Raw genomic sequence first — 115,447 nt, 5'->3', positions numbered from 1 at the left:
CTTTTTCTTCTTCGTCTTCTTCTTCTTCTTCTTTTTCTTCTACTACTACTATACTACTACTTCTTGGTCGTCTTCTCCTTCATTATTATAATTATGTCATCATTACAATTACTATTGTTATCATCGTCATTTTATCGCCAATATTCATTAGTCGGTGACCCTTTTTCGCCTTCCTGTATGTTAATGGATTGTCATTGGCGTACGTCCCCGTACACTGCATGTCACCATCACACCAATGTAATCGACTCCTGACCGATCGATGAAATTCCATTTATGATAACCTCAAAATTTTCGTCTGTCTGGTGTCCGTTTTACAAAGATGTTTGCTTTAAACGCTCCTCAATAAAAGCACACTTTTCCTATACATCGTCAGTGAATAGAGTGACTGTTTTTACATCCCTCGCCTTCTGTTTTCATACCATCAGCATATGAATTTTATATTTTTTTCTATTTGCTCAAAGTAAATATACGTCATTTTCGAGTTATTCTGTTCCACCCCGGAGAAACATCACTCATATTCTAATAAAAGCAAACCAGAACTTGGCATAGATATAGACTGTCATAAATTATGAACAATTTGCCAATTCATTTTGTCAAAGTTGATAAGACTGAAGTTGCATACACAAAATAAATCAATATTTTGGAATTTAATGGATCTTAAGACATTAGACGCTGCATTCTTTCTAATTCCGATGTGTATTATTCTGCATACTACAGAAGGATCGAACGGTAAGTGGTTGTGAATATGATTAGTGAAGTCTTGCACAAAATAATAATTCCCTAAGATTATTTTCAGTCCTCTCATCATCATTCCGTACATGATAATGATAGTATGTTATTATTAATGTTGTTGTTGATCGGTTTTTGACGGCGCTCACATGAAAAAGAAAAAAATATATGCGCCAAATGGGACACTTCGAAATGTAAACTCATTGGAACAACCGATAAAATATTTGTAAATGTTGAAGGCTTTACAAACTAAAATTGGTGACAAGAAATCTGCAAACTTAATATCATAATTTCATTAATTTGATAATATGTAAACATTAACTTATTAAACGTTTTATTAAATGTTTGGTGCTTCCACATACCGTCCCAAAATGTGCATAATTAATCGACACCCCTCCTCCCTTCCCCTGCCACAACCTGCGCCACTACACACACACAAAAAAAACTTTCTACTGCCTGGTTCACTCTAGCAACGTGTTTAACATGACTTGTTTATGATTTAAAAGCGATGTTTATTATTGCTTAAATTTAACCTTCTTGTTTAAATTTGTAAAACATTTGTTTAAGCTCTTAATAGCAACCGAGAACCGTAAGTTCATAAAGTTTACCAGGCTGCTTAAGATTCATACGTATTTTTTGTTTTTTATCGCGTAATATGACTATGGTATATTTTTATTAGAATTAATTAATCATATTTTCAACTAATGAATTGATATCATACACACTGTCACCCGTTGTGCAAGGATAGATTGTAATTCATGAGGTAGTATAGATGCGAATGATCGGAGCCATCTTAGTGATATCGAGCTTTTGTAGTCTTAGAATAGGAAATTCAAGTATTTTGATATCACCAAAAGGGAAATTACCACTACTTGATAAATAGTTAATACTGTTTTGTTATATTTATATTATTTCATTTTAGTGCCCACTCCCTCCGACTTACGCCAGTGATAATTGCAATTTGTATTCAATCTTATTTGTTATTATATACCAAATCCCCGAATTGTTTTTGACATGATAGAAAGTTGCAAAGAACTTTTTGAAATGAGGTAATGGTATCTCTTTCAAAAGATATTATCCAGCTCTGTGTTTTTATGAAATATAGATTAATTCCACACCGACTAGGAAAGGCTTCGACCACTGAGGAGGAAATAATTGATTTTCCCTATACACCTGCCATATTCATTTTTTCTTGTCGTGATTCAATACAGAATGTGCAAGCAACCCTTGCAGAAACGGAGCGACCTGTCTGGATGAGCCATATGACTACTACACGTGTTTGTGCCCTCAGAAATCACGGTGGCACGGACGAAATTGCGACTTGGAATATAAATTCGGTCAGTAAACTGCGACATCGCCTATAATTTTAGTGTTAGTTTAGTTAATGACCACTATGCAAGACGAATAAGTAGTGATCATGGTGATAGGCCAGATCATGATTGTGAAGCCGGTGTGATTTTTTTTAGCTTATCTCAATTTTGTACATGCGTACTCAGAGGAAGACTGATTTTTAAGTTAAGGCTCATTTAATTGTAAAATATCATTTCATAAATCTTGAAAACTGAGATTGAGTGATGTCATTTCAGTTTCTGCACTCGACAGAGTGGATTTGGCGCGATGTAAGATCCAATTTATTATTACTATAATAATAATAATAACAATAATAATACTACATGAGAATTGGATATAGTGCATGTTCCATCTTGATTAGATGATCAAGGCGCTTCAGAACAGAACAACAAAAACTATTTATATACTTGTCTGAACAATAAATCAATGTCTATAAAAAAGCACTCTTATACAGGTATGTTTATAGGTTGCCCTTGAAGATGGTCAATGAAGTGGCCACCTTCAAGTTCTAAAACAAGATCTCGTTGGTCATTTTTATAGGCCTACACACAATTAAAATAATATTAAAATTTTATTAAACGCTGTCTATTATTATGACCCTTACAGTAATTGTTCAACAGTTTAAACAACCATACTTATGAGAATTAAATATTAAAACCAACTTTGCTGTCTCACATTTCAAACATTTTGTTTAAACTAGTAAACAACTACTGTAAGATCCATATAGTGAACAGCATTGTATACAAATTTTAAATAGCGATGTTATTGTGTAGCTAAAAGGCTGTGAAATATGCTTTATTAGATAAGAGTTCGGTTAAGTCAAAAAATCAGGGCCCATATTAATACTATAGACCTACAACTTTTCACATCTATGTTGAAAATGTTGCTTACTGTGTTTACCCCTATATGATTATTAAAGGAAAAAATGTCTATCATTATTTTATACAAAGACCAATGCGAGAGTGGTAACTTCTACAACTACACCGGAGAGATCTTAAGCGATGGTTATCCCAATGAACTTCCAAGTCGACTCTACTGCTTCCATTTAATTCGGATCCATGGAGCTGAGACAATCAACATTACCTTCGCCGATGTTCATTCCAGCGTTTCAACAAGTAATCTAGTATCCCTCGGATACGGATATGAAATTCCTTCACCCGTTATCCACAGCAGCCCCGATGTTGTTTGGGATTCTAGTATGGATGTTCCCACTCCGTTAGTTTTCAATAGTTCTGCAGCCTGGATTATGGTGAAAACACATGATTCATTGGGTCTGAGATATAATCTGACAATAAGTGCTGGTAAATTGTTTTTGAAAAATTACCTCATGCAATTCGCTTTGACTGTTCGATTTACTTATTTTGTTTACATAGACCTACTGATTTCACGTGCATCTTACCTTCATTATGCTTTAAATATCTTTCTTGAAAAAGCATTAAAATTATTGATAATACGTTTTACATTTGCTAAAGCTTTCTAAATCATTTAGAATAATCAAAATATTTGATCAATCCGATGATATTCTTGAGTGAACACTTGTAAAAAGAACGTTGTTCAATCAATATTATCAAACATACAAAGGGTATCCAAACCTCCTCTTATATTTTCCCAAAGATGAATTTCATCAATATTGATATTGTACTGTCCAGTTTAAAGGGTTTGAATATGATGGTGAATATTCCCCAGTGGGCATCAAGAACATGTATAAGTTGCATAACAAGTTTACATGTATATTATCATGTTTATTATGAATTTATAATTTTGATATGTAATCTATTACTACAAGAGTGTTCATATTTTAAACGAAGGTATTAAGACAATTATTGAAAATGGAGGTCCAGTAAAAGTCATTGTTTGTATATGTAATTGTTATTGCGGTGTTCATTATCATCATCATTATTAACATCATTACCATTATTTTCCCTTAATATCGTTATTTTGTTACCATCGTTAGGCTCTAATTATTATTATTACTAATAATGGTAGAAGTAGTAGTTCATTATGATTATATATTTTTCAATATACATGTATCATCATCGTCACCGTCGCCATGCTCAATATTAACATCACCTTCATCATGACCCTCCTGCTAAGTATGTCTCTTCCTTCTCCTCTTCATCATCCGGACTTTTCGCGTACGGAGAAACTCTCTACAACGCACCAATTACTTTGGAAATTGTCGAAAAGTTGGTGGACCGGGTGAGTGTTTCATAAAGTTGTTCGTAAAGTTACGCACAACTTTACGCACGACTGGAAAATGTTTTTAGGTCATATATCATTTACATAGGGATATCACTTAGCACAAGAAAGGATCACCAGTCGTGCGTAAAGTCATTCGTATCTTATGAACAGCTTTATGAAACACCCACCGGGAATCTCTCGACGGACTCTGGACAGCGACATATTTGCAATTGTTCGTCCGGTGCAAATCTTCGGATGATCTGCTGCCCTAGTCCACCTGCTTTCGACAGAAGCCTCTCAGCTCTCCATTGTGATTTCAATTGCATTTTCAAAGGAATCGATGCGCTGTTAAGAGTTTCCTCGTATTAAATACGAAAACTACCCATTATCGCCACCATCATGTGTTGTGCTTTCTTTCACAGATGGTAATAACTGCATTGATATCCAATGCCCGGTGGGAAAATGCAATAATGTCATAAGAGATTATACATGTAAGTACGTACTTTTAAGGGATCGAAATATTAGTAACGTTCAAAACGTTAAAACAAAAACAAAAAGAATTTGCAAGTCGATTTTAGCATCGCGATGGAAAATCTGTATTTTGTTTGTTCCCTCTTCCCTCATATTCCATTTTACTCCATTTCCCTTCTCTTTTATTATATCATATATAATAAGAGTAAAGGAACTTAAAGGTGAGCAGATAGTATAAAGTTACATTCGATCAAGATCATTACACAAAATTTAAATCTCTAATAATAGCAAACTCACGAGAGTTTGTCTGGCCAAACTGCATACTTACAAGCAACCATTATGTAAGAATAACAATCCAGGGTTGTCAGATTTTGACAGATGAAATACGGGACACTTTCTTCGCGGTCATGCCAATGGCGTATAGTGAGCCCTCAAAATGGAGGAGGCGAGACATGGCATTTTGTGCACCTTCTACATGTTTAACTTATTATCGTGATTATGGTTCTAATCATGCCACTAATCCAAATTGATTGAAGCCTACTAATAGATATTATTTCAAATATAAACTTTCTAGGAGCACGCACGCACACTCCACGTTCATGACTACTGCCGATTACGGAACCTTTCTCTACATATTAGGTCTAACGATAAAAAATAATAAGAATAATTCTTACACAAATTTTATTTATGCATATGAGTAAAAATTAAAATGAATATTCTCACATAAAGTGTTCAACATCGTGAAATACGGGACAAAATGGCGGCGTCCAAACAGGGTCGTAAGGGACGCGGGACGAAATTGTGAAGTATGGAACTATCCCTTGAAATCATTGCTAAGCTTTGTGTTACGGGCTCTAGGTCACCCTGCCCCCTCCTCCAATTCATGAGATTATTCTTGTACTCTTTTTATTTTCATCAAAGGCCCATGTTACCGCACGTGTCACAACGGAGGCGTATGCAACTTACACGGGGAATGTGACTGTCCACAAAACATATCGACGGGGGAAAGTTGTCAATATGGTAAGTTGCACTTTATTCTTAAGAATTTTTCCCAGTAGTTTATTAATCGGAATGTCATTTGGGCAAGGAATTATTATCTATATAATTATTATTGTTAATATTATTATTGTTATTGTTAGTGGTATTATCATTATTACTACTAGTAATAGCAGTAGTAGTAGTATTATTAGTAGTAGTAGTATCATTAACATTATTATTATCATTATCATTATCATCATCATCATCATTATCAATGAAACGGGCCTAAGATATGTGAGATGAAAAAATGATGAAAGGAAAAGAAAACAAACTCGATCGGTTCACTGAATTTGCTTGACTGTCCTTCATTATAACCAATTGATGTTGATATATTCTCATACACCAGCCACACCAGACCGACAAAAAGTATTACATTATTTGTAATGACATGCCTTCTTTGGTTTGGAGTTGATTTCGTTGGAGTGACTGTACTGTAACATAGGACATTTAATCTTGGATAATGTTTTTGTTAAGCCACAACTCAAATAATAGATGATACTAATGATAGTAGTAATAATAAAAACAATAGTTTATTTATATAGATTCCACCTCGTTAAGTGCTCATGGTGCTCCTATATTACCAAAGCTAAGCTCGGCAATCGATTCAGGTGCTCACAGCTTCTTCTTTTTTTTGAGGAATTACTTCCTGCCATGTATTTGGTTAAGTGCAGCACTGACGGTCAATTTATTACTGCAGGAAATTAGGCCATGGCTCATGGCTGGGATTCGAACCCATGACCATCTGTTTCAAAGTCCAGAGACCAATCTACAGGTCCACAACCATCCACTCTCTACTTTGACAGAGTTTATGTTCTTTGAATGGTATAAATACCTATGCAGTCAATTTGTTTCTGGGAATAATTAAGCTCTTTACCCTCTATCCTGTTTAATTTGCTCCAGTTCTTTGTAGAATTCCTGACTATCCGGCTCATCTGATCGGGTTGACGGCTAATTGCTCTTCACAAGCGCTTATTTACCAAGACGGTAAATGCAGTTTCACATGCGAGGATGGCTTCAAACGAGTGGGTGAACCTGTTGTAAGATGTTTAGAAAATGGAAACCTAAATACTTCTCTACCTAGTTGCCATGGTAATATCATTCCCTTGGTTTTCTTTACTTTATTTTCATTCTCAAAGCGTATTATGAAGGACCATTTCATAGACGATCCATATTTAGTTTTTTAACCAATAACTGCAAGGTGTGATTCTGCACTCAAACCAACAACTTGGTGAGATGCAAAGTTGAACGCTGTTGTTGTTCGCTTGCATAATTTTCGACCTTCCCTTAAAGTCATTCTTCTTCTCCTAAGACGAAGCAAAAAAAAAATCCAATCAAAATAATGTATATAGTACATTTTTTACTTTCAGCAGTAAGGTTGGCTTTTAAGTGTTGGGATTTGTTTAAGTAAGTGAACAGAAACCCTTTCTTCTTATTGCATTTTTCAAGCACACCTAATATTGAAGTAGATCGGTTTGCTAACAATCTGAGAATAATGAATTTAAGGTAATCATGAACTAATGGTCACTTCCAAGCATAACTTTTGAAGAGGAAAAATATGGATAAAATAGTTATTTGGGGGAGAAAGAAGTGGAATAACAACCAGCTACTCCACCTCAAACGCTTATTGTTTGATTTGAACTAAAATGGTCTTATGATTTTCCTCCAGTTGCATGTGATGTCCCATTGCCACCGGAGTTCTTAGTTTCGATAGAGGGTAATTGCTTGGACGAGGATCGCGTGGTACTGGAGGGACAAACGTGTACCTTTGGATGCCAGGAGGGGTACATGCTGATTGGAGAATCTTCTCTGACGTGTGGATCAGATGGTGGATCGCTATCTCTCCCTGAGTGCCAAGGTAGTAATATCACAGTCTCTGTAGCGAAAGGTTGGGTGACGGCGCTTAGCGGTTTAAGGGGAACCCTACCCTTTGTCCAACACCCCCCCCCCCCTTCCCGGGTTTGTTTAAAGGGTGCATCGAGACTTGTTTTAGTCGCCATTCTAATTAGTTTCAAAGAGATCTAAATTTCTGTTCAACCTTTACTAAACCATTTTAAAGAGGCTATCGTCTGCAATAGTTTATTACCAGTTGGACAGCCAATTGGTCTAGTAGGCAATTCATCTAACATAATATGGTCTAAAATCAGTTGGTCTAATAACCAGCCTCTACATGATTTTGTCAAATCACTGCACAAGGAGACCATGCCAGCCGGAATAAACTTTTACGGTATGAAGGTCCCATAATATCAGAATCGCCGTTTCCTTAAAAAAACTGTCTACTTGCATAATGATGAAGATCCGATCAGTATTCAAGGGACTATGTGCTTCAAACATTTTTTTTTTGCTTAGTCCCTACTGTGTATTTTTATCTGCAAAATGTAACACTATTTTTGTGAATGTGAATATCATTCTACATGTTGAAGTAAGTAAAACAAACAATCCCAACTTATCTGACTTACCGGGCTATAATTTTGATTGAGCTATACAGCAGAATCAATTGTTTGATTTTATATCAAGGATAAACTACCACCATGCGTCGAAAACTATTATTCGATCATATGTATTTCTTTCATTTAATGACAGTGGTTGTTTGCGATATACCAGTCCTACCATCTAATCTCAGGAGTAGGCCTATCGATATTGGATGCCAAGGCTTATCGACTATCGAATATAATATTACGTGCGAATATTACTGCCAGGCCGGCTACATCCTCAGTGGTATGGATCAAATATCCTGCAATGCCAAGGGACAATTGACTGGGAATCTGCCTAATTGTGAAGGTAAATATACATGTAGTTCAGTGGTGCAACGGGGTCTGATCTGAGATGATGAAAAGGCGGGACATGCATGATATTCCGCATCACATTAAACTTTAATCCCCATAAGGTTGTGCTAAGTTGAGTGTGACGAGTTCTGCAATCCCCAATACAGAAAAAAATGTGTGTTTTTTTTTTCTTGTTCAGCAGTGACCCTGAAAGGCTGATATACTAATGTACTGAGAATGACGATAATGATGGCGCTGATGATGGTGATGTTGATGATGGTTGCAGTACGTGGTGGTGCAAGTGGTGATGAAGAAGAAGATGATGATGATGACGATGATGATGATGATGGTGGTGGTGGTGGTGGTGGTGGTGGTGGTGATTATGATGATGATGATTAGGATGATGATGGCGGTGGTGACGATGATGAGGTAGTAAAGTAGTATTTTTTGCACAAACTCTTTTGATTGACTTTCCTAGAACTTCCGAATGATGATGATAATGATGATGATAACGACGGCGACACAAGTCCTGAATATGTCGACACCACGGACGACGTAAACAATGATGACGACGAAATAACGACAACAGAACCTTCAACAATGGGGTCGACAGAAAGCACCACGAGTTATGCGGGTTTGACGACGATGGAGGTCGTGATGATTGCCGGTGCTGTCCTGGGATTCATTTTCATTATTAATGTGGTAATCATCACTCTCTGCTGTAAGCCAAACTGCTGTCGAAGTGGTAAAGAAGAACGGGAACAACCACCAATGCCGATAGATTCCATTAACGTGCCGATTGTAAATGAAAATGTAAGCTTTTGTACAATATGTACTTTCTATATCGGAATGTAAGAGTATAAGGATATATATCAGTGGCGGATCCAGAGGGGGGCGCCCCGGGCGCGCGCCCCCCCCCCCCCTATTTTCGCCGGATTTTTTTTTTTGATGGTTATATTTACTGGATTGGTACAATGTAGTCAATTTCAAGGGCTAGATCTAGTCAAAACTATATTTTAACTTACGCTCATGGCCTTTGTGTTCGCACAAATGCACCTCTGTCATACTGTATTGCAATATGTAAATTCCGGAATTCCAGGGCGCGCAAGTCGATTGGTTGGAAAGTTGCACCACTTGTAATCGGGAGTTGCAGTGCAGTGACCAGTGTGAAGATGTTGGATTGGATATCATTTTTTCCCGAAATTTTGTGTTTTTTGTAACATGCGTTTGTCCGTCTTTATGGCAAATACATGTAAATTGTAAGTAACAGATCGCGAGAGAAAGTGTCAACGATGCGAATGATGTCTATCCCCGAGATTATTCTTTACTTAAAGATGAAGCCCTGTATCGGGCGCCACGTGCGCAGCATTATCATTCTGCCTTGGTCATGTACGTTTTCACTGAAATGTATAGGTCAGACATATTTGTATTTAATGTAAACTAACTTTTACACTTTCTGGTAGATTCAGAGGCATATTATCCAGGGCGCCCCAACCATAGGCGGATCCAGGGGGAGGGGCCCGGGCCCCCCCCCCCTATTGGCGGAGCAAAAAAAAAAAAGGGGAAAAGGAAGGAAAAATGAAAAAAGGAAAAGAGAGGAGAAAAGAAGGAAGGCAAGCATAAGAGGAGGAAGATGAGTGAATAAAATAAGATAAGGGGAATTAAGACTTGGAAATTATTTTTTTTGAAATCTTTCATGTCGGGATATAAAATTTTCGCTCGCGCTTTGCGCTCGCATTGCCTTTTAGGTGATATCTTGCTCAATATGGACCTTAAAATATCAAATTCTGAAGTCAATATACAAAACATATTTCAGCTGGGAAATTGAACTTTCATTATTTTGTTTTATTCACAAATTGATTTTTTAAAAGTGTAAAAAATTGTATTGGTCTGAATATTAACAATTTCTGCTTGCGCTGCGCGCTCGCAAAATTTGATTTGTCAGGTACCTATTATTTTCCTGTATTCCATGAAGTTCTCAAAATATCCCTATTTAGGTCAGATTGTCAAAACGTATCAGCTAGCGCTGCACGCTTGCATTTTGATTAGTGAGTTATGTATATCTCAATATTAATTCTAAAACAAACTACTTAAAATCACCATTTGATGACAATTAATCATAAATTTCTGCTCGCGATTTGCGCTCGCATTGATAGATTTTAAACTCGTGCATCTTATGCATAATTACAAAAGTGTTTAAATGTCCAATTTTCAGGCCATAATATTAATAGATTTTGCGCTCTCATGCTTAGGAAGAGAAATAGGAAGATAGTCATCATTTTCTTATGATGACATAATGTCCTTATAGAACATCCCGGTCCTATGTCAAAACTCAAAGTAACAATAATTGAAAATATCAGCTCTGTTTTAACTGTGATCCTTCTTCACCTCACAATTTTTCCACAAAGTGCTTGCAATACAGAGCTTAAAGTGACCCCTTTTCAGATCTGAATATTATATATTTTTAGCTCGCGCTTTGCGCTCGCTTTATTGATTTTCATGGTAAAAAAAGGTATTTAGAATACCCAAATTCTAGGTCGATATCTCAAACACACGTTTATTCAGATACGCACCTTGTTCTCCATTTAAATAATTATCCAGTTTCAGATAACAATATAAAAAATTGTCTGCTCGCGCTTTGTGCTCGCATTATTAATGTATGAAAATTTCCAATAGCTTAACCTTTTCATGATTTACAAAACATGAATAGAGTGTCCAGAATTTTTCCGCTCGCGCTTCGCGCTCGCATCAATAATGTTCAGTTTTTGTCTCATCCTTTCCACGATTACAAAAAGTGCTTGAAATTTCCATTATTCAGGTAGAAATGTCAAAAATTTCAGCTCGCGCTTCGCGCTCGCAATATTTGAATGTTGAAATATGTAACGTCTTCATGGCTAAGTTCAAGCAGTCCATAACAAATACGTTTTCGATCAGCTCAAAACGTATATAAAAATTTTCCGCTCGCGCTCTGCGCTCGCATTATTAATGTAAGGAAGATCCCCACTTCCTCATCCTTTTCATGATTTACAAAACTTGAATAGAGTGTCTCGTTCAGTAGGTCTAAATCACGAAATTTTTTGCTCACGCTTCGCGCTCGCACTAATCGTTTAGTTATATACCTATTCTGTTAAGTTACAAAAAGTGCTTAGAATTTCCATTCCTTAGGTAAAAATGTCAAAAAATTTCAGCTCGCGCTTCGCGCTCGCATTATTTGATTTTTAAAAATATGTAACGTCTTCATGGCTAACTGCAAGCAAGTCCTTAACAGTACCTTTTCCATCAGTTCATTTTTGCTCGCGCTTCACGTTCGTAATAATTATTCACTTGCATACACATCTTTTTTCAGGATTGCCCAGAATGTTCAAAACTTTTAGAAAAAAGTAAATAAGATTCCCCCCCAAAAAATAGCTCGCGCTTCGCGCTCGCATTATATAAATAATGATTATGGTATTATATATTTATGTTTATTCATAAGAATAAAGCTAAGAAGTGACTAATATGACTACCCCTTTAAAGATACCAAAAATCCCGGCAAATATCATATTCGAGTGGCCGATCGGGGAAAATATGGCTGAAAAAAAAATTCCGGGCCCCCCTATTGGCGAAGGCTGGATCCGCCCCTGCCCCCAACTAAGTTTCGCCGAAGCAATCATTCCAACGAATTATCAAGGAGCAAAATTGTATATTCTCAATCACCAGTCGACCCCACTCCGCGTTTGCTGTGTATAGGCAGCTATATGTCAGCGTAAGGAGCGAAGATTTTATGTGACGGGGGGGGGGGGGGTGGGGGTTGGGGGAGAATAAAAATACTTTCGTGCAAGCAAGTGAAGAGCCTTTGCCAAATGTATGTTTTGAATGACCGCTTATACGGTGTGTGACTGGAAACCAGCTCCTAAATGAGTCAGTATGTGTCTTTTAGTCATGAAGTTACAGTGATTTAAGTGTGCATTTTTCTTCTAAAGGTGCTCTCAAAATACGACTTTTGGACATGATTTTTTGAAAAAGTCCTTGCCGTGGGAGGGGGGTATCCCCCCTCCCACACCCTCCCCCGCTCGGTCGCTTCGCTCCCTCGCCGCTGGCGCCCCCACTATTTCAAAATCCTGGATCCGCCCCTGTATATATATATATATATATATATATATATATATATATAATATCCACTAGCTATATATCCATATAGCCACTAGCCCCTCTCTGTGGTCTAGTGGTTAAGGCACCGTCGTTCAAAGCTGGGGGCCCGGGTTCGATTCCCGGCAGAGACATTTTTTCGGCATAACCAATTTTTCCAAAGGGTAGATAGCTCTGGGGAACCTTGATTTAAGCTACGTCTACCATTGTACTCTTCATCCATTTCTTTACAATATTTAAATAAAAGAGTTGCCAAAGATGTTGCACATGTATAGCTTCACACACACACACACACATATATATATATTATACGTTTGGGTGTATTTGTCAGATATCACAGAAAAAATGAGAGTTAAAGGGATCATTTCAATTTGTGAGCAGCTGATTTTAAAAATTATCAAACTAAGATGAAACATGTGTATGTGCCTGTATTTGTCCTAAAAAAGTCCTGAAGCTGACCACAATATAATTATGATGAAAAACTCTAATTTAGAGTGGCAATTCATATTAGCCTGATTTTGACAACCCGTCTGTAAGACGGGTTTAGCTTATGCCCAGTTTTCTCCAATTCAAAAAGTCCCTGGTATGGTTGTGTTGACTGTCTTCTGCTGCTCTCATACGTGTATGCACACACTATCATTGGCTGAACTGGACATTGTATGTAGGTAATGATGCGTTCATCTGTAGTGCATGTGCTGTGGTGCACAGATTCACTGTATACACATATTCATTGAAACCAACCCCAATTATTTTCAAATTTCGGTTTACATCTCCATTTTGGACATAGTTCCAGTAGCTATGATATTTTGAAACTTCTGGGATGGTATTTTTACACTATAAGCCTAATGTTTATCCTATTTTTAAGAAACTAAATGAGGATTATTGTTTAAGTCATAACAAAGTGAAATGGAACGGTTTGAAAGTGTGTGCGTGGGGGAGCTGACCTTGCAAGAACAAAAAATCACGTTTTTGTACACGGTTTTGGAAAAAAAAGTGGGGGTGAAACAATTGAACTCCTCCCACCTCTTTGGTTCCGCAGCCCCTGATAAAAAAAAATCACAAATATTATCAACAAATTGCAGTCTCTCCTTACACGAAACGATTGCATCTCCGATGTAGACATATCTGAGTCGAGCAAGCTACGTGTTCCCAAAAAGTGAATCCCTGCATATTTGAAATGTTGACTTTTGAGGGAATATTATTGATACCATTTTGTGTTTACTTTAAAAAAATACAATAACGTATTTTGTTTCTATTTTAAGTATGTTTCCTATATTCCATTATTTAACATTTTTATCATATTTTAGCATTTTTCTTTTCAAAATTAATTCCTAGCGTTATGGACCCGGTCCACCTGCTGATGCGCTGACAGCAGATGAAACGCCGTCGTCTTCCGAAAAGTACGATAAATATAAATTCCCGGTAGGACGACTTCGCGGGCTTCACCTAGCAAACAATCTCATTGGCGGCGGCTCGTTCGGTCAAGTTTACCGCGTCGAAGCGGTTGGGATCATTGACGGTCAAGACAGGACTACAGTCGCGGTAAAGACGCTTCGAGGTTTGAATAATTTTTGTCTGCTTGTTTTGTTCTCCATTGTCTATTTTTTTTGCTTGTTAGTTTTATTGGCATATTCTGCAAGAATCACGTTGTTATATTTTTATCTTGTCTGTCTGATCTTGTGCATTTATCAAGAGAGTCCTATAATTTTTAAACAGATCGGTTCGACATGGGAAATCAACATATGCTCTTACCATGTGGGCATGTATAGGTATTTTTTTATGTCATTTTAATTTCACCTAAGTATAAAAAATTATATAACATTACGATTTTTAAATGCAAGTGAACCAAATATATATAGTCTATTCGGTGGACATAACATCATATGTGTTGCTGAACTTTTTTTTGTTTTATCTTTGGTCATACTCATGAAGGTGAGATTTTCACAAATAGATTGTTTTGTAACACGAAATTCGCACTTTTTGAAAATTTCGGTAAACAGTTATTCTGTCTTCACTATACAGGGTAGCCCTTTCAATAATGAATATTGTTCTGCCAAGGGGCCCTATAATCTTTGACAGTATTTTCTGATCCTTCAACCTGACTAGCCAACAATAATTACTTACCATATTAGTTTTTAATTTGTTTCTTTCTTTCTTGAATAAATTTTATACACACTACCCCATTCGTTTTGTAATTTGTTTTTGTTGATTCACAAATTTTGCTAATATCATCCCTTCTCTATTTGAAGATTCGCCCTCAGACCTTGAAAAGGATAATTTCTCGAATGAACTTGAGATGATGAAAGATATACCTCCTCATCCAAATATCATCAAGCTACTTGGGTACAGCACAGCTGAAGACGGTTAGTGACACATGCATAAATATTTCTTTCCCCTTTTATTTCAAATGTTTTCGTCTCGCCTGCATAGCAGAGCGAGAATAGGCGCCGCTTTTCGCACGGCGGCGTCGTCAACATTGAAATCTTAACCAAGGTTAAGTTTTTGAAATGTCATCATTATTTAGAAATAATGTAGACCTAGTTCATGAAACTTAAACACAAGGGTAATTAAGTATTACGAAACATCCTGCATGAGTTTCAGGTCGCATGACTAAGGTCAAAGATCATTTATGGTCAATGAATGTAGACCATGTTGGGGGATCAATATCAAAATCTTAACCAAGGTTAAGTTTTTGAAATGTCGTCATAACTTCTAAAGTATACCTTGTTCATGAAACTTGAAGATAAGGGTAATAGTGTATCACAAAAGATCCTGCCTGAGTTTCAGGTCACATGACTAAGGTCAAAGGTCACAAAGGGTCAATGAACTTTGACCATGTAGGGGGTATTTGTGTAATTTTCATCATAACTTTACCATTTTATAGATCTAGTTCATGAAACTTAATCATAAGAGCAATTAAGTATCCCTGAACATCCTGTGCGAGTTTAAGGTCACATGACCAAGGTCAAATGTCATGTAGGGTCAACAAATTTTGATTATGTCGGGGGTATTTTTGGAACTGTCATCATAACTTTAAAGTTTATAGATCTAGTCCATGAAACTTGGGACATAAGAGTAACCATGTATCCCTGAATATCTTGTGCTTGTTTCCGGTCACATGACCAAAATCAAAGGTCATTTAGGGTCAATGAACTTTGGCCATGTTGGGGTATTTGTTTAATCGGCATCATAACTTAGAAAGTTTATGGATCTACACATGTAGTTCATGAAACATAGATATAAGGGTAATCAAGTATGAATGATTGTTTTGTCTTGGTCACATGATCATGGTCAAATGTCATGTTGGGTCAAGGACATAGTATTTTATTATCACATGAGTGTAATCTTTTGTGAATAATTATGTAATAGCTGTTTTCAAAGTCAGCACTGCTGCCATATCGAATCGCGTAATGCAGGCGAGACTGCCAGAGGCGTTCTACTTGACATTTTTTTCAATTAAAAAAGACACTTCGCTGACACAGCGCGATATTTTGTAAGGCACGTGTAAACTTTTGCATCATAATCTACACCAACGGCTGCTTGATGACGAATAAATAAGTTTATACAAAGAGTAAAATGGCTTGTGGGTCTACATTGTCATGATCACATGTTAAGATGACGCCATTTAATATGTCATTTTATCTAAAATTTCTAAAAGTTTTCTTTTATACCACGTTCTGTTGTTGACTGGAACAACTTGCCAAACTCAATCAAATCAATTCTCGACAAAGACAAATAATAATTATACTTGCTTATATAGCGCTTATTACTTACTTTGTCAGAAGTCTCTAAGCGCTCTACAGTATATGCAGCATAATTACCCTGGCTTTAGCAGTGCAGCTGTTACGCGCGCTGCATTTCAAGGAGTAAATTCCTTCCTGCCAGGTACCCATTTACCTCACCTGGGTTGAGTGCAGCACATTGTGGATCAATTTCTTGCTGAAAGAAATTACGCCATGGTTGGGATTTGAACCCACGACCCTCTGTTTCAGAGTCCGGAGACTAATCCACTGGGCCACAACGCTCCATAAATTCAAATTCAAAGTAACAATCCAGAAGTTCTTAAACCAAAATCAATACTAAGCATCGCCTCTCACCTCCGCGTAACGACCATCAGCGCACCCTAACCCTGCCCGTTTGACCCCTTTTAGGGGAGTTGGGCAGTATCCTGGAAGTAAGTAAGTAAAATAAAGGTTTAACAATCAGTACCCTTACTGTTTCATTTATTTTCAGTCTTGGGCTGCTAATTACAGGGGCGGTGCTTCTTGAGGTGCAGATGCATATGCCTGAGTACCGGGGTAGTGAAAAGTGCAAATAAAAAATAGGAATGAATGAACTATAAAGAAAAGGGAAGAAAGAGAGAACAATTTCTTTTTTTTCAAAAAAAGAGGTCTTTGTCGGCATACCTCTTACCCCTGTTGATGTCACATTTAAATCGACTTACCCCATCCCTATTCCCTGACACTATTGTGTCAATTGAAAAGAAATATTCGACAATAAAAACATATATCATGCATAATCTATCTCCGTTGCATAGGCTCTACCTACATTATAATGGAATATTGTCCCAATCAGAGCCTGCGACATTGTCTAATGCAGCTGTCTAAAGAGAATCGGCGGCAGGACGTCTGCGTGTCATCAGAACAACTTCTTCGCTTCGGTGTACAAATCGCCGGTGCTATGGAATTCATTGCTCAAAAACAGGTATTAATTGTCAATGATAATGCCTCCCCCCACTGTTAGTAATAATAAAGAAGTTCAAAGGATTTCAGCCAGCCAATAAGCCAGTTCGTAGTTCCTTTCTGCGCATGATCAAAAGATTCTACGCATGATCAGAAGAAGGTCATTTGTACTAAAGTGACATGGCGCTTTAAAATCTAATGAGATAAGCACCAACTTTGATGTCATGATTATTCATATATTCTTTTGAATTGTGGTTTTCATTTACATCCACAAAAACAACAATGCATCCATGAACGACTGGTATATTTCACAGTTTGTCAAGTACATTGTGCAACATGCTAAGATATGCATTCAAAGTAGGAATGCAACAAATACCTTCATTAAGTGTTCATTGGTGTGCTATTCTAGTCACCTGGTCTATTCAATTTCTTCATCCTGCTATGTAAGGCAAGCTTACGTAATATTTTGCTTTGAAATCTGCCTATCATGATGAAAGAAATGAAAGGTCATTTGACCAAAATTGCCCATGAAGTAACTACGAACTGGTCTATAGTAGTTCATTGTCGTTTGAACAAATTCGTTATAATCTTGATAATCCCTAAACAGGGAACCACAGGGTGCATGCGACCCCCCCCCCCCTCCCCTCGCCCTCCTCTCCCCCGTCTGGGAACACAAAGAAAAAACATTGTAAAATATGAATCGGTTTGGGACTTTCAGACTTCTTTTTTGCTTGTTCATTGGTGAACTGCCTTTCGGAGCGGATAATATTTTTTTTAAATTCTTTTATTGGTGTTTTTAAATATTCGATGAAGCCAATGCCATACCACAATGGTCACCGCCCCCCCCCCCCTCAAAAACTACTGTGTTGGTTGTTGAGAATATGAATCCTCCTTTTAAAAAGATTTCCATTTGTGACTTTAAAGGTCTCTTCCACGGACTGTATAGACATAATTTACAAAATCGTAAGTTACCGCAAATTCAATTATTAGGTGGTCTGTCATGAATATGACAGATCACCTATTATATTCGTCAGATTTTACTTTATTTATTTTTATTGCCAAATTTTGTCGCCAGGTTATCTCAAAATCGGGCCTGTCAAATTTCTTGATTTTCATATCATGTATGGATATTATTGTGGAATCGCGAAACGAAACTTTTCAAGGTCATCAAATCGTGATGACGTCATCTAGGCGCCATTTTGTAAAATTAAATTATTGATCATATCATCGCAACTAATCATCATAAATCATTCATATTTGCACCATATTAAGTTCAGATGACAGGTCATCAGGACATGTCAACAGAGGTCATGCAAAGGTCACGACGCGCACGTACGCGCGCGTCAAAATTTTAAAATTTTCCAAATCAACCGTGGTCAAGTTTGGGTACGTTTCAGGCCATTTTGAGCATGTCAAAAATTTGCGCGCGCACAGGTATGCGTGCGCGTTCTTGCTCCTACCATCGCTATGCCTCTTCGAGTTGTCATTTATTTTGTGTCTGTCCATCGTCCATGATCTTCTGATTAATTTGATACCTCATTCAGCCTCTTACAACCAATAATACGCAAATGCGCGTCAATTCAAATGTGCCTTACACGCGCGTGCAAACTCGCAAAATAAGTCAAAAGTGGCCAAAAATATGCCTATATAAAATTCACTGTAGCTCTTCAAGGAGTCCGTTGACCCCCAATTTTTCCTCACTCTTGGATATAGTGAATATCTCATAGGGAGACTGCGTTATTACTACAAAATTACGTTAAAAATGAAATTTACACATTTTCGCAATATACGTCAACGTATTTATAATTATTTGACAGTATCTTTTTTATTAGTGGTCAGTTTTCTCTCAAATTTTGATATGATGTAGTCGAAACATTTCTCTACAAATAACGTGTGAATAATTTTCACTTTCGACCGCAGCATCAATGTTTTGTGACCTGTTTAAGTATTTGCAAAATTTTTCTCGGCCTAATTTTTGAGAATTTTTTAGAGAAAATGTTTTGTTAATCAATTTTACGGTCTTCCTGTAAGTTTCAAGCCCACTGGTTTTGCACTTTTTCATGTACGACATTTTTCGTATTTTTTCCGGAACTCTTTAAGAGGTAATTTTAACATTGTAAAACATCATTTATGTATTTTCTGAGTAAACGCTACAATATTGAAACGCTATTTGGTGGAAAAATTTCATTCCAGACATTTTGTCGAAATTCCCAGATTTTTTTGTTGTGGTCATTTCTATTGAATATAATGTATAACAAATTTGCAGGTACCTTATATGAAATTTTTAAAAAAATTGTGCAAATTCGTTAATTTTACGGGAAAATTGCTTGTATTTTAATCTTTTACCTTACCTTTTTTCACTAAAAATCATCACGAAAGAATTTTCAAGTAAATTTCAGTCATACTCAATTAATCAATGGATATTGAAAATTCTTGATGGTAAAAATGTGAAATTTTTCAGAAATTTTCAGAATTGTGCAAACTTTTACAACAAAATTCTACGTCATTCTTTCATAGAAAACATCGCTGATCAGTTTTTAAGTGAATGCTGGGAAACTGAAGCATTGTGATTCAGAAATTTCTAATTAAAATGATAGAAATTTAGAAGAAATTTTGAACAAAAGTTTTAAACATATTTTAGTTTTAAAAAAGTATCACCTATGAATTTTCATGTATTCTGTGAAATTTATACCCACTAAAATTGTAAAAATTCTTGCTTGAAATCTTGAAAAAAAGTGCTAACAGTACAAAGGGTTTTTAAAAAGATTTTGCACAAAAAAACATAAAACTGTTGATTAAAAATTAGCTGCTGTGGAAATTAAGATTAAGGCGCCTTTCGTTGCACAATTTTAGAATGTCAATTTTGGTAAAAATCGTCTGAAATTTTTGAGGAGTTTTTAAGGCGTTTTACGTGCTCCAAACTTCATTTCATATTTACCGTATTGTATTATCACCACCATCATTATACTCATCACGATTGTCATCCCCACATTAATAATCACATATAGGAATGGTCTAAATTTAGTCCTATGATGTGTATGATCAAGATTATCAATCATATCTAAGTAATTCATTTCATACAACATTAGCCGACACTGAATGAAAATTCATGACAGACCACCTAATTCGTCCTCATGACGAATTAAAATCTAGTCTTTATATAATATTTCTAGATTGTCCATCGGGACCTAGCGGCACGGAACATCCTTTTAGGGTTGAGGCTCGAGTGTAAGGTGGCCGACTTTGGTCTGGCGAGGAGTATGAATGAAGATGAGGAATACATTATGATGTCAAGGGTAAAATAATATGGAAGAGAAGTGGAACACATATCTCTTTCCGAAGTGAAAATTGCGTACTAATTTTGGAGTGATGATATTTTTCCTTTCCCCCTTTTTTATTGTAAATGGTGATGTGCCCCCCCCCCCCTGCTGACATCTTGGGTCTGCTTCTGATTCCACTCAACGACAATTTGGCACAATACTTCAGTGCTCTCCAATGTACTGTACGTGTCATTTTTTTGTTCTAGTTCAATTAGTACACAGAATATGGTCGAATATCAGCAGAACACTGGAATAATTTCATATATTTTCAAAAGTTAGATATGTATTCCAAATGGATTCGAACTAACCACAGAAAATAATAGTTTAAAATCATAAACAAAAAGTAGTTCTATTATAGATATGATTAAAACTTCTTAATCTTTTAGCTACATAGTTTGAAAATGAAAGGATCTATAACATAGCAATGGGGTAAGCCAAAGTAATTTAAAAAATTATTCAAATTATATAATATAGGAATTGTCGTATTGTTTACATAATGAGTAACGGATAACGATGCTTAAAGTGTGAACTATGTTGAATGGGTTTGTAATTTATTTAGACTATTCAGTATTTTTCGAAATAAAAGGTTTTAAAAGTCTTTCAAAACATATTTCCCACCTCTTTAAAGCACAAGCAGTTGTTTCTAACACCAAAGACTTTCTCCGTTTTTAATACAGAGCCGAATGCCCATTCGATGGATGGCGCCTGAATCTCTTTATCGTGACGTGTACTCAACGAAGAGTGATGTTTGGTCTTTTGCTGTAGTCATGTGGGAAATCTTGACACTTGGTGAGATTTATCACTTCAATCTAAACGACTAAGGTTTCCAATAAGAAATATTTAACAAAAATAGGCGCCATATCCGTCTCGTAAGAGATGCTTAAGGTGTATAAATGAGGGGGGGGGGCAAACAAAATTATAAGTAACAGAATATCATTGATAAAATGAGTTCAAGAGGTTAAGTTTTTAGCTTTATCTTCAATGTTTTGACACTCTTGCTATCTCGGATATCTCGTGGGCCCTGCATGGATGAATGCCCCCCCCCCACCACTTTGTTTTACATTTTGGAACTGTAAGAAGAGAAGACTGTAAGAAGACCACAGTCACTGGAGCGTAAAGAGATCACGTTCTTATATATTCATTGTTTTTTGCTAATCCAGTTGGGGTTCTGTGTCTCAATTAAAGTCGCCCTTCATTGATTGCCATCCTTTGAAACATAAGGGGTTGTAGACATGCAATTTTCTGCATTCATCTCTTCTATCCATGGGTCAAAACGGTTTTGAAAGTGGGCGGAGCTGAGCCGAAAGTGGGAGGGGAGCCACTATGCAAAAAGAAATCAGAATCAGATGGTCATTTTACGTCTTTGTACAGAGGGGACTGAAGCGCCTCACCATCAATTCCGTGAACTCTGATACTAAAGAAACAGTTTTAGAATTGTAAAATATAGACCTATCTCACCAATACATCATTAACTACGATCTTGAAATAACAACAACTCAAATTTAAAGATTACTCATTTTATCACAAAATCGGCATAATACTTTATAATTCCATGTTGCGAGAGCGATAGCACTTTGGATCAGTTTCAGGCACTGGCGGATCCGGGGGAGGGGCAAACTCGGCCCGTGCCCCCCCCCCCATCCTTGAGAAACACAATTAAAATTTGTAATGTAAAAATGCCATTAAAACAAAAATGTGTTTTGGTTAAAACCCTTTTTTCTTCTTTTTTTTTGCTTGTCAAAGTTTTCTTCAGGAAAATGTGCCCCCCTTCGAAAAATCCTGAATCCGCCCCTGGTTTCGGGTATAATACAGACGTTTCAGGTGTCGGAGTTTGATTCCCGCCTGTTATGAGCCTCGGGACGTACCCCTCTCCACTATCATGGCCGGAAGCAGCGGGGGGGGGGGGTGAGGGGGCGCTCCCCCCCAAAAAAAAGTAAAAATAAAAAATAAATAAAACCTACATTTGTTTAATGAAAAAATTCATGAAATTCACCAAAAATGAGCAGGAAATCCTTTAATTTCACTTCCGAAAATGCAAAAGCAACCCCCATGAGAGGCTCGGTCGCTTCGCTTTCTCGTTTGGAAGTTTCTTTGAAAATTTCTACTCGTCTTGCCCCAGGAAAATATTCTGCGTACGGCCATGATCACTATTTAATCTTTCTTGACTTTCACATGAATCGGTTCATTTTCGATGGGTTCATGCGTTAATTGCGAAGAAGCCTTTAAATATTGGTGGACAAACTTCATGTCCATTTTGTCCCCCCAAAAGTGTCGTTAATAAATCAACTACACAGTAAAAACACTGTTTACTAATTATGAACCTAACAGTTATTCACACGGTTTAAACAAGTTTTAATCTTAAACGACAAACTTAATGTCAATATCTAATTATCATCGTGGTCATCGTTGTATGTAATGTCAAATGGCGTTGGACAAAATAGCGCGAGAATAAAAGAGTATTCATTTCCCCGTTTGAGATAAGATGATACGACATGTAATATTTCTGTCACAGGAGGATAGGTATAATGCATCCCCGCAGCCCGGTCATCATGGTCATTCAATCTTTCTATCTCTTTTACCAACCAGGTGCACGCCCTTACACCGGGATGGACATCCAACAAGTGAAGATGGCAGTAAATATGGGATACCGATTGCCTAATCCCGAACATTGTAGCCAGGATTTGTGAGTAAATTTGATTAAAAACAAATATTCAATTCGACATTTATTTCGAAAGGTTAAGCATTGATACATTTTTAAAAGTTACATTAAAATGAATGCGACAAATACAAGCATCTTAATTTCTGTGTCTGGTTATGGTAACTCCCGTAAGAACTCGGCAGGACAGCCTTTTGTTGCATAGTATCACTAGGCAGGGCCCTGGGAACGGTTTCACTACAAAATGAAAGTCCCGAAAAATTTCACAGGCTAAAAAAAAAGAGTTTTTCTACAAAATGTCGTTCATTTTGGTTACATTACTGCCATATCTAGGGGTGCTGCCTATGGAAAATAAGACATGCACGCAGTACCCCAAGAAACATACTGGGGGTGCTCCAGAATCCCGCTTCTCAGTACCAGGACCATGGCACCAAGCTGGTATATAACCATTACATAGGAACATTTTACATCAAAGTTAATCAGTCATAATAGTGGTTGACCTCATAGACGACAAATATTACTCTCGGGTCCTTCAACGTGGAGACAGTGGAAGAGCGGGAATTCGAACTCACGACACACTGATCATGAGTCTAATGCTCTAACCACTGGACTACACGACGCTTCGTCTTCCCATTTTTCAACAACAGCCACTTATTTTGGCAATCCACCAAGCGAAGAAATGATAGTTTTTATAACCTTATATTTACATTATTGTAGGCCATTGGCATAGTGTGCATAAATTGTGAGGGGGGGGGGGGTTTAGCATGTTGGGTAAAAATCGAAATCTTAAATATGAAAGTATGATTTTATGATAGATTTTGACATACTTTTCAGAAATTACCCTCATCTGTGCTTTAATGATGGAGGCCCTTCATCGCTGAAGATCTCGTTGAAAAGGAAAAGCATGTGAACAAATTTATGTTATAATTGGAACTCGTCATCCTATGAATTGTTTGATGTGTGTCATGTACACTCTTAGAATATATCAGTCAAATTGACTAGACCAGTAGTCAACTGGGTGCAACTGGTATGTCTAGTCACATTTCTTACATAATATTTTAGTCAGAAATATCTCTGCTGTAGTAAAATACGACTAGAAAATAGTCAATTGACTAGAATTTCAGAATGTAAAGCAATTAAGATGCCCCACTATATAAAGTTGGTGCCTTACTCATAATATTGCTAGAGCCAATGTATGTAAAGGCATGGTCACACCGACCGAGCGTTGTTGGAGCGGTCGTGGAGCGGAGAGAAAAAAATTATCACCGCTCGCTACCGTTCACCATTTTCGATTTCGATTGTTTTTTTTTTTTTTTTTCGATTTAGTTTTGGATTTTTTCCCCAATTTTGTGAGCGAAATTCGACCCTCTCTCCCCACCGCTCCACGACCGTTCCAACAACGCTCGGGCGGTGTGACCAGGCCCTAACCAACTTTATCTTACATTCTCCACCCTCAAGCATTGTTTTGTTCCCATTTTGTATCTTACCATTGTTTATAGATATAACTTGATGCTAGAATGCTGGATAGGCAACCCCGTGGGAAGACCGACGTTTGGCCAAATAAAAGTACGACTAGACGATATGCTGATGACCCCAAATGTAAGTTTGACTACAGGGGCCCGTTGCGTAAAAGTTTTTACCTGAGAAAACTCTGGGTAAAGTGAAAACTAAGGTTAGTCTAATTTCTGCCATTTACTTTGACGCAGGGCAAAAACTCCGGTAAAACAACCTGAGTTTTCTCAGGTAAAAAGTTTTATGCAACGGGCCCCTGGGGATGTACTTTTATATTAACCCACTTAAAGTATTTTACGGTTACTTTTGGTGGAATTGATGGCTCGTAATTTTCTTTACTTTTGTAATCGATGTGATGTAAAAAGTATGTGAAATTCCTCTTTTTGTTAAAATTAGTTGGCCAATTTTTCTCTTTGTAAATTTCTTACCACAGCAGGCAAAATCAATAAGTACATGCTTTTGCGATACCAACCATTACTTTTGGTAATGGCTTTTGGCACGGCCTTCCTGTGGAGCGTTTCCTGAAACGACTTGTCGGACGTTTTATCCGACAGTTACCATAGGAACAATGCCTTTCAGCCAATCAAAATCAAGGAAAGATGTCAGATCTGGCAACTTGTTAGACAAAATTGTTGATGAAACGGTCCCCTGATCATCAAACTTCAAACGATTAAAAACAAATCACTTTCCATTCCTATCTTTCTTTCTCTCTCCACTTCTCTCCCTCTCTCCTTCTCTCTCTCTCCATCCATCTCCCCCCCCCCCCCATATTCCATTCAAGTAGGCCAACATCGTAATGGACAAGTTTGACGGCACTGACTACGATTACATGCCGATGTCTGCTCTCGTTGATGACGTCGACATGAACGCCATGTCGCCCACGGATACGACTCCCGACTTTAATACGCATGGTCTATATAAGATACCATGTGAGCCGTGATTCTATACGTATATAAATGAAACTTGTGACTTTCGTGACTTTCTAACGATCATCCATTTTAATTTATTCTCTTTATTAAGTCATACACACACTGCAAAAACTCCGGTGTTGATTTAACACCAGCCCGGAATCTGTGTATGTCCACACCAGAGAAGTATTGAACCAACACCAGTTTGGAATCAAACCGATGCTGTTTTTATACTGAATGGTGTTATATACCGGTTTTTGACTAATACAAAAATCGGTGTTTAACATTTCTCTGGTGTGAACATATATAGATTCCTGGCTGGTGTTAAATCAACACCGGAGCTTTTGCAGTGCAAGTAATGATAATAGTATTCATATCTTTAAAAACGCTTTACTCGAGTATTGATATGGTATTATTGCTCTGTTTTATATCAATATGCCGATATAAATGTGTATGATTTTGTATTGCTCATTAATTTGTGTTTCTGTTAATTCTGGTTAAGTTGAACATTATTTTTAAGGACTGATTAAATAAAAATAAGTGTCAGCTGATTTCTATATTGTCGAGGGGAAACTCGTTGACCACACGTCCCCTTCGCGAATGAAATGAGGGGGCAGACGAAGGATCGTCCCCCCTCCCCTTTCCCATATTCACTCCGACAATCATGGAATGACTTTTCTGATATAATCATAATCTTTGATGGATTGCCTGCCTGATGCAAAATTATGAAAGATGGTTGTATTGTATTGATATTGATATTATATTGCATTTTTTTGTCATTTGAATGAAATTTCATCATCTTCTTAATCAGCAATAGTAATATTTGTACGTCTGTATTACTTATGATTACTCAGTTATCTTCATTTTGATTCATATAGTTTGATGCCCAATATTTATTTTCTGCTTATTTCCTTTTAATGGTTTGTTTCATCACATGTTTTTTAATTACTGTGCAGCATCATTTTGCGCCTCTACCAACTTCGTTCATCCTATTTGTAGATAAAATTAAAATTATTATAGAGAGGCGTATTAGCCATGTGAAACGCAGATTCACCATGCATTTTTGCGAACTTAAAGTTCTTGATGAATGCAAGTACCTACTCTGCAAAAACTCCGGTGTTGATTTAACACCAGCCCGGAATCTATTTTGTCCACACCAGAGAAGTATTGAAACAACACCAGTTTGGAATCAAATCCATGCTGCTTTAATTCTAATTGGTGTTGTATAAACACCTATCTGGTGTAAGACCGAAACCAAACTGGTGTAGTTTAACATTATTTTCTTTGGTGTTAAATCAACACCGGTGTTTTTTCAGTGTACAGATTCGTATTTTCAGTACTTTCTATGTCGATTTTGTTTTGTTTTTTGTTTCTCAGGGCAGCAAACAATTATTTCTTGTCTAACTGGATATACTGCACATAATTATTTCTTTAGTATAATATTTATGTGTTCCTTTCTTATTTCGTTTACTCCCCCTTCACGTCTTGCGCGCCTTCAGCATCTATAACGAGATGGATAAGACACAAAATAAATTGAATTTATCATTCTCCTGAAGACGACAAGAACACACTTGTCGAAACGTCGAGTTTTGGTGGTCCTTTTCAGGACCAACTCTTGCCCACGAAATATACATTGTGCACCATTTACCCCACTCCACATATAATCATTTATTATTGATTTGCTTTATTTGTCTTTCATTTGAGAGATTTTAATCTAAAACTCATGTAAATCAATATAAAATACATGTATATTTAATTTTCCTGAGATATGATTGATTTGTATAAAAGAGATATAGTGAATTTATATTAGTGAGTCACTTACCAATTTATTGAAGGGAACCTTCATTTACAAGCTGTGCTTTGTTTGTTTGTTTGTTTGCTTTTATTTCTACATTCAAAACAATAATATTCAAGACATAATGTAATTTGCCTTTATATATACAATATAGAAAAATCAAGTGAGTAAACAAAATAGTTATTATTTTTTAGTATAAACTATTCTTTTACGTATATATATATATATATATATATATATATATGTATATATAAACATCTTATTCGTTATGTTGTCAATTATTTCGCCTTACTTTCAATTTTCAACAAATTTCCAAATTGGAAATTTGTTGAAAATTTGAAGTGAAATAATGTCTTCATTAATCAATTAATTCATTCATTTTTAAATATATATATTTTCATAGGGGTGGCGCTACAAAGGAGAAGAGATGATTTCTTCCCCCTTCCTATCCTGTGTTATTTGAAAGTGATAGAAAATAGCGGCAAATAGGGAAAAAAGGAAGAACACATATAGTTTAAAAAAAAGGAGAGGAATAGGTCGTGCAATTCTACCCCCACCCCCGTTATACGATTTAGTACATGATGTCACCGTTAAGTTGCCCCCCCCCCTCCCCTCCCATTGTATTTTCCTGTGACCTCCCCTCGTTATCATTAAAAACAAATATTCTTGAGAATACAGTGAAATGATTATTTTATATCATTACATGCCACGTCATTGGATTTAGACCTTTGGCAAACGTCAACATATTTACAGAAATTCGATTTTTTTTATACAATAAGCTGATAGAATACCTATAAAATTTTTGAATGTCTTTCATACTTGGTTGAAATGAATATCAAGAAATATGAAATATGATTTTCATTGTAAAATAGAAGTTTATCAAATTAACACACCTTTCATGTTATTTCATATTATGGGCTAGATGAGTGGGGGTAGTTGAGCATCATCAGAAGCAGGAATTAGAAGGGAACCTGGATGAAGTGGATGAGGGGGAGGAAGGGGAAGTTGAGCATCATCAGGAGTAGGATGTAGAAGGGAACCTGGATGAAGTGAATGAGAGGGAGGAAGGGGAAGTTGAGCATCATCAGGAGTAGGATGTAGAAGGGAGCCTGGATGAAGTGGACGAGAGGGAGGAAGGGGAAGTTGAGCATCATCAGGAGTAGGATGTAGAAGGGAGCCTGGATGAAGTGAATGAGAGGGAGGAAGTGGAAGTTGAACATCATCAGGAGTAGGATGTAGAAGGGAGCCTGGATGAAGTGAATGAGAGGGAGGAAGTGGGAATGGAACATCATCAGGAGTAGGATGTAGAAGGGAGCCTGGATGAAGTGAATGAGAGGGAGGAAGGGGAAGTTGAGCATCATCAGGAGTAGGATGTAGAAGGGAGCCTGGATGAAGTGAATGAGAGGGGGGAAGGGGAAGTTGAGCATCATCAGGAGTAGGATGTAGAAGGGAGCCTGGATGAAGTGAATGAGAGGGAGGAAGGGGAAGTTGAGCATCATCAGGAGTAGGATGTAGAAGGGAGCCTGGATGAAGTGAATGAGAGGGAGGAAGGGGAAGTTGAGCATCATCAGGAGTAGGATGTAGAAGGGAGCCTGGATGAAGTGAATGAGAGGGAGGAAGGGGAAGTTGAACATCATCAGGAGTAGGATGTAGAAGGGAGCCTGGATGAAGTGAATGAGAGGGAGGAAGGGGAATTTGAGCATCATCCAGAAAAGATGTCAGAGGGACTGGATGAAAGGAAAAAAGGGCAAAGTGGTGAAGAGCATTTGGGAGATGGAGAAAAGAAACAACATCCGTGTTTTGAGGAGAACTAGTAGAATCATGAATAGCTAGAGATGGAAAATGGATTCATGGAGAGACAAGAGAAGGGCCAAGTGAAAATGGCAGTGGAAAATAAAGAGACTGGAGATGAAATGAACCAATCAATGAGACCGAGTTATTCAGAAATGAAGAAGAACTAAAGAATGAGGACGAGATGCCTCTAAATGACCCTAAACAGGAATGGGGTCCATGATGCCCCCCCCCCCCTCAATGCTTCTCGCGATATTCCCAACACACAAAAATTCATGACTTTTTCCTTTGAAATATCGCGCAACTTTTGAGACCAAGGGTATTGCATCGCGACGCTACGTGACTTTTTTACGAGGCAATGTCATGCCGAAAATGGCTTATTTTTTTATACTTTGTGTACAAATTCTATCACGGGAGATGAAATTCATAAAAGGGTTATTTTTCGTCTTAATCAGCTTAATTAATTTAGGGTCTAATTTAGTTGTTAAATGGTCTGTAATATTTTTCACTGAAAAAAATATGAAACACAAAATATGAAAAACATAAATTCTAAAAACAAAGAAATATATAAGGAAACAAATTTGCTTTCGCTATTTTTCTTCATGGAAACCTTTATATCAGTTTACAAAGATGACATCTGAAAAAATGAGAAAAATTTGAAGTGAAATTGTGTGTTAAATATGTAAATGATTTTCATGAATTAATTTGCATATTTTATTTTAAAAAAAATCTCAAATAGACCAGTCCTTTCAGGGTTAACGCCTTGTCAAAGGACGCCAGACCGCGATGGGATTCGAGCACACGACCCTCTTTCAAAAACCCGTCATTATCTCATTACTGTGTATACTACATAGTAATCTTTGTTTCTAAATTCGTAATAGTGATAGCATAGAGCTCTATGATGAAAGTAAGAAGAGATTGGATATCATACACCATGTGAAGTTTTTTTTTCAATCTGAGAAGAGATTGAAAGAGAGAGATAGAGGGGACGGGAAGAAGGAAAGATAAAAAGAAGAAAGACGGACAAACAAAATGGAGGGAAAGGGACAAAAAGATACAGAAGAGAAGAAAAAGAAGAGGAAAAAGTCTGAAGAAAAGAAGAATAAGTATGGATAAAAGAAGAGAAAGAAGGATGGGGAGCAGAAGAAGAGTGCACGGGAAGGGGGGGGGGTCTGTTTAAACTTCATACTCAGCTATCAATTTCCACTCCCACTCATGCCAAAAAATACGTTTAAAACATACTCATGTGAAAAAATACAAGATATTACCCCAGTCTAAAAATATTAGATTTATTACATAGTTTCTCACATGAAATGAATATGATATACAGTACAGAAAGTAACTTCAAGATTAAAAATATTCCATGAAGAATACACATTTTTTTTCAAATTGCAAATTAATACCATTCCAGCTCTCAACAGACGATATATTACACATATCCAAGGTTTCATAGAGTGTTAACTGGCATTACAATAATGATGTACATATTCATAGTTTCTTTCCAAATTGAAGAAATATGTTATTACTGTATTGATTGGTCAAAATAAGTCAAACAAAGCTACATTTCATAGATAATGATATCATTTCAACAATCAGTTTTGTACATTTTAATCAAGAAGACAATTTCCTCTGGAAATATATTATAAAGCACATTGCTAAATATAGCCACTGAATGGATAACTTTTATTTTGGTAACAACACAATAAAAGGTGAGAATACAAAGCGTATATTCCCTGACAACATGTTACAATAATCTAAACTAGAGCAAGCTGATATTGCAATCAAAACTAAGGAAAGTGGAGTCAGATGGTAGTGGTAGTGATTTTTTTTAACCCGATTGCTATTAAACAAAGCATGAATGCTTGTAAGTAATTAGGATTTAAATGCCTTACCAAAGGGCACTACCGCACCAAGTGGGGATTGAAACCCGAGTCACAGGAATACAAGATCCCAGACTGAGCTATCTCATCTGATCTAACTTTGCCTGATCTGAGCTGAAGTTGAATAACAAGTGGAATGCCTCTGTCATCTCACCTGCACCATGCGATTCAACATAGCAGCAGTGCTGACTTTGAAAAATACTATAACTCGCACAAGATGTTCAGTGATACTTGGTTACTCTTATTACCACGTTTTATGATCTAGACCAATACACTTACAGAGATAGGATGGTAATTCAACAAATACCCCCAATGTGGCCAAAGTTCATTGACCTCACATGACCTTTGACCTTGATCATGTGACCTGAAACTTGCACAGGATATTCAGTAATACTTGATTATTCTTATGTCCAAGTTTCAAAAGTCAGATCAATAAACTTGCAAAGTTATGATGGTAATTCAAAAGATACCCCATTATGGCCAAAGTTCATTGACCTTTTACATTGGTCTTGTGACCTAAAATGTGCACAGGATGTTCAGTGATACTTGATTACTCTTATGTCAAAGTTTTATGAACTAGACCAACATACTTTCAAAGTTATGAGGGTAATTCAACAAATACCCCCAATCGGCCAAAGTTCATTGACCCTAAATGACCTTTGACCTTGGTCATGTGATGTGAAACTCATACAGGATGTCTGATGATACTTGATTAACCTTATGGCCAAGTTTCGTGAACTAGGTCTATACATTTTCTATGTCATTTCAAAAACTTAACCTTAGGTTAAGATTTGATATTGACGCCGCCGCTTACGTCGGAAAAGCGGCGCCTATAGTCTCACTCTGCTATGCAGGTGAGACAAAAATTATCATTATTGTTACTTTGCCATCCAAAGGCAACTGCCAATCAGCTAATCAAATCAAGTGTTTCAGGGAAGTTAACCATTGGATAGCAAAGCTAATAAAATAATAACTTCTATGCAATAGGGTCCTTGACTTGACAAATATCAAATGTTGATGAAATGCCTCCCAGTACTTAAAAACTGAAGAAAAAACGACTTATTAAACAATCACAAAATATTTTTCATAATAATTCATCAACAAATAAACAATAATCTGTGTTAACATTAAATTACAAGAAATATTGCAAAGGTAACATACATATACAGCAAATATATGTTGCTAACATTTTGAAGCCATGGCACAAACAGACTTATTTGTCGGATGCTGCATGTCGTTGTGTGCATTATGGCGCCTTAAGTAAGCAAGTATTACAGTAGAAATATTAAGGAATTTAGTGTGCTATAATAGTGACTTGATAGAAATGATACAATCAGTGGGTAAAAGATGAACATAAAAATAACATGACATATAAACAACAACAAAGCACTGTTAAAAAGTATCTTTCAAAATGTCTTTAAATGAATGCAAACAAAATATTCTACTAAAGATGCATAGATAGATAGCACTGATAAAAAAGTACTACAGTATAAGATATAACATTAAAGATACTACCTGTCTACTGTACATACATAACAAAATTAATACAAAATAAATAAATAAATACAGGCAATTAAGAGGAACACAAAACATGGTAAAACCTTTGATATTTTCTGCTACAGGGCTAAGTGAGTGTGCACAATATACATTACAGCAAGCTACTCCCAGATTTCCCTGTGAATGCTTGTGGTTTACATGGGTGAAACAGGTATATTCACAGTAATGCAAACCCCTTTATATGTGTTGTCGCAGACGTACACATACTTGATAAACCTTATGTCCAAGTGTCATGGACAAGGTCCATGCTGTCATTCCAAAAATTTTACCTTCGGTTAAGATTTGGTGTTGACACTACCGTTCCCACCAGAAAAGCGGCGCCTACAGTCTCACTCTGCTAAGCAGGTGAGAAAAAAACTGGCTTTTGTAATTTTTCTTTGTGGAAACCTGTAAATTAGATTACAAAGATATCTGTGGAAAAAGAAGAAAATTTGAAGTGAAATTGGGTGTTCAATTAGCAAATAATGTTTTTCACGAATAAATTTGCATATTTTATTTATCAAAAATAAAAAAAAATAATTTTCAGACTTTTTTTTCTGGCTTGTAGTTTATGTGGTAAAGAATGTGCGTGCCAAATTTGGCGCGATCTTGTGAATGCCAGCCGAAATCAGGGGCCTGTTTCATAAAGGACTTGCAACTGTTGTAACTTTGCCATAATGGCAACTACCATGGTAACAGGGCTCAGCAGCCAATCAAAATCAAGATTACCATGGCAGCTGCCATACTGACAAAGTTACAAAAGTTGGAAGTCCTTCATGTAACGGGGCCCCAGAAGCCCCCCCCCCTCCAGTCCTCAATACTACATCTCAAATAGTCCAGTCCTTTTATGGTTAAAGCATTCCATCAATCTTATTCACTTCTACATACTGTTTCCAGAAAGTCTATATCAAATCTCAACAAGACTATTCTGGATGTGTATCTACTTTAATGTCATGGTCAATGTCACTTTAGCATGCCATCAGCTTACGGTTCTCAAAAATAGGGGAAAGAAAATAAATTCACAATACTAGTACCACATAAGTTCTTGTCAATTAAATCTGTAGGTAAAAAATACAACTTTAAGAAATTTGCCAATGATTTCTAAAGCAGATTAACAAGATATTCTATTTACTCAGTATTGTAATTAACATTAATTATATCTTTATAGTTAATCTTGAAGTTTTTCTTAACCTCACACACAATAACTATACATTGTAATATACATAGCATTAAACATGAGATTGTGTATATTACAGATAGAATTTAAAGCACACTGTGTCAATCGCTAATATTAAATTGCAATGTACTGCACTCTGTGATGAAAATATATCCCCCAAATACTACATCATTCATATTATCATACCAATAAAATTAATCAACATGTATCATTGTTAGGATATATGTCAATAAAAACGCCATGATTAATTAAACTGAGCTACCGTCAATACATCCATTGGCACATCCCCAAAATAGCATGAGGGAGGGCAGAAAATACACATATTCTTCAGATGTTGTTTGAAGGTTTGCATGGTGGCATGTACAATTGCTGATGTGGTTTACGGTACACAATGTGGAGTGTTATAGAAACAGTGGATAGAAGAAGAGAAGAAGTGTATAGGCGAGAAAGTGGAGATTGGAGAGTAGAGTATTCTTTCTTGAAAATAGTCCTGAAAAGGACTGTAAACCAGAAGGAATGTTGAGTGAGAAAAGCTTGAGTAGTAGAGCTGATGAGGAGACATCCGAAACGTCGAGTCTCTCTACTACTCATCATCTCTACTCGCCGACTCAAGCCAGCATCTCCTCATCAGCTCTACTACTCAAGCTTTTCTCACTCAACATTCCTTCTGGTTTACAGTCCTTTTCAGGACTATTTTCAAGAAAGAATACTCTACTCTCGAATCTCCACTTTCTCGCCTATCCACTTCTTCTATCCACTGTTTCTATAACACTCCACATGGTGTACCGTAAACCACATCAGCAACACATATTCTAGTTTTCCTGCGGCCATATAATACATTGCATACATGTCAATTAGAGCAAATACATTGCATACATGTCAAAACATACAACATCTAACAAAACAAATCGTATTGGTGAAAATTTGTATTTCTTTTAAAATCATTATGGCTCATCAAACATTTCTAGTCTTCATATAAGTAAGCTTCCCTTTAGCCAAACTACGTGTAAACTAGGCCTGAGACGTATACTCTCTTGCCATTCAATTATTTTGCCATAGCAAACAATTAAATCACAAAAAAATTTAGCTATTCGCATGATCTACCAATGGTAATCAGCGAGCTGACTCAGTTGAGTGTCCCAGTACATTGCATATGACATGCACATAAACACAGCTGATATCACTGTCATGTCTTCAAAGAGTTGTAATGTTTGAAATTCATTAAATGTTAGCATGAATTTCAAATGATTCAATGATTATAACCACATACTTTTGATAATTGAATGTCTCAAGTCAGTAAAAACATCTGGCAAACATTTGATTAGTGTAAAAAGTAGCACTCATTTGCCGATTGTTGGTAAACTGATGAAATTCATTGATTGTTACTCCCAAGCCTGATTTTATACCTCCAAGTCAGTCTTTTGATATTCTCAATATCCCCCACCATTAACTATCCGTAAAACATCTCACATGCTGGAAATCATCTTCAAATACAAAATTCATCAAATAATCATATGACAACCTGACACTATGCTGCAAAGAGTGTACCCGGTAATCTTTTTTTGGCCGTTTGAATCAACAATTTGTTGCACAACGAACCTCCAAATCTTTCACTGGAAAATAAGGATGATTTTTCATCTGTGTGCATGAATGTGATCTTTTGAAGGAACATCTTTTCAATTATTTTATAAACTTGGCTTTGTGTCAAGGGACCCTTGCAATAGAATTTCATGCCACGTCAAAGAGCAATAGAGAATCAATAAAGACATTTCGGCACTACAGACTAAGTTTTCTGGGCTGCTTGAAGTAAGAACAAACACTTTGCTTTGACAAGTATCTGCCATAGCCAATAACAGTTGGGAATTTTCCTGCATTAAAGGGGAAGTTCACCCTGAAGAAAACTTTGTTGTAAAAATAGCAGAAAAAATAGTAAAAAATATTGGTGAAGGTTTGAGGAAAATCTGTTAAAGAGTAAGTTATTAGAGTTCAAAATTTGGGATTTGTGACGTCATAAACGAGCAGCTGCCCCATGTGTTATGTAATATAAAATGTATGAATTTCAAATTTTGTATGGTTCCTGATGACTTAATTTTGTTTTCTTTTCATGATCGGGTGTGAAATGATTTGTCTATTGATATACAAAAGTTACAGTGAAAACCATTTTCAATTTTCTGAGAAAATGACATTTCATTGATTTTTTACCATTCGCTATGTAGGAATGCTGCTCGCATATGACGTCACAAATCAAATAATTGAAATTCTAATAACTTTTTAATTATTTGATGAATTTTTCTCAAACCTTCAGTAATATTTTTTATCTTTTTTTGTGCTATTTTTACAATAAACTTTTTGTCAGGGTGAACTTGCCCTTTAATCAAACTGGTATATCATAAGAAATCAGACCCATTGTGAAACAACACACTATTAAGAAGATGCTGTGTTTCATGACTGGAATGAAATCTATAAATCTGTCAAATGTGGCCTTCAAACATAGCTTTACGCTGTAACTGAAAACATATATTTACTTTTAAAGTGGTTTGAACTAATGCCAACTAAGTACTTTGAATGCCAAAAATAGTAATAGTAACAAAACAGATATGAAAAGGAGGGAAAATTCAGCTGAACACTTTAAAATTGCAAAATGCTGATACCCGTAGTTTTTACTCAGCATAAGAGCATTCCATAAATGAGTTATTGAGAAAAAAATGTTCAATGCACTGAATTTTCATATTCATAGATTTGTAGTTATGTACAACACAAAAGTATATTTGTATTTCCTGTATGCTGCTAAAACACTGAGCAGAAATAGAAATTGAAAAACAAAGAAATGACCAAAAACTACCTAGAAAAAAGGGGGCAGTATCCTGATAACCAATTTCATGTTTAACTCCAGACTAAGCATTAATTTTAGTCCACACTTTTATGGAATACAAAGTTTCATCTCATTTCTTCAATATTTATGACAAATAAAAGTTCATTGAAATTCATTGGGAACTTAAACTCCCCTCAGTTCATTTTATAAACATGATTCATTTTTGAACAACTTTCACCACAGATTGATTTATCGCCCCCCCTCCCCCCCCCCCCCCCCCCCGTTATCCGCCTATGGATGGACCTCACTTTTACAGCTTTTTTAAGGCGTTTGTTTGAATCCAAGTCCGGGGAGTAATTGTCCGGGGGTAGTTGTCCGGGGGCTAATTGTCCGGGGGTAATTGTCCGGAAGGTAATTCTCCGGGGTTAGCTGTCCGGGGGGGGGTAGTTGTCCGGAAGTAATTTTTCGGGGGGTAGTTGTCCGCCGGGTAATTGTCCTCAGGGGCTATTGTCCGGGGGGGGGTAGTTGTCCGGGGTTCTTGTCCTCAGGGGGTAATTGTCCGGGGGGTAGTTGTCCTGATCCCGCAGGTAAAGGCAAATTCATCTTACTAAGCCCACATTAGTCCAGTGGTCAAAACCAAGACAACAACCACTGTGCAAATCTAGCAAATTTTACTAAACACCTTCATTCTTTGTCAGGTATTACTGGATCATTCTAAAGTACATATGCGCTACAAAATAAATCTAAACTATGTTACAAAGTTTAAACAACTTATAATTCTACTCAATGAATTAAACCAACAAAAAAAAAAAAAACAGCATTGGAGTGGATTATAATATTTTAAAGTGTATCATACAGAATTGGCAATCTCCATGCCAACATCACTAATAAAAAAAGTGTTGTACAATCTTAGTTCCTATTAGTATATCATTATTTCTACCAGACAAGGTTGGCCCACTATGTGATCAGTAAACATATCCTACTATTTTGGTGTACCATGAACCTATAAGAAATGGACGGCTAACGCGAACATTCTTTTGATGCAATCATAGTCTCCGTATCCTGATTAATGAGAACATACAGGTGTCATGACAACAGAGGCTACCAAGGCATATCTGATCTTTAACAAAGGAAACCTTTCCCTCCTCTTGTCTCTTGGCATTTGTTGGCTGATGTCCTATATCAAAATGTTCCTTTCAATCAACATGCTTCAGATTTGAAGCAGCAAAATTGAGAGGACGATTTTTGTGATATAAAATTTGTCATTATCGATTTGCACGCGTCCGCACACTCATAATGACTTTAATAACAACGAGAGAGACACTTCCCCTACAAGCTATGTGCCATGTTTCTCTTGAATATTATGAGGAAATGTTAAAAATGGGATTATGAATTACAATCAATCTAATTTCAGTCTCTATCTTCAAATATGCATACATTTTCCCAAATAAAACACACAGAGTTTAGATTACCATTTGCAAACCCGAACTTAACATTAATTTTCCAGGATTTTAGAGATTTGTTATATTCTGCGCATACAATTTGTGCAACATTAATGTCTAATCACAGAAAGCTTCTGGTAACTCATGGCCTGATTGACAGCGACCGTGATGGGATCACAGGAGATAAATATGAAGAGAATGTTATTCAGATGACATCAAGTCACGTGTTCGTGAATTCATTTACTAACCGATGATTGTCCAGTTCTCATAGGTCCATGGGTGTACAAAGAGATGTCAGGCAGGCATATACATGTACATGTACAAGTATAAGGAGCTGCCTCATTTGGATGAACGTTTACATGTGAAGTTCAATTCATGCATTTATGTGTGTGCGCAGCACGTGACTATCAGCAGACTATTTTGATCATTCTTATTTCTTACATCATACACTAATTCCTGGGGGCACTGTAATCATAATTTCACCATCACTATATGGCAGTATCATCCATGATTCAATCTCGTGACCAGAAGTCTGTTTCATAAAACTTGTGATAATAACAAATTTGCAATAACAGTTTAAAGCTACTCGAATCAGTCCCGTTGATTGGCTGAGAGTATACTCCGTCTTAAACAAGTCTTAATGAAGCGGGACCCAGGAGAATATTTCATAAAAACTCTCAGCACTGACAAGTTTTCATTCTCAAACCGCTACCATATTGACAGTCAAACTTTGCTTCTCAGCAAGTCAAATCCAAATAAAGTTGTTGGATCTGGGGACGCTTCATGAAAGGACTCGTTGGGATGTTTTATCCAACAAGTCCTGTTTTATACAACAGTTACCATAGTAACAGTCACACTGCACTTCTCAGCAAATCAAAACCTAATAAAGCTGTATGACCTGACCACTTGTCGGATGACACACATTGACGAAAAGCCTCCAAGAGCTGATGTTTTTCTCGAGCCCTAGTATTGCATAAATGCACATGTAACATCTTGATGGAATGGGGCATTTCCACCAGCCATAGAATACACCAATCACGACACCAGCTTTGCAGCGCTCTGGACACGCCTCCTTGTATTGTATTGATGGGTGGGGCTGTCACCTTCATAACCATTGGACACTTTTGAAGGGCTGGTCGGGGCTGATACAGACTGCTGGCTGAGACGGCGGAGAGCTAGAGGTTTTGCCGATTCCTATATTTGAAAAAAAAATGTTTAGAAAACGATCAATATCTTGAATTGTATCCATCACAAAAATGGTCAGTTTAATTTGGCTGAACATAGATCTAAGACATTTGACATCAAGTGAATGAAATAAAACTTTGTAAATAGAAGTACATATTTTTGTGGCCATTTATTGTATGTTATTGGTCCATTATCGTAGTATTTTTCAATAATGTATAAAGTGAATAATGTTAAGGATGATGACGATGATGATTATGATGATGAAGATGATGGTGGTGGTGATAATGATGGTGATGATGATAATTTAATAATGTGCATGTGTGATGTGATGTGTCTTATACAATACGTAACTGGAAATTTGAATGCATGCAAATCATATAAATCATGCGTTAAATCAGTCAAACAGAATTTTTATTGTCCCAATAGATATGACATGAGCAATGTTTCCTGTATATATTCATTCTACTTACCACAGGTTTATGGACTTGATAGTACCACCAGAAGGCCATTAAGCAAAAGAAGACAATCGAAAGCTGATGGATAAATAGTAGAATGGAAAATAAAAGATGAGGGAAAAGAAGATTATTATTACATTCATGATGTTAATAGCGATTTCTTATATCTATTTTATGGTGTAGGGTTTGTATGGTTTCATTCCTTCATTCCCCTTGTTTGTGGTAATTGTTTTCAAACAAAATACTTATATCTTTACTATGTATATCATATTTTAAAAAATATTTTATGGGGAAGATAACTCGACAAATTTGTATTTTTAGTTCTTATAACTCCCTTTTATTAAAGGCCAATTCTGCACAAATCCTAGAATAGTGCAATAATGGCCCTAATGAGTGGAATATTTCTTATTGTTGAAGGGTGAACACATGCACACATATTTATATGAAAGAATTAAAATCAAATTAATATTTACCATCTCAAATACAAATGTCTGACCCCTATATTCAACATAGGCGGCGGAAGCGGGGGGACGGGAGGGACATATCCCCCCTAAATTCTAGGTGGGGGAGACGGTCCCCCCTTTAATTTTTTTTTGATAACCTTTTTTTTTTTTGCTTGTCAAAAATTTTTGGTTTTTTTTAGCAACTCCTAAAATTCAGGTTGATAACCTTTTTTGGGGGCGCTTGTCAAATTTTTTACCTGTGTCCATCCCAAAAATTCAGGTGGACACCCCCTAAATTTTTTGGGTCAGCCGCCAATGATATTCAGGATTTGGTGTGATGATGCCATGATTGCCATCACTGACAGCTACATGTTAATGAGGTATGGCCAATTCCGCACAAATCCTAGAAAAGTGCAATAATGGCCCTTACGAGTGGAATATTTCTCCTTGTATTCCCATGAAATAAAGCCATCCAATATAATGATCATTATCACCATTGCCCCTAAATATTGATTGAGTAAATTATCTTACTTGTCACACTCAGTTAATTGGGCACCACTTAAAAAAACATACAGTAGATCAATTGTTTGGTCTTAGAAATGCATCTTACATGTAGCTCTATATGACATCATGTAGTATCGTTGCGCATCGCATTGCTCATTGCGCGTGTTGTATATTTCAAAATACACAATTTCTGTCCATCATTAAAACACCATATATAGGAAGTAATTAGTATATTTTATAATTCAAAAGTTATCAATAGATAGGCACGACACACTATGTTGATGTTAAAGGGGAAGTTCACCCTGACAAAAAGTTTATTCTAAAAATAGCACAAAAATAATGAAATATTGATGAAGGTTTCAGGAAATCCAATAAAGTTTAAGAAAGTTATTAGAATTTAGGTTCATGATTTGTGATGTCAGATACAAGCAGCTGCCCAATATGCTAGTTAACATAAAATGCATAAACTTAATTTTCTTAATGGTTCATGATGACTAAACGATTTCGTATTTTAGGAGCAGGTGTGAAATACTTTATTTGTTGATATATCAAAAGTACAATAAAACACTTTTTGAATATTTTCAGAACATTAAATTTCATTGATTTTATTTAATTTATGACACAAATGAAGTTGCATGCATGTAATGCCACAAATACGAGAAAAAAATGAATAACATTTTAAATCTTTGATGGGTTTTCCTCAAACCTTCACCAATACATATTACTATTTTTCTGATATTTTTACAATAAACTTTATTTCAGGATGAACTTCTCCCCTTTTACAGAATATTCATTACCTGTATTGTTAACCACATTAGGATGTTTAGAATGAGAGTTTTTGAGAACACATCTTGCCCATGCTTGATGCATATCATCAGCTCTATCAAACTGTATGCACTGTAAATTAAACAAAGAAGAAAACATTTCACAAAACAATAGATCTTGATGGTCAGGCCCCAAGTCATATCTCAGATCTCTTGAAATTATAATCCTGATCTCATGACCATTACCTTCCTGGCTCACAAGATACACTCACACGGCAACTTCACGCAAGACTAATGAAACTAGGAGATCCTTTCTAATAGTAATATAAGCCCCACAACTATGGAACAAACTTCCCTCATCATTAGAAATTCAACAACTTCACATTTCAAATTAAAAACTTTCAATTCCAATAGTATGTACATCATCTGGGAAGCTCTTGCAGTGCCAATATAGAATCCTACATAAAATATATCATGTATGCTGATCATGTTACCAAATATATTCTCACTATTTTGTTGAAAATGAAACACCCACTGAAGAACAGATCATGACGGCGCAAGCACTAATACGCGTTCCATGCGCTGATGAGCGATAAGGAACAGTAGGTCAGTCAGCGCAGCAGGGTTATCTTGATTCAGATAAAAAAGGATGAACTACGGGTACTAGAACTAGATTGTCAGGATCTATTGCTCTAAGTAGGATACAAAACAAATAAACCAGGTAATCCTTTACATCATGCAAAACACAAATATACAGAAGTTTAAACATTTGATAAGTATACACCAATTCCATCTGTGTTCTAGGTTATGAGGAATGGTAGCTATGTGATAATTGGCATAAAACTGATTAAAAGATTTTGGATAATTTTTTTTTCAATCAAATACACTCACAGCTACCAAGAATTCATACAGCATTTCCATTTATTTGAATGTAGGATAACAGAGCCCTGTTGATTGCATGCCTTGCTAAAGAGCATCAATCTCGTTTTCTTACGTTATTACATAAAATCCTAATTTTTCATTATTTCATATTTGTGTGAATAATGTGTTTCCTTACAATGAAATAAGTTGCAGCAATAGATATCTAATGCATTAAATCAGTTGTCAATTTAATTTTTATAGTTCTTGGAGGAAAAAAAATTAATAAACCTAATTCCATATGGGTCATTCCACGGGGTTGGGGCAACAGCACTTTTTTGTGTTCCTTATGAATTGTTAGCTTTATCCTGAAAATGTGTTTGGTGTTTTGATGTTGCAATGTGGTTTTGTTGGAAGGCAGTTATGTAAGCAATTACTTGATGCAGAAATAAAAATGTTGACCTGCAAGTATTATTGATGGTGAGACTTTAAATGATGATGTCCAGACTCTTTTTTGGGGTACCAAGTGTGACATCAAAAATGGTCATTTTCAGTTGAAGATATCTAATCAAAAGATAAACTTAGTCAAATTCAAATGGCCATAATTGATAAAGCAACATTTGTTTAATAACAAAACAGTAATGGGATAGCAAATGAAAAGAGACTTCATATCATAAATCATTCCTACAACTCGGCATACCACCGTTACATGCGATGTCCACGTTTGTTTTTTTCTGTAACGGCGGTAATGTGGTAAATATCTAAAAATCAGAAATCATTCTTTCCAAAGTTATGTGTCAAAAATAAAGGCCAGGCAGTAAGCAACTTTTCATCAAAAGATTAGCTTTGAAAACCTACGGTAATGTCATGTAAATTAAGAGAGAGTCGCCGATGTTTTGGGCGATGTCCGGGTCAAATTTGTAACGGTGGATCACATTTCATCGCGTATGTAAGAAGGAGACACCGGAGAAGAGACCGTCGTTGTATCAGACGGACGGGATGTTAGCCGCGATCCACATGCACATGAACAGCCACGATATCGGGCGTTTTGAAGCATCGCAGTTGGGAATCTTCCTGCAATGTCCGTGAAACGGTGGATTGGATCTCCACGATGTTTTCCCTTTCAAAGCGACGTAAGTACGGAGATTTATCCCGATACTCGTATTTTGAAATGAGTTAAATCTTATCTTTAAAATGTGGAACTATATTACCATGCAGAAAGTGTTTTTAAGTTTGAAAAATCTCGCTAATTTTCCATTATCTTTCACTTCGGTCCCACATGTAGCTTCTTGTGTAAGTAAAATATGTAAATTAAGACATCGCCGTGTTTGTTTCCAGATTTGCTGAATGGTTTCAAAGAAAATGTTTTTATTACTGTGATTCCGTGCAAACATATTTTGAATGGTAGCTGACATGATTCAATCGTAATTTAGTTGATTTTTTACACCGAAATATGTTGATTCAATAGGCCAGTGGATACTCAATCAGAAACAGCTCTTTCACTGATGATCATGACGATCACGATGACATCTCAATTTGGTACAAAATTTCTCCTTGTTTAAATTGGCTCCTACTGATTCTAGGAAATATGGGTATCAAAGACCTGAGGATCAAATTTGAATTTGCAAAAAAATGAGAATTTAGAACCAGTGGCAGCGCCACGGGGGAGGCAGACCCCCCCCCCCCCCAAAAAAAAAAAAATTTATTTTTTTTTTCTGCTCGTCAGCTGATCCCAGCCCGAAAGGAGGGGGGGGGGGCAAAATAATAATTTTTCTGTTACTACCCCCCTACACATAGTAGATGTGCTTTGTGTATGATGAAGCATGGGAGTAATTCAATTACTAGTAATTCGTAGCTGTAGGCCTAACCTTCCCAAAACTTCTCATCTTGTTGAATGTTGGTATACTTTTCTGCACTTATTCTTTTTCCCTCATTTCTTTCTCTGTTTTTTCAATTGTATTTTTTTTATTTCTATATATTCAATTGTTAGGGACTTTTTCAATCGTATTTTAATTTCTATTTATTCAATTGTTAGGAGAGGGGGTGGGTATTTGTTTTATCAGAAAGCAAAAGCCTGTGTGATTGTTTTCAATGTGATTTTTTTTTATTGCAATATAACGACATTTTAAAAACATGTACAAGTGAACAAAAGAAAATGTGACACAATCAAGTTTGTTTCACAAGAGTTTATTTGCTGTATCAAAAGGTAAATTGCAGATTTGAATTCCATTAATTCATTTAATTCCAATAAAACATGAATATATTATGTAATTGCTTGAACAATTAAACTTCAGAGATGAAAATTAAATAGGATGGTCATACAGAACTAAATGGAATTGTCAAGAACCACCCTTGATTATAATGCAGAATAAAATTAGATTAAATTCATCCATTGAGAAACGAAATTGTAGTAAAGATAATTTATGAAAAGGTACAGGTAATGGGCAAGTAATTGTATTGTCAAAACAAAGTAGAACACAAAAACAAATACAAAAATCCTTGTATAAAACATAACTTTATATTTAATTTATGAAATGATGAATTCTATTTGCTATGAAAAATACAAAGTGAGGGTTCTTGTGTATTTTGCAAGAACAGATCAGATTCCTTGTCATTGCCCTAGTAATCCACCCCCCCCCCCCCTTACTTTAATGAGAAAATGTCAAGACATGTACATGAGTAAATGATTTCATATAATATAAAATATCGTGGAAACAATCCAGCAAGTTTCGTTGATTAAAATGTAATAATTTGAATTGTGTAAAAAAAAATAGTCAAACTTCCAAATACTATTTTTCTCAAATAACTACAGGTAGCCTCTGTTGAAGGTTAAAATGTATATCTTCAGTACATGAAGTGTCAATCTGGTGACCTGTACTCCTGGCCTGATGGCGAGGCACAATTCTACCTCTCTCCATTTTGTGACATTGACAGAATCCTCTTCCAAACTGACACAGTTGTCATTGGGTCACCGATCTTCTTGAAGTTCATAAACTTGTAACCTGAATGCAGAGAGAAATATTGCATGTTATTTCTAATAGTCAAGTTTAGTGTACAGTGTTAGTGTAATACATTTTTTACATTTGCCAGTAAGAAGTTTACCATATAGTTTTTAACTAAAGGAAAAGATTGTACTTTGCAGTTTTATACTTGAACATTTATTAGAATAGCTTAGTAGAAATAGTACATTTTACTTTCTCATTCACAATTCTATGTTAAAACAACAGGTGTAATTTTTTTTATTCAATTTGTCCACTAAGTACTTTACAATTGTCCTTTTGGCATGCTGGAACTTAATGTTTTATCCAATGCATCTATTCCAGTGATGACATGATTATATTTTAATTAAAGTCACTTAGAACTACATTTACCATGTAACTGAGGTAAAACAAATTAGAGTAAACAAATTGAACAAGTTATATGTGTAAGGTATTAATGCAGTGTCCATGAATTGCATGCCAACTTTGTCTTGTTTTGTCTTGAAAAACCATAGCTTAGAAGAACTAAACTAGTACCTTTTCCCTACATCTTTTTCACCCGAGTATTGTATCAAAGGTATCAAAATTATAATCGTGTACATGTATGAATAAAAAAAAAATTTACCTGTTCATTGATATGCATTTCAGAAGCTTGCCTGTAGATGTTGTATTTCTACACTTGAGTAAGATGAGTTAACTCGCATTTAGTGTGTTGATAAGTAGAATGTTAAGTCATACTATTCAATATGACCATTACAAGGACATGATGTCCATGTAACGGTGGTATGTACATTTGAAAGTGATATCTTGAAGGAGATATTTTAAAGTAATAAAAGATTTGGAGATCATAAGCTAGCACTCTTGTTTTTTTTTCCCTTTAGACAGAAACATATGTTTCCAGAGATAGACAGAAGTGGAACCTTGAGGATTACCGTAGTATTATTTTAAATATAATTTATCAATAATTTTGTACATTTTTCCTTGTTTAAACTCTAATTTAAATTGCTTTTATTTGCAAAGAATTTGACATGAAAAATGTTTTTCTTTGGTATAATAAATTGATCTTGTGCAAATATTCTAAGGCATAAAGTGGAATTTGGTGTGTATTGGCCATTAATGGACCTTAACTTAACAATGCTTCAAAGTATACCTCTGTTACTGAGACATGATGTCCATGTAACGGTGGTATGTACATTTGAAAGTAATATCTTGAAGGAGATATTTTAAAGTAAAAAGATTTGGAGATCATAAGATAGCACTGTTTCGTTTTTTCCCCTTTAGACAGAAACATAAATGTTTCCACAGATAGACGGAAGTGGAAACTTGAGGATTACCGTAGTATGATTTTAAATATAATTTGTTAATAATTTTGTACATTTTTCCTTTTTTAAACTCTAATTTAATTTGCTTTTATTTGCAAAGAATTTGACATGAAAAATGTTTTTCTTTAGTATAATCAATTGATCTTGTGCAAATATTCTAAGGCACAAAGTGGAATTTGGTGTGTAATGGCCATTAATGGACCTTAACTTAACAATGCTTCAAAGTATACCTCTGTTACTGAGACATGATGTCCATGTAACGGTGGTAACACCAAACATAGAAGGTTAGGCCAGAAAGAGTAATTGAGTTTTTCCAAAGAGAATATTCCATTCTGTTGAGGCATGACTTCTCTCAACTATTTAGTTCTACATGCCATCATAAATTCAATTTTCTAGACTGGTGAGAAAAAAGAATGACACAGAACATGGCACTGGTATACACACAGAGCATCAAGTTCCATTTATTGATGCTAAATCTATCAAAATATATATGCCATGTTGGAAAGTGTGGAATAAAGTGACTAATAATGTAGTTAGCAACATATTTATCAAGAGTAATGGAGATCAACCCCTTTATTTTGACAGTGGGAGAGCATAGTCTTAGCAAGGATGATAAATGATGTCCATGTAACGGTGGTATTTTGTCAAATCTTGTTTCTCAGTTTACTCCAATATGCAGGGTGGTATCAAATGCCTGTAAGTGGATTTAGTTGAAGGATTGTCCCATGAAACATATAAGAAATAAAACATTTCATTTATTACATTTCTATTTTTTGACCCTGATGTCACAATTTTTGCCCCAACCCCATGGAATGACCCATATAATAAAATACAAAAGAACGAGTGGGAATGTGACATCATCAGCCCACCTTATGAATATTCATGACGACTGTATTCAAAAAATATTTCTCAACTTTAAAATTCAATAACTTTGTTATTTGTTATCAGATTTTGATGAAATTTTCGGCATTTTGCTCAGTGAATTCTACTCTATTTATTAAGCTATAAATACTTTCAGCCTGGACCATCCCTTTAAGTAATGTCAGAAACAGTCTTTATACTTACAGGAAGACCCATAGGTGTGTGCCTGCCCGTTTGCAGTATGGATCAGTGACATAGGTATAATATTGCCTGAAGAGGAAATCATGAGAGATAAATGCATCAGAATGAAAAACTTAATCTCAATAGAATCTGAATTTTCTACCATTAAAGTATGATAAATCCTTAAATACACTTCATACCTATTTTACGTAAAAAAAAAATTCACTTTAGTAGAACTATGTAAGCACTCTACAATAACACAGCGTAATAGCCATGGTATCTGCAGAGCAAGTAATCAGAAGCATGTCATGTATAATATATAGAGAAATTATAGATAATTAACTTTGACCTCTTACTTTAATGTTGGAGAAAATACTGCATAAATGAATATCAAATGTATATGACCTTTGAACTCTTGCCTGATTTCGAACTGGGAAGCGTTTCAAGAAAGGACTTGTCCGACGTTTTGTCCAAAAAATCCTGTTTTATCCAAAAGTTACCATAATAAAAGCAGTGCCTCTCAGCTAACCAAATTCTATGAAAGATGTCAGTTCTGACAACTTGTTGAACAAAAATGTTGATAAAATGCTCCCCAGGACAGGATGTACATACATAGCCAATTGACCTGGCCTTGACTTTTCCTCCGTTTTTTTTTTCCAAGTGACAAATGCACCAGTAAATGTCCAACATGGTAAAACTATTGATTTCTCAACGGATCATATCTGCTGTGTACGTGGGTGTGTCCTACTGACATTTTCACAATGGAAATCAAACATCACATGACCACACGTTTAGGTGAAGGTGTGTTCCAATGACCATAACTTGACCGCTTACCTTATCGTTGGAGCTGTGGATGTAACAACGATGAATATCCTGATGATGCCAAGCCAATGGTCAGCAGGAAATTTGTAAATGTGCTTCAAGAAAAATGTGTTCAGCTCGACCAGCTGCAGAAAGAAGAATATAAACAACCGTCATTAGATATATACATGCTATTTAATAAGTAGTGCAGCGGGAGGTACTTCCTAGAAGCACTTCAAGAAAATTAAAGTTAGTTTAACCAACAAAAAGAAGGATATAAATTATCATCATGCTAAATAGTATAGCTGGGTATTTTCTAGAAGTGCTTATTAAATAATTCTTCCTTAAGGAGCAGGTGTGAGATAATTTGTTGATATAGCAGAGATATAGTAAAAATCATTTTCACTTCTTTTTTTAATGGCATTTTATTGATTTTTGTAATTCAATATACACGGGAAGCTGCTCACAAATACAAAAATTAAAATTCTTATAACTTTTTCAATCTTTGATGGAATTTCAATCAAACCTCCACCAATATTTTTTTATTATTTTTACTGTTATTTTTACAATAGACTTTTTGTTAGGGCTAAATTCCCCTTTAACCTAATTTCTTGATATAAAAAATTAAATTATTTATTGAGAACAAATGACAATATGACCATTGCACTTTTTCAGAGCTGCCAACCTGCAACAAGGCAAAAGCGATTTTGTGTCTCGCCCACTTATGAAAATAACCAGAAATATTGTGATTTGCAAGGACACGAAACAGAATTGTATCGAAACTTCATTGTGAAATGACTGGGATAGAATAACACTTGTCAATAGAGCCTTGCATGTAAACTTTAACGTTGACCTGAAAATGACCTTTGACCTAACCATGAGACCTCGGACTGCAGCATAAAACAAGTCGCGGAAGTACATCTACCATCCAAGTTTTGTTAAAAAGTGACTTACGGTTGCGGAGTTGGGTGTCATAAGAGAGTATTGCATGTAAACTTTAACATTGACCTGAAAATGGCCTTTGACCTAACCATGTGCCCTACGACTGCAGCATCACATGCAGGTCCTCCAAGTCCATCTACCATCCAAATTTGGTTGAAAAGTGACTTACGGCTGCAGAGTTAGGTGTCATAAGAGAGTCTTGCATGTAAACTTTAACATTGACCTTACCATGTGCAGAGCTGCCAAGTTGTATTTTGCATTTTCAGTATTCCTATCCCCCAAAATCAGTATTTTGACAAAAAATCCGTATTTTTACCGTGTGAGATAAATATGCATGCATAATGGCAAAGTTCGAACACTTACTTTTGCGCCCCACACGAGACCAAAAGCTTCAGTCTCTGTATTTTGGTTGTTCCGCTGAACTGCGTTGGCTCACTCACTAATACATAGACTGAAGAGCTTGGAGGCCTGTACGTACAGACAACGTATTAGCAGTAACGTTAGACCTAACATTCGACGGAAACTTGATTTTCCGATCGCTTTTTTGTACATAAAATGTCACATTATGAAAGAGAAATTGCATCCATATTTACGGGAAAATGTATGAAATTTAGAAATATCGTACCTTAGACCGCGGTTCTTCGATTCCTTTTGTTGGTCAACGTTAGTTGCCATCTTGAATGACGTCATCATCATTACAGACGTATTTACCAGTCGCTATATATCGTGATTTGAGCCGCTGCTTTGCGCTTGTAATCTACGAGAGTGCGCTTGGAACTTGTCACCCGCATTGATTCGCTAGGATATCGAGAATTCTAATCGGAAAGCCTTGATGAAAGCACAACTCATTGAACGTAGAGGGCAGCAACACACGGCTGCCATTTTTTCATCTCCGCCCGAAAGCTCCCGGATGCTTAGTGGGGCGAACAATAACTTTTCTTCTCTAATTTGTTTTTTCCCGTATTTTATCATAAAAAAGCGTACTGCCGTATTTTAAATTGATTTCCGTATGAAATACGGAAAAATCGTACTACTGTATAAGCTGTTATTTTCGCAGGGTTTTCTGATCGGCCGCGAATTTAACAACACACAAAACTATTGACACATTTCTTAGTCAGTCCAAACAGCAAAGATTTGCTATTGAAAACATCCTGCGTAGTTAAAATGGAGATATGCACCTCTATATGTACAAAAAATAAGGCTTAGAAAGTACAGTTAGTGATTCAAAAAGTTAGCTAGAATTTCACTTTTTTTAATGTCTCGAACAAAATCAGAGCCTAAATTATTTTCTAACATTATTTTATCAATATTTATACACTCACTGTAATAATAAAATGTATTTTCCATGAAATAATTTGATTTTATTGTCATCTGATTGACTCTATACACACGTATTGGTAGCTATTTGCATACTCATTAATATTCATAAGTCACATGACCAGAATTTTGAGGGTGAAGATTCTGTTCACAAAATTCCACAATTTTGCACTTTTACCAACTTTTTGAAAAATTAATCAAACAAAACACAAATTCCAAAGATTGCTTAACCCTATTAGATCCTGTGGCATGATGATTTTTTAGATCTAAAGGTTAAAAAAGTGAAATTTAAGCCACCTTTTCCATAATTTCTGTTTTTACAGGGACATATTTATGTACAAAAGACATATCAGCATGATGATTTTGAGTAGTAAAGATTTGCACATGATTTGCACTGGATTTACTTCTTTGAAATGCTGTGAAAATGATTCGTACATCATTCCAATCACGAATTTAATAACCCGCGAAAATGTTGGGTCACCCGCGATTTGCGAAAAATTCTGTACGCGAAAATATCAGCTTTTACAGTACTTGGCAGCTCTGCATGTGACCTCCGACTGCAGCATAACATACAGGTCCCCTGTCCCCAAGTCCATCTACCATCCAAGTTTGGTTGAAAAGCAACTTACAGTTGTGGAGTTATGTGTCATTAGGTTTATGACGGACGGACCACAGACGACGGACGGACGAAATTAGGATCCTTAAGTCTCAGCAGACACTTACCTGTGCAACGCATTCAATGATAAAGACAGCCAATACCCGCTTGAGAGAAGTATGAGGTTCCAACCAGCGAATGGGTGTCCAACTGCCATGATAAGAAAATTCAATTTGATGGGGTTAAATTATTAAATTATTAATATTAGAATTATCTTAGCAGGGGCCCATAACACAAAGCTTAGCAATGATCGTAGTACATTATTAAATGATTGATTACACCAACTACGATGTACAATCAATCATGAAAATAAAGCGTACAATTAATTGCTAACTTTTGTGTTACAAGACCCTGGACTAACCACATGGTGAACTATAAACCTCTCACATGAGATATCGAGTCAAGGTGCAATATGATCAAAGGGGGGAAGCTCTCTACCCTCCCACACAAAGTACAAAATGATACTGTGTCAAACCTAAGTTATGTGATAATCTGATCATGATCTTGTGATTTTTTTAATAAAAGCAATTGTTTGTCATTGGGTAAGTGACATTATTTGCATATTAACACAAATGTAGTGTGCAAACAGGGATTACTTTTCCCAATAGGATACCTGCACTGCACAAAGAAAGAATGTTTTACTTGACAAAATACAAATTATGAAAATGATGTATGCAACATTTATATGGTGGGTAATAAAATGTTTTTGAGTACTTTATACTTCCACTACTTCAGTATGGCTCCCATGATCATGTGCTCAAGAATTCACAGAATTCCTTTCTACCAGAAATCCATTCACTACACCCGAGAGTGGCAAATGTAGATAACCGCATTGCAAAAGGACATGCATACTGCAGTGGTATTTGAACCCTAGACCTTGTGGATCAAAGTCTGGAGACTTATCCACTGAGCCACAACACTTTTACGATAAACACCAAATCTTTTAAAATATCTTTTCTTTCTGATGACCATATATTTTGCGTTTGACCTTTTACACAATCAAACTCTATATTAACAGCATGAAATAAATTAAAATATTAGATAGCCAAGACAGATAGCCAAGCGCGATTGGTCAATTGCGCGTCACGTGATATGATCAAAATCTGTGTATTTTCCCAGCCGGTCCACCTTCGATGAATATATTGACCAACTGGTCCGTGAATATATTTTTCTACGTGTATGGCGCCCTCTTGTGGGTTAGATGTTACCAACTAAACGGAAATAAAATATGTGGGACTGAAGTATCTGAACTGGACTCTAACTTAGGGCTAGGCCTAAAACAAACTTGATTTGATTAGAAAAGGGCCATTCACTGCATTAGAGTAGTAGTAGACTAAAGTTACATCTAGATCTATACCAGTTCCATCAATCACTCTGACTATCGTAAACAACAGGCTGCACGCATCGTTAGGCCATTTTTATCTTCATCATTAAAGGCTATCTAATATAACAGATATTGACTGATGGGATGTGTAAAAAAAACATTCTTTGGACCGCCTAAAGGATTAATATTTTCCCTCGTGATCATATTTTCCCTCAGCGCTGCGCGCTTCGGGAAAATATAACCCCTCGGGAAAATACAAATCCGGCGGTCCAAAGAATGTGTATATTACACACCCTATTAGTCAATATCTGTATATTATTGACCGTTTCCTTCTATCTCAACTGTCCATTGCAGTACTCTACCAATTGATACAACAACATCTGAAGTCCCTGTCACATAGTTCCATGCAGGTTGCCCGCAGGTCGCCTGCATTGATAGTATCTCATATGTATCTCACACACAGTAGCCTGTGGGAGCGCAAGGAAGTATGATGTGCACGCAGAAAAGTTTTGAACATGTTCAAAGTTTTGTTGCGAGAGTTGCAAGTGATTGCCCCCAACTCATCCACAAGTCTTGCATGGAACATTGTGACAGGACCTTTACCAGCTCACTCACCTCGCTGGTGTAAACTGGAGAACAGCTCTCTTGATCTTTCCAGAGGTAGAAGGAATGTTTCTAGGAGGTACATGTAAAAGATAAGAACACAACATGATTTGTAATCATAATAATATTTCTTCATTAATTTCATTGAGTTTCTTTTCAACAAATAAACAAATACAAAACATATACAGTGGTGCTAGAAAGTTAGTGAACCCTAATAAGTATTAACATTACTAAATTTGAGGTACAAATATTATGAATTCGTTCAAATAATTGTCCAAATTATAAATGACATTTGGGCTAACCCCAATTAGCATTTTGCTATTGTGTTAGCTCCAATTACTACTTTTTAATTTGTTTATACTGTTTCATGTACTTCCATATTCACTGCAATTATAATGTATCAACTATTCAATTAAAATTCGTAATTTCTTTGTATTGTCCTATTCGTCCCTATTTGCAAGTTTGTTTTTTTTTGTTTTTTTTTGCAGCAGGATAACAATAGTTTTTAATAGGTGAATGAGGAAACAACTGGTACTTCATAAATGTGATGTCTAAAGGCCACTGCACACCTTACGACCCGACTGGCTTGCGACTGAGTGAGGCGAGATGAATCACAAGGTAGTCATAAGCCTTGACACTGCACACCTTACAATCCGACTACCATGCGCTTTTTGCATTTTACCATAGCAACTGAGAATATGACGCTTACTACAGCGTATGCGCATTGTATATCATAGTACGCGTTGTGCAACTCTCCTGTCTGATTGGTTGAAAGTTGAATTGAGCTTGCAATCCAGTCATAAAGATTTGACATGTCAAATCCTTACGACTTTCCTTGCGACTTGTCTCTGACCGGTCTGCGACTCTCAAGCTGACAAGAGCTATGACATCACATCTCCCCTCACTCAGTCGCAAGCCAGTCGTTGACCAGTCGGTCGTAGGGTGTGCGGTGGCCTTAAAGGTCAAGTCCATCTCAGAAAATTGTTGATTTAAATCAATAGGGAAAAATCAGACAAGCACAATGCTGAAAATTTCATCAAAATCGGATGTAAAATAAGAAAGTTATGACATTTCAAAGTTTCGCTTATTTTCAACAGAATAGTGATATGAACGAGCCAGTTACATCCAAATGAGAGAGTCGCTGATGTTACTATTTCTTTTGTTTTTTTATTGTTTGAATTATACAATATTTCAATTTTTACGAATTCGATGATTAGGACCTCATTGCCTGAAGCACAAAATGTTAAAATAATGGAATTCCACGTGTTCAGGGAGGAATGAAACTTCATTTCACATGACAATGACGAGAAAATAAAAATATTTCATATTTCATATAATAAAATACAAAAGACATAGTGAGTGAGTGATGTCATGTAACTGGCTCGTTCATATAACTATTTTGTTGAAAATACGCGAAACTTTAAAATGCCATAACTTTCTTATTTTACATCCGATTTTGATGAAATTTTCAGTGTTATGCTTGTTGAATTTTTCTCTTTTTATTCAAATCAAGTTTTTGTTGGGGTGGACTTCTCCTTTAAGTTAATCCAGGTTTAACTAAACCATGGCTATAAGAACACCACCCGGGTCCCGTAAAACAAAGGTTAGCTATTGATCGTAAGCTTGATTTTTACGATTGATTGTACATCATAGTCAATGCAATCAATTGCAGAAAAGTGTTCTACGATCATTGCTAAGGTTTGCATTGCAGGCTCCAGGTGTGAATATCTCACTTGATGCTCTCCCATCTGAATTCGGTCATCTCTAGTCTCCTGCAGAGTTTCATCCCGACCCAGATACCGAGGCCGTTACACACCAGGATGTCCAAGATGATGGCATCCCACCAACACTCTGCAAAGTTGGGTAGCAGGTGGGTGAAGAAGAGCTGTGTGTGTGTGTGGTGTGTGTGTGTTGGGAAGACAACAGAAGTAGAATTTATTTAAAGCAGGTTAAATCTCTTTTAAAGTCACTGTATTAGATGGGTTACAATAAACAAGTGGAATGCCTCTCACTGTCTCACCTGCATCACGCAATTCAATATAGCAGCAGTGCTGACTTTGAAAACTACTATAAAATAATGATTCACAAAAAACACCATTCATATAATAATGCAATACTACGTTCATCGACATTTGACCTTGATAATGTGACTTAAAACTTGTTAGTGATACTTGATTACCCCTATATCCATGTTTTATACACTATATCTATAAACTTTAAAAGTTATGACAGCAATCTAATAATTACCTCTAAAAAGGTCAATGACCTTAAATGACCTTTGACTTTGGTCATGTGATCTGGAACTTGCATGAGATGTTAAGTGATACTTGATGACTCTTATGTCCAAGTTTTATGAACTAGTCCAATATACTTACAGATATATGATGGTAATTCAACAAATACCCCCAACATGGCCAAAGGCCATTGACCTTTGACCGTGGTCATGTGACCTGAAACTCGCACAAGATGTTCAGTGATACTTGGTTACTCTTATGTAAACGTTTTATGAACTAGACCAATACACTTAAAGAGATATGATGGTAATTCAACAAATACCCCCCCCCCCAACATGGCCAAAGTTCATTGACCTTAAATGACCTTTGACCTTGGTCATGTGACCTGAAACTCGGATGGGATGTTCAAAGATACTTGATTATTCTTATGTCCAAGTTTCATGAATCAGATCCACACTCCAAAAATTCTTTTTGCCCAATTGACCGTGAGCATGTATGTTCATGCACTCATTTAATGTGTGCGGCTGTTTCCAATGGTGATGTCATCGAAAAATGGAGCTAACTCTCTGTTCTCAAAACGGAAAACATTCACCTCTTCTTTCCTTTCAACCAATCACATCTAAGGAAAACAATCATGAAGAAATACCTAAAGCAAACCTTTATGAACATTACCGATAAACTTATTTAGGCCGGCTTTTTAGGAAGAAAAACTCTCATTATAAGGCGAATTTGAGGCAATGTTTTGGAATAAATAGTGTATTTTGATGAAAAAATGCAGAATTTGGGGGAAAATATCACAACTTTCTAACCATAAATTTTGGATGAAATGTTTATTTCATAGTATACGAATGAGGATCACTATTACCATATCATAACACAAAAACGTTTCTACCCATTTTTTTCTCTGATATCCAGTGATCATCGGATTTGGAAGAATTTAGAGCGAAATACTCATTTCATCCTCCCAGTCACGGGCCACTATTCATCATTTTCTGATAGCAATATCAGGCCCAAAGAATAATCTTTAAAAAAATACAACACAACAACAAAAAAAGAGTGAAAATGTGAAATGTAAATGACACAAATGCTAATCGAAGGTAATCATAAGTTCACATTAATCAATATTTATTTTATTTCACAATGTTTCTTGGGGTTAATGCTTGAATCCAGTATTCTGAGTAGCTAAATTTGAATTCCAGCAATATGCCATCCAATGCACTGCCAGGTTCGTCGACAATGCAAACCCAGTCCCGCATCGAAGGACGGGGAACAGTTTCTCCTGCTTTTACTTCAATGTAATTGCAATGTTGCTTGGCTAAAATAAACGTTAAGTAATATTTTTACTGAGTGATTTTCAACTGACTGGAGTTATTGAAGTCCATTAAATAGCCAGATATATTTTCTAAAAAAACTTATGGGGACATTGTATTGGGGGTATTCTGTTTCAAGGGGTGTCATTTCCAAAATTTTTGTTTTAATCATCCTTTCTTTTACAAATATAAACAAGTAACAACTATTCAATTAGCATAATTTGGTAAATGCTGGCTTAATTGGGCTCATTTTACTTTTTAAAACCTTGCTTTGAAAGAATGATTAATTTAATTATAGGGCTACGGTACAGGGGCCTTTATTATTATAACAGATCTCGACATTATATAAGAAAATTCTAACTAATCCAGCATTTTAGTTTGTTGATTTGTTGATGCAAAAACACTCCTTTCTCATCTATTTAACTGTGGTGGTACAGGATATATTTTTTATGATCACATTCTCAAATTTATGAAAATAGGCTTGTACAAATATAACGATAAAAATGAATTGTTTTTATCATGGCTGATGGCTGGTGATTACCACAAATTCACCAATTGTGTACTCAAAATCCTCAAATTTCTCTTTAAGAATATGCGAAAAAGCCCCAATATCTCGATGGCTTGTTTCCCTTTCAGAGTTTCTTCAAAAATTTGCACGTGTCCTGCCCCCCCCAAAAAAAAAATAGTTTCTGTGTACATCCATGGTTCTTATTCTGAAGGTTCTGCAGTTGAAAGAGATCGTTTCTTTTAACTTATTCAAATTTTAGCTCAAGATGGTGATCCTATTTGGGGGGGGGGGGATGACGGTTCAGTCTCTAGATTGAGCCAACATAGCTGATCATTTATAAGGATCAATTTAGTAAGAGTGTGTTTGTGTTTTATGAAGTTCAACTAAAATATGTTGTAAATATTTTTGACATATGGGCCTATATCACAGTTAACAATGAAATCTGAAGACTTTTGCTTCATTTGCAAAAATTCAACCCTTGGCCTTGACTGATGATTAAAAGATATAGCTCTCACCTCTGTGATCTCCCAAGTGACACTGATGATCCAACACAGGACATAGCTTCTCATGAGAAGGGCCTTGATCACCCAACCTCCAAAATGACTAAGAGAATACCAGTCAAAATGACCCCACAATCGCTCTGAAGTGACATCAGAACAGTTCACAGCATACTCCTGTATGGATTAAAGATACAGAGTTAGACATTGTTTCTCTTGAGAAGGGTCTTGATAATCCAATCTCCAAAACCTCAAAATGACTATGAGAATACATGTACTAGTCAAGATGACCCACACAATTGCTCTGTAGTAACATCCGAAAACATTTCACAGCATATTCCTGAATATGGATTAAAGATATACATGTATGGTTAAAAACATGTATGCATGTGGCTTCTCATCAGAAGGGCCTTGATCACCTAAACTAAAAATTGACTACAATAGAGAATACCAGTAAAAATGACCCCAAAATTGATCTGAAGTGACATCGCAACAGTTCACTGCATTCTCATGTAGAGATTAGATATTAAGTTAAAGTTGATTTGTGAGAGTAAATATTGGGAAGATTGTCTTTACTTTAACCTAAAAAGTTCAGTCGTTTCACATTTTCTGTGACAATTCCATTGGCGCAAAATTATTATTAAATTAATTTTTGAAAACGACTACAGACCTGAATACCTTTGATTGATATATAGTTCACACAGAATGTAACAGTATGTAATATTAATAAGTGTTACATATCCCATAGCGAAAATATACATGTCCCAGTATCCCACTGACCTTCTGACATTAATCTTCTACAGGGGATGGAATATAATTCAATAGCGCACAGGTCACAAGTTTAAATTACACACCCTTATACTCATACAACAAAGGCGTGGCCAAGAGGGGGAGGGAAATGGGAGAATACTCTACATGTGTATCTCAACTATGGAAAATCATTGCTGTGACAAATCTACTACCCTATGGGGCATTTAATGAAAGTTGTCAGCAATGGTCAGTGCTGCCAATTTCAGTGAAATCCTTGGTTTTGATTGGCTCAGAAGTTCTGGGCCCGTCTTGCACAGTTGATCCGATCAATAGTAACTCTATCGAAATCAATCAGTGTCATAAATTTTTCTACAGGAAATTTGCAAAATGTCCATTTAAAGAAAGGAGAACACAAAAAATTGTCAAGATATCGAGGAAATTAAAAATATACATCGTATCTAGACATTTTTTTTCAAAACATGCATTAGATTATATGTTGACTTTGCTGGCTTTCCATAGTTGCGATCATTGTCAGATGAGTCCATGGCCTCTGACTGTTACTATGATAAACTGTCAGGGAAAGTCAACTTGTCAGTGCAGACACCTTTCATGAAATGGTCCCCAGGTATAAATGTTAATAGCCACCATTCATTTCATGAATCACAATATCAACAAACCTGCCAACCTTCTACAACCAAAAATAGTATTCTTAGAAGGAAAAAAAAGAGTCTTTTTGACAAACAAAAAGAGTATTTCTAAAAAAATTGTCTTAACATATCAATTGCCAGCCTATTGTAGAAAGATCAGTGAAAAACATGTGAAATGACTCTTCTGGTGCTCGTAAGAATTTACTTATCTTTTCATGCAACAAGTAATAGCGAATGCACAAATCAGACTCTAAAATCACATCCATGTATCGAATTTGACATAATCCATTAAAAAAACTTTAATATGCAAACCTGCCTTTTCTGGTGTGTTATATTCTTGGAGATCAGGAAATATCCATTGAAGGATTTTCATCACGTCCTGATAACTTTGGAACAGGAAAAAGATGAGTACTAGGAGATACATGACAGTGATCCCTGTAAATAAAATGAGAAAAAGAGAATTATAGATTTACATAGACTAAATAAAACCACTATTTGAGAATTAACATAGGAATGTCAAATCACGGAGTATTTTTAACAATTACTTGTTTGGAAATTATGCAATTTGAATATACAAATCACTACTACAGGTGAATAATTTTTTCTAGGGCTAATTTTCACAATTGACTATTAAAGAGAAATTCCAGTAGTTGCAGTAAACGCTGATTTCATGAGAAAGTCTTTAAAACCATGTCAGTATATCGAGGATCTACATCTGGTACAGTTACATAAACTGAACTTTGTGAAAATCTTGAAATCTACGCTGAAAAACGTTCACACTGAAGATCACCAACACAGATAGGTACACGTGGGACAGTGACCAAATCTGCGCTTATTTTGCTTATTTCTCAGCAATTACACAATTTCTCCCAGAATCCTTTGGCACATATTTTTTATTCATACAAACAGACACTTGGGTGGTCATTATATTAGATTCTGTAAAAAGTCATTTTGAGATCGTTACAAAACTGGAATTTATCTTTAAATCTGCAATATTGGATAAGCTTTAACATCACAGTGAATAGGGAATTTAGGGGTCACTTTTTTATTTTCCACTGCTCTTTTGAGCATTTAGGGAAAAAATTATCCCGAGCCCCCTGGAATTTTTTTTCTCCCTGCACTACCGTTTTAATACTTGCAAATAGCTTTGGATGATCATTGCGCATAATTTTGGATTGCCTTTATGATGTAATATCAATTGTGCTTCATGATCATGGTAGATGCTCTTATCAGAATACTTACTTGTTGAGCACCCAGCAACTGATATCCCAAACAATATTTCACGTTTTCAAATATTTCACAAAGTGTGTATTAAAAAAATGGAATACGTCTGTCACTAGACCGCATCTCTCTTACTTATACTACACCATATTCAACACTAAAGCATACATTGTAACAATGTATTACAATGCATAGAGAAATGTAATGCAATATTTTAACGTAACGATGAAGTAGTTTGCAATTAACTAAAAATAGAATTCAAATACAGCTAGCACATACCGAAAAACACTCTCCATATTGCAGGATGTGGTCTGGTAAAAGGACCTGCATGAACAAACCAAAAATAACTGTGAGGCATACAAGTACATGTGCATATCTATGATCAATTTCCTTGCACTGCAGATTTCACCTGCAAAAATCAAGTACATTCATATAACGTGAGTCCCCTCCTTTCCCCCCCAAAAAAAAAAAAAAAATTTAATTCAGTGCAAGTTTTTGTTACTATGATCATAAATTTGCTTCATAAGCTGTAAATGAATAGAAAAATATGCTTCTTTTCTTTCATTTGAAGCCCATCTCAATCTTCATAATGCACGCATGACGGTGTTAGAACAATGAAAAGCGGTGTCAACAAATTCTTCGCAAGTGTATAATTTAAATATCCATCATTTCTTCTTTCAGATGAGAAAATGCATGGTCGAGAAAAAGTTGTGTGAAAACATGCTTTATTTCTACCTATTCAAGGGATTGTTGAAAAACAAGCCTATCGTTTTCCAAAGCAGCAGACAATAGCTAAAGTCAATGCTGTCCAGGCAGGGTAAAGAAAACCTTGTGTTGTTAACATTTATTTCAAAATTAGCTACATGTATGACAATCAACGTGCAAACGCTTACCATTAGGAAAAGCTAGAACGCTGATAATGAGGAAGTAAAAGGCAGCATGACACAGTCCTCTCCATATATTCTGCTCAAATCCATCAGAAGTACTGTTATCAAAGAAAAAAGCTGGAAGGTAAATACATATCGTCACTCTTAAAAAAGTACAATAGAATGCCTGACAGTCCCATCCGCATTACACAATTAATATAAAACAGCAATGTCGACTTTGAAGAATTGATATCAATTCTTCAAAGTCGACATTGCTGTTTTATTTGATAAAAAGTATATATTTCACTTATATTGCCTCTATTACATGTATCACATCAGTAGATCGTGTGTTCATTCTATAGGAGGGCATGTAATACAGATTTTTAAAGAATACATCATGGATAAAGAGTTTGTATAAGCACAAGAGCAAAAAAGAGACATTTGGGGGGTATTTCATAGTCCATCAAAGGAAAAGTTGTTCACATACTTTTTATGTGACATCACACATCCCTGGGGCCGTATTCTGAAAATTGTCTTTAGAGAAAAATTCTCGTATCTTTAGAGTTACAATAAAATCTGTATTCCGAAAATTCTTGTATCTTTTCTTCTAAATTTTCTTGTAACTTTCGCTGAGGGCATATGTCATTTATCAAAATTGTTTTGACTAGACCTGAACCCGCCCAGTTTCCGAAAGGAAATGGCTTTTAAACAAATATCCATCCTCAATCGTCGAATCATGTGCCAGAGCTCGCAGTGGAAGTAGTGAGACAATCATTTAGCATGTTGACATCATAGAACTGATTTGGAAGAGTCAAAATATTTCGCCACCACAACAAGAATTGGCCATAAACTTAGCGTATCGCGAGTGGTCAGTTTCAAAAGAAGGGTGCAAATGAGCAAATGTAAAACAGTCGTATTCGTTGTTTGCCAATATATATACACGAATTGAATCAGAGTTATTGATCGAAACATGGGAATCTGATCTGCTGAATTTTCTGCTTAAATGAGACGAAAACTAGGTTAAACTGATAAATATTTTTGCAGATATGATGCTTAGAAAATTAGGTGGTCGATAAGGGGTAGTTCCAACCATACAAGAAAATTTACAACAGGTAGGGGGCTATTGCAACCTTTTGTTGCATGCGATATTTGTCCGTCTGCAATAATAATTTCATGCTGTATCCTGCAAGAACATATATGCTTTACAAAAGGAGACATTCCAAAGACATTATAACGATCGGTAGACTTTTCAGCAATCAAAAATTGGTGTTGGAGACGATCTTTTCAGAGAAAATATATTTTTGAGAAGAGCCACGTGTATTTTGAGCACAGAAGTGCTAAAATGTCCCGCTTCAACCACTGAACTAAAAATATGTATTTCTAGTTCAGTGGTTAAAGCGGGACATTTTAGCACTTTTTAATCTAGCACCGCTCATGATTTTGCCACCCTCTATACGCGTCACGTGACTAGGTTGCATTAACAATGGATCAAACATGGCGATGTCAACAAATGTGAGTAAACTCTCTTCTACCTTTACTCTTCATCGCATTTCTGCGATGTTTTTTAACCATAAGTATCCATTTTTTGCCAAACGTTGCCAACGGATATATTTACCCATGTACCAGTAGAAGATAACGGCCAATATGGGAGATAATATGGGAGACAATCTCCCAATAACATATTGGAGATTTGCTTCGCAAAAGGACAAAAGAAACAACACCAACAAAAGCATGATTTTTTCCACCCAAAATTTTGTCTGAGGTCAGAAGCCCATTTGTTTTGTGTGTGATCGACAACAAAAATCCTTATCAAAACAAAGTAGACGGTGAATTTTTAAAGTAGACAGTGAAAAGTGGTAATTTTTCATGAGGAATCTGCTTATCACATTTTTATTTGCCGCCAAGGTAATCCTTTTGCCGCAAATGTAAACAAAGGAAATTGGTCTCCAAAACTGGAGACTGTCTCTGAAATTGGATACCCAAATTCTTTACAAAAGGCTCTGATATTGGAGATAATCTCCCACATTGGAGACAGTTTCCAATATTTATATTGGCCGTGCGCCTCTACTGTGTACATAGCCTGGGGGGTTTGGGGAGTGAAAGTCATATACTGTACGTATGGTCACTCCCCACTAATGCCTGGTACTCCTACCTATATTTCCCCACATAGTACGGGTACGAAACCAGAAACTTTCGCCCCCGAGAATTCTACTTTCCCGCTAAAAGATCTAGCCCTAAAACATGTACACGCGATTTGCGTGCTGTCGCCAAGCGGAAGACAAAGAAATCAACATGGCGACGTTGTAAGCTCTTCCCAATAACAAATCTCTCGTTGTTTTAATAATGAATTCTTCTTTAAAAATGAAATCAATATCGCAGAAATGTTGGAAATGAAGTTGGACCCATGTACATGTTTTAGGGCTAGATCTTTTAGAGGGAAAGTAGAATTCTCGGGGGCGAAAGTTTCTGGTTTTGTACCCGTAATCCGTATGTGGGGAAACTACCAGGCGTTAGTGGGGAGTGACCATATGACTTTCAATCCCCAAAACGCCCCAGGCTATGTGTACAGGGGCCTGTTGCAGAAAGAGTTGCAATCAATCACAACTCTAAAAACCATGCGCAATTTGATTTTCAATCAATCAACAGCGCGCATTTGGGACTTGCGATTGATTTTTTTTACTTAAACTTTAAACGCAACTCTATCAATCATATGCAACGGGCCCCAGAACAGAAGTGTTATTGTTAACCTCAGACTCAGTCGAGTCTCAGATTCTAAACATAACTAGCAGTTGCCTTTTCCTTCGGTATGTGGGACCCTATAGACCCAAACGCCAGGCGTTAGGGAGTAAAGGTACGATAGTACTATGATTTTTACTCCCAGACGCCTCCAGGCCAGGCTACGGCCACGGGCCAGACTGATGCTTGGTCGGACCTTAATACGAGTCCCGATCCCGGGCCAGCTCCCCGCTAAACGCGAATACCGAACCGTACCAGCGCCCGATCAAGCAGCTGGTTGCACACAGCAGTGCAGCGACACACCTACCCAGTAAATGCAAAGTAAAACGTCCCGATCACGGCCACAGAAAGAAGAGTAAGAGTGTGTGGTTTGTAGAAGAATGCAAGTGTGATGTCCTCCACTTCTTGCTCATTGATGAGACGGAAGTGATCACTAACTTCAGAACTAGAGCGTTTATGTCCCTTTTTCGCCATTTTCACTCGTAAAATCGTGACTCCGGTACCGTAGCATTGATAGAAATCGGCGGCCGGCAGCATGTGCAGCGCATGTGACGTGCACACGCACTCACTCGGCCTCGGGCCGGCAGAACAGCGGCCCGTCGGCGAAGGCGATCTCAGTGACTTTATTTTCTCACTGCATTTTCTTCCAGATTTTTTTTTTTAGATTGGGGTTTAAAGTGACTTAGCAGCTGCTAGATTTCCATTATGACTCAGTTTAAATTTTGATCATCATGATCAAAACCCCGATAAAAAGAATGGTTATGTTACCATGGGTTTGTTACTCTCAGACCTAACCCCCCCCCCCCTCTCTCTCTCTCTTTCGCTTAACTTCTTTCTTTCACTCACACTATATCCCCCTCCTCACCCTTCCCTTGTCCTCATCCTTGTGACAATTTTAAACATTGACCGCCAGGAGGGGGGGGCACTCGATATAATTTATAGTGGGTATGTGCCGCGGAGAAGACCCCCCCCCCGGCCATTTTTACACTCAAATTTCCATTCCAATTAGGCATAGCATTTTTGTCTAATTGAGAAAAAGAACAAAGAAAGCCGCTCCAAGGCATAGTATTTTGCTCTTATCGAGAAAAAAGAAGAAAGAAATCCGCTCCAAAGCTTCGCATATTTTTCGTTACGCCATTCCGATTGCATTGATCTGCTACAATGAGCTGCAATTTTGGTGAAACTTGAAAGCGGCCACATGCAGAGCGCTGTCCGACCATCGCCTCTGCATGAGCGAACCCGTGGATGAATCATGCACGCATGCCCGTTCCATAGGGATGCATATACGCACGTAATCACGCACTGGCGATCCATTCCAAGGACCCCCCCCCCCGTTTTCACAAACATTTGTAGTTCCGAAGCCAGTTCTGAGGACCCTCCTTTTTCCAATAAGCCCGCTCCAAGGCCCCCGTTTTTTGTCTCGCCCGCGGCACACCCCTACCACTTTTTTGGTAGAGTGCCCCCCCCCCCGGATTGGCCCTAACCAGGGGTATTCTGAATGTCATATTTTTCTTATTTATCTTTCATGTATGCCTAGCGCATATACTTATATCTTGCGCATGTAATCCCAATGCACTCTAAAAAGATAAGAAAACAGTCTGAAATTCATGCAAAATAATGACACCAAAAGTTAATTGCATATACCCAATGTGCATGTAATATTCTCTTTACAATTAAAGTAACACTTACTTCTATATAACTGCAAATGAAAAGTGCATTTTGAATATTCTTAAGATATCTGAAAATGAGAAAGGGGTAGTCCTCACAGAGATAAGAACGCATTCAGAAAATTTTCAGAATACGTATTTTCAATGATTTTAGCGTCTTCCTAGGCACAGTAAGATAAGATAAAAGTTAAAGAACAGCAATAAAAATGATTTCAGAATACTACCCCAGATCTTCTAATGTATATTTGTCTTGAATATAAAAACACATAGAAGAATATACCTATATATCAATAATCACATTTATTAAAATTGGTGTGAAATGGTGGGCCACTCATCTCAATAATTCAACAAAATACCGTCTTCCAAGTTATTGCTGCAAAGAAAGAAAAGAAATCTCCAAAACACTGACAAAATACCAACATTTCACTCAAACTTGTACATTTTTCTTTGAGAGCACAGAGTGCAGGGTTGAAAATGTGTTGTGTCAACACAAAAAATGCCCTGAGTGCAAAATTTCTTAATTGTGTTAGAATGTGTAGAGAGATATGAGCATTCTTACATGTGTCCAATGATTTATATATTTGCTTTCACATTTACCCACCATTAAATGTTTTTATTTCAGGGATACAAGAGTATGGTCAAGTTTTATTAATACAGATCATTATTGCAGTCACTGCCAGAAAAGTCCATCATAACATCTTTTTGCATCCAGTACATTTAACTACACAACATACATAAACTATCACATGAATAAAAAAATAAATGTGCATCATGATCTGACAATAAATCAGTTTGTATAGATGTAATACAGTGTACAGAGCTGTTTGTCCGCTGAGGAATGGGGACACATGGACACTTTTACTTCATTCATTTTATCTTAAAACATTATTAGAAATAAAATGTAAAATCTTGGAGGGAACCTATAAGTGTTTACTACAACTATAAACAAATGATAAGTAGCTTTTAGAAGTACTGATTTTACTGACAGAAGCATGATGTTACCTAAAAAGTAAATAATAACATTAAAAACAAAGACAATCTGAAAGTATGTATATGTAGAGGGTGTCAACTGATTACAAAAATGTCTTACATATATCTGTTTTACATTATTACCAGAAAACAGAACTTGAACTCTACCACAAAATATGAGTATAACCGCGGAGTTATTAATAGCTCCATGCTATAATGTAAAGCAGCTCCATTGTATAACACAAGAGCATTGGTACTAAGCCTACATGTAATTGTTACAGTAGCTCCATGGAGCTGTAATTGCTTTATGGTTACACCAATATTAACAACATAATCATTTAATGCCCAAATACTATCTTGTTTGTACATGTATGCATGTCCCCATTGGGTATCTATAATAAATATGATTACCTAATTAGTATCCAACTACTCTTTATACAAATTCTTTTAGTTATATATAAAGGCCCTGTCACATCATTCCAGGCAATGACCCGCAACTCATCCACAACAAAGCTCTGAGCAAAACTTTTCTGCATGCAAATAAGACTTGCGTGCACTTTTGTGCGCAACAGCATGTGAGATTCGTGCGAGAAACTCTGGACCTTTCGTTGGAGGACGTGAATGCTTATTTACGAAGTTAGTTGATTTCGGAAGAGACTTTTCGGGACCATCATGGTCGTAAAACTATGTCCTGCAATGCAAATTGTGTGACATGAGATTTTTTTTCGTTTTCGCATCTGCAACGGAAACATTCAATATGCGTTTCGTGTGCAAAATTCTGGTTGCTACTATGGTAACAGCGATATATCATATTTAGGACAACTTTCCAAAGCCACATTTGGTTCCTCCCAGAACTTGAGAGGCAGCCCTGGGGGCCCACTTCCATTGATGAGTGGATACCACGCGCCAACACGCGTAAAAGGGGACAGAGAGGGTGTCAAAAACGATGTTTAAAATGCTGAAAAAGGGATATATTTCCAATACAGAAGGGTTTCACAGGCCAAATACTTGTTAAGAGATGCATTTTTCATAATCTGGAAAAGACTTGCTTCCCTTGTTTAGGGTGCTTTTCGAAACCCCATGGTCGTGCCTGGTATCCACTTATCAATGGAAGTGGTCCCCCGGGAATTTGAACCTAATCCCCCATTTCTGGGGAAAGTAAAATATAATGCCCATTACATTGTGTGCTAGAGGCATATCATTTGTGTAGAAGGAGTAAACAAAAGAAAAAAACCCCGCAAAATCGACTGAAGTTCAGACGAATTTGGCCTACTGCATGCTGTGTACATATCGACGCATGCGAAATGGTTTCGGCTGGAGAGGTGATCTGACCCATGGAATAAATTGCCAGTGATCCACCAATAATCCACATTAAATACAATATCAATTAGATGGACTGTAATGATCTATATCTAAGCCTTAATTCAGTAAGTTTTTCCTCACTCAATATGTACTTGATTTGTTTGAAAAACCACTTTCTTATCAATGTCATAATGAATTGTGGGCCCTGCATTTCAAAATATCTCCAGCCAGCTGTCATAGTAGAGGCTCACCGTCGGCTCAGGGGACATACCTGTATACGATGATGACCATCAGTCGTAATGTATATTCATGTATGGTGCGGGTGTCGTGTGAAAGAATTTTGCACACGAAAAGCAGATCGATAAGGGCCTTTAACACAAAGCTTAGCAATGATTGTAGAGCAGTTTTCTACGTTTGATTTTATTAATGTACAATCAATCTTATAAATCAAGTGTATGATTATTCGTTAAATTTTGTGTTAGGGGACCCTAACGTTACCCTTCCTGAGGTTTGCGATAGGTGGCAACTGTCAATGCGGGTGACCTGCAGGTAGCAATAATAGTTACCTGCAAGTCACATGCAAGGCTTGTACGGAACAATGTGACAGGGCCATAAGGCATATAAAAATACTCAGCTGTTGCTATTATAAATTCAGCTTTTTATGATTTATTATTATCCCACTATACAAACTCCAACCCTCAAAAGACTTACATTAAGCTCCAGAAAAAAAAACAAATTACATAGAGTAAGATAATTTACTTGATTCAGCCTCATTCAAAGTATAACCTGTAATGTCAAACTCTGATTAGAGAAATGCATTTTTAATTTACATTATACATAAACTAAGTATTACAATTCAAACTGGAATGCTCATAGCTTTAATAATATACACCATGAGGACTTGAGTTTGTGTACTTCATAAATCACTTAAACATCCACAAAATGGTGGAAATTTGTTTGTTTGGTTTTTTGTGTAAAATAATGAAATACAGCAAAGTGATATTTTTCTTTTCTGAATATTACAAATAAACATTGATCCATATCTACTAAATATTGCACTTATTTGAACATCTTGCTAATTACTATAAAGTATGACAAAACTGAAAGAGCATACATTTGTATTTAATAGTTGGTAAGAGTCTGTATTAAATATTGGGAAATATAACTTCCATATTCCAATAACTGAACATGACCAATAGAATATATGTGTAGATATACACGGGTAAAATAATGACCATCATGGTGACATTAGCTCTGTTGGAAAGCTAATTAATCCATTTGACTCACTTGCTGCTCATGAATACAATAGCACAAAAGAAACAGATTAATCAGCATGCGACTCTATTGTTGCTGCTAATTTTGACACTTCCAGGGGGCTGCATTGTTCCCCCTCACCAACAGGAAGACTACAATGAAAAGGTGTTGAACAACATCGCCAATGCAACCAATTTGAAGACTCCATGGGTGTAGCGATTACCAATTTTTACAATGGTTAATTCGTACATGTAACTCTCTTATTGTTTGTCCGATACTGTTCAATTTTTCACCTTCATGTATCTACTAGCCTGATTTTTCTTTTTCCTCAAAAAACATCTTATGTGGGCTAGATTCCATTTTTAAAAATGCACATTGTAAATGAAATTTAACATGCTTAGCTTCCTGCATAATAAACAGCCAAGAGCTATGCAGCACATATAGGCCTGTTTCTCAAAAGAGGTTTCAATTGTACCATGGTACAAAACCGTGGATTATGCAGATTTCTTGTATAATCACCCATCATTCAAGCATGAACCTAAAGTACACATTTATAACTGGACTTTTCTAGTATACATAGTTTGTACATGATGAAGTAAATGACACGATGTTAGATTCATCATCTTTTTTAGATCACTTGTGAGTAGCCATAAGAACCCACATGACATATCAGCCATGATATGTTACATGACATCAGAGTGGAAATCATCTTGCTCGGAATGGTGCTGAAAGACGGCTACAAGGACAAATTGGATGAGACAAAATTCCTCGATAGTGAACTGTGTCTTTGTCATGGAAATATGCGAACAAAGACACAATTAAGTAATCAATTAAGATTCCAAACAGGTTGGATATGTACACCATCAAGTCAAATTACTTGCATCATTATATTTTTCTTTTATTTATATTGTAATGAATTAATTGAAATGATAATTGCTGATGGATCCATGTTACATTTGTTTTGCCAAATTAACTGTTGCGAGTTTCAGTTGTATACTTTGAATTCATATGTTTCTTTTTATATTCTTACACTGACCTGGATGGAGGTAAAGCGGTGTGAGAAGGAAGACCTGTGGGTCATGGTAATTTAGTTAACCTTATCCAAACCAAGGAAGCCCCTTCATCTCTATTCCAGGTCTTTTGTATTATGTCACGTATATCCCATCGTTTATGTAATTTGTATTGTATAATTCATGTATTTTGATATGCCGAATTACTACTACTACTAATAACGTCAAGTCCAGTAAGTAAATCAGGAGAAATATTACTTTTGATTCGTTGAATTAGCAGCTTTGATAAAACCATGTTCACGATGATGACTAGTGTGACTGGAAAGTGAATGATAAAGTGAGGAAAATCCAAGTCTAGAGCAGGAGACGGTTGCTGATTGGCGGGCGACCAGAAATTGCTGGCAGAAATCCTCCCAGAGAAAAACCACAAAGGTAGAGGGTGTCATCAGCGAACGGAGAGAGATTGACAACTGATCCAGCCCCCTCAGCCTTTAGACTTTGAAACAAGTAATCTTCCTCAAGAATGGGACCAATGGAAGAAACAGTTCTCTTTGTATGTAAATTTGGCTATGGATGGCCAAGCACAGGAGAAAAAACTGCAAATGTTGCAATATCTGATTGGAGTCTGAGGAAGGGAAATCTCCAAGACGGTGAGACCAGCTGAGGAGAAACTGGTGAATGCTCTCCATGCCCTAGGAAAGCACTGTAAGCCACGAAACAACAAGACGGTGAATAGGTACAAGTTTTTCACTCGCCATCAAGAGAAAGGGGAGGGATTGGACACTTTTATGACTGAATTGAGATTGCTGGCTAGGAGATGCAACTTTGGCCAGTTAGAAAATTCACTCCTCAGAGACAGGATTGTCTGTGGAATTTCAGATGGTGAGATGAGACAGCGTCTGCTTCGAGAACCTGGGCTGACGTATGAAAGGTGCATTTTGGCATGCAGGGCTTTAGAACTTTCCAGACAAAATACAGGAATACAGGATGAACCAGAAGAGAGAGTACATGCAGTAAGACCAAAGGAAGCAAAGTATTCTAGTCCAAAGTGTTCAAAGGAAAAAACAAAGTCCAAACCCACAAAAATGGTGAACCACTGCAAATTTTATGGTACACAGCACAAGCAGGTGAAGGAAAAGTGCCAAGCATATGGAAAGAAATACTGGAAATGTGGCAAAACTAACCATTTTAGAGCGGTGTGCAAATCCAAACAAGCTGAAAAAGTCCACGAACTGGAAGAAAATCTCGAGGAGCTCCAGCTGAACACAGTTGAGCTGGTCCACAGGGTAAATGTGCATGCCATGCAGCAAGTGAAAAAACCTTCGAAGAGGATCTTTGCCAGAATCCTTGTGGAAGGGAGCGAAATTTTCTAAGCCAAAGAGTTCGAAGGAACAAACAAAGTCAAACCCCACAAAGATAGTGAAGAGCTGCAAATTCTGTAGTAAACAGCATGAGCAGGTGAAGGAAAAATGCCCCGAATACGGAAAGGAATGCAGGAAATGTGATGAACTTAACCATTTCAGAGCGGTATGCAAGAAAAAACAAGCAGAGAAAGTCCACAAATTGGAGGGAAATCTGGAGGAGCTGCGACTGAACTCAGTTGAGCTGGTGGACTAGGTAGATGTACATTCCATGCAGCAACACAAGAAACCCTTCAAGAGAATCTTGGCAAGAATGTTTATGGAAGGAGAGCATGTAAGGTTTCAACTTGACTCCAGAGCAGCATGCAATGTGCTACCTCGACAAGCTGTACAACTGGATGACACAAAACTTCAGCAAACAAATAGCATACCTGTGGCCTGTATCACTAAGCGCTAAGATGCGTCTTAAGCATCCATAAGTCCGGTTATAGGACTTAGTGTAAGATGCATCTTAGCAGGAGTTTCACAAAGACCACTAAGACGCGTACCGTACTTAGTACCCATTTAACTAATTTGCATACAGAGCGTAGCCCACGTCTCGTCGAGACGAGACGTAGGAACTGTTCTTAGTGTAATGTCATGTTTCTTAGTGGCCACAAACTGCAGGAGCGCTTTGACTTCGACCCTTTGAAGTCCTTGCTTCTTTTTCTAGGTGTTTCATTAATTTTTGGGGGAAAATGCATATTGTTATTAATTTATTTTTATGAATTGCCCAACATCATGTCATTGCCTGTCTGTACACTACCAAATATGTTTATAGTAGAGAGGGGGAGGGGGAATGAGCACTATTTTTTTGTACTCAACACCCCCCTCCTCCCTTGAGAAAAAACAAAAAGGTAAAATTTTGGTTAATCTTTTGTTTTCGTCGAGGTATCAAATACAACTTCCACAGCATACATTTCACTTTCAATATTTTACTTCTGTATGTTGTCTTAAGAAAAAGGTTAATACCATACCTTCCCCATTATCCTCAATCCTACAGTAGTACAAATCATGTTAAAGTGACAAAATTCCTCCTCCTTTCACTTTTTAGTCGCAGACGATGCCGGACGAAAACTTGCGGGAAATTACTACTTTTTATCTTCACACAAGGTCGAAGGACACGAAATTAGGCTTCGTAGACTCAAAATCCAGACGTTTTATTGTTGAAGATGCGTCTCACACAGGACTTAGTAAAGAACGGTTTATTGGAACTGACGCACCAACAGGACGCCAGTAAGACCCGTCTTAGTGTATGACGCGTCGCAGCGACACTAAGTCTCGTTACACTAAGTACTGTTTAGTGAAACAGGCCCCAGGAGTGTACGATCATTCAACATTGAAACCAGATGGGAGTTTGTACATGGTCGAATACATAAGACACAATGTTAGATTCGTCTTAGAAATGGTTCTTTTTCAAATCATTCATGAGTAGCCGTATGAACACGAATGACATATCAGGCATGATACGTTATATTAGTGATGAAATAAGAGTGCATGTAGTAATATATGAGAAATCTGCACGGTGCAGCGGTTTTGTACCATGGAATAATTGAAACCCATTTTGAGAATATAGGCCATACATTTGTCTGTATAAGTCGACCTTCAATAAGTTGAATAATTGTCCTCGTAGAAGTGACTAAATCATACAAGCATGTGTTATTTAATCTTCAAGGATGAAGTTTTTCCCTGGAGTCCGGCAGATTTCTGTGGTCGAAAGAGTATTTAACTTGATTAACTTGTATTCCCATAAGGTGGAAAATAGCTCCAATAATATCATATGAAAACAGAAAATAAGCTTGTGACATCAACTATGTGAGCTGGCATGAAGTAGAAAATTCCTTGTTTTGCTGGTCACCATGTAGGCATATCCAACCATTGCTAGAATGGAGAATGGAGCACACACATAACGTAATGTAATGTAGGTGGAGGATGCAAGGAGGGTACAAAACAGTCTTTGGCGATTGCACAACACAGTTCTAATGAGATAGGTGGTTCCATCATAGTTTGCTCATGGCATTTCCCACTTTGGAAGTGTTCTGTCTACCTAGCTCTCTGGAAATGAACTGCCCAACTGAAACAATCTTCTCCAAGTCAATTCCCTGCAAGGAAATGGACAAAGAGTTTTATGAAACAATATTGCCTGTCAAGCTTTTTTTATTTCTTCATTATTTTTTGAGAGGGGGGGTCAGAGACAATAATAAAATACCAAACTATAAATCAAGTCCACCTCGATGTGATTTGAATATAGACAAAAATCAACTGAGCATTCCCTTTTTAAAAATTCTTCAAAATTGGACGTAAAAGAAGAAAGTTGTGACATTTTGTTTCACTTAATCATTAAGAAAACATTCAATGCATAACCAAGGTAAAATGCAAATGATAGATACAATGATGTCATATTCCCCATTTATTTTGCATTTTGTAAGAAACATCATATTCTTTCTCTTCTAGTAGATATGATAAAAAAGAAGTTCTTGATCAAATGATAACTTTTAAGTAGAAATTTAATTTGTCATGAGGACGAATAAGGTGGTCTTTTGGTCAATTATTAAGATTACTATGACCTTTAAAGATAGCTTTATATGGATTCGGGAACAACTTATTCTTATCACAGATACAACCCAAGACTTTGTTTGAGGCTCACATATTCTCCCCATGTCAGATCAATTTCTAGAAAATTATTTGAAGACCTCTTACCGTTTCTATACCAAGACCATTGAGCATATAAACTACATCTTCAGTTGCGACGTTACCTGATGCCCCCCTCGCATAGGGACAACCCCCTAGACCAGCTACAGAGGAGTCAACTACGGTCACTCCCATCTGAAAAAAAAAATGCAATTAATGATAATGACAGTGATGATGATAGGGATTTTTGCTACCCCTAAGCAGACTCTTTTTGGAACATTGGAAATTTTGATCAAAACAGCAGAGTCTTCCTGACTTCTGGACAAACAACATATTCACACTTTTTGATCAGCTTTGAATCTTAGGACTATCCGGTTTACCAATTTTCGATAATGACCTCTAGGCTCTTCAGTGTGATTTAACGGGCATTTTCAATTGCTTCTCAATCTTCCAGAAAGCACATACATAATGGTTAAAAAACTGGCTGATGATGATAATGATGATACAATAATAATGACAACAACAATAACAACAACAATAATACTAACTACAAATATAATAACAACATTATAATATTGATTGGGCATTTATATTGCCTACATATCCACCTTGTTAGATGCTAAAGGTACTCCTTTAAAAACCAGCTAAACCAGGTAACTGATTGGGTGATCACAGCTTTATTCACAAATTTCTTCCTACCATTACCATTTACCTCACCAGGGATGATTAAACACAGTGTGGATGAATTCTTTTTGAAAGAAAGAATTTACTGGGCTCTTTAAATGGTGAAGACAACATTCATATTCATGAACTAATCAATAGTTTTTTTTAAGTAGGCTTTTGTCCAAATATACAATTTTTATTCATTATTTGGCTAGCTATCAAATTCAACTATAAAATAAGCTAAATGTAATTCTATGGTGTTTAGAACAGTGGGGGAATGATGACCCCCACAAAATCATTCAAACTTTGCAGGTGGGTGTTTCATAAAGCTGTTTGTAAGTTAAGAGTGACTATAAGAACTGGTAAACCTTTTTTATGCTTTCTTATGTGCTAATAGTGAATATCATTTACACAAGAAATGGTCATCAGTCAGGCCTTCATTTTTGAGGAGCGCATCGCGCCGGAGCTCCTACCGCGCTCCTTAAAAAAGATAAGGAGAGCAAAAAAAAAAAAAATTTAATTGAAAAAATTTCATATTTTACATCTTTAAATCCTTGAAATGGCCTTCTTTTTTCCATAATTCCTTGAAATTACTTTGATATAGTTTTGATATAGTTGAAAAAAATCTGAAAAATGAAGAATATTCACCTCTTCCCCGACTCTGATATGAACTTACCTCGGTAAAGATTGTAGTCCCACATGTAGACTTCCATGGTGTTGCCATGAAAATCTACATATGGGACTACATGGGACTGCAATATTTACCGAGTTTAAATTAAAATCAGAGTCGGGAAAGAGATGAATATTCTTCATTTTTCTGATAGTTTTCAACTAAATCAAAGTAATTTCAAGGAAGTATGGAAAAAAGAAGACCATTTCATGAAACATAGATGTAAAATGTGAAATTTTAGCAATTCTTTTTTTCATTTTTTTTTATTCATTTATTTTTATTTTTTTTGCAGGAGTGCGTACGACATCTTGTAAACGTACTGAAGTGACCCAGGCCTAGTTTCACCACAGATTAATTAATAGCTAACACAGCTATTGCATATATACAACGTTAAGAAAAATCTACAATTTATCATACATGTATTGTAATGAATTGATTTGAGCTCCTCACGGAGAGCTATTCTGAGAAGCTCAATTGAGCTCCTCAAAAAATAAGGAGAGCGATTCATTGAGCTCCACAAAATTATAAACATGAAGGCCTGATCAGTCATTCTGAAAGTCACTCTTAACTTACTTACGAACAGCTTTATGAAATGGCCTTTGTCAAAAAATGTTTTTCAAACTAAGGTTAATAGGTGGTATTGTATGAAGACTTATGATGCAATTGTAAGCAATGGCTCAAAGTCATAGCAAGTTGCATAGCATTGTTGATTGTTTTTCTTATTTCCGCCTTCTGCGACATCACAAGAGGCAACAAGAGTGACACTAAGGCGAGCACAAAATACACCCCCTGCAACACGGAAAATGGAGTAATTAATCAAGCAAAAAAGTGGAAGGTGGCAACTTCACCTTTGACCTTCTGACCTCACAATCAATAGAATTCCTGGGATCTTTGCTAGTATCATACATAACAAATTATATGAGCCTAGGTTAAGTCAAACTAAAGTCATCACGTTAACAAGGACTCAAGAAGGGCAAGATGAAAAATGTCACTGTGATCTTGAACTTCGACCTTTTTTACTCAAAATCAATAGGCTTCCTGTGATCTATGCTAGTATCATACACACCAAATTATATAAGCCTAGCTTATGTTAAACTGAAGTTATCGCGTTTACAAGGACTGCAGATTGGCAAGATAACATGTCACTATGACCTTGACCTTTGAACTTTTGACCTCAAAATCAATAAGCTCCCTAGGATCCATGCTAGTATCATACACACTAAATTATATGAGCTTAGGATTAATTGAACTGAAGCTATCGCGTTTACAAGGAAAGGTCAACAGACAGATGGACGGACACTGAGCATGATACCATAATACGTCCAGAAGGACGAGCGTATTTCCAGTGATCTTGTAGGTTTTAAGAAGGCGGGGCTTAGCACAAAAATGGAATAAAAAACATTAAAATTACATGATGCACATTTAGACCCAACAGGTAAGGAAAGATTTGTACATATTAACAGAAAATATTATGAATTTGCACATCAGGTGACCTCTAAATATCTGTCTTGTTATACCTGTAATGCAGCCAGGATATTTGCTAGTGCTTGCCCATAGGTGTCGTGGCAATGGACGGCTATATGTTCAGCAGGAATGGTTTGTAGTACTGTCTCTAACAAGGCTTGCATCATACCGGGGGTGCCCACCCCTATCGTATCACCCAGGGAGATCTCATAGCAGCCCATCTTGAACATCTTGTCTGCAACCTGCAATGAACACAATTATTACATGTATCTACACATTAACAACTTTTACAACATAAATGTTTTAATGAAAGGGAGAAGGTAGGCAGATGGGGAGAATATTTCCAATTATAAAGCAAATACATTTTGTTGCATTCCTTACCAGGTGGAATTCTGTGCAATGTAAACAACAAAGATGGCATGCTAACCAAAAGTGTACTTAATTCTTAGTACAGCTGTAACTGTAAATCTATGAGAATTCAGTCAAGATTTATCATCATTAAATTAAAAGGTTCTATCAAGCTTTACAGGTATAATTACAATTAATCTGAAAGTGATTAAATGTACATGTATATGAATATTCAACTCAAAGATTCCTGAGAAGTTTAGCATATTTCTGTAATGGACATGGTATTGGACATGGTAATGGCCATTTTTCACCTGCATTGGGACAAAACTGATCCCGGACATTACGATATGCAGTCAAAAATATCAATTTGTATCAGTGCTCTCAATGGTATTACATGTGTCTTTCTGGGAAGCAACCTAATGGCAATGTTGCTAGACTCAACATAGTTTTATTTGTTATTTATTATTCAGCAAGGAGGGACATTATCACCGCAGCAACAATAACACAGGTGCTTGGGCCAATTTTGGCTTCCGAAATGCTCAAAAGAGCCCTGAAAAAAATATTCACTGCATTATTAAAGCTTATCCAATGTCACAGATTGAGGCAAAAGGCAGTAAAAAGAACCCCCCCCCCCAAAAAAAAAAAGAAAGAAGTTTTTGCCTGTAATCACAGAATATTAGCCTTTGTGCAGTAATAAAGACTGACTGGCTCAAAGTGCAGAGACTAAGATGTATCTGTTTGATGTAACTTGTTTCATTCAAATACCCTTTACCATACTGACCTTTGCCACTGCTTCTGGATGAACAGCGCCCTCATATGGACATCCCAGTACACATGACACATATCCTCGCACCTTGACATTTGCTTCACGAGCTGCTTCAAGCACCGAGGAAAATCTATCCAAACTCTCGTCTATAGAACAGTTAATATTTTTCCTACAGGTGGAGGAAAGCACATACAAAAAAGAGATTATTTATAAACCACTTTGATGGATTTGAGACTGGAGATAAGGGTCCCGTCTTACAAAAAATTGTGACTGATCTTATCAATCACAACTATAGAAAGCCAGCAACATCAACATCTAAAAAATTGTTTGTTCAAAATATTTCCTACATACAACTGAGACTAAAAGTTTACATACACCCAGGAAATTCAAAAGAAAATTGATACTTGCCAAACATCATAAATTTATTGTATCTTATAAAATATTTGTGCTATCATGACAAATTTGATATCAAACAAATGAGTATGTCATGCCCATTCATCACATCGTTTTGTCATCAGAGCTGGAAAAACAAATATTTTAATAGGTTTCATCCCCCCTCAAAAAAAAATCATATTTTAGACAAATTAAAAATAACAAGTGGAATGCCTCTGGCCGTCTCACCTGCATCACGCGGTTCAATATAGCAGCAGTGCTGACTTTGAATACTACTCTAGCTCGCACAAGATGTTCAATGATACATGGTTACTCTTATGTCCACTTTTTATGAACTAGACCAATAAACTTACAGAGATATGATGGTTATTCAACAAAAAACCCAACATGGCCAAAGTTCATTGACCTTACATGACCTTTGACCTTGATCATGTGACCTGAAGCTCGAACAGGATGTTCAGTGATACTTGATTACTCTTATGTACAAGTTTCATGAATCAGATCCATAAACTTTCAAAGTTATGATGGTAATTCAACAGATACACCCAATTCGGCCAGAGTTCATTGACCTTTGACCTTGGTCATGTGATCTGAAATGCGCACAGGATGTTCAGTGATACTTGATTACTCTAATGTCCAAGTTTAATGAACTAGACCAATAAACTTTCAAAGTTATGATGGTAATTCAACAGATACCCCCGATTCGGCCAAAGTTCATTGACCCTAAATGACCTTTGACCTTAATCATGAGACCTGAAACTTGCACAAAATTTTCAGTGATGCTTGATTACTATTATGTCCAAGTTTCATGAATCAGATCCATAAACTTTCAAAGTTATGATGGGAATTCAACAGATATCCCCAATTCGGCCAAAGTTCATTGACCCTAAATGACCTTTGACCTTGGTCATGTGACGTGAAACTCATGCAGGATGTTCAGTGATACTTGATTAACCTTATGTTCAAGTTTCATGAACTAGTTCCATATATTTTCTAAGTTATGATGACATTTCAAAAACTTAACCTCAGGTTAAGATTTCGATGCTGATTCCTCCAACATGGTCTAAGTTCATTGACCCTAAATGACCTTTGACCTTGGTCATGTGACATGAAACTCTGATAGGATGTTCAGTAATACTTGATTAACCTTATGGCCAAGTTTTATTAACTAGGGTCCATATACTTTCTAAGTTATGACATCATTTCAAAAACTTAACCTCAGGTTAAGATTTGATGTTGACGCCGCCGCCGCCGCCGCCGCCGTCGGAAAAGCGGCGCCTATAGTCTCACTTTGCTTCGCAGGTGAGACAAAAACTTGACAAAAACATTTCATATTTGTGCTAGATACTTCTCAACACAAACATTTCAGATTACACTTTTTTGTTCAGTGGTGACATATCATGATAGAAAATATAATATAAATCATATTATTTCTATGAAACGATGTTTGAAAATATAATAAAAAAAATAAAATAAAATTTGGCATATTACTTTTTTCCACACGAAACTTACTTTGCAAACAACGCAACTTTAGTGTTGCAAATTTACAAAAAATAGATCAATTTTAGCTGTCGCAAATCAGTTATGTTCCTTGTTGCGAGTTAAAGAACCGTGATTAATCCTAATTGATTTGGTGATCCCCCCCCCCCATTCATCTTCAAGCGAAGTTTCTTGGAACACCACAAATAGTGACAAATGTCCCTCTGACATAAATAAATGAACAGGCATGAATGGGTACCAGTAGATTTCTTGACTGCATTTTATTAGGTACCATGAATTATTCCATCGTACAACATGTACATGTACATTATAAAGCACTGGACTTCACTTCAACATTGCTGGACGCATTAAAACCGTTTTCAAAGCTTTCATGATACAGTGTATATTGTAAAATGTTTATGTTTTATCTACTCATCCACATCCACTGCAAAAGGGCTGTAATACCACATTTTCATCAATAATGTCAGTGTTGAATTTAAGTATCACATTTTGACAGATCAATGCACACTGCACACTGCCATGTGTCCCATACTTGCTAAAGGTTTCTGACGCTGCACCAAAGATGGCTACCTCCTCAGCTCCAGCCTCAAGTGCTGACTTGAACCCCTGGAGGTTAGGGGTCAAAACAGGGTAGTTAACCCCTCCTCTCCTGCTGATACCCTTCATGACATCAGTATGGTCCCCCATCTGATAATATGAAAGTTGCAATAAATGGACATGGAAATTAATTTGTGTGGGCTTGCATTGCAAATATTGAGATGATCCATGATGTTTATTGGTTAGCAAATTTAAAGGACAAGTCCATCCCAACAGAAAAATGATTTGAATAAAAAAATATAAATCCAACAGGCATAACGCTGAAAATTTCATCAAAATCAGATGTATAAATAAGAGAGACTTATGACATTTTTAAGTTTCGCTTTAATTTCACAAAAGTGACAAAACAGTTTAAAATATATTCACATCCTGGTCTGAATGCAAATGAGGGGACTGATGAAATCACTCACTCGCCATTTCTTTTGTATTTCATTACATGAAATATTAAATATTAAAATTTATCCCTGTGGTCTGTGAAAAAAAGTTAACTTCCCTCCTGAACATGTGTGACTACCATTGCTTAACATTTTATGGTTCAGTAAAGAGGGTCCTTTTTGTTAAATCTGTAAAAATTGACATACTCTGTATTGTATAATTCAAATGATAGAAAACAAGATATAGTGACTGAGGGGCATCATCAACTCTCATTTGCATGTCATGTTTATATAATTGTTAATGTAATAAATAAGATAAAAATGAAATTTTCAGCATTATGCTTGCTTGATTATTCTCTATTGACTAAAATAATTCACTTGGGTGGACTTCACCTTTCACAAATTAAGAATAAAACTTAAAACATAAGGACAAACAAACAAATTGACCAATGAGTGACAAATGAAATAATAATCTATCAAAGATTTAGACGGTTTTAATTTGAATTTTAAGTTTTTGATTCGTGACGCTTATAATTGAGCATGAATTTCAATTTTCTAATGGTTCATGTCAAGAGCGGATCAGGGCAGCGGATGTGAAATGATTCATCTATTGATATGATGAAGGTACAAAAAAAAATTACAATATTTTTGAGAAAATGTCATTTCATTGATTTTTTTTAATTCAAGATGCTTGCATATGACGTCACAAATGAAAAAATTGAACTTCTAATAACTTTAATTTTTCATGAATTTTCCTCAATCCTTCACCAATATTTTCATTTTTTTTTTGTTTTTACATTAAACTTTTTTTTGTAGTGAACTTTCCAAAAATAAATGAATAAATAATTTGATAAAAGTAAATTTGCGTGGTTTCGTATGCGAAAAGAGAAATAATGACAAGTATCTGAATTTTTGTTGATACCATTTTTTTTACTCATTCAATTAATATGTGCAGCTACATGTATTTATTATATAATTATTACCTTGAAACTGTTTACTACACCTAATAGAAAGAAAAAGGAGAATTTTAAAATTATTTTTCTTTGTTTCTTTATTCTCTTGATTCAAAATACAAACCCAAATATACATGCATTTGATGGTGCTCTTGTCTATCTGAAGATATATTCTTGATTATTAGGGGCAGATGACAGTGTCCCATTAACTGATACTCACTTGAGGAATCCATTTTGGTGACACAAAGCTGGTAGCTTCAATCACCTTAAGACCAGTGTCAGAGAGACGATTTATCAATTCAATCTTGGTTTCTGTTGGAACCATTGCCTGTATGAAAACACAAACGAATGTTGTATGAGGTTCCATGTTCTATCACTTTATTTCCATTGTAAATGCATGTATATGAACACAAAGAATTTAAAACTTGCATGTTACGTCAAGTGTTTCCAAGATGCTAAAGCAATTAGAGTGGGAAAGTCTTGTTGACAGACGACTCAATGCCAGATTGAGCCAGTTCTACTTAATTCACAAGGGGGAATCTCCAGTAACGTCAACCAAACTCCACCTTGGAAACTCCAGCCATCCAAGTCAACACTTCACACCTACAATATCATTGAATCCATAACTGATATCCACCACATGGGACTGGAACGATATGCCCTAAGCCACTACATCAATACAATCCCTAGATAAATTCAAGGCTGCTCTAAACTAGTCACTGTCGCATCTGCAACTGACCACAGCGTCATGGAACTTTCGTTCTGTTTCTGTGTACCCGTGGTGATGATGAAACTCTCCCTACATCATCTTATGCCCAATCATGCCATGACATCATTAAAAACGGTTTTCTCTAATTTATCATTAATATTCATTTTGACTTGTAGTCTTTCATCCATTTTACACTATTACATGACTATCAAATCTGATCTTATATTTGATATGACTTTCAAGAAAATCATACATTCTCAGGGTGCTACATAACTTTTTAGAAGCACTTGTCCTGTCAGGCAAGTAAATTTTTAAATAGTTGGAATATATTTTGCGGTACCTCTTCAAAAGAAAATATTGCGGCTTTATAAACCATTGACGCTTTTTTCTCTCTTTTGACATGAACTGACTTTGTTCTTGCATTTCTTTTTCCAAAGTTATTTTATCTTGTCCGCCATGACCAAATTTAGGGTCGATATATCATATTGACCCTAATTTTGGTCATTCTACAGTGAGAATTTTGCTTGCCCAATTCGGGCAAGTAGTTTTGGTTTTTACTTCAAAACACTTGCCCGACTTAAACTTTTATTTGCACCGGGCAATCAGGCAAGTGCTTATGTAGCACCCTGCATTCTTCATTTTTTTCCCCGATTCATTTTGTCTTCCATGAAAATAGTTATCACCTTCATTGAATGAACTTACCGCCCTTTCACACAGTAAGAAAATCGTAATTTGAATGATGATTCCAGTGAAAGATAAGACTAATGAAAAATATTTCAGCACGTGTGAACCCAAACTAGTACATGACTAGAATCACGAACGCTAATCACAGTAATACCCCCATTACACCAACGCTACATCCATGCAGTTCTCGCTACGTCAAAGAAAAATTGCCATGACGCTGCAGCGTACTGAGAGCATAGAGAGAACTGTTATTGACGTGACAAAGTCTGCATGATCTCCGAAAACAAATTTTACGCTACGTGGACTTTGAACATGTCCAAAGTCCGCTTAGCGGAAGCGCTCTCTAAACCGAGTGTAGTAATGACGCAGTAAAGACCTACCAACAGCTTCATAGACGTAGCGGACACCGAAAGAACGTGGCAACAACTCTGTCCATGTCTACTGTACTGCCACTACGTAAACTCCGTTGGCTCTACGTCCAAATAGACCAAGGTACAGAAAGTTGCGCAATCTGCTGGATGTAGTCGGAACGTAGCGGGAACCGTTTGGACGCATCATGGACCGGCTCTGCGCGCAGAATGAACTTTGTGGGCACACTACACACGCAGCATAAACGTCACATTAACGTGATGCGGACGTAGCACGCACGTGACAATTTCACATCTTTCGAGAAATTCAAACAAAGTTGGCGCCACGTCCCAGGGTTTTTTTGAACTTCAAGAACGTAGACCAAAAGCTTCAGTCTCTGTATTTTGGTTGTTCCGCTGAACTGCGTTGGCTCACTCACCAATACATAGACTGAAAAGCTTGGAGGCCCGTACGTACAGACAACGTATTTTAGCAGTAACGTTAGATCGAACAGCGGGAACCCGATTTTCCGATCGTTTTTTTGTACATAAAATGTCATATTATGAAAAAGAAATCACATCCATATTTACGAAAAAATGTTTAAAATTCAGAAATATCGTACCTTAGACCTCAGTTACCGCTAATTCTTTTGAAATGATGATCGAAACATCGTCATCTTCGATCCTTTCGTTGGTCAAGGTAAGTTGCCATCTTGGATGACGTCATCATCATTACAGACGTATTTACCAGTCGCTACCTATTGCGATTTGTGCCGCTGCTTTGCGCTGCGCTTGGACATATTGATGTGCGTGCATTCGGAACTTGTCGCTCGCATTGATTGGCCAAGATATCGAAAATTTAATCGGAAAGCCTTGATAAAAGCACAACTCGTTGACGGCTGCCATATTTTCCTCTCCGGCAGAAAGTCAAAAAATAAGAAATAACCCGGGGAATAACTCATCGGTAACGTATATTTTCAAAATATTATAAAATGTATATGATATCAATAGAAAGATTAGAGTCTAACGAAAATAGTGAACCTTCGTCCAAGATAATATAATGTCATTTAGAATCTAAAAGAAGTAACAAATCTGGACAAAACCCGTCCGCCGAATTGTCGGACCAGATTACACATGAAGGCTCGTACTGACACATTGCCGTCGGTAAATGGGGATTGTAGTAAAATGTCAGAAATTGTTGAATAAATCCCCAGAAACGACGGTTATTCCTGTCTATCAAGAACGTAGCGGGAACTTCGTCTGGTGTAAAGGGGGTATAACGATTACAATAACAATCATCAATACAATGATGATTCAAGATTCATGTGTGAAAAGGCCCTTTTTCGCTGCAGAACTAGCAAAACATGGTGGTGAAGATTATATACTTAATTGCTTGTATTAAGCAAGCAACAAGTGGACTGTAGCCATAAGGCATACTAACCTCGCACTAGAGTGAGTGGGCATAGGAGAGATCAGGGTTAGTTGGAATGCAGGGTAAGTTGAAACATTAAAGAAAATTACAATGTTTCAACTTAACCCACATTCCAACTAACCCTACTCTCCCCTAAGGTCCTCTCCGAGGGACCTAGTAAAATTAGGAATAATGCCTTATCAAAAGGCACTAGGAAAGGCACTAGCTAGGCTAGTACAAAGACTGGTTATCAAACCCAAGTTTCCAGATCTTTTTTCTTGAATTTCATTTCTCTTTCTTTTTTCTCTCTCTTTAGTTCTTAACTCTTTTCCCTTTTTTGGGGGGGATCTTTCTTTCCTTCTTATTTGTGTCTTTTTTGGGGGTCTTTTTATGCCATTTGCGTTTGTCTACTTTGTCTTTCTGAATTCTCCCCGCCCCCCTTTCGACAGACCTTTGTCTTTCGTCTCTACGACTTGTCTTTATATAATTTTTTAAAAAAGAAGTTAAACTGCACTGCTTGTTCCCCCTCTTCCCAATTATCTTTTCATTCTTTTCCTCTTTGCCATTTGCCTACTTTGTCTTTCTGGATTCTCCCCCCCCCCCCCCCCCTCTTTTCGACAGACCATGTCTTCTGTCTTTACGACTAGGCCCTACATAATTTTTGAAAAGTTAGTTAACTGCACTGCTTCAGACAGTGCTTGTTGCTTGTTCCCCCTCTTTTCAATTATCTTTTCCTCTATATTCTTTTTATCATTTAATTGATTTTATTCAGCATTGACACTGTCGCCATTCACTCACCCAGTGAACAGCGCTCGTCACTTCGTATTTTTGAAATGAACGACAATGATATTGGCATAGCATAGTGATAGACGATACGCTATCTGCAGCATAGATATAAACATGTGGGACAACAGTCTAACTGTAACTACAATTTTTAAAAATCGTTGCTTACCTTTTCATTTTGTAGCCCATCACGGGGTCCAACTTCAACAATTTTGACATATCTTGGTATCTGTGCATCTTTTCCAGCAAGGGATGCAACTCCTCTCCTTGTAACCATTTGGGAAACAACCTGAGCACAGGCCCAAAAACGACTTAACCCGGCTGCCATCTCAGTTTAGCTCTTACCCTTGCATGCGATATGCACATCGCCATCGCGCGGGCGGCGCCCCCCCCCCCCCCATCAATAGCCCAAGAGCGTCGCCGGTATCGCTGGCTACCGGCTGGATGCAGATACCCCCAATCCCCCCCCCCCCCCAAAAAAAAAAAAAAAAAAAAAACAGAAAGAAATAAAGAAATAAACAGTCAAACAAAGAGGCAGAAAAGAAGAAGGGAAAACTGACAAGAAATGGTGGGTCGGTGATACAAGCCTATATATCTACCCCCGGAACTACCAAAGAAAACCTAAAAAAAATAATGATTAGCTCACTGCAAATACTACGGTGTTGATTCACCATCATGATTGAAACACAACTAAACTCCTCCAAAAAAATCTGACTTTAATCGATAATCCCTCCTTATTTTAGAAGATATCAATGTGATATTGATAATAGATAATTTAATTCTCTTTAAATGATACCTATATAGCTACATGATATGATTGTGGTTCACATGGAGTTGCAATGCCTTGAAATGTGGGGCAAGGTCAAAATTAAAAAGTTGCAAATGACTATTGAAAGTGCACTCATTTTTTTTCATCGTGGTGATGAATGAGTTCCTTAGCGGTTTCTTTCATGCACCTCAGTCACATCAACATTAACATGCAATCAGATTACACAAATCTGCACAAGTAAAAACACGTAACAACAAACAAATATGCATGGGTATCAAACCACGACTCGAACCATGTTGTCTCACAGAACCATCACTACATAAACCCCCATAAACCACAATAAAACATCAAAAATGAAGTAGCAGGGGCTTGATTTGAACATGGACCTATTAGGTCCATGATTTGAATATGGATTTTCATCTCTAAAACACAGACAAACGAGTCATGTTCTTTATTGACCCTCATCAGTGGCGTAGCTACGGGGGGGGGCTGGGGGCACGTGCCCCTCCCCCCGAGATTTGGTGTGCCCACCCCCCCCCCCCCCCAGGTCCCCCCAGAAAAAAATTGGCAGAGCAAAAAAAAGGGAGAAAGAAGAAAAGAAAAAAGGAAAAGAAGAAGAAAGATATATCGAGGATATCGAGCTTTCATTATTTTTTTCATTTCCAAATTAAGTGCTCTGTAAAATGTCCGCTTTATGGTCTACATATCAGCAATTTAAGCTCACGCTGCGTTGTCACATTGTTTGATTTGCCAAGTTCATATTGTCTACGTGTATTCCATAATGTTCCATTAAACAAATGTATTCAGAATGCCCAGGTTCTAGGTCTAAATCTAAAACATGCGCGATAGCCTGCATGTTGTTTATTCAAAATGTACTTAAATTATCAGGTTTCACATCAGAATATCAATAATTGTCTGCTCACGCTTCACGATCGCATTATTAATGATACCCAATTAACTATATCCTATTAATGATTTACAAAATATGAACAGAGTGTCCAGCCGCTAAAATCTCAATTTTCTTCCTCTCGCGCTTCGCGCTCGCATCAATTGTTTAGTTACATACCTATCCGATTTATTAATACAAAAAGTGCTTAGAATTACCATTTTTTTAGTCGGAATGTCAAAAAAAAATTGCTCACGCTTCGCGCTTGCATTATTGAAATATATACCGTCTTCGTGGTTAACTGTAAGCAGTCCTTAACAGGTCCCTTTTAGATAATGCTAGAACAGTTAATACAAATTTCTGCTCGTGCTTGGCGTTCGCAGTAACCATCTAGTTACATACGAATCTTGTTCAGGATCACACATAACATTGCCCAGAATATCAAATTTTCGGGACAAAGTACATGAAAGTAAGAAAAATAAAAAATCGCTTGCGCTTCGCGCTCGCACTCTTTTATAAAGCTTATGAGATCATTTCATGTTTATATTGTTTTATAAGAATAAAACTAAGAAGTGACTGATCTGGGAAAATATAGGTGAAGATAATTTTGGACCCCATTCCCTATTGGCGAAAGTCGGATCCGCCCTTGTGACACATACACACATCGGAAAAAATGGCCGGTGCCCCCCTCCCTGAAAAAGCAAGGGCCCCCCAGTGCCCCCCCGGAAAAAAATCCTAACTACGCCACTGCCCTTCATGACTATCGTGGCAGCTTTTCAAGTCAGACCTCACTACTTTTGAATCCTGCTCTTCAGCAGGGGCCACGGAACCGGGGGGGGGGGCTGGGGGCTGCAGCCCCCCTCCCCACTTTTTTCCAAAACCGTGTACAAAAACGTAAAAATTACCATATGATTGTGATTTTTAGCATGGTCAGCCCCCCACTTTTGGCTCAGCCCCCCCCCCCCTTTGAAAACAGTTCCGCGGCCCCTGTTCAGTTCGTGATGGCATGATCATGACAAGCATGGAATCATTTTTAAAAGAACTAAATGACCTTTTAAATGATATTATATATGCAGAGAGTAAAATTTTCAGTTTGGAGAAATTTATGGCCAAACTCAGATTTCCAAACTCAAACCGATGCTGTTTTAATGTAATTGGTGTTAAACAACTACTAGTATCTAGTGCAATGCCTTACCTTCATTGTATATCAGATCTGATATATCATTCGAGTGCATCCAATATTTCAAAATGATAATTACAAAATCATTAAAAAAAAACACTTCATAGGAACACCTTGAGGAAGGAGGATCATCTACTAAAAAGCCCAGCATCTTGTATTTGCGAAGAAGCAGTTTCATTCAATAAAAAATGAACATTTAGATATTTACTATACTTGAAAGTTGGAATATTACAAGAAAGGGCAAGCGAGGAAAAGTAGGAACATTCTTCTTTCTAGTATTGTCACTATATGAACAGGCGTTGCCTATCTCTCACCTAACTCAAAGTATATATTTTCCCCGTATTGTTTATTATTATCATTTTGTTCTGTTTTCCAAAAACATCCTTCATCTCATTAGGCCTACGATTGAACTCAGTGGGTGAGGAAAAAAATATAAAAATAATATAAAGCGTTATATTTAGAGGTGCTTTGGCTCATTGGATAAGTCTAGAGTTTAAACCACAAGGTCAAGGGTTGAATCCAACCACACTACTCGTGTCGTTTGATAAAGCGTTTATCTACATTTGCCACTCTCCACCCAGGTGTAGTAAATGGGTACACGGTAGGAAGAAATTCTTTAAAAGTCAAGCGTTCGATCAGGGTAGCCGTGCTAAAGCCGGGGTAATGGTATGCAGCACTTATATAGAAACATTTTATTTCGCGCTATAAAAAATGATGATGTATATCATTTTTATTCAGCAAAAAGAATACACATGCGAGATCAGGCGTAAAGCATCTGAAACTTGAAGATGCTTCAATCACTATTTTTATTTGACGATCCCAAGAAACCCGGACCCCCCCCCCCCCCTCCTCTTGTAGGGCTCAAATCCAAGATTCATTGGAGTTTTCACTGTAGGTTGGCCTAGTATAGGAGGGAAAGATGAAGAAATACTATAGAGATGGGTAAATATATGCTAATCTATTGTTTGAGAGGGACATTTCCATTGTCCCTTTATCATATAGGCGGATCCAAGGGGCTCCTATTGGCGGAGCAAAAAAAGAAGGCACTAGGGGGAAAGAAAAAAAAAGAGGAGGGGAAAACAAGAAGAGGAGGAGACGAGTGAACAAAATAAGATGAGGGGAAGACTTGGGAAATTAAAAAAAAATCTTTCATGTCACTATGTAAAATGGATTTATTGTGATGACCTGGTAAACGCACGGACATTTTGAGAGCTCCCGATATTTCAACAAAATTTGGTGAAAATATCCCTTAAACAGTTGCATATCCGTGAATATGGATAGAGGAATGCGAGATTACAACCTAAGGGCGCAGCAGAAAGGAAAATCTCAATCTACTGCCGCAACTAAAAGCAAAAACAGTGAGGCAAATGCTACAGAAAGTGAGCAGTCCACCACTACCACTACAGGCGCCATGACAGGTGACACGTCATTGCACGAGGAACGCAGCGCTCAGGGAGCAGCCATGATACCCCCGGAACTCGCTTCTTTTATGCTAGAGTCAAGGGCTTCATTCACACAATTAAACGGTAAGCTGGATAAATTTATGGAAGAAATGTCTACTATGAAAGCAGATCTTGCTAATACTAACCACAAAGTATCAGATCTTGAAACGGGTCTTACTCTTACTTCTGATAAAGTTTCAAGTATTGAAAACACTTATCTTCCCCAGTTGCGTTCCCAAATCCTCAAGAAAATAGAAGAACTTGATGAAAAACTACTACTGAATGAAATTCACGATAGGAAATCTAACTTGCTCATTTATGGAGTTCAACAGAGAAATGAGAAGGAAAACACCTACGATGTGGTGCATGAAGTGTTTGTTCATTTTATGGGAATATCAAAGGAAGAAGCGTCCCGGATCCCTCTTGTTAATGCGCACAGGCTACCCTCTTCCACCCGTGGAGTTGCAGAACCTCAACGTCAACCCCCAGCAATCATTGTCAGATTCGTCAGGATGATTGACCGTGATCGTTTGTTGTATGGATTTGAGCGACGACCACGTCAACACTCACCGACATCTACCCAGCAGCCTAACCCACAGCTTCAATCTTCCCCTTACAGTAAAGTTACCATACGCACCGATTTGCCCCCGAAAATGAAAAGGGAGAGGGGTAGATTGGCCTCAATCGCGTATTCACTAAGAAAGAAGGATCAAATGGCTACGAGAATCAAAATTGTTGGATCGAAAGTAATTCTACAAACACGCAAATTCTCGAGGAGTGCTGGAGCAACCCCTGAGAGCTGGTCTGTTTGGTCCGATCCCGGTAGCGAAAAGTAGTGATGTTTACAAATGTCAAAGAAATGTTTCAGAAGCAAATGTAAAGAAATCAGCTAACTCCTTAAAAAAAAATCAATGAAATAATGCTTAAATGAAATATGTACTTGAAGAACAATGAAGAGTGTATTCACGCTGAATAACATCGATACATGAGATAAAATGGTCAGGCGGTGGAATTATGCATTTTTTGTTTTAAATGATATGTATCCTTTGGGGCATTTTTTTTCTTTCTTTTAAAGTTGCTACATGATCAAAATGGTGTGTTAAATGGATAACTAAGACGGCAAAATTTTGCAGATTATAAAACATGAAATTAATATTTATTGAAAGAAAGTGATGGAAGATAGGTAAAGCTGCTTGTCACTTTTCCTTTTCTTTATATTCATAAACAACTTTAAGGTTTGTGAAATCCCCCCCCCCCCAGAATTGGCTGTAACTAAAGTTGTAACATATAATCATTACCTTTAAAACGGCAAGTAATTAGAGAGAAATGAGAAACGAATGTTTTTTTTTTTTTTGCTTTCTTTTAAAGTTGCTACATGATCAAAATGGAGTTTTAAATGGAAAACTAAGACGGCAAAACTTTGCTGATTATAAAAATATGAAATTAGTATTTATTGAGAGAAACTGATGGAAGATAAGGTGAAGCTGCTTGTCACTTTTCCTTTTCCTTATATTTATAAACAACTTTAAGGTTTGTGAAATCCCTAAACAGGTTGTAACTAAAGTTGAAACATGTAATCATTGGATTTAAAACGGAGAAATGAGGGGTTTTGATGTCCTTCTGGTTTTTTTTGTCCCCCTTATTTTATTTAATGATCAAATACTATGAAAAATATTTAACATCGTTTGACTTGTGTATGTATAATGAGAACAAATGCTAATAAGCATCTAACAACAAGCCATTAAATAGGAATGTTGAACAACGATGAAATTATAGAATACAATGTAACAGAATGATGAATATTTTTTTATTCAATTTGAAAATGCCTTTCACTTTTTTTCTCTATTTTTTACGGAAGTAGGGTGAACAAAAAATAATTATAAAGTGAAAAATTGGCATCAAAATTAGTTTTGAATCAAATAATTGAATTTGGCAGCATGTCCTTAAAAAAAAGAAGCAATAGACAGGTTACGAAGGATTGAATAAGTTGAAATAGAATTTAAAAAAACACATTTTTTTTAAACTGAATGTCCTTTACCTTATGTCACGAACATTTTAATGAATATTATAGAATGTGGTTCTAGTGTACATATATCGTTGCTGCAAATCACCGTTGGATAGGAAATGTTTAACAGGAAGTGATTGAAAGATTTAAATGAAGAAAGGGCAGAATGAAATGAAACAGAATGAGAATACTTTTAGATTCTCCAAATGGAAAGTCCTTCACGTTTCTTCTTTTCTTTAAAAATATCATCATTAAATCATTACCTGTATGTGTAGTAAAATGGTTGCATTGGTATAGTTATTTTTCTTTCTTTTTTTGAGCAAATAATAGTATTCAACCGAAAGATCATGTTATAAAGAAATGATAGAAAGATGACGGAGTGAGAAGAAGGTCTTTTATTTGTTTGTTGTCCTTGTTTTTGTTTTTTTCGATTTAAAGACCTTCAATTTCTTGTAGGTTTTCTTTCCTCTTTTTCTTTTGTAAAAGAGGGAAAGAAAATGTTAAAAGACGTTTACAATGACTGATTAGAATACTCAAAGCTGAACCAAAGTATTATAAAAGTATGACAGCAAGTCTTGGATGGAATGAAATTTTTAAAAAAATTATGACAAAAAAAATGCTTAATTACAGCTGTTTTGATATTAAGTCATCTTTAGAAAGAAGTGTTGAAAAGATAAAGAAAGGATTTTATTGACTGAAGAAAAAAAAATCACTTCACATAATCTCCTTGCATATAAATATAAAATTACAAAAGAATTATTTAGGTCTTAATTCCTATACTTGTATTTGTATAGATAATGTGGTATGATTTCGTCTAACAGCTTCAAACGCATGCATAAATAATCTCTTTTCTTCTCTTAATGCAACTAATAATTTCAAATAAGGAATACTCACTTGTTAAATGTATCTGATAAATGTACATGCATAACATCTTGCGTGTCAATTTTTTGGTCTTCTATTTCCATGAAAGGTTGTTGAGGTCAACTGTAAATAAATTATATTTTATATTGGAGTGCCTTTCCTCAAATGGAAAAAAATTGAAAAAGCTGGAGCTGTTATTTGTGTATTGCGTTCCTCTTGCATTTGTAACAAAAAATATAGACATTTTAAACGATTCTACAAAATCTGATGTAGAAGTTTAAGGTCTCGGACACGAGTCCATTATTTTTTGTTATTCCATCAACAAGGATATGCTTGACGTATATAGAAAATGCATTTAAAAAAATGTTATATGACGGTATCGAGAGAGTTGAGATACATAGATTTTATTCAATTCTTTTTTTCATATTATATAATTTTGTTTACATCAGATATAAAATTATTCAAAAAAAAATATATATAAGGCACACTCATTTGTATATATGTGTATATATACAGGTTTATAATGTATTCGCATGACACTTGCATGTCTATTTTTCAAGTCCTTGAAAGGTTTGCGAGGCCAAGTGTAAAGGATTTTTTTTTTCGTTTACCTATGTTTCAGTGTCTTTCCTCTGATTAAAAACAAGGTCTATAGTGGCATGAATAACGGTTTTCAATGGCTTTCAATAACTTGGAGTAGCTTGACCTTTATTTAAACTGCTCAGTTCATCATTGACCTGCTCTAATATGCAATGTTCTTTGTCACAAATATCTATGAATAATTATGATAATGATAATGACAAATTGCAGTTTAGAGGATAATGGAAAATAAAACCATAAATTCTTAGATGTTTTATTATCAAGGCTTGTTTAAATAATTTTATCAATCAATGAAAAAAGGTTAATCAGCAGGAGTTTTTGTAAATCACATCCTTAGACATGTTAGAGGGGGAAAAAGAAGCTAATTCAATGTTAAATTGAGTTTGAATAAATTATTTTTTATATAAGTTTGCATATGTCATAAACCTGTAAAGCATTTTTATTCATAGTGTTCCTAATTTAAGCAAGATGAATAATTTGTACATACACGTACAAATGCAAAATTACGTAGACCATGTACCAGTTTGATTTTAGATTAAGAATATTGTTGCAAAATTCGAACATTGACTCTTTTCACCTCCATTCACTTTACTGGAAAGTCTGCCCTGAATTGTTTGTATCAATGACTATGCCACTTTAAGTATTGTTATAGGGAGGCTTCCCATCTTCGTTATTATCTATGGGAGCTCACCCATGTTCGTTATGCATCTGTTCAGAACGCAAAGGTTAACATTTAGTAGACATTGTATATATGTAAATGTTAACCTGTTGAATCTTTGTTTGTCTGTAGATTTTTTCGTGTTCTCTATGTGCGTAACCAGTTTTTCTTCATCGAATTCTTCTCTCCAGGTCTTTGCCTCGTCCACACTCACGTGCAAGCGGTATCCATGGTCTCCACAGGAAGCGCTGTTTTTCATTTCGTGTTATTCTCACAAAATTCCCGGTCATTGAAAATCAACCTTTTGCAATGTTGAATGATGATGAGTTATACCATTTGTTTAGGCCGAATACTGAAACCCAACAGAAAAATTGCAACCTGCCGTATTTTGAAAACCTTGTATCCAAGGAAATGAATTTAGCTGTAGACTTAAACGATAATAATGACAATAATTATCACAGTTCAAATTACTTTACCATAAATCAATTTAAATCTCCGGAAAAGTCAGCGAATACATTTTCAATCATGCACATGAACATAAGGAGCCTGAGCTGCAACTTCGATAATTTACGTCTTTTAACGGATACATCTCCACAAACGAATTTGTCTGTAATCGCGTTAACCGAGACATGGTTATCTCAGGAATCTAATACTTTATACTCACTTCCTGGTTATACCTTTGTAGAAAATAATAGAGCTAATAGGAGAGGAGGAGGGGTGGGTCTCTATATTAATGAAAAAATAGAATATTTCATACATACAGATCTTAATTGTATGAATGAATTTGCTGAATCTATCGTTATTGAAATTCAAATCCAAAAATCTAAAAACATTATTATAGCGGTATTTTATAGACCTCCCAACTCCAACTCACATATTTTTTTAGAATACTTACAAGATTTTCTACGAAATCCAGTTTTTATAAATAAAGATTGTTATATAGCAGGAGATTTCAACATAGACATATCTAATACTAACCATAATGCCTCACAAGAATTTTTGGACATAATGATATCCTCATCTTTTTTACCATTAATTACAAAACCAACCCGGGTTACTAACCAATCTGCAACCCTTATTGATAATATTTTTTGTAATGTTACTCCTTTACCCGAGTCGGGAATTATTTTATCTGATATCTCAGACCATTTTCCGATATTTTCAAGAGTCCCGTTTAGGTTAACAAAAAATCATTCCCCGCAGCATAAGTTCCGAAAAGTAACGCCAAATAATATAGCGAGGTTGAAAGAAGGTCTAGAAGACACCGACTGGTCTGAGGTGTTCGGTTCGCAAGATACCAATACTGCATATAATATATTCATTAAAAATTTAACCACACACTTAGATAGACACGTACCACTAGTCAATAAATGCTACAATTATAAAAAGAGTCCAAGACTTCCTTGGATATCGAAATCAATATTACGGTCAATAAATCGTAAAAACAACTTATACTATGCCGACAAAATAAATCGTTCAGAGAAGTCGCATCGCAAATACACCATGTATAAAAATACCCTTACAAAAATTTTGCGCAGCGAAAAACGAAAATACTTCACAAACCAATTAATTCATTTCAAGCATGATATAAGAAAAACATGGCAAACTATAAACAATGCCTTGAATAAGTATAGCGTAAAATCGAACATAAAAACAATAAAACACAATGATATCGAAATTCATGATTCTGCCCGGATAGCTGACATATTCAATCAATATTTTTCACAGATCGGAAAAAATCTAGCCGACAATATACCATTAACACAAAAGAAATTTACCGATTTCACTCACCGACCAAATCCTAATTCTCTTTTTCTATTACCAGTACATAGGAATGAAATAATAGATACAGTGAATAACTTAAAAAACAAAAAGAGTTGTGGTCATGATGGTATTGATAATATTTTATTAAAAAATGTCATTGAATATATTGTTGATCCTTTAGTACACATATTTAATCTATCCTTAATTAATGGCGTCGTGCCCGACAATATGAAAATATCTAAGGTAATACCAGTGTACAAAAAAGGAGATAAGAATAATGTATGTAACTATAGACCGATATCTTTATTGCCTACTCTATCAAAGATTCTAGAAAGAGTGATATATACAAGACTATTAGAATTTTTGAATAAATATAACATAATTTCTGATTTTCAATTTGGATTCCGCCAAAAGCATAGTACTTCTCATGCCACTCTTTCATTTGTTGAAAAAATCACAAAAGCTATTGATAACTTTGAACATACAGTAGGTGTTTTTCTGGACCTCTCCAAGGCCTTTGACACTATAAATCATGAAATACTACTATACAAACTTGAAAATTACGGAATCAGAGGAAAGGCCTTGGAGTGGTTCAGGAATTACCTAATAAACCGTAAACAGTTTGTTAACATAAACGAACAAAATTCTTCTCCACTAAAGGTTAATTGGGGTGTTCCTCAAGGCAGCATACTGGGCCCACTTTTATTTTCGATCTATATAAATGACATTCACAATTCTTCGACAATGTTATCTTATATTCTTTTTGCAGATGATTCAAATGTACTTTATTCTCATCCTAATCCCGATATTTTAGTCAATATATTGAACATTGAACTGGAGAAGCTAGTACAATGGATAAGATCTAATAAATTGTCAATCAATGTAAAAAAAACGAAATGTATGCTTTTCAGCAATTCTTTAGATAAATTACCATACGATATTAAATTGGACAACGCTGACATTGAAGTGGTCACTACAACAAAATTTTTAGGTCTGATAGTAGACAACAATTTATCTTGGAAAACACACATTGATTTTATATGCCGTACAATATCACGCAATATTGGTGTTATAAATAAGGTCAAGTTTTTTCTTCCAACTTCCTCCCTAAAAATGCTTTATTCAACATTAATTTTACCCTATCTAAACTACGGGATAATTGTCTGGGGAAATACACATACATCATATCTAGAACGAATATTACTTTTACAGAAAAAGGCATTGCGCGTTATTTTTAATATGTCCTGGAGATCCCACACAGACCAATTGTTTATTGACAATAAAATCTTAAAAGTAAAAACATTATATCAATATAACTTGGGTCAATTTATGTATCAATTAAATAATAATATGCTACCATCAATCTTTGATTCTTCATTTAATAAAAACAAAACTATTCATAAATATCCTACACGTCAATCCGAGGAATTTCATTTTCCTCTACCCCGGACAATTCTTGCCAAATCCATCTTCACTTTCGAAGGCCCTCGACTTTGGGGCACTCTTGATAATACTATCAAAGATTCCCCAAGCCTAAATTCTTTTAAATTTAAGTTGAAAAAGTTTCTCCAAGATACTCGTTAGTTTTTTTAACTCTTCATCACTCATACATTATACTTTTCATATATATACTCAGCACTACGAGCTGTGAAATATGATATTTTTCGTTTTCCTGTTGATCCGTAAATTCGCTGTGAGTGTTGGGGCAAGAATCTGGAGACCACTGATCTTGCTATTTTCTCTCATTTCTATTTCTTTCTTTTTATTCTTTTAAACTATTCATTCAGATAGTTTTACGTTCAAATTTCTACCATGTTGTGTTTGTGTTTTGTTTATATTCTTCATACGTATGTTATAGGAGGCTGCATCCTACAAGCTTCGCTTTTTAGCAGCCTCCTCCGTTTCCGACCTGTTATCTTGAGTATTATACATAATAAGTTTCTTTGTTTTATTGATTATAATTATATCAAGATGTATGTAACAAAACTATTGTAAATGTAAATGATTGTTGGAAATGGAAAAAATAAATGAAATGAAATGAAATGAAATGAAATTTTCGCTCGCGCTTCACAATCGCATTGCCTGTTAGGTGATTCATATATCTTGCTCAATATGGAGCTTAAAATATCAAGTTTGGAAGTCAATATACAAAAGATATTTCACCTCGGAAATCGAACTTTCATTATTTTGTTTGATTTACAAATTGATTTTTAAAAAGTGTTCTGTAAAAATATAAGTTTTATAGTCTGTATATTAAAATTATCTGCTCGCGCTGCGCGCTCACAAAAACTGACTTGTCAGGTACCTATTATTTTCGTCTACTGATTCCATAAAGTTCTCAAAATATCCCTATTCAGGACTGATTGTCAAAACGTATCAGCTATCTAGATTTTCTCCGCTCTCGCATCAATTGTGTGTTCACGATTACAAAAAAAAATGTTTAAAATTTCCATTCTTTACGTAGAAATGTAAACATTTTTGGCGAAGATCAGTGGCAGAGCCAAGATTTTTACTTAGATACATGTATAACTATTTTCTTACCGGGGTACCTCCTTTACCCTGAACATTAGCCGGAGATATTACTTTTCAAACTGCTAGAATGATTTGCCATCGAATTATCAGACAGCCTATATAGCTCCATCTCTATAGCAATTTTTAGTTTGTAGTTTTAAGAGAATAAATTCCTTTTGCATAACTATGTAAGCGCTTTGAGCCTTTATATGGGAAAATTGCATGATAATGCATGATAATGCGTATATATAGGCGAAGTACGAAAGTAATTTTTATATTGCTATATAATTACTTTTTTTTCAATGATTTGCCGATCCGGCCCTCCCCTCTCTCCAATTTTCTCCCCTTCCCTATATACTCCCCTTATCTTTGCCTACATTTCCTTTTATTCTTCTGTTTTGCACCGCCAGTAGTGGAAGGGGAGGGAGGGGGGCTGTGGTCGCTTCGATCTCTCCATGGTCCGCCTGTATTTCTCGATGGGCGGACCGGGTACCTAAATTCGATTTCCAAAATGTTCCAATATTCTATACTCAAAACCGCCAGGAAGGATGGGCAGTGGTGCATCTAGGGGCGCAGGGGGGGGGGGCGTACCCCGTGTGCCACTTTCAGGGGGCGCAAAATGGAAAGGGGTACAAAATTAATAAAAAAAGAAAACGTAAAATGAAGAGAAAAGGCAAAGGAATAAAGGCGCAGAAAAATTATTATACTAAAGGTGATTAATACCCCCGCCCTATGTTTCCAACATGTTCAGAAAAGGCATCTTGCATGCCTTTATAAGGGATAAATATTCGTGCCAAAATTTAATTGCAGTGATATACTTATTCTCTTCAAGAATTCCTACAAACAGTTATTGGGATTTTCCTTTTTCTAATGCAAATGTAAAAAGGCGTCTCTAACTGCTGGTCTACATTTTGATACGTCACCATTCATTAATTCTCACTAACCGTTCTGAAATAATTATGCAGACCTATTAATTGTCAGAGCTTTTCACCACGCGCTGATTTGATAAGGGAGATAATGTACAAGTACTCTTCTTTATTTTTTTATGCAATCATTACAGATAGTCCTTATCTTTTTTTTTTCAGGTAAGCATATAAAAAAAATCAGTGCATCCCTCGTGCTTGCATTAATTTCTTATTAAGATTTAGGGCCTACACATCATGGAACTATACTTTTCTATAAAATGACCTGATTTTAGTCCTAAATATCAATAATTTATAGCTCGCTCTTCGAGCTCGCATTCAATTGTTAAGATACGCATCATGTTAATAATTAAAAAAAAGTGCTTAAAATATACAGTCTCAAGATCATAACATTGAGTCAAAAATCATGCTCGCGCTTCGCCCTCGTATTAGGTCGATTTATTTGATGAGATATCAACGGTGAATTTCACGGTAAACGGGTCTTTATAAGTATTCTTTTGGTCTGAACATCAATATCCTAAATAAAATAAAAAAGTCCACCCCAACAAAATTTGATTTGAATAAAATGAGAAAAATCTAACAAGCATACACTGAAAATTTCATCAAAATTGGATGTAAAATAAGAAAGTTATGACATTTTTAAATTTTGCTTAATTTCACAAAACAGTTATATGCACATCCTGGCCTGTATGCATATGAGAGGATTGATGGCGTCACGCACTCTAGATCCCCAAGTGAAAGAAGTTTAAGTTTTCCCTGAATATGAGGAATGGCCAGTGCTTTAACATTTTAGGGTTCAGTCAAGTAAGATTCTTATTGTCAAATTTGTAAAAAATTGACATATTGTATAATAATAATAATACCAACATGCTTATATACAGCGCATATCACTATAGTGCCAAATGCGTCCCTTTGCGCTTAATTGGATATTATTACCCTGGGTTTAGCCTCGCAGCCTTTTACAGCGCGATTGCATTTCAAGGAATAAATTCCTGCCAGGTACCCATTTACCTCACCTGGGTCGAGCGCAGCACAATGTGGATGAATTTCTTGCTGAAGGAAATTACGCCATGGCTGGACGACCCTCTGTTTCAAAATCCGAAGACTAATCCACTGGGCCACAACGCTCCACATGTTTTAAACAATAAAATGCAAAATAAATAATGAGAGAGGGACATCACCAACTCTCTCATTCACATGTCACTGAGTTCTGCATATAACTATCTTGTGAATTAAATAATAGCGAACTTTAAGGTGTCATAACTTTCTTATTTTACATCCGATTTTGATGAGAATTCTAACAACATGCTTGGTCTATTGATTCAACAATTTTCTGGACGGACTTGACATTTAACTCGCATTGATATTATGTTTTACTTTGACTGTGTTATTTTTACTGAGTGTGGTATATAATTATATTATAGCACTTGCCCCCAAGCGCCGTTTGTCCCACTGATCTCTATAAAAAATCAGTGGTTTGTCCTTAATACATTCCGGGGGGGGGGCACATGATTTGTTTACGCCCCCACAAGGTTATCACCATTTACCTGGACCAATTCCGAACAAAAAAAATAAACACACACACATGCATACACCACCACATAGGTCAACTCACAAAAGGCTATATGATCCTGTGACAATTCCCATGACAATTATTTGCTTTGATATCTGGGTCTGAATTAACAAACTAAACAGTTAAGCGAGACCGAAAAGCTTCTTTACCAAGAAAATAGTTAATTTTTCAGTCAGCTAGGTAGTTCCCCGCATAGATATAGTGTTGAGGAGGCATACCCAGCAAGTGACGTCATGGCCGTTAATCATATGCCTACGTCACCCCATCGTACAACTAGCGTGTAAACATCGAAGCCATGCAACACAAAATTTGTGGCTTCCACGCGGAATTTCCCAGGAATTTTGACCGTTAGCTTTCGTGAATGAAGATAACTTTATTATGAAGCCCCTGACCATGGTCATGCCACAGAAGGGAAGGGGCTTTTAGAAAATTTCTTTGTTTATTTTCAGCAAAAATTGTGGGATTTCCCAGCCAGACGGAGTCCGTTTTTTTTTCAACTCGTTCAAAAAAGAGGCATCAACAAGCGTCTACCAAAGCCGTCGCTGCTCCGACAGCTTCCACCATCTCGTTTGCGTGTAATGTGATGGGCGCTGGGTTGTGGAAGCCAGAATCAGAGAAGACTCGAAATGCCACGTCAAAAACAATCTAATCCGAGGGGGCTAAAACGTGAGTTCTGAGTTTTCATAAGTCCATTTTCTAGTGTTTTCTGTCACCTTTGGATTTGCTGATCATAGTTATGAGCCAACGAGGCTTTATTAGTTTATATGATAATTATGAATATGATTTAATTTCAATACTTAAACGACACTGGACTCAACATGCAACAGTATTACGTTCGGCCTAGAAAAGTTCTTTCAAATATTTAGATAGCTTGGTCTTGGCCCTTGTTTTGGGACATGTGGGATTTTTTTAATTTCATGGGGATCCTATGCATGTCATTTCAAATAATAAAAACCAGGCCTATGATATTTGAACAGATTGTCTTGCTCTTTAGTCTTGGTGTTTTGTTGAAAATATTAACCAAGAAAAAAAATTATCACTAAACGAAAATCCTGCTGTGTTTTCTAAACTCCTCTTGACTTCGTCACCCAGTGTGGAAGTGGTCCTAAAAAGCTACATAGTATAGGCATGCACTTGATTTATCATGCAAGCAAATTTGTATTTTCTTATTCTATAGACCCACCTCGGTTTAAAAATATGTTCATGTTATTCAATACAAGATAATGTTGTAGAGAGTGAAACTTTTGCAACGTAAATCAACTTATTCAAAAGCATATTTGGCTGGATCTACGTCAGCTCGGCACTTTTAACAACTCAGCCCGGCGGATTCACCAGAAAAATTAGGTGTCTGGTTGTCCAGTGTAGTATGAATTGATCGTACATCGTTCGATCAAGGATTGGATCACAATTTTGTTGACAAATGTCATGAATGTTATTGCACTATTTGATTCCTAGTACTTATTATTTCATGTTTGAAGTAATAACCAAAGTTTTAGCGGTGCAAAATGTTGCTATAAATTTCTTTGCCGAATTCCGTCATAATAAAATATAAACCCCAACCCCATGGTAAGATTAATGTTAGAATACAACAAATCCATTGAATATTTGAAATCTTAGAAGAAAAACATTGCCATTGATATCCTTTCAATTAAAAACCTTTGCCACCAAACTAGTGATCCACGTGCGATTCATACCCCATTGGTGATTGGACTACTTGGCACCTAATTTATTCAATATTGGCAGGGTTTGAATTTGTCCAAAGCACCAAGTTAGCTTTCACCCTTTTGGCTTTTCCTTTACATATGAAGGACTCAGGTCTACCTTCCAGAAGAAGAAGAAGAAGAAGAAAACTCATATGTTAATCTGATTTATAAATGAAATCCAGAAAATCAAGAGCAGACTCTGTTACAAGGACTGTCAAATGGAATGAAGGAATTCTGAAAGGAAGTGTTAATACTAATAGCTTGTTTTTGTTATTGATCTATTCTGTACTATTAAAAGAAACAATAAATGATGAATCTTTGACACTGTTCTCATTACGCTTTCTGAAACAAATACTGGAAACCAAACCAGTTCAGGAAACCAGTTTGGATGATTGCTTTGCTAGCGTTCCCATTTGATCACACGAAAGTGGTTTTCAAAATCACTTCACATAAAGCGATCTTGTAAAATTCTTGTTGCTATGGAAAGTACGCTCTCAGTGGGTTGACAGGTTTTACGCAAAATTCTTAACTGCAGCATAGGCATTCTTCACCTTTCGTGTGGAGTAGAGCGCTCAAAATGTGGGAAGATCTTCCCTAAGAATGGTTGTGTCCTCACGAATAATTTAAGGAGAAAATTTCATCTAAATTTGACGTGAAATAAGAAAGTTGTGATATTTCAAAGAATTGATTTCATATCAGTTATACAATGTATACACATCATGGATGATGTGCAAATGAGGTGATTGATGATGTCATCCACTCACCATTACTTTTGTATTTTATTATGAAATATTCTAATATTTTAATAGTCATGTGCAACAAGTTTTGTGGTTCAGTCAAGTTAAACTGGTCCTTATTGTCACATTGGTAAAAATTGCATAATTGAATACATGTAATTCACACAATGAGAAACAAAAGAAATAGTGAGTGAGGGACATCATGGACTCTCTCATTTGCATATCACTGAGTTGTGCATATATACCAGTTACTGTTTTTTTTTAAATAAGTGAAGCTTTAAAATGTCTTTAACTTTTCATTTTACATCTGATTTCTGTGGTGACTTGATCTTTAACAAAGGTGCAAATGTAAAATGGGATTTGACAAATAAAATGCTGAAGTCCCTTCATGACATAATCCCCACATAGTTCTTTGATATAAGAAAGGAAGAGGTTGTTGGAGATGGAGAAAGGTGAAAGAGGAGGCGGAGGGGGGGGGGTGGAGGGAAGAGTATTAAATAATGATCATTATATGATATAAAACATCAGACGACATTCACTGGTTTTGCTCAGCTCTAGCCTTTAGGACAATACTTGTCGTCATCGCTGGAGAAGAGTGGAGACTGGGAAATCACCACCTATACCAGTTGGCAATGCTCTTGTCACCATGACAACAACCATTATTGCTTTGAAATAGAGAGCACGGTCGGGTTTAATGCTGGTACACTTTACTTGCTGACTCCTGAGAATATCACAAATATGTGACCTAAGCAGAGATGTTGGAATCTGTGGCTTGTGGTGTTGAGAAAAAGCATTGTGGGTAATATGAATTCAGTTCATTTTACTGCTGCCACCCCATCTAGCTTGATGTGAAATCTACATTGTAGTTTTGCAATCCATTTTAAAGGGGAAGTTCACCCTGAAGAAAGGGTTGTAAAAATAGCATAAAAAATATTTTAGAATATTGTTGATGGTATGAGGAAAATCCATTAAAGATCAAGAAAGATATTAGAATTTTAAGTTTTGGATTTGTGACATCATAAACGAGCAGCTGCCAGATATAAATGTAGGAATTTCTTCTTTTTTTTCATCTTTTTATGATCGGGTGAAAATGATTTGTCTATAACAAACCATTTTCAATTAAACTGAGAAAATTACATTTCAATTGATTTTTTACCATTCGCTAGAAATTAATGTTGCTTGCATATGATGTCATGAATCAAGTAATTAGAATTCTAATAACTTTTTAAGTCTTTTGATGGATTTTTCGCAGACCTTCGGCAATATTTTTAATGATTTTTTCCTGCTATTTTTACAATAAACTTTTTGTCAGGGACAGGGTGAACTTCCCTTTAAAAATTTGCCTCTTTCATTTCATGAACAAGTACATAATCATGGGAGCTCTGGGTATCCTTCATGTACGTGTATCGCTTATCAGTGGTATTTGGATGATTTTCTTGCTTATAAATACTTGTTTTAGAATAAGATTTTGGGGCTTTCACAGATTTCAGTTGACAATAATCATACATGCTCTACATATCATTGTGTTTTAAAAAATTACGTTATTTCAAGTTAATTGGTTCTAAACATCAAATAGGCCTACACATTTCCATGTGACTGTATGTGACTCAACATATACTCTCATTTTCTGAATGATTTCGTCTTTCTTTTTTTTTCTTTTATTATTCAGCCCTAGTGATAGGAAAGTATTTTTTAAAAATCAGGTAGTTATATGTGTTAATATGTACACTACTGAGTTTATATAAAATGTACAATTATTAAAGGCAGCCTACATGTATGCTTTTATTCATTGATTATTTGAATTGAGAGAAAAAATAATTGCCAACTATTGAATTACATACTCATTGATGGTGAAGTGAATTAATAGGTGCTAAAATCTGCAGGAATGTTCCTTCAAAATTTTTGTTACATAATGTTGGTTTTTACATCTATAGTCTAGAAACATACATGTACATGTAGTTGCATGTGAAACAAATTCAATAAAAGGTGATTGATTATTTACCAAAAATTTAAGGTGCAAAAATAGGAAGCGTTACAACCTGTTCCATGGCATGAAAGGCATAGACCAGCAAAGTTGAGTTAACATGTAGTCTATTTATACGTTTGTGTAATCTGCAGTGGAATGAAATTGAACAATGGACTTTGCTTTTATATAATCAGAACAAATATGTAAGTGAACAGGTGATATTTACTTTTCCAATATGGAGTTCCAATGTAATCAATCTGTTGGTGATATCCTTCTGACTGAGTGGGTTACATATAATGTGGGAGGGGGGGGGGGGGGGGTGGTAAGAGGCCCCTGCCTAATAACACATGTACTCCCATGTAGGCCTCATACTCAACCTGACTTTGTTTGCTTTCTCGCTTTTGATTAACTTATTTTGTGTCATAAAATTGACAAAGTACGTCAGTATCATTTCTTCTCGATATAAATTTACCTGCAGTGTAATGCACAACCATGAAATTGAAAACTAATTCATGAAAAAATATGGAAATATAGGCCTATGTATCAAATTTCATGAATTTGATTTGCTTATATTTGACTTGATTAAGTACAGGGGGGTCCCCTTTTTTTATTAATCTTTTAGGAAAGCATATGGGGTGGGGTGGTTTTAAGTTCTATCTACATTAACTTTTCTATCAACTTTACTCCAAAATGGAACCCAGCATATTCACTTTAAAAGAAAAAAAAAGGCAGATACTAAATTTAATTTGACTTGATTATGACCACAAGCATGATGGGGGGGGGGTAGTCACCTTTCAGTTTTGAGGGTCGGATAGGGGGTGGGTGTCTATCAAAATTATGTTTAACTTTTGTGTCTACTTTACTCTGAAAATGAATTAGCTTCCCTATTGAACAACAGGCTCTTGTTCCAGTGACTCACTGTTGCCATACACTTTTCAGACCTATAGAAAAATATTCTATGCAAAAGATCCTCCCATTGGCTTTCTCCCCACTCTTTCTCTTTTTCTATTGTGATTTTGAAAAGAGAGGAATTCTCTACGTTTTAGTTGAGTGCAGGGAACGCTGAAAGGAAATGCTGGTGAATGAAACACAAATTTGGCTGCATCATCGTGCATGTCTGTGTTTCTGTAGCCATCCATGTCCGTAATATTCATTTTTAATTATAGCGCACTACATTTTTATATCTTTTCCTATTGGGCTGATAAATATTTCTTTATATGTATAGGTCATTATAAATCGGTCAAAATAAATGAATTTAAATATGCAGTATTATGGTGATATTGTTATTGCTTAATTTTTGCTTTGTTTATTTTTTAGAAAATTGATTGTTTAACGTAGAATTTAAAAAACTTTCCCAAATTTCGCCCAAGCAACCCCCTTCATATATTTATTTATTTCCACTTTGAGAATTACAAATATATGAAATGAAATAATGCACTGGTACTTTTCTTCAAATCTTCATTTAAAATGAGAAGTTGCCCCAAGAATTTATGGGAGCTCCGCCCATTTATGATCCACCCCTATTTTCAATAGATCGGTAGTGCTTATAGTGAATGAGAGGGATGGTTTTCCCCTCTTTTTCCCCTGCATTGTTGAAATGGCTGTGGCAGTATTTTCAGACCCACCTGTGTACTGTATAAAGAGCTGCTTCGCTTGACTGAGAGTCTAGTGCACTCGTCATTATGTTTGCTGAACTGTGTGTAGATATTTGTGAAAAGATTTAATTAGTTTGGCTGCTGTCTTTTGTATTTTTGTTGTTGAAAAACCCAGACCTAACCTTAAAGTGAAAATGACAAATCATTTACTATTTATTTCCCTCATATTTGGCAAAGCTTTCAAATTCTATGTTTAAGATTTTTGTGGGAGGGGGAAAGGCATGTCATTTTAATATAACCTTTATTCATTGTAATTAAATTGTATTTATTTGGTATGATGAACATCTTTGATGAAAACTCAATTGTAGTTTTGCTAGTTTGTACCTATAAATGGAGTAACAACATGTTTTTTTTCCTAACATAAACCATACCCAAATTTAATATCGTAATAGATGCCTGATGACCTGGCTTTATTTTAATCTAAATTTATGGTAATATTTGGTATACGTACCTCTTCTGTCACTGTTTGCTGTATATGTGTAACAGTTGGTGGTATTATTATATTTCCCACCCATCATATCTCGGGTATTACACACAAATATAATGAGTCAGAAACACAGGCGTTGATATCAAAGCATTCAGTTCACACAGCCAACCAGCATACTATCAGCTGACTCATACCTGATAGTCTATTGCTATTTACTTCACTTGACTCTTGCCACTCTTTGCAAAACATGAGTTTTTTTCCTCAAATTATTAAGTTACCCGGTAATTATTTAAATCAAATTACATGTACATGTATGTAACATGGGTGTAATGCATGCATGTTATGGGATACATTATGCCAGACCTGTCAATTTTTTGATAGGACAAAGTAAAAAACTGAAACTGAAATCTTCATCTCCATGTCAAGTGGGCTGCGTTGCCAAGACTATTAGTATACTTTGATCTTTCCCTGGACTGTTTCCAAATTTAGAATGTTGTAATCCTCCTCACTTACAATTCGCCATTGCATCCTCATGTATAATCATGAGCCTGATTAGATATGAATATTCATGAATGATGAATGCAACATGAATGTAGCAGCCAATGAGTGACAGCTTTGTAATATTCTATGTTTCAGACCTGTTTAATATTTGCCTTAGGCATCAACCAGGTTGTAATGTTATGCATTTTCCCACAATTAGTTTGTTACCATAAGTCTGCATTTTGGTGTCAGAAGGACTAAATCATTCACCACTTTTGGATACTAAAAAGTAGAGATAAAACAACTAAGCCATGTTAATAGACTTGACACAGAGGCTGATCCAGGTGGGGGCCAATCAGGCCTGTGCCCCCCCCCCCTATTTGAAAGGCACAATGAAAAGAAATAGGAAATTGATCTTGCATACATGCAAGTGAAGACCTTTTTTTTGCAAGTCAAATGCCCCCCTTTATGGAAACCCTGGATCCGCCCCTGACTTGACAGTGGTACATGTAGTGTACATGTACTAGACCCTATATGCAAGTACAAAGGTAATTTTTTTCATTTGCTTGCTGTCTAAGTTACTGGATCTGGGGCCCGTTACAGAAAGAGTAGCATTTAACTCAAGAAATCATGCCCAAGTCCAAAATATGTGCATTTTATTGGTTGAAAAAGAAGTTGTGTTTGTTTGTAATTCTTTCTGCAATGGGCCTGTGTACACACAGGTAAGTGTATCACAAATCTGAAGCTGGCTGACTAGAAATCGTTATTGTTGTTTCTTTTATTTACCACCAAAAACACAGTTTGGTGCATATGATTTTGCAATTTTTTTTTTATACAGTATTAAACACAGTTACAAACTTTATCTTTCTTGATCTATATTTGTAAGGCACAATAATTCTTGAGGACTTGTGGTAACCCAACATGTAAGCAACAACCAGCTCTGAAATTGGCTATCCATTTCCACCTGGGTGGAGAGTGGCAAATGAAGACGAAAGCCAATGGATGTGATAGGGTTTGAACTTTGAACCACAAACCTTGTGGTTCAAGGTTTGAGGTCTTATTCACTGATTCACAACACTTCTACAAGTATGTAGCACTTACATGTAGGCTTGGGACAGCATTGTTTCATTAGGAATTATTGGATCAAATGATTTTCTCTTTGCTGATGCATGCAAATTGTACATTTTATAAGTTAATACAAACAACCTAAATACAGGTATATGTACAGTGTACATATCTCATGGGGTGCGTTTATTCGACACTTTTTTACCCTAAAATCATGATTAGAATCATGATTCAAACCACGATTCTGCAGAATCACGATTGCGTTTAGTCGAAATTGAATATAATCATGATTAGAATCACAAACATGAAACACGAAAAAAGGGGCGTTTGGAAAGACGTTTCTGTAGAATCACGAACGAAAAAGGTCGTATGAACGATATCGTGATTTGAATCATGATTCTATGACGTCATTGTGTCGTGCTTCTTCCGGGTTCGACTCAAAGGCGCGCGCTGTGTTTCGTGCAGGTTAATTTTCGTGTAGCAGTATTGCCAGCATTTAGGAATTATCATTCTGTGTATTGTACCCCCGGGGTTGTACTGTAGCGTCATTTGTATATTTCATTGTTTTCATCCATCATTTCTTCAAGTTCCAAAGGCACAAATTGGACTGACGATGAACTCAGGGCTCTGCTTGTGCTTTGGGCTCAGCCTGAAGCACAAGCATCCCTTACCAGGATTCACAGAAATAAGACGATCCCTTTCAGCGGCGCTTGCGATCGAGGGAGGGATTTCAACGGAGATGTGGCACCGCCTGTCGAGACAAAATTAACAGAATTCGTGCCCAGTACAGGACCATCATAGACAAGAAAAATCGATCGGGAGGTGGGAGGGAGGATGATGACCCCTTCTGGTTCCTGATCAAAAACAATACGAGGTACAATACACGGAATTCTGGAAGTAAAAGATTTATTTTTCGGAAGCCGAGTAAGCGTTGCACTTGCACAAACGATCGCGCGTTAGCTCCGGCGGTAGCAAAAATCTAGCAGCCGACGTGAAGTTAGAAACACGTGCGAAAATGTTGACCTATACTTCCTGGGTCAAACTGCGCACTGGATCGGCCCAAATTCAGGGAGAAACAGCGTTAGAAAGATGGTCGTATAAACGCTGATTCTGTCGGATCGTGATTCATGCTGCTGTTTTGAATCATGATTCAAATGGTGATTCAAATCATGATTCTGGGTCGAGGTCGCATAAACGCAGCCATGGTGTACTACTAGTATATTGGATATGTACCCTGTGGGGGTCTAAATCCTTTCACCCATTTATTTTTTTTACAAGTTTGAGCAAAATAATAGGACAAAACCGCCCTGCACATACATGCCAAATATTTGGAACCTGTCCAATAATTTGGAGCTGTTGAAATTGCATGGGCGTCAGCCTACATGATGAGCCTTGAGGCATTTTCATTGAATTTCTTCCAATGCTAGGGATTTATGTTCAAAGAGGTTGCCTACTTGACATGATGTTGGTGTTGCTTCTGTACATAATAGTAATGCTGAAATTCATAAACATACATGTACATGATGAAAAGTATCAATGTAAAAAGTATTCCATCTCCATATATGTGTATATTGAATTCATTAGGTCTTCATTAATGTATTAATGATTCTTTTTACAAAGTTGCTTTTTTATTTTGATTTAGTTTCCACATTGTACTTATTTTAATAATTTTACCCTATTCATTTAATATCATTTTTAGCCATGAGTACACCTTTGAAGTCTTAAGTGGAAAGTAGCCTAGTTGAAAGTGGGGGTCACATTTCATAAGTTGGGTATGCAAAAGGGTGGCGTATGAACAATTTTCCACACAGTGCCATGGATAAATTGTTGCTACATCACAGCATCTTGACCAAATTTATTGAGTAATATCTCATTTTGAAGCTAGAACTATAGGCTAAATATATTACTATGAATTAGATCAATACAATATCAGGAACAAAAAGTATAGCACATTAAGTATAAAGTAACAGAGGTGGTGGAGCCGGTGGATGCGGTAAATGATAAAATATTCATCAAACCTAATTAACAACTTACTATAATATGTAATATGACTGATATCCTCATATTTCTGGGCATTTTAAAGCAGGGAACAACTAATGTCATAAAAATTTGACAATTTTGAAAATATGCAGCAATGGAATACATGTGTATGTCAGCTCTGATATGCAACCTTATCAATTAGTAAACCGGACAGATTTTGTTAATTGTCTAATTTGTAATCTTAATTTTTAGTACAACTGTTGTGTATCATTGCAACAAACATTTCTACCCATGATGTCATTTTGCCAAGCATACAAATACAGTGACAGGTATTTTGGGGGCAAAAATGTGAAATTAAATACTGTTAATTAATTAGTTTAATTAATATGCATAAAATAATAGATGATTATTCAATTTTTGGTACAGATTTAATCATTGACGTTTCAAGATTATAACTGCAAAATACTAGGGTGATCCAATGTTGCATTAACTTTTGACACACCATTTTATGTGCAGCAGGTCCAATTTGAGAAAAACGCATTTAAAAATTCACATTTACATTGACATCTATGTAATAATTAGATGTTAATTAGTCATTTTAAGGAAAAGTAACGGTATTCGAGACTTCAAACTTTTTCATTATTTAGAGAATGGTAATAGCTATTACATATCAAAAAATAAGATTTTTGACCATTTTTACCCTGTTCGCGAAATTGGACCACATTATGACATGCGACCAGGGTTACTTCTTGCTTCTAGGGAGTATTTCATCCAACATTTTCGTCTGACATGTTGTGACAATCTGACAATTTTTCTTGAATTTGATAGGCTGAGATTCCTGAGAAGCACTGTTACTATGGTAGCTGTCAGATAAAAAGACATATCATACACACATACTTGATGTATGTGTATGATACTATGTCTCCCTTGGAAAGAAATAAGTTGTAGAACTAATAATATCTTACATATTAAATCAGTAGTTAATCCATTTTTTTTCATTCTCGAATGCCCCCCATAAAAAACGATATCATATAATCAAATGAAAAATCATAATTGTCAATCCTTCCCCGATTTTGATGAAATTTTCAGGTATTTTTTAAAAATGATTTTATTTAACACCCTGTGTGAGTTTCAGGTCACATTGCCAAGGTCAAAGTTCATTTAAGGTCATAACTTTGAAAGTTTATGGGTCTAGTTCATAAAACTTAGACACAAGAGTAATCAAGTATCACTGAGAATCCTGTGTACATTTCAGGTCACATGACCGAGGTCAAAGGTCAATGAACTTTGGCCGTAATGGGGTATCTGTTGAATTACCATCATAACTTTGATAGTTTATGGATCTGATTCATGAAACTTTGACATAAGAATAATCAAGTATCTGAGTCTGAGTTTCAGGTCACATGACCAAGGTCAAAGGTCATTTAAGGTCAATGAACTTTGGCCATGTTGGGGGTATTTGTTGAATAACCATCATAACTCTAAAAGTGTGTGGATCTAGTTCCTAAACCTTGGACATAAGAGTAATCAAGTATCACTGAACATCTCGTTCTAGTTTCAGGTCACATGTCCAAAGTCAAAGGTTATATTTCAACATTTACAGATTTGACAATACAGACCAACTTGACCGAACCATAAAACAACTGCACTTCCTAATGTTCAGGAAGAAATAAAACATTGTTTCACAGGACGATGACGAGAACATTAGAATATTTCATTTTTCATATAATAAAATACCAAAGAAATAGTGAGTGAGTAATGTCATCAGCCCCCTCATTTGCATACTGATCGGGATGTGCATATAACTGTTAAACGAAATCAAGGGAAACTTAAAAATTTCATAACTTTCTTATTTTACATCCAATTTTTATGAATTTTTCAGTGTTATGCTTGTTGGATTTTTATTTTTTTCATTCAAATCAACTTTTGTTTGGGGTGGACTTGTTCTTTAAGTAGTCATAGTCAATCCTTGTTTTCTTTCTTGGAACATAAAAACAAACCCACACATCTATTGATACAAACTACATGTACATCAATTTATGAGAAGGGTATTTTAGTGAGAAAGAGCTAATACTGAAAACCAAGAGAATGAGTGATTTCAAGTTCAGTGTTGACCTTTTGGTGTTGGTGTTTTTACTCAAGTATAACACCAAACATATAATGAAGATGGCCCTGAAAAGTCACTTGCTACATGTAGTTGCTGAAATGGATCAGTTTTACAAACTCAGAATAGGTTTTGAAGCTACATGCAGGGGATGCAATATCCAACACCAGACTTGAAATCATCCATTGAATGTAGACAGAGTCAGACAGCTAATCATTCATGAATATTAATGAGACAGCAGTGGCTTTTACCTTGACTTAGATAAACAGTCATTAGGTGGTTTCAGACCGCCTCGAAGTTCGCCAGTTCCAGGTATTCTCTGATCGGGAAATTTACCCCGATCAGAAAATACCAGGTATTTTGGCAATGTGAAAGCAAACTACGCGTAATCTCCCCGAAAGAAAATACCCGCTAAATAGTAGGTACTTGGCGAAATTACGAGAACTTTCGTGGGGATTTTTCCAAGGTCGCAGGTATTTTGGCGATGTGAAAGCAAATTACGGGAACTTTTATCCCAGCGTGTCGTTGGGCGCGGCGGCGTGGGTGGCTGCTGGGCTAGAGATTTCGAATCTCCCGCCTTGCCTGCTTATCAGACCACAATGCGCATGCTCGTAACTTCGGGAACTTATCCCGAAGGATGTGTTTCGGGGCGGTGTGAATGCAGGAATAATTAACGGGTATTTTTTAGCCTTAAAAAGTTCTCGTAATTTAACGGGGATTCTTGTGATCGAGGCGGTTTGAAACCGCCTATTGTGTCAGTGGAACTATCATGACAACATTCACTACTATGAGGTAATGAGTAAGCTGAGCCTACAGTACCGCCTAGGAGATTAGATATTAGTATTTTTTTGGTGACCCAGCATGATCTATAAATAGTCACTTGGGAATAGTCTTATACATGCAGACACTTTGTGGAAAAGGTTCCTGTGTTTGTCAGTGTTACCATATTATGCAGTCTCATTCATATAGAGCATGTTTGTGATGGAAACGTCAACTCATATTTATTCTTTGCATGAAAATGGAAGAAATATTCAAATATACTTGTAGCAAATGGCAATATAAACTGAAAAACATAGATATCTATGCTTTTAAAAGTTTTTATTTCCATTTGTTGCGGGCAACTTTTACATTATTTAAAGACTAAATCTACCTCGATAAAGTAAATTCAAATACTAGTAGTGGAAATAAAGAAAATTATACTGATATTCTTTCAAAAGTGGTTGGTTATTGTATTACAACACCTACTTAGTTTGTTGTACACGAGCAAATGGGAGGCTGAATGTCAAACATTCGTACCATCCAAAATGTACCGTTGCACGGCTTTAGGAGATGACGTCACAATACGATTTGATTCATTGCGTTCAGTAAAAATGAAGGTGCATTACACGTATACATATAAGCCTGCTGGCTAAATGTGCAATGCTGCCCAAGGTCATTGTGTGCTAGTGGGATTTCGCTTTTTGCTTTCAATATTTTTGCCCCCTTTTCATAGATTACTGCAGGGAAAAACTCTTTTTGTTTTTTCATATTTTTGCTAAATTCCGAGCTGTTGTACAACACAAATAGCGAATATTCTTATTTGTGCAATGGTGCAAGATTTCACATTCCGTGAAAGAAATGCTCTATTCAACTCGGCGTTAGCCGCGTTGAATAGAGCATCTTTCTTTCACCTCGTGAAATCTCGCACCATCGCACTCATGCCTATTCGCTATTTGTATATTGGTTAGTTTGAGAGATGTCGCTATCCCATCGATATCTCTGATGATTAACACCAGGCTAAGCAAGAGGGATTCCACCCTCCCAGTCCTGTATAGCTCTCATCATTCGGTTCTGCTAATTAGTCGCACTGTGTGGGAAAGGCGTGTGCAATGTTAAAATGATTTAAAATGTTGTTTTGATAATCATTGGTTGTTAGATTTGACAGTTAGTATAGTACTTGATTACTTGTGGAAGTTAAATATTAAAATTTTATTGCATAATATTGTTTTTTTTTTCCTGTGAAGAAAATTTCTTGTGCATTTGTTTTTTTTTTCCTGTGAAGAAAATTTCTTGTGCATTTGGTAGTGGAGATCTAGTCCACTTTTCACATCAAAAAGCGAGACTGAAAGTTTAATAGCAGCTTTGATACATAA

The 115,447-nt window shown here is 36.2% G+C and overlaps 4 protein-coding genes and 2 long non-coding RNA genes across 6 annotated transcripts; 2 read left to right on the top strand and 4 right to left on the bottom strand.

Annotated features, from left to right (window-relative positions):
• Nucleotides 1–3,004: 3,004 nt before the first annotated feature.
• Nucleotides 3,005–25,890, top strand: LOC121430953. Its single transcript, XM_041628392.1, has 15 exons — nucleotides 3,005–3,380; nucleotides 4,683–4,751; nucleotides 5,653–5,751; nucleotides 6,670–6,858; nucleotides 7,436–7,624; nucleotides 8,350–8,547; nucleotides 9,010–9,344; nucleotides 13,995–14,217; nucleotides 14,909–15,022; nucleotides 17,197–17,363; nucleotides 20,515–20,637; nucleotides 21,339–21,450; nucleotides 23,248–23,344; nucleotides 24,817–24,916; nucleotides 25,614–25,890. Exons 1-15 carry the CDS (start codon nucleotides 3,005–3,007, stop codon nucleotides 25,767–25,769), a joined length of 2,547 nt encoding a protein of 848 aa, XP_041484326.1. The 3' UTR covers nucleotides 25,770–25,890.
• A 2,601-nt stretch (nucleotides 25,891–28,491) lies between these two features.
• Nucleotides 28,492–29,235, bottom strand: LOC121430942. Its single transcript, XM_041628382.1, has one exon. It carries the CDS (start codon nucleotides 29,233–29,235, stop codon nucleotides 28,492–28,494), a length of 744 nt encoding a protein of 247 aa, XP_041484316.1.
• Nucleotides 29,236–39,133: 9,898 nt separating this feature from the next.
• LOC121416005 (phosphatidylserine synthase 1-like) lies at nucleotides 39,134–64,681 on the bottom strand. The gene is made up of 13 exons (XM_041609437.1): nucleotides 64,439–64,681; nucleotides 61,423–61,514; nucleotides 60,809–60,853; nucleotides 59,625–59,743; nucleotides 57,930–58,088; nucleotides 55,096–55,247; nucleotides 53,375–53,434; nucleotides 51,504–51,585; nucleotides 48,555–48,667; nucleotides 47,745–47,810; nucleotides 41,555–41,654; nucleotides 39,826–39,888; nucleotides 39,134–39,364 (listed from the first exon to the last, which is right to left on the bottom strand). Exons 1-13 carry the CDS (start codon nucleotides 64,666–64,668, stop codon nucleotides 39,206–39,208), a joined length of 1,440 nt encoding a protein of 479 aa, XP_041465371.1. The 5' UTR covers nucleotides 64,669–64,681; the 3' UTR covers nucleotides 39,134–39,205.
• LOC121416015 lies at nucleotides 43,270–47,074 on the top strand. Its single transcript, XR_005970086.1, has 2 exons — nucleotides 43,270–43,512; nucleotides 45,192–47,074. It is a non-coding gene; the product is annotated as an uncharacterized LOC121416015 (long non-coding RNA).
• LOC121416021 lies at nucleotides 45,197–47,488 on the bottom strand. The gene is made up of 2 exons (XR_005970089.1): nucleotides 45,983–47,488; nucleotides 45,197–45,381 (listed from the first exon to the last, which is right to left on the bottom strand). It is a non-coding gene; the product is annotated as an uncharacterized LOC121416021 (long non-coding RNA).
• Nucleotides 64,682–73,051: 8,370 nt separating the features above from the next.
• On the bottom strand, nucleotides 73,052–86,369 carry LOC121415995 (hydroxymethylglutaryl-CoA lyase, mitochondrial-like). The gene is made up of 7 exons (XM_041609427.1): nucleotides 86,196–86,369; nucleotides 82,313–82,420; nucleotides 80,701–80,855; nucleotides 78,291–78,444; nucleotides 77,215–77,403; nucleotides 74,434–74,559; nucleotides 73,052–73,835 (listed from the first exon to the last, which is right to left on the bottom strand). The coding sequence occupies exons 1-7, from the start codon at nucleotides 86,352–86,354 to the stop codon at nucleotides 73,734–73,736; spliced, it is 993 nt and encodes a 330-aa protein (XP_041465361.1). The 5' UTR covers nucleotides 86,355–86,369; the 3' UTR covers nucleotides 73,052–73,733.
• Nucleotides 86,370–115,447: the final 29,078 nt, after the last annotated feature.

The sequence above is a fragment of the Lytechinus variegatus genome, chromosome 1 (assembly GCF_018143015.1).
Source record: "Lytechinus variegatus isolate NC3 chromosome 1, Lvar_3.0, whole genome shotgun sequence".
NCBI lineage: Eukaryota > Metazoa > Echinodermata > Echinoidea > Temnopleuroida > Toxopneustidae > Lytechinus > Lytechinus variegatus.
This window is presented reverse-complemented; position numbering and strand designations above follow the sequence as displayed.

What these genes read in the sequence shown, in the direction of transcription:
- LOC121430942 (XM_041628382.1), bottom strand. Translation starts at nt 29,235, where the DNA reads ATGCTCAAATTCCCCTTCCTCCCTCTCATTCACTTCATCCAGGCTCCC.
- LOC121416005 (XM_041609437.1), bottom strand. Translation starts at nt 64,668, where the DNA reads ATGCTGCCGGCCGCCGATTTCTATCAATGCTACGGTACCGGAGTCACG. An exon ending in TTTTACTTTGCATTTACTGG is followed by an intron (nt 61,515 to 64,438) that starts GTAGGTGTGTCG and finishes CTTTGATAACAG; the next exon opens with TACTTCTGATGGATTTGAGC. An exon ending in TTCAGATGGGAGAGCATCAA is followed by an intron (nt 53,435 to 55,095) that starts GTGAGATATTCA and finishes TGTACCTCCTAG; the next exon opens with AAACATTCCTTCTACCTCTG.
- LOC121415995 (XM_041609427.1), bottom strand. Translation starts at nt 86,354, where the DNA reads ATGGCAGCCGGGTTAAGTCGTTTTTGGGCCTGTGCTCAGGTTGTTTCC. An exon ending in GCGTCAGAAACCTTTAGCAA is followed by an intron (nt 78,445 to 80,700) that starts GTATGGGACACA and finishes CTCCACCTGTAG; the next exon opens with GAAAAATATTAACTGTTCTA. An exon ending in ATATCCTGGCTGCATTACAG is followed by an intron (nt 74,560 to 77,214) that starts GTATAACAAGAC and finishes TTTTTTTTTCAG; the next exon opens with ATGGGAGTGACCGTAGTTGA.
- LOC121430953 (XM_041628392.1), top strand. Translation starts at nt 3,005, where the DNA reads ATGTCTATCATTATTTTATACAAAGACCAATGCGAGAGTGGTAACTTC. An exon ending in GGGGGAAAGTTGTCAATATG is followed by an intron (nt 5,752 to 6,669) that starts GTAAGTTGCACT and finishes AATTTGCTCCAG; the next exon opens with TTCTTTGTAGAATTCCTGAC. An exon ending in GTACAGCACAGCTGAAGACG is followed by an intron (nt 15,023 to 17,196) that starts GTTAGTGACACA and finishes TCCGTTGCATAG; the next exon opens with GCTCTACCTACATTATAATG.